Source organism: Dendronephthya gigantea, unplaced genomic scaffold (assembly GCF_004324835.1).
Source record: "Dendronephthya gigantea isolate DGI-Jeju-01 unplaced genomic scaffold, DenGig_1.0 000212F, whole genome shotgun sequence".
NCBI classification, from domain to species: Eukaryota; Metazoa; Cnidaria; class Anthozoa; order Malacalcyonacea; family Nephtheidae; genus Dendronephthya; species Dendronephthya gigantea.
In genome coordinates this window covers 67,524-211,702 of record NW_021163222.1, presented here as the reverse complement: position 1 = coordinate 211,702, position 144,179 = coordinate 67,524, and the positions used below count along the sequence as shown (strand labels likewise).

Genomic DNA, 144,179 nt, shown 5'->3' with positions numbered 1-144,179 from the left:
ACTTTAGCTTTGTTAAAGTATCTATGAGTTCGTTTTGTCCGTATTAATATTCAATACATATAAATTATATATTTTTATATGTACATATATATAGCCACACAGAATGTATATATATGTCAAGTAGTTGCAACAGCCGGAACAGACAATATTAAAGCAAATAATTATTACCTATGTTTGCCTACATCAATCTTAATGAAAAGTGGGAGACATCTTCTTGCCAATCATGCTTTTCTGCTTATTATCCCAAATCAAACATGAGCAATATTGATTTTCCTAATCGAATATACTTCAATGAATTTGCCGCTGATAATTTTAGCTGGCGATGTTCATACACAGTCAGAGAAAAAAATATCAAAAATTATATACAATAATATTTCAATGTTGAAGAACATATAAATTGTGGTTGAGTATATTCATATATATCTTTTTCCATGGGAAACCGTTTAATACTCTGTTTAATTCTCCAAGAGAATAAAGTTAATTAATAATTTTGAATTGAAATAATTTTTGGAACGTCTGAAAATCCATAAGGCATGTCCACTTTCAGAGGTGGTTGGTATTTGCAGTAAATGATATCAAACTTCAAAATTTCCCACTGTGACTACTAATTAATACCAGAATTCCTTGCAGGTGTCGCAGCTTTTTACGTCATTATGCACAAGATCCATTAAAGAAATTATTATTGAATAATGCCATAAGCTATAACTATATAATTTGACAAAAGAATTTAGGATTTATGGCATTCAGTTACGACAGCCCAGGTCTGGTTAAAATATTATACTTATGCACTGAGTTTATGCGAACTTATTACAAAAAAAACGTGTATTACAATTGATGCCAAATTTAATTACAGTACGCCCACGTCGATCATAGTAATTAAATTTTTTTATTTATTTCGTTTATTCGATTGCTTTATATATTTACTTTCAGAATCATAGAAAACCAAAAATGTTAATCGTCTACTGGACAGTCTATGGATAAGCATATATAAAACGTTTGAAAAAAATAATAGAAATAAGTCCCTCGGCGCAGTATTTTTAAGAGAAGCACATATGTATCATAAAATTTATCAGAATGCACACCCAGATCATTGTATGACGCCATTAAGCGTGTTACTGGAAGAATGATGACGTCTATACACATCGTAAATATTTCTAGCCGATATGTATAATATACTGCCGTGTTTATTACGGATCACAGCCTCCTACCCAGGCACTTTAAATAGCAAAATATATAACGTTGCATTCAGTTTTTGTATAGAGGTTTGTTGAAAAAAGGAGAGCCCACGGGGGTGCTTGGGCTGGCTAACTTTGTTAGAACCTTTTTATCCCCAAGCCGGCGCGGAGCGACGTGCTACGCTACTAGGAATTACACCTGAGTATTGTGACAGAACATAGCGGAATCCAAAGTTGCCAAAATTCTATGTCATGGACCGTGGACATTCGATGGTCATGGTACTTCTACGCACGCGCAAAATTTGAACGAGTAAGGACTGGTGATTAGCAACTTGCTGATTGGCTAACACAAAATGTTTGTATTTTAAAAACAAACTATTTTTTTAAAGAATGTCTCGTAAGCACAATATGAAATGCGGATGAAATAAAATTATACAAACGCTGGGAAAAGATTAGAGTATGATCAGAACTGGAAAAGTTAAGCGATGAAAGTTAAGCGGTGAACAACTTGTTACTTAAATCATTGAAATGGTAGGTGTCTACTTTGTTTATTTCGTGTTTGCAGTAAGAATGCATTTCACAAGCTTGGTATGTCGTTTTGCGAAGACCTAATCGACTATTTAAGGCTTTACACCATCGTTTTAACTTCAAAAAGAGTTCTTGAAAGTGTAATTTGGAGATTTGGTATAACAAATATCACTTGGAAGCTTTTATAGAGTCGACTGCAATCACTGCATGATTTCAATTATCGAAAAACAATATTCGACGTTTAGTGTTTGTGGATTTAAATTATTTTGCTGTTTTGAAGGTTTATCTAAGTCTATATGACTATAACTGCATGAAACGCTTGCAGCTGATTTCATTTCATCTTTACGACTGTGTTTGTTCCCGAAAAATGTGAAACATCAGCTATCAGTATATTGAGGTCTGGCTAGCTCAGGAAAAAAATTGCTATGTTTGAAATGGCAAGGGGTTGCTGCACGCATGTATTTCTAGTATATTTTACTATTAAAGAGCCTGAGTACGGCTACGAGGCTGGGAAAATCAGGAAGAGTATACTGATCAAGAAATTTGAAAATCTACCTTCAAATATTTGGAGTAACTTGTTCCGGCTGCAACTAGCGATCAAGAAATATTATAACCGCCCTATTGTTATATTTCTGGTGCTTTGGATTGTACATTTCACTATCTATGAACTCACAGGTTCTAGCGTTAAACAATGTATACAAACTTCGGCGAATGTAGCCGGAATGTCAATTTTGTCTGAATTTTTTAGCCATGTCCTCACATGAACTATGACCCCCCAAAAAATGGTATCATATATCACTATGAAATATGCTCATGGTCTGAAAGCATTCCTACGCAAATTTCGATGATGCTAACGATTATGATAAGTAGGGTCTCGTGGACCCTAAGACGTTAAAAAAAGTCGAAAATTCCAGAAAATTAAAATACCGTCTGTCTGTTAACACGCTAGGTTCAGCCCTGGTGCTATAAACAAGACTTTGCGTTCCGACTCCAAGCGCGGTCCGAAATCATATTCCGCGTTTTTTCCGAGGAATCTTCAACCATAAAAATGTAAATATTTATATTGGTTGCGCAACTTGTATGCATTTACCCTACAAGCCAAAACACACTTCTTCGTTGGCAAGACGAAACCCGTACTCAAAAATCAACGAAAGATAGCAACCATAGAAAAAGAGAAATCATGTATAATATGAAAAATTCCAAAGTTCAGGAGCCAAGCCCTGCTCTGACATTGTTAAAAGAAAAGATGTCACATTTCATGACGGTCGAAGGGATCGAATATGCCATGAAATTTGTTCCTCGTTCGACTGATGTGATTATTAGCACTTCGCCGAAATGTGGCACGACCTGGATGCAACAGATTCTCCATCAACTACGAAGTGGTGGCGATATGAGCTTTGCAGATATCGGCGAGCAAGTGCCATTCATTGATTTGTCTTATTTTATTGGGCAAGATCTCGATGCCGAACACAAATATCAACCGAGATGTTTCAAGACCCACTTCCCATATGAAAGCTGCCCCAAAGGCGCAAAGTATATCGTAATCTTTCGTGAACCCTGCGCCGCATTCTACAGCTCGTATAACTTCTTACAAGGAAATTATTTTCAATCTCAAGAAATATCAGTTGACGAATTTGTGCGAAGCTTTCATCTGTCTGCAACTGGTGTGGGTTCAAATTACTTCAAGCATTTACTAAGCTGGTGGCCACATAGATACGATTCCAATGTGTTGTTTCTGTTTTATGAAGAAATGCTGGAAGATTTGGAAAGTTCAGTAAGAGCGGTTGCATCCTTCATAGGCATCGATGATGAAGCACGTATAGCGAATGCTGTGAAGATGAGCAAATTTGATTTTATGAAACAAAACCAAGACAAGTTTGCATCGCATCTCGTATCTCGTTCTCGAAATAAAGCAATGGGGCTCCCTGAAGAGACCCGGTTGCAACGCATTGCGACAGGCTCTGCTACGAAAGCCCTCGAGATGATGGAAGAGTGTACCAAAGAAGATATTCAAAAAATGTGGACTGAGATGATTGCAGAAGAAATTGACTTTAAAAATTATCAGGAGTTTAGAGAGACTTGGAAGAAGCATTTCCTTGTAAAAGAACACAAAAACTAAGTAACCCAGGACAGCTAATAACCGCATTCGTATAACCTTGCTGAAAATGATTTTAACATTTGAGAATCTAAACGTGAATTGGGCAATCTATATTCCAAAATTATCAACGTAATATAAATTCCATGCAGAAAAACCCGCCACTACAAACAAACGGAACGAACTCAACTTCGCACCGCCCAAAGGGACACGACGTGTAGCGGTGTAGCTATGTCGCAGTGACATAAAAAATATAAACGTAAAGCACATGGAGTGTTAATGAATGTTAATTTATTTTAGCCAGATATAACTTTATAATATGGGTATACCAACCTCGTTCCCAGGGCATTATTACCTCTGTTTGCCAACATCAATTTTAATGAAATGATTCTTCTTCTTGCCAATCATGCTTTTCGGGTTTAACATGGGCAATATTGATTTTTCTAATCGAATATACTTCAATGAATTTGGCGCTGAAGTTTTAACTGGGCGATGATCATACACAATCAGAGAAAAAAATATCTAAAATTATATACAATAATATCTCAAAGTTGCAAGAACATATAAATTGTGATTGAGTATATACAGATAAATCTTTTTGCATGGGAAACCGTTTAATACTCTGTTTAATTCTCCACGAGAATTAACTTAATTAATAATTTTGAATTGCAATAATTTTTGGAACGTCGAGCTCTGAAAATCTATAATGTGCACCTTCAGAGCTCCTTAAAAGCGTTTTCAGGATAATCACGGCTTGGTTGGTATTTGCAGTAAATAATATTAAACTTCAAAATTTACCGCTGGGCTACTAATACATGCAGAATTCCTTGCAGGTGTTGCAGCTTTTTACGTCATTATGTAGAAGATCCATTAAAGAAATTATGATATTTGTTGAAAAATGTCATAAGCTATAACTATATAATTTGATAGAAGGATTTATTGCATTCAGTTACGACAGGTCTGGTTTAAATATTATACTTATGCACGGAGTTTATGCGAACTTATAAAGTGTATTACAATTAATGCCAAATTTAATTACAGTGCGCCCATGCACGTCGATCATAGTAATTAATTTGTGTGTGTTTATTTCGTTTATTCGATTGCTTTATATATTTACTTTCAGAGTCTTAGAAAACCAGAAATTTTAATCGTCTGCTGGACAGTCTATGGATAAGCATATATAAAACGTTTAAAAAAATAATAGAAATAAGTCCCTCGGCGCAGCATAAAAATTATCATTGCGCACCCATATCATCATATGACGCAATTAAGCGTGTTAATAGAAGAATGGTGACGTCTATACATCGTAAATATTTCTAGCCGATATGTAATATACTGCCGTGTTTATTACGGATCACAACCTCCTACCCAGGCGCTTTAAATAGCAAAATATATAACGTTGCATTCAGTTATTGTATAGAGGTTAGCTGAAAAAAGGCGAGCGCACGGGGGTGCTTGGAGTGACTAACTTTGTTAAAACCAGCCGAAGCACCCCGTGCGCTCGCCTTTTTATCCCCGAGCCGGCGCGCAGCGACGTGCGAGGGTACTAATATTTAGTTAGTTAGTTAAAGCATTTATTTAATCACGATATAAAGATACAGCAGACGCTGATAGAGTCGTGAATATATAGATATAAGTATACAATATCAATATCTATAATATTACTAATTTAATTAATGTTACTATTTATACTAAAAATGAATAGATAGAGTTACAATTAAAACATTGAGTCTCTTAATTCTAAATTAGCTACAGACTGTGAGAACAGCCGATTGTTTTCTATTTCTCTTGTCTCATTTTGTAAGTTATTCCACAAAACTGAGCCCTTATAGGTAATTAGCCTGCGCACAGACGTAATGTAGACGTAAAATATGTATTTTACGTGTACATTACGTCTGTGCGCAGGCTAATAGGTAATTGACTTCTTCATAATTTCAGTCCTCACTCTCGGTAGCCTTAGACAATTCGTTTCTCTTAAATCATCTAGCGAACGTTTTACTATCAGATCAGACATAATTGTTGGAACATTTTTGTAGTAAATTTTTTGAATCAGTTTCGCCAGCGATTCAAGATACATTTGTTTTAATGTTCTCCATTTGTGAACTGTAATTACATCTCTAGGGGCTGTTTAAATGGAGACCGGGCCAGCCCGGTAAGTGAGATTTTTTATTGCGTTTATATGCAAACTGGGCTGGCCCGTTTATTGGGCAAGCCTGCATGCAGGACAATCCAACAAGGTGGAATGCTTTTCGCGCCTTTTTACAAAAAAGGCGCGACCAAAACTTTTCGTTGTTCCAATGGTGCTTTCTGACGAGTTTTACTATTATGATGCTACAACTTTATAGGGCTTTAATGCTTTGGAAAATACATATGAAGCAGCAAGAAGAGGCAATTTCTATGCTTTTGTTACGAAAACAAAGCTATTGGCGTAGAAAGTGGAAGAACAAGTACGATCGTACTATAGTAGACCAGGTACTGCGTGACCGAGAATTGCATTGTACTTACAACAATGGAGAGGAGAATGTATTTCTAATCGTTTGCGTTTACTTATATGTATATAGGCTGAATATTAATGATATGTATATATTATTTGCTGCAAATATAGTCAAGAATTGCTTGTAACTTGCTTCAAAGGTCAAAAGTAAAAATTCGAACTCCGTCAATCGATGCGGAATATTGCTTAGAATAATTGTGCCAAGCTTCATTCCGATCAAGCAAGTAATGCTAGAGCCTTAGGGTTTTTTTAAAGAGTGTCGCCCCCTAACAACAGCAACAACAACAACAACAACAACAACAACAAACACAAACAACAACAACAACAACAACAACAAACAACACAAACAACAACAACAACAACAACAACAACAACAACAACGACAACAACAAGATTAGTAGCGGTTAGGGACCAGTTCCTGGTCCAAAAATAGACAGAGATACTTACGGCGAAAGAAACGCAGCTGTTGGCATATTCCTGGAGGAACAGATTTATGGTGGGATAACATATTGAACGGAGTATCTCCAGAAGAGTCATGGAAAAAAATTTCGTATGTCAAGGGAAGATTTTATGGAACTATAGTGACAGAACTGAGACCTTTTATATCGCCTGCACCTGGATCACCAAACTACCGAAGCCTTACCGCGGAAAAGAAACTAGCAATCACATTGTACTACTTGAAAGATTCAGGCTCGCTAAACATGACAGCTAACAGCTTTGGTGTAGCTACTTGCACTACTTCATGTGTTATACTTCAAGTTTGTACAGCTTTATCAAAACATCTTGGACCGAGATATATACACCTTCTTGTGAATAATGAGGAGATGAAACAGAAAGTTGCTGAATTTGAATCGAAATTTGGGATGACACAAGCTTTTGGGTGTATCGACGGCACCCATGTTCCAATTAAGCGCCCTATAGAGAACTCACAAGACTTCTTTTGTTACAAACAGTATTTCTCAATCACTGCTCAAGCTGTCTGTGACTATAAGGGATTCTTTATGGACGTGGAATGTATGTAGCCTGGCAGCGTGCATGATGCAAAAGTATTTGCTAATTCTTCAATCGACCATAAGTTAAGAGGAAATAAGCTGCCTACAACATTCCAGTTCCCTGTTGAAGGTGGAGCCAAAATACCAAATTACTTGATTGGGGACCCAGCCTATCCTCTTCTACCATTTTGTATCAAGGAATATGAATCATGTTCAAATAATCAGCAGGTTATTTTCAACAACATGCTCAGATCTGCACGGAACCCAATCAAATGTGCATTTGGACGCCTTAAGGCCAGGTGGTCAGTTTTGACCAGGAAAATGGATCTTAAAATTGAAAGCATCCCAATGGTCATACATGCATGTTTTGTCCAGCACAATTTTTGTGAAAAAAGAAATTCATATATAGAGGATGACCTCGTACGGTTTCAACCTGATGCCATAGGGCAAAATGAAGCTCAATATACAAATATCCCAGACCTGATTTACTCCCTCAATACAGGAGAGGGTGCTGTTGTGAGAAGAACTCTCACAACACTGATTCTCAAGTTCTATTTATGTATACATGTCTTTAAAATGTTCATATGAAAAATGTCAAGCAATTAAGGTTCTATTTATGTATACATTTCTTTAAAATGTTCATATGAAAAATGTCAAGCAATAGGTTCTATTTATGTTCGAAATCCACCATCAAATATTTACTTGAAATAATATGTGGTATTGTCACTTTCTGATTCTGGTGTAATTTGTAAATTCAGACACGGTGTATATGAACCACTAGTTGATATTTGATGCATCATATGGGATCGGGGTGGGTAATCAAACTGTTGTGGTTGCTGCTGCTGATGATAAAATACATTCTGGTTGTAGGGTTGGGAAATACCTTGCCCTTGGGGTTGCTGGTTTTGCTGCATAATTGCTCTAGATAGCATTTCAATAGAATGGCTAATACCTGCACCAAGTTGAGTCATAGACTTGCCAATAGATTTTACACTGTCACCAAACTTCCCTGACGATTCATGCATAACGTCAGTAAGATGCTTTTTGAATTTTGAATCTTCTTTTGCTTCTTTCAAGAGCAAATGATCTTGCTGAGCTGCTGATAAGTTACGTTCCCGGTTCTTGTGTTTATTATCAATCAACTGTGGCACACAACCCAGTTTCCGCTTACTTTGGCTATAGATACTTGCGTTGGCTGATTTTTTACACCTGTTTTTCACCATTATCATCGAATTCATCCTCCTCTTCAAGTTCTTCTATCTGAATTTGCTGGTCAATTGCATCATACCTGACTTCATCCTCATCAGTTTGTGGATCATCCAAGAAATCATCTCCTTTAACACCATATGGAAGAGGTCTAGTGTTAGGAGAGCCACCCCATATTAAAACAAGTTTATCGTAAAATTCGAACACGATCTTTCCACTTCCCCTTCTAGTGCCTGCTACGACTGCCTTGGCGAAATTTTGCCTTATCACCTTGACCTTTTCTTGTTTTTGCTTGGTTCCCTTCTCAATAAGCTCCTTGGACTTCTTGTGTTGCCTTTTAGTTTCATCTTTCTCCTCTTTTGATAGTTCTTTAAAGTTACTTGGAAAAGGAGTTGAGGCACGGGGTCCAAATAGCGAAATTTCATCCTCGTAAACTGTCGACATTGCTAGGCGAAGCTCTTTGTACTGCATCTGTTTGTCTGCATCAAAATCAATAAAGAATCCAGTAGATGCTCTACCATATCCAGCAGCCATTTAAAGTTCTTTCGTTTGGGTTTTTGGACCTATTTACTTTTTCGGCAACTACTGAAGACACAGAAGCTTCACAGGTTTCGGCCATTTTGAATAACCACATGGAAAAACGTACACGATGCGCATGTGTACATTGCGAGTTCTCATCCCGGCAACCGGACCCAGCCCGCTTGCGTGCGTTTATATGGGAAAATCATCATCTCAATAAGTGAGATCTCACTTTTTCAAAGCGAGATATCGGCAAGCGGGCCAGCCCGTTTGGCCATATAAACGCAAAACATATTTTTTATAAAACCTACAATGTAGTGAGATCCGCTTACCGGGCTGGCCCGCTTACCGGGTCTCCATATAAACAGCCCCTTAGTCGGCATGTGCCAATCAAGGCAATTGATAATTTTAGTTGCCCTCACATGCATTTTTTCAAGGTCATCAAATAAAGTTTTGTTACACGACCCCCACAAAACGATGCCATATGTCAGTGACGGAAGTATGACCTTATAATAGAAATCAAGTCTAACTTTCTTTGGCAGGAAATACAAGGACTTTAAAAGACTAATTTTCTGAGAAAATGCTTTCGTTAAATCCAGCACGTGTTTGGTCCATTTCAATTCATCATCCAACTCCATCCCCAAGCATCTTGTCGACCTTACTCGTTTTATGATCGAATTTCCAAGTTTTATAGCTTGCTGGGGACCGACAAATGATTTCCCTCCCATAATCATGAATTCTGTCTTACCTGGGTGAGACAACTAGCGATCAAGAAATATTATAGCTGACCTACTGTTATATTTCTGGTGTTTTAGTACTTTGCGGATTGTACATTTGACTATATATAAACTCACGAGGCTATAGTTTGAAACCATACAAACTTCGGCGAATGTAGCCGAAATGTCAATTTTGCCTGAATTTTCTAGCAACGCCCTCATTACATGAACGAATGGTATCATATATCACTATGAAATATGCTCATTGTCTGAAAGCATTCGTACGCAAATTTCGATGATGTTAGCGATTATGATAAGCAGGGCAACATGAACCCTAAGCCGTTAAGAAAACGTCGGATATTCCAAAAAATTAAAATACCGTCTTTCTGTTATCACGCTAGGAGCCTAGGATAAGTAATGGTGCTATAAACACAAGACTTTACGTCCCTACTCCAAAGGCAGTCCGGCATCATTCTCCGCGTTTTTTTCGATAATCCTTCAACCATAGAAATGTAAATTTTATATTACAACTTGCATTTACCCTCAAGCCCAAAGCACACTCTTTGTTGGGAAACTCGTACTATCGTAATATTAGCGAAAGATAGCAACCATAGAAAAAGAGAAATCATGTATAATATGACAAATTCCAAAGTTCAGGAGCCAAGCCCTGCTCTGACATTGTTAAAAGAAAAGATGTCACATTTCGTTACAGTCGAAGGGATCGAATATGCCATGAACTTTGTTCCTCGATCGACTGATGTGATTATTAGCACTTCACCGAAATGTGGCACGACCTGGATGCAACAGATTCTCCATCAACTACGAAGTGGTGGCGATATGAGCTTTGCAGATATTGACGAACATGTGCCGTTCATTGATTTGGCTTATTTTGTTGGGCAAGATCTCGATGCAGAACACAAATATCAACCGAGATGTTTCAAGACCCATTTCCCATGTGAAAGCTGCCCCAAAGGCGCAAACTATATCGTAATCTTTCGGGAACCCTGCGCCGCATTCTACAGCTCATACAACTTCTTCAGTCAAGGAAATTATTTTCAATCTCAAGAAATATCAGTTGACGAATTTGTGCGAAGCTTTCATCTGTCCGCAACTGGTATGGGTTCGAATTACTTTAAGCATTTACTAAGCTGGTGGCCACATAGAAACGATCCCAATGTGTTGTTTCTGTTGTATGAAGAAATGCTGCAAGATTTGGAAAGTTCAGTAAGAGCGGTTGCATCCTTCATAGGCATCGATGATGAAGCACGTATAGCGAATGCTGTGAAGATGAGCACGTTTGATTATATGAAACAATACCGAGTAAAGTTTATGAATCACCTCGTATCTCGTTCTCGAAATAAAGCAATGGGTTTCCCTGAAGAAACCCGGTTGCAACGCGTTGCGTCAGGCCCTGCTACGAAAGCCCTCGAGATGATGGAGGAGTGTACCAAACTAGATATTCAAAAAATGTGGACGGAGACGATTGGTAAAGAATTGGGCTTTCATGATTATAAGCAATTCAGAGAGACTTGGAAGAAGCATTTTCCTGTAAAAGAATACAAATCTGAGTAAATCGGAAGGGGGCCTACTAATAACCGACAACAATTAACCGACAACAACCCTCGTTACAAGCTTTCTGTCAATAATTTTAAGACAGTAAAATTTTATCTAGACATAATATTGTAATATTGATACTTTATTTACTAGACAGGTCGTCATGCGTATCACATTAGATATACTTCGAATATTGATTAGCTTCTGAATAATAGCCACAAGTGGGAGGTTTTCTATATTAAAACACCTTTTCGGTTGGTCCTAATGTCGGGGGTCATAGAAGGGACCGTTGCTTAAATTGAATATCTCTGCAAATATTTGGGCTAAAGATGCCGGAATACCACCAAACGATAGCGCTTGAAGAGGTCATATAAATGCTATATTCAAATCAGCAGATAGTTATAAGCCTCACTTGTAATTAAGTCAAAATACCAGCTTGAGTTTTTATCTCAAATTACTTCCCCATGGCAACCATACACTTTTCGAAATTCCATGTTTCTTGATATACTTTGTTCGCTGTTGTCTTTAGACTGTCTGAATTTTGCCTATTATCATTCTGTTATAACTTTGATGCTTTTTGGATTAGGATGTGCAAAACAATCAAAGAAATAACCATTTTAAGATCTAAGCGATGACCCTTGATGAGCGTTGCTAAGTGTGTGCTTAGTGCTTGCTCAGAATGTTGTCACGTGGTTCAAAAATGTGACAAAAGTCTGTGGTGCCCACCCCCTAGGGTCATTTTGACCCCAAATATCGATTCCTGGCGTAAAATTGGACCAAGGAGTCAGTATTAATGTTTATGTAAGAAATCGGCAAAAATCGTCTAAAAGCACGATTTTGAAGCTAAATATATCAAAACAAAACCGAGGCGAAGGCGACTTTTCAACTCCGTCGCTGACGCCGGAGTAATAATTATCATATTCGTTTGTTTAAAGATGATATAAAGTCCGTTCTGCGCATATAGGGTGAGTAAAAAAAACTGACACCTTTGAAATTCAAATTAGCCCCGAACTTATGGCTGGAATTAGACAATTCCCATGACAGAACCCTGCGCCGCATTCTACAGCTCAATCAACTTCTTTCAAGGAAGTTATTTTCAATCTCAAGAAATATCAGTTGACGAATTTGTGCGAAGCTTACATCTGTCTGCAACTGGTGTGGGTTCGAATACTTCAAGCATTTAATAAGCTGGTGGCCACATAGAAACGATTCCAATGTGTTGTTTATGTTCTATGAAGAAATGCTGGAAGATTTGGAAAGTTCAGTCAGAGCGGTTGCATCCTTCATAAGCATCGATGATGAACCACGTATAGCGAACGCCGTGAAGATGAGCAAATTTGATTTTATGAAACAAAACCAAGACAAATTTGCATCGCATCTCGTATCTCGTTCTCGAAATAAAGTAATGGGGTTCCCTGAAGAAACCCGGTTGCAACGCGTTGCGACAGGCTCTGCTACGAAAGCCCTCGAGACGATGGAGGAGTGTACCAAACTAGATATTCAAAAGATGTGGATTGAGACGATTGCTAAAGAATTGGGCGTTAAGGATTATAAACAATTCAGAGAGACATCGAAGAAACATTTTCCTCTAAAGGAATACAAATCTGAGTAAATTGGGACGGGTCCTACTAATAACCGACAACAACCAGCGTTATAAGCAGGGACGTAGTAGGGCCGTAGCTAGACCGCTCAATTGGGAGGCTGTATATTCATATATTAATGTTTATCTACTGCGGGAACAACAGCGTACAAAAGAAATCAGTCGGGCATAAGATGAATTTATGAATATACACCCCCTCCCCAATTAAGCTTCTGCCTAAGGCCCTGGTTATAAGCTTTAGGTCAATAATTTTAAGAAAATAAAAATTTATATAGACATAATATTGTAATATTGATACTTGATTTACTAGACAGGTCGTCAATATTCCAAGCATATCAAATGCTTCGAATATTGATTAGCGTCTGAACATTTATGGCTACAAGTGGGAGGTCTTCTATTAAAATAATTATCATATTCGTTTGTTTAACATAGCATGCATATTTTGGTCATGTTATTTTGTGCTGTGATATCGTGTACATAGTTATAAATATATTGCCATGTACATGTATGCAACCTTTTACAATATAACCTGTGACAATGATTGATAAACTGTAATGATAGCTTCCCAAACTGTGGAATTAGCCGAATAACTAAGTTGTATATACAAGGAATTTACAGGGAATTCAGACAGAGTGCATGACTCTGAAAACTGCAGCAAATAATCGTAATTTGCATAGCAGCTACTGCTGAATTGCATCTCAATTCCTATATCTGTGGAACTTATTATGCTCCGAGGATTTAAAAATTCGTTTTAACTGGCATGTTCAATGGTAATTCGAATAACCACACGATGACACGAAGTCGAGTTAGATTTAATGCAAAATAATTTCTCTATGAAATTCCTTTCTATTATGTTCACGCACTTGACTCAAATAACAAATGTAATGAAAATACAATACTTTAGGCGTTTGCAGTTATTGTAAAACATTCTGTTCTAAACTGAACAAAATGTACACACGTTTTAGTTTTTGCTAAAAGACGAAGTAAACACAACGCCATTGCCTAACAAAAACATCGGTGTACACATGCATATACTAATCAGAACACATTGAACGCTATCATATACACATGCAAAAACGCACAAATTATAAGATTTTTTTGCATGGCTTGTGGGCCTTGTCCATCTTGTTGTCAAGTTCCTACAAACCTACAGCAGACATGCTACAAGCTTGATGACTTCTATACAGTTATGGTAGTTCTGTTGCAAGTTGTTCCAACAACTTGTTATCAAGCTATACAGATCATGAACTTGTCAACAATTTATTAGTAACAAACTTGCTAAAACTTGACAAAACAACTACATTGCTAAAACTTGTTGACAAACTTGCTACAAGGTTGTTGCGATCACACCTTGTTGACAAAGAAGTGAAATTTTTACATGCATGTGTATTCAATATTCCCATACATGTCCAATACGCAGTTCAATGCTAATTCTTGTTTGTACATATCTTCTTCACGTCCTTAAGTTAAGACTATCTTCTGCCATCCCTGACTGAATGAGCCGAAAAGTCTTCTTTTGCAAAGTATTAATCCTACGTTTTTGGGACGTTTGAGGCATATATTGGTGGAGAGATATTTCATTTTGTGCAGTGTTGCTGACAGTGACGTTAACAGCTCAGTCTCGAACTTTGTTACAGAAATTTGGTCTCAACGCCACGAAGTTGGTCTCAACGCCACGAAATATGCTTGTGATAGCTTTCGAATCGGCGCTGCTACGACCTCAGCCTCGGCTAACTTGCCTGCTTGGCTGATCAAAACATTGGGTCTTCCGATTGTTTTGAACGTTACATTCAAACACCTCACACGTCCAATATTTCAAAAGGATTTATTTCCTATTTAGAGGAGAGGGCTCCTTCGTCTACGGGGATACACATTCTGTGTATTGTGGGAGGAAGCGCTCCTGATTCAAGTCGCGTTCAAGCCGATAGACTCAGCATTAAGTTGTATTGTAATCATAGATCAGTCAAATCGTATACAGTCCAACTAGCGTGTGCGGTTGGTCAGGTTGATGTCTTAGAGGCTAGCTACCTCTTTCATGGTATGTGGCGTGTGTGCATACATGACATCATGGGCTAGTGTGCAGTTGTGCGCAGTTGCAGAGTACTAATGGGGAGGACCCCAAGACATCGATTTAAGGCCATTTAAGAACGAGTCTATGGAATCCTATCCAAAGACTCGCACATCCTATAGGAGTGCTACCCCCAAGGACCCTTCTCCCACAAAAAACACGTGTGTGTATGTGTAAAGTTTTGCGCAGAAAACCTGCTGCTAGTAACATATGTGCGTTGTTAAAATAATTATGGAAATAGGTAATTATATTGTCATATTACAAAGGCATATGGTAAAACGCGGATAGGACTGGACTCGGAAAACGTGGACTAGACGACAGCTTTTGCCTTAATAGACCTTATGTTGGGCCTAAAAATTGTTAAATTTCATTTCACCTCGCTGGGAACTGAAAAAAACTATGGCAAATTACCTTTTTTTTATGTGCTGAGTCCATTTCTGAAAAGTTCCGACTCCTACCGCCTGCAGTTTTTTTAAAAAATGCGTTTCAAGTTTCTCTCATTTCAAACTTATTTGTCAACATCATTTACGCCATTTTGAATAATCTAAAGTCATATTAAAATTATTTTCCATCCCTCACAATACTGATTTAGTCGACCCCAGTTTCCTCATTTTAGCTTGCGCGTCTTTTGAAATATGTAAATGAGTTTCTCAAAGTTTCGCGCGATTTTTCGTGTTTTGCTCGGGCGTTTTATCAAAAGAGATTTTACTGTAGAGTTAGAGTTTTACGGTAACTGAAAAGTCTTGCAAATTTGCAATAATAAAGGCTGTAATAAACAAACCAGAAATGAAAGTACTATAACAAAATGGCAGGTAATAGTAATCGCATATGAACAATTCATTTTGATGGCAAAAAAGGAGATTTGAAATTTACTGCTGGAACTTTCGCCAAAGTAAGGATCTCCGAACACAGTGGCTAAGCCTTCCTCAGCAATATAAAGATTTTACAGGTGCAGCAAAAGAGTCTTAAACTAATTGATGACAACTCAGACGTACAGACCTTAGGTGAAGCTTGCGGCTACCACATGGGAGTTTTTACTCTAACTCCAGCATTAAGCACCCAGTAGAAGAAGTCGAACACGAAACAGATAAATTGAGTAAAAACAGCCAGTCAAAGTTGCTTGAGTCATTCGCTTGGCCGAGAAAGATCGATCCACTCCAATCTAAAAAGCGTGTCATCCAACATATTACCAGACATTTGCTTAATCTGTAAGCGTTCGGGACCCGTATACATGACTCATACGGTAAGTCGCAGATTTTAATTAATTTCTATTAATCTATCACTTATATTCTGTCGCCTAAAGTTATTTCGTTTATTCTATTGCCATAATCATAGCAGTTTTTCTCCAGGTGACCAAAAAGGGTGTCAAGCAAGAGTTGTCGGTATTGGAATGGATTGTTTTGCATGTGCAAATGCTAAGTCGTGGGAATCAGGGGGCCACTCTGCGGTGATACCTTCACTTTCACTCAAAAACTTTCGAATTTATGCTATCAAATATGGAGAAGAATACTTTCATCGTTCCGAGGCACCCCTGCTTGTTTCAGAACACCAGCATCGATAGTTTGGGCCACTGACAACTCTTGCTTGACACGCTTTTTGGTCACCTGAAGAAAAATTGCTATGAATATGGCAATTGTATAAACGTATAGGCGACAGAATATAAGTGACATAAATTAATTAAAATCTGCGGCTTATACCGTATCAGTGATATATAAGGGTCCCGAAAGCTTACACATTAAGCAAATGTCTGGTAATATGTTGGTTGACACGCTTTTTAGTTTAGAGTAGATCGATCTTTCTCGGCCAAGCGAATGACGTTTCGTATAGGCAACTTTGAATGGCTGTTTTAGACTCACTTTATCTGTTTCATGTTCGTCTTCTTCTACCGGGCACTTAATGCTGGAATTACCTATGGTTGTTTTTGATCTCTCAAGTTTACTTTATGTCAGTAAAATTCCGATAGCACTGGATGTGGTAGCCGCAAGCTTCGCCTAGCAGCGCAAGCTAAGTGAGGAAACTGGGGTCGAGTAAATCATTATTCTGAAGGATGGAAAATAGTTTTAATGTGACTTTAGATTATTCAAAATGGCGTAATGTTGACAGAAGAGTTTGAAATATTAGAAACGTTAAACGGATTTTTAAAAAAACTGCAGGCGGTAGGAGTTAGAACTTTTCAAAAATGAACTCAGTGCATGAAGAAAAGGTAAGTCGTCATAATTTTTTTCTGTTCCCAGCGGGGTGAAATGAAATTTATTTTAACAACTTTTAGGCCCAACATAAGGTCTATAAGTTTCACCTTCACATGGCACATGATTTAGTTATGAAACAAGGGCAACAAGAGGAGGCATCCTGGCCCAGTGTCCCTACTTTTCTAAGAAAGATATGCCCATCATTTGTTTCTTACTTACGACCAGTCAAAGAATAATAATTAAAGAAGTTTTTGCGTCATTTCAGTGTATAATGAGCTATATGAAATTCAATCAGGCATAAAATAATTCTCATCACTTAGCAATAAATTCCGTTAGACTTAAAAGGGATCGATAAATAAATTGTATTGTCAGTATACGTTTGATTTTACTTTCCAGATATTGTCGGGATCACTGTGCCTTTCGTGGCGAAAGTAAGTAATTCTTTCTTATAATTCAGGTTGTTGTAAACCAAAAACAGAGGACGAAACAGGAAGACGTGATCTCAACTGAGATTCGTGTGATAAAATAAGTAGCTTAAACAAGCTTAAACCATGGGTAGCCTAGAAATAATTTCGTGGCGCTGGCGTGTGCACGCGAGTCTACTCTGACTTTAATAATTACACATTACTCCTCAATTTTCGAATTGGAGGTGCTACATCCTCCCCTCATTATATAGGTATGGTCATCAATATACGTCCACATGCAACGCCTTTTGTATATACATTGTCCCTTGATATAATTAATTATTATATATTATTCTTTAAAATGAATTCTCTTAAATTCTTCTCAGTTTTATATTTTGCATGCCTGAACTGGGAAAATGTCCGAAATTAATGTAAAGGTTTACTTGGCCTTCTTATTAAATGCTGGTATGGCGGGTTGTTAGTCTGTCCTAGTTTTGTCAAATCCAGCTCTGTGTAGCCTAAAGGTGTTTTTGATTTAAATTCACCTCGACCTTCTTCATCCGGAGAATCTGACACGCTATTAGCTGGTATGACATAATCTGATTCGCGTTTGAGGAGTTTCTGGTAGTTTCTATCATCTGTTTCTCTGCCATCACGACGGATAATATCAAGCCCTGTATAAACAGATGGTACTGGTGGTGAATCGTCCACTTGTTCATATGGGCATGTTCTACTGTTCTCTGGAACTGCATATTCTATATTCTAAAACGAAAAAATTGGCGTTATTAAAATGACACGCAAACGACACACAAAAACTTGAACTATATATTGGTTTCTCCTTTACCTCGGGAAATATATTGGAGTTCATGATACTGGGGTTGATGAAACCTGATGGAATGCATAATTCTTGATTTGCGCTTTCGTTTAATTTAAAACTGCCGTTTTTTAAGCGTTGTAAAAATGAAAATGAAAAGCAGTATAACCAGTTGCGGATTCAGTCGATAAGTCAGAATTGCGAGCAATCTTGAAGCGATTGAAAAAACCACCATCCGATGGATAGCGCTATCCAGCTATCGTACAACTCATCCCAGAGCTACTCACCTGGATATTTTGTGGTGGTGGTTTTGTCACTGGTTCGATTAGAACAACAACCGCTGGTGCGTCTATGGCATGCTCAGTTTGGGTCTCGACCGCCGTATGGACTGCATTAATACCAGTAGCTAACTTTGAAACTTCGTAATTTCTTCTGCGTATCCGAAAAATGAAAACAACAAGCAATACAGTGCCAAGAGTTGTAGCAACACCAGCGAAAAACATCACAATCGAATTTGTCGTTAGCCCTATCAATAAATCAAAATAATTCTTGAATAAGGTGCAATCAATTGAGGTGGTTTGGAATCAGCGTGCATTCTTACACCCAAAAGACATGGGATAGAAAGAATCCTCTTTTCTGAATCGTCTTCCGCACTCCTTAAACAAATATATTTTGTTCAAATGAAATCGAGCATTTTTTCGTAAACAACGTATGTATAATATAAAGTCTGTAGAAGAACAGTAAAACTGTCCGAGACGCTGCAAAGTAAAATATTTAACCTTTGTAAATTCTCGAAATTACCAATTCTAAATCGAAACTTGAATATAAAATTGCCAGAATCACACAAAAAACCTCGCCCTGATATTTTTTGTCGCACCTCACGCTCTGTCCATATATCTAAATATTTATTGGCAACTTTAATCATTATTCTTGCAATAAATTAAGAACTAAATGTTTATTCAATGTATTTGACCGGTATTTGACAAAAAACCAGGAAGGGTAAATTTCTTACCCGCACATCCTGACTTGTAATTTTCATACATAGATACTGTGGGATCCTGCACTGGAACACCTGTATAGAAACACACTATGTTACAATGCACACGTCTCAAGTCGTTGCCTCCTTTCTTATGTTTAGACAAGGAAAATGTCATTATCTACTAACCTTTTACATCTTTTTCGAAAGCGCACCCATAAAGCTCAAGCCTCATACACACATTTTGACCCTTCATATAACCAGGATGTATCCTAACATGCCTCGCCTCGATAATAGGATCAAGGATACTACGTACAACAGATTTTGGATTTTTTGGCCCCGACAATATCTGAAAAGTAAAATTAAACGTATACTAACAATATACAATTTATTTATCGATCCTTTTACGTCTAACGGAATAAGTGATGAGAATTATTTTATGCCTGATTGAATTTCATATAGCTCATTATACACTGAAATGACGCAAAACTTCTTTATTGTTCTTTGACTGGTCGTAAGTAAGAAACAAATAAACAAGCTGTTTTCTTGGAGAAAAGTTTTTTGTTTTTGTATTGCATTTTTTGAAATTATTTGCGGCAGTTTTTTTTGGCGGGGGGTTCCAAACTAGAGGTCAATATATATACAAGGAGTACTATTTTTTGGATGTTATATATACTAAAGATTTTGAAAGGCAATGGGCCATTAATTGCTATGTTTGGTTGCGGAATGTTGTAAAAATAAGAAGAAAAAGAAGCTTGCCAATACTGCGAATTTTGCAACGAACTCTTTGTATCATGCAATATGCCTGGCCAAAAATTACGCCTTGAGTACTTTTGACATAGAAATACTAAGTAAGTGTCTATCTCTGCTTTCCTCTGATCTATCTTAAGTAATCTCTATAATTATATACTACCATATGCATATACCATGTCAAATGGTTTTTCTTTTTCTCTATATGCGTAATTAATCCAACAACCCCTTCCATTTGTGCTGTATGATATTTTGTAACTGTCAGCAAACTCTCTTCTTCCGTTGAACTCTTGTCCTTGTATCGCCACTCCGCTGATTTTAGTCGGATTCAGCAAATCAATTTCAACAAACTGGTCGTAGGAAATATTTTTCGCACTGAAGTTTACCCGGCTTGTGTCTGGACACCACGCACCCCATGGTGGAACATTGTGGTGAAGACGAGCTTGTTCAGAAGAAGCAGTCATACCCTGTCTAACGCTGGAATAAGTGATTTGTGAGTCTTTAATTTTTCCATCCTCCATACCAAGGTCCCTGTGGCATCCTAGGTGATAAAAATAAGTCTAATGTTCATCGTAGTAAAAAAACTTAATACTGAATTCGCGTTCAAGTGTGAAATCTGTTCTATTTCAAGCTTAAACAATAAATAAAAGTTTTTCAAAAACGTCTCGAACCGAAGCGCGTGGAAACTTTTTTTCTAAACGCACGGCTAGACTGAATAATGACTATGCTATTGCACGTGCGATACGTGCCATATAGGTCCTATATAAAACATGTGTAAATGTACATGTTTCGAGCTTATAAGGCCATGTTACACGGTGCGACTTGCGACTTTCAATGCAATTCTACTTTTGAAAGATGTAAATTAGTCAAGATTTCCAAATGCAAGTGTAAGTGTAAGAAACGCAATGGAGTGTAATAAAGACAAAAATTCTGTAGTTGCCAAATTTACATCTCTCAAAAGAATTGCATTGAAGTTGCAAGAAAAATTGCATCGTGTAACAGGGCCTTAAAATTTTTGATTTAGCATGACTTAGCGTTTGGCTTAGCGTGGCAATAATATCATCACACTGACAGCTATTGCACGCACTTTGAGGTAAGGCTTGAGTTACTCCGAGTAGCCAGATGACAAAAATATTCACAAGAACGTTGATTGTTGCTACCTAGTTTGAAAATAAAAGGAAATTTTAATTTTATAAAGAATAACGTGAATATGATTTTGCGACTGTGTAAATTCCTTCTAAATTCTATACATCACATGCAAGGCGTATCACGGAAAAATATTCATGGATATATATATTCGATCTTTTGTTATCTTTTGCGCCATGAATTAGTGGCGGGGGTTTTTTATACAGCCTCTATAATTTATATAATTTAGTCAAATTCATTTGCACAAATTTAAGCACAGCTCACAATTACAAGTTCATGCATTACGGAAGGAAATTGATATTTTCTAGCTTTTTAAATTATTTTCAATTTAATCCCCACGAGAATACGACCTTGTGCTTTTAATCTGAATATATTTACTTAAAAACAATTAAATGTTTTAAACAATAGATAACTAGGGGCAGGGAGCAGCGTGGCAACATCTTCTAACAACTTCGCATCAAATGTTGCATAGCAACTGCCTAAAACCGAGGAAATTGTCGATAATTCGACGATTATTTTGTCAATTTTTAACAGTTTTTGAACAGCTTTATATTCTTTTAATGAACACGTTTATATTCTTTAAATAGTGAACAAATTTATATTCTTTTAATAATGAATCATTCACTTCGCTTAATTTCTGCCAAATAGGGACAAATCATGGCCATATACAAAAATTCAAATGTGAAAGGCGTCACAGTGTACGTATATGTTCTTTGTTGAGAAAGGCGGAATATTGCAATTGCATAAAAAAGTGTTTGTTAGAAAAGTCTAGCCACTTAATGATCAAGTTTGTTTATAGACTTACGCAGCAAAACCTAACCTCGAGCCTAAACTAACATAACCTAACACCTAATATGAATTTAATAATATGCACTTTGATTTAATAGGTCGGCAGAATACCCGTTTGTTTACCAAAACTTGTTGTTTTAATGGCGAGCTTTGTCGTGTAAGAATACCCCGTTTGTTTACTGAAACGTGTTGTTTTAATGGTGAGCTATTTTATAGGTATTTCTGGTATGAATAATTTGCATGTGTATCGTCCCAAAGTTCTCAACGATTATGTTGCCTCATAATGAGGACATCGGTGTATCGAGTGAGGCGTTTTAACAGAAATGCAGGACTCATATGAAATCAACTAGTACTGAAACGATTGTAAGACCTCTTTTAATTGCTGTATGAAACTTGAACGGAATCAGAATCAGGAATCGTTATAAAGCCAGTCTTTAATTATTTTTGATCACGGTATGACATTACCATAACGTGCTTTAATTTAGATACTTGATAAATTAATTCCCATGTGGCCTCAGTAATTCAAGCATAAATTGTAGCAGCGTCGGATATCATAAACTCCTGTATGATAGCTGTGTAACTGAGCCAAATATATATATTCACCATGCACTCGTTCAGTTTACAACCTGATCCAGTGATCCTATTTACAGGCCATATAATTAGATACAAACAGTTTATATAATGGTTATAAGAGTGAAAATTACTTGACGAAATGCTACTCTAAATAGCTAGTGTTTTATAATTTTCTTGTATGATTGCATGGCGACTTTAGTAATTATAATAACTTGTAGGTACACCACAAGCAGTATTTAATACTTACGTGGTGTACCTACAAGTTATTATAATTAGTGTTTTATAGTTGGTATAGCAGGAACCATCAATTGAGTATTTAAAAAAAGTCCGAACGATAAACTTTTATATGGTTTCAATTAATCAAGCTAGGTTTTATAATATATTTGTGTATACGTCCAGCTATATATGCGTTTTGACTGACAGTCTATGTTCCAGTTATTTAGAATTTGTTGAATATAAAAAAATATCCTGAACTTACCGACATTCTGTAAACCATCTCCAATATCACGCAATCGACTTTTATGTTGTTAATTTGCAAATTCATCAAGGCTACGTAAATTTGAAGGAGATGATACCGCGTTTATTTTATACAACAAACAAAGTGCTTACGGTTTCCGTTTCCGACAGGGTGGGATCATCTCATCTAGAAAAAATATGTTTTTGCCAAATAATACGAATAAATTTTAGTATGTTTTTCTTAGATAATCGTTTTAAGATCAATTGTGTATCTGATCAATCACAATTTTATAACCTTGACTGGAACCTTGATATTCTAAAACGTAACTATGTTCTACATTAAGAAATTTCAAGATTAACTCAGTTGTTTTGATCACTTCAAAATGCGCGAAAATATTGTAGCTAAAATACTTTAACTTAATCCAAATTTCAGTTGTTTTCATAAATATTCTTTTAAAAATACCTATTTAGTCCCAATTTCAGATAACTAAATCTCCATCATTTCACTGTTAACCTTACAAGAAAAAATCTTCGATAAAAACTTCGCTTGTTTTCATTAATCTACTTGACTCCATTACCAAAAATTTGCGACATGGTGATTTGCATATAAACTAATTTGCATATAACTTTTAACAATAATGGCTTAACTTCTACTATCAAATACATACAGCAAAAGTACAACACCTAAAATTGCCTTTGCCCTGGATGTTCCCCATCGTTTGCCGACCTCTGGATCAATAGAACAGCCGTTTCACAACGTTTTGATGATCGAATTATTTACCTTGGGTGTTTCTACGTTCCGCCAACCGACTCTTTTCAATTGTGTATATACCGCGCTATTGTATGTTGGTTGAACTGCCTATCAGACTGATAATATTTTTTAAAGTGCAACTGCAGAAAAAATCCGGACCGTACAGGAAAGTTCATAATATTAGGAATACGAAGACCAGATCTTCACACGTCAATTCATCACAATCCAAATCGAAGTGTTCGTATGAATGTGAGCGGTTTTATAAGCTCGTTGAGACGGCAAAAATTTTGGGGAATATGTTCTTAAATTTGGCGGACTGCAGAAATACCCAAGGTAAAAGATTCGGTTATCAAAATGTTTCTAAACCGATTTTGTCCCCAATTTCTTATAATGAAGTCCTTTCTGCTCTTCAGAGTCTCGTATTAGAGCACTTAAGCCTGAAGTCTCACCATAAGTCCAGGGGCCAGTTGTTCATAGCCAGACTAGTAAGCGTTATAGCGCTAACTCTGGGTTAAAATTTAATCCAGTGTTTTATTTCGTTTATGTGCTTCCGAACCACTGCATATTCATTTTAAGATATGACATTGGAAATGCTACATCTCCCCGCTTTACATAGGTATAGTCCTTAATATAAGTCAACACGCAACGCCTTTTGTATATACATCCTAGCCTTGATAATTAATAATTTTATTGATACTCTTTCTAATTAATTCTTTTCAGATTTAAAATTCTCATTCCTGAACGGGGAAAATCTCCGAAATTAATGTGAAGGTTTACTTGGCCTCTTTATTAAATGCTGGTATGGCGGATGGTTAGTCTGTCCTAGTTTTGTCAAATCCAACTCTGTGTAGCCTAAGGTTGTTTTCGATTTAACTTCACCGCGACCTTCTTCATCCAAAGGTTCTGAAGCGCTATTAGCTGGTATGACATAATCTGATTCGCGTTTGAGGAGTTTCTGGTAGTTTCTATCATCTGTTTCTCTGCCATCACGACGGCTCATATCAAGCTCTGTGTAACCAGATGGTGCTGGTAGTGATTCGTCCACTTGTTCATATGGGCATGTTCTCCTGTTTTCTGGAATTGCATATTCGATATTCTAAATAAAAAAAAATTGACGTTATAAAAACAACACGAAAAGTTGGGTGCATAGTAACACTTTGCTTATACTATTGTTTTTTGTCCTATATTTCGGGAAATACGCAAGTTTGGTTACATGGAACCTTGAATGCATTGCTTTTCCTATCATACGTACTCCACATGCACCCCTTGGCAAAGAGGGTCTCGCATACACCTGAAATTTACTTTCTTTTCGTGTTAATCTTTGCAGAGTTAACACTGCAGAGCTACGCACCTGGTTATTTCGTGGTGGTGGTTCTGTCACTGGCTCGGTTGGGACAACAACGGCTGGAGCGTCTATAGTATGCTCAGTTGCGATCACGGCCGGCGTATTGACCCCATTACTACCAGTAGAAAATTTTGAAGTTTGACAATTTCTTCTGTGTATCCAAAATATGAGAGCAAATAGCAATTTGGTGCCAAGAGTTGCGGCAACACCCGCGAAAAACATCACAATCGAATTTGTTAGGCCTAGAAAAATATTTGGTCAATGTGAGCCAATCTTTTTAATTGAGGTGGTTTAAAATTTAAATTAAAAATGAAAATTTAAATTGATTTTGAATTATTCCTTTCAAAGCTAATTTCTGTCTCAACTTTTTCTGGCCAATTCTAGCTTTTTAGTAGATAACTAGCTAGTATAATTTTTTTATTATCATATATCATTTGTCAAGTTTGGTGTTTGTATGTTTCCATTGGTCGAGAGCGAATCACGTGAGTTTTCATTACTAAATTCTAATGTCGCCCGTGAGACGCCCTGCAAAAGGAGATAACGCGAATTTTTTAATAAATATTTCGTTGTTTTGTGTATATTTAGAACACGCTGTTGTAAATAAGTTTAATTGCTTTGAAGATGCCGTGAAAAATACAACGAAACGTTAGCCAATAAATTTTAAATCTTGTCATGACTTTTTGAAAGTGATTCGTTTAGCTTATTTTCATTTTTAAAATACGCTTTCCGCCTGGTGTTTCCATCGCTATACTGATTTGGAATCCACGTGAGCGAATCTGTCAACTCAGCAGAAAAAGTGATAAAACTAGTTAGGATTTTCCTACTTTCATAATTTTTTTGCAGGAGCAAAATCCTCTGGATATCTGAAAAAAAAGTACTACTTGCCAAATGACATTTTCAACAAAAATGCTAGGACCATAATAAACTATTAAACCTCGCGCTCTGTCAAAATTTAAATGCATGTTTATTAACTATCTTTTTATTATTCTTAAAAGAAATTGATGAAGAATAAATGATTGGTCAATAACTGTGGCAAATCGATTAACGATTTGTCAATGACAAATTCCTATTATTCAGTATTTAACAAAACATGCATGGTAAAGATAATTTCTTACCTGCACATTCTGATTGGTTATTTTCATGCAGAGGGGGTGTGGGCGTTTGAGTGACGACTTCAATACCTGTATGGAAAATATACTATGTTCATAAGAGGACGATGTAGTTATGGGATTAGTATCTATATGGGATTAATTATGGGATTAATATTTAAATTTTGTGACCAGAGATCGCAGACATGAAATATGCAGATTGCCGTTAATGATTTACTTTAGTTTAATTTAATGACTTTATCAAAAACAATTTACAACATGCATGGATGATAGGTGAGCAGACAGAACGTAATCCCAATTGAGTCTGCCTATCCTACCCTAATTATGAAGTTTCAAACTAAAATTCAATAAAACAATTTGCATATTTGTTCAAATATCTTTCAATAATGAAATAATTAATTATATGGCACATTCGTGAATTCCGAAAGTGGAGAAGTTTTACGAATTTTTCATTTCAAATATATTGTATTTCAGTGGTTGATATCGTGCCAAATGTCCTTGAATCCTCGTCACTAGTCGCGAATAAATCCCATATGTGTGTCTGAACTGATCACCTCTCTCCTTGGGTGAAACAAGAGCTACCGTCACAAATATCGTTACCTATATACAAACCTCTTATGCCATTTTCAAGTGCACACCATACAGCTCAAGCCTCATACACACATTTTGACCCCGCATATAACCAGGATGAATCCTTACGTGTCTCGCCTCGATAATAGGGTAAAGGATACTTCTTACAACAGATGTTGGATTTTTGGTCCCGACAATATCTCAAAGGTAAAATCAAATGTATACTGAAAATACTATTCTTCGTACCTGATATCGCTTTCATTTTTTTAAAAACGTTCTCCCCTTCTTTGAAGGTTAGTTGGTTGGAAGAAACAAACTTAAATGCACAGTGTACTATCTAGGAGAGAATGGGCCGCCGAAAAATCGATAGATAAGTGGGTCCTACTCTTTTGATATTATAGTATATGTTTGGCAATGCAACTTTGCAAAAAATAAGTAGATAGAACTAGATAGAGCAAATATTTCAAGTTTTATACTTCTTGTATCACGTTGAGTACTTTTAGCCTAAAAAAATATTTGTCATTTTCTCTCCTTTTCTCTGATCTACTTTCAATGATCTCACTATATATGATGTGATGAAAAGGAAACTTTCCAAGAAAGATTTCCATGTTGCCATACCATGTCAAACGGCATTTTTTTATCACTATATGCGTAATAAATCCAACCACTGCCATTTATGCTGTACGATATTTTGTAACTTTCAACAAACTCTCTTCCTCCGTTATACTCTCGTCCTTGTATTGCCACTCCACTTATGTTGATCGGATACAACAAGTCAATCTCAATAAACTGGTCGTAAGAATTGTTTTTTGAACTGACGTTTACACGGCTTGTGTCTGGACACCAGGCACCCCATGGTGAAATATTGTGGCGAAGACGAGCTTGTTCAGAGGAAGCATTCGTACCCTTTCTAACGCTAGAGCATGTGATCTGTGAGTCTCTAATTCTTCCATCCTCTAAACCAAGGGCTCTGTGACATTCTAAGCGGCAAAATGTTACAATTGTCGGCAGTGGCATAGCCAGCCTGGCGATTTTGCCCTGCGCTATGTAAATTTCAACTTCTTATAATTATTCATATATTTAGAAACACCAAAACAATAGCACCAAAATATTAGCATAACGGAACAAATCGTCAGGCTGGGTACGCTACTGATTGTGATTAGATGTATTTTAAAACTATTATATTATTCCAATATCCGTAGTAATAACATTCATAGCACGTACTTTCAGGTAGAGCTTGAGTTATTCCGAGTAGACATATAGGGAAAAATGTCGTAAGAACGTTGATTGTAGCTGCCTAGTTTAAAAAGAAAATAAAAATTCCCTATTATCAGGTAGTGCATGTGTGTCTTGGGGTGGATCTAAGAGTTGTTTTTCGACGTACGAAAAATCCTGGATCCGCCCTGTGAATATTTATCTTAAGTTCTTCCCAAATTTCGTTTATGAAATGCAATATATTTATATCTATATATTTATATAATTGCATAGAGCAGCATTCCGTCAACTGCATGGCTATCTCTTGCGAATTAGGATTAATCCCCCAGCCGGTGAGAAGCACCGGGCGAGGGTGATAATTCCGCCCGGAGATTTTAATTGCGCCTGCGGGAATGCAAATGCGAAATCAAAGTTGTCCGCCATTATGTCATGGACGTTGGGCGTTTTTTTAAGTTATGCGCTTGCGTGAGTTTAAAACGAGTTAAAACCAGTGAACTATAATAAGACTGGAACGATAACTCAACAATAAAGACTAGTCATTGGATGAAGCCGATTTGAATATAATTTGCTGATTAAGGCGGGAGCCGCGCGAGCAAATCAAGCCTTCAAAAAAACTGGGGAGAGTGAGAATTCCGTAAAAATCGTATTTTTTGGCAAAAAATTGCCAGAAAAGTGCAAATTTTATTTGACCACTTCAACTTTAAACAACGAATTTACCCTTTTTGGATAGACCTAAGTAATCCGCATCATCTTACTGTAAAAACCGGCGAGGTACCAGCTTTGTACTGAAAATATTTAAAGAAATTGAACGGGCCGAAAAAAAACTTCGCCTTCAACTCGCAAAAAAAATAGGTTTGCACCTTTTCATGTTCATAAAACCTGTTTTTTAGTAAAATCTAAGTGTCAGTGCTTGTTTTAAGCTTTTATTCATGATCAGATGAGATGGATTTGTGTATAAAAACCGGCGGTGTTTTGGTGGTGTAATTTCAACTCTTGGCCTTCATGGCGGCCATAGTGCTGCTTTCAAAGATGGCGGCCAAGTTATCGTTCCAGTCTTTTTAGAGTTCACTGGTTAAAACATGTAACTAGCAAATGTTTGGAAGCGTGCTATTGGCTGAATTAAAATTTTGGTTCCCGTCAGCATAACTGATATTTTGAATTATAATTTTTTTTTAAATATCTTTCAATTGGATGATTTTGAAAATGTACGAGAAATTCACTCGTAAAATTGATTAAAATACTGATTTTAGAATAGATTGGGAATAAAGGACATTTATTTCTGTCATGTTCTTAACTCTCATTTTGTAGATAATAAATTAATTCTACTTCTAGAAAAAACCTGCAAATAAAACAGTTTGGAAAGTTTAAGTGTGCATGTGAAAGCACGAGAATTAGAATTTCAATAGCTAATTACGCTTCTGGTATCTGAAAAGCCGGAATCTTTAGAAGAGGAAATGAGAAAAGCCGGAATGTTTAAAACAAGGAATGGGAAAAGCTGGAAACTCTAAAGCAAAGAACGAGAAAAACCGGAATCTTTAAACAATGAGCGAGAAAAGCCGGAATCTTTAAAACAAGGATAATAATAGATAATCTTATTGGGGCGTGCACGTATTAAAGATAAAAAAATCATAATACCTAATTTGTAACTAATTTTCATTTCACAATTACTCGACATTTCATGCTATTATTAACTGATGAAAGGTATCATTGGAAAGCAGAACAACTGCTCTTTCATATACTGCAAAATAATTAAATAATTAAGTTCAATATATCAAACGTAAGAGCCCGTAAATTTCATTTCCTTTTTCTAAGCCGTGTATATATAGTTGTTATTCCCAGTGTTGATAATTTGATAATTCGATGGCGTTGTCACTCTCAAATAGCACACTCTCGAATGAGCCACTTTAAAAGCAATCTACACTCTAAAAGTAGCTGCAACGTATGTAGCTAGCTATAATTAAGGGCTGTTTTACAATGCAACTTGAACGGCAAAAATCAACAAAACATCCGGGCAGCTATAGATATGGCTATAAATGAGACACGTACGCGTATACATATACATAATATACATATAATAATTTCCTTCAGGATTCATTTATACATTCCTGCAGCGTATTTCAAGCATAAATTGTAGCAGCTTCGAAGATCATAAACTCTTGAATAGATAGCGGTCACTAAGCAGAAAACCTTTATTGCGTATACGAAATAATATATTCACCATTATATGACTCGCTTATTTAGCTACTGGACGCTTGATTACTAGCTATTACCTAGCTGCCTTAATCACAAACAGTTTAATAACTGTAATCATGTAAAATAACCGGTTTATTTTACGTTATGCTTTTCTGTTTCTAAGTATTTTACCACTAAGCATTTTAATAAAGAAAGTACTTCCGAATATGATCATTTTTAATTCCATAGAATCTAGCTAACCTTTCGACTATGTTTCCATCATGGACCAGCATTTGTAAAGAAGTAAAAATGACCTCAACTTACCGACATTCTGTAAATCATCGAGCAATTCTTTGTGCTGCTAAGACGTGCAGGCCAACTTAAGTTTGAAGGAGCTCTACCTTACATATGGCGTCTATATGTGCTCAAAGTATACACTTAGGGCTTCCGTTCCCGACAGGGTGGGAACAAAAATATTTTAGAAACGAAAAGAATAATGATAATTGTGTATAATCTAAATTGGTTAGACTTTAGTATGTTTTTGATTACTACATTTTAAGATCAAATCTTTAGTTTTCCGTATTGGCGGGTTAAGTATTTTGACAACCTTTCAACCTTCGTATGTATATTATATCCCACATGACAGTGGTGTAACCAGATTTTGTTTGAAAAAAATGGTATTCTGAAAGGTATATATGCTTTAACATTGGGAAATTTAAATTTAAAATTAGTCTTTGTCCTAAGTCATCAACACATGTATAACAAAGGCCATCGGTCGCGGAGCCTTTTTTACTTCCTTGCGGTAATCCACCCTGACCTATTAAGTCAATGTCACTTATTAGTTATTACAATGCATATAACAATTAATGTTATCTCTTATGAGCTTTATAAAAAAAAGTGGATAACGTGAGTTGAGTGTTTTTATCCACTCCGTAGTCTAAAAATATAGCTGAGGCAGAATTCGTCTTGATTTCGCATAGAAGAAGTAAGTTCGCTTGCGGAATAGTGTATTAAGAGCACCAAAGGCTAACGATTTTTTCTGTCAAGCCAAAATTCAAAAGTTTAATGCATACATCCGACAGAAAATGTTAATATATCTTTGTTAATATTTGTCACTATATACACTCCTAATCAAAATCCTGCTCTATGCTTTTCAAAATCATCGCAAATACACATATTGCGGTTACCGCATAACCCATGCACATAGCGATAAACCACAGTTGGTATGATAATCTATGACTCACTCGCAAGCAATGATTTTTAAGAAATCGGCCGGTTGTATATGAAGGCCGGATGACGCTATTCACCGGATAATGATTTTTTCAACCGTTCTAAAAATACTTGAAAAGCTATAAAATTTCTAGCTAATAATGAGTTTAATGAAAACTATAACAAACAACGGCCGATTTTTAAGCGATTGAATAAACCACGTACTCTGGCTTTCATACAACCGGTCATCATAATATGTAGGATTGTGGATCAAATTTTGAATTGCCGTAAACAGGCAGGTATAAAACATACATACACCTGCCTGATCAGAACGTAAAATATTAATAATCTATTAAATACTTATCGTGTACAAAAAATTATGTAGCTATAACCATACTAAATACAACATTTTGAATCTTATTTTGTGCGTAAAACTTCCGCAAATTCTAGAGGATTTGCGAAAATTTCCCCACCATCGAAATAACCAAAATAGGACTCATTTCACGCTAATATAACAATATAAAGTTGAGCATGAGCCTCATTTATGGAAATGACTTGATAATTGACGTCATCATTTTTAAATTTATCCGGTGAAGCCGTCCACACGTATCCGCTCAGCCGTTGTTTTCAAATTCTTCCACTCTGGAGTGCGTTTTCAGATTCTTCCGTTTTCAGTGGGCGAAAACGCCGGATACGTGTGGACGGTACGCGGAACCGTAAGATTATTCTTGCGTTATCGGCGAATATTCCGGCGTCGTGTGGACGGCGCCTACGCTTTTTCTCATGTATACATAATTATTAAGATCTCGCGGCTAGATTTCCTTCAGATTGAATCTCATTACGCGCCTTTTTCTCAATCAATTTGCTTGGAAGTCTCTTTTTAAATTCTTCAAGACCTAGCACCTGTAGTCAAGTCGATCATAGAATCTATTTATTTCAAGAACACTAGCATTCGGAACACTAGAAATGCACGTCAGTGACGTCACGTGTAACCGTCTGGAAATGTGTGTTATTATATTATTTCAAACTATTTTCTGATCAACTGTCAATTATCTGATCAACTAATTATTTGCTCAACTGATTTACCAGAATATTTACATGAAAAGGATAGAACGTAGAAATTTCGGCAATGCTTCACATTACTTTCTAATTATCAGATGTTGGTAAGAAGCATCACATTCCTGGCCAAGTTTCGTCAAATCTAGCTCTGTGTAGCCTAAAGGCGTTTTGACTTCACCACGGCCTTCTGCGTTTGAAGGTTCTGACACAGTATGAGCTGGTATGACATAATCTGATTCGCTTCTGAGGAGTCCCTGATAGGCTCGATCATCTGTTTCTCTTCCGTCCTCATAGCGTATATCAAGCTCAGTGTACGGAAAGGGTACAAGTCGTGGATCTTGAACTTGCTCGTTTGGGGACATTCTGCTGCTACCTGGAATATCATAATCTGCGACCTGTATCAAAGAATTTTTTTGTGATTAGAACGACACATTTATCGTAGCCCTAGGTGTCCGCTCTAAAAGGCTATAGCATTTTCTTAGATATTTTTTGCGTGAAATCTTTCGCTATTATAAAAATATTAGGTCAGTGAAGGATAATATGAATTACACACAAGGTTACTAGAAAACGGCTATGGAAGGGCATAATCTCATAATGCAAATCAATTAAACTTGTCAACTGGAATTCTTACAGCAATTATATGAGCAATTCTTCTTCGCACTTAATTCGCAGGCAGAAATGGCCTTATCGTATGTGAAGGAAATCTTTCGCTAGGGGGAAAATTTCTCCTCCTCCTCCTCATATATATAGTTTACAAATACACTGTTAAGTTTCGTGAAAACAGCATGCCATGAGTAATAATGATCAACAGAAACCATTTATATCGGAATCTGAACACTCACCTGTCGATTTTCTTGTTGTTGTTCTGTAGCTGGTTCAGTTTGGAACTCGACCGCTGTTTGCATATGGACCGCATTTACACTGGTCGATTTTGCAACAAGGCGATTTCTTCTGAATGTCTGAATTACGAATACTGCAAGGAGTACGGTGCCTAGGGTCATGGCAACACCCGCGAAAAACATCGCAATCGAATTTTTTATTTGCCCTGCGTATTAAATTGAATACTTTGATTAGTGTGAAACAAGCTAGGTCTATGTGTAGGGACAAGGCGGTGAAGCTCAAATGATAAACATTATAAAAAGAAAATGTTTACTAAAGTACTATATAAATTAAGTTATGCATAATTTTTGAAGTCAATTAAACAAAAAACTAACGTCGATGTCTGTTTAAGGTGGCTCCCTACAGTTTTAAGAATATTGAAATCTTGTTGTTTTGATTTAAAATTTTAGCACGAGATTTCTTGGTAAGGATAAGAAATTTCCCATATATATTAACCAACATTCTAACAGTCAGAAATTACCCATAAGCATGACGTCATCACCGTTGTTATGGTAACAATGGCGATTCAATATGGCCGACATTTTACCTATTCATGCATTTTACTCGAAAACAAGTTCGGTTACCCCAATTTTTTATTTTATAAAAAGTTTTCTTACAAAAAAATGGGAAATTTGAGCAAGTTTAAAAAAATTCTATGGAGCCAAAAAATTTCTATAACGAAAAATCACGTTTTTTCATTTTTAATAATTTTGGCTCCATAGAATTTTTTTTAACTGGTTCATGTTTTCCATTTTTTTGTAGGAAAACTTTTTATAAAATAAAAAACTGGGGTAACCGAACTTGTTTTCGAGTAAAATGCATGAATAGGTAAAATGTCGGCCATATTGAATCGCCATTGTTACCATAACAACGGTAATGACGTCATGCTTATGGGTAATTTCTGACTGTTAGAATGTTAGTTGATATATCTGGGAAATTTCTTTTCCTTACCAAGAAATCTCGTGCTAAAATTTTAAATCAAAACCACAAGTTTTCAATATTTCAAAAAATTGTAGGGAGCCACCTTAAAGCAGATACAGCTCTGTATTTTTGAACATAAACCTAATCAAGTTGATTACTTGCCTTCACAGCCTGCAAAAACCGTCGTATTTGTGGAGGAATTCCCTTTCTTCACTGGTCGACCTAGAAAATGCACTCTGTTTAATCCAGGCGATAATTTGTTTTGTATCTGCACCACATGTCTCAATGGCATACTTAATGTTTTGCATTTTTGTTTTTAACATGGATTATATACGAGGTTATAAACTCAGAGTAGATTTACAGGGACATATTCTGTCCTTTTTAGACAAGGGGCATACTTTGCATTTTAGATTTCTTCGAATAATTTGAATGCAAATTAACAGCAATGTGTAACGCCTATATTCAAAAAGCTCACTCACACTCACACTCATTGAGTGTTACATGTAAATTTTGTTAATGCTGATCAATGAGAAAGTTTTCTCTGAATGAGATGGAAAGATATAAGGTAAATCACTGAAAATCAAGCTCCCTTTCGGCTTGAAATACCATTATTAAACGTTATGAGAAGATTAAGATCTCCCACTCAATAAGTTTGAGTGTGAGTGAACTTTTAGAATACAGGCGTAAGTATTCGTTTTAATTTTGGAGCTAACGACGTTTTTCGTTAAATTAACACTTACAGAGGCATTTTTGTTTCAGTTGAAAAGATCGCTTGTCACCAAGCTATACCTGCTGCTTTTACTTTCATCTTTATTATATACAACAATTTTATACCAACTAACCTTTTATATCTTCTTTAAATGCGCAGCCATATAGCTCCAACCTCATACACACATTCTCACCCTTCTTATAACCCGGATGAATCCGAATATGCCTCGTCTTTACAGTAGGGTTTAGAACTCTACGTGCAACAAATTTTGAATTGTTTGCCCCGGTCAGTATCTAAAAGACAAGATATTTCTGGCATTTTTGAATCGCTATCAAAGAAAGCTATTGAATAAATTCAATTTTTCAATTATTGCTTTTCAATTTTACTCATTTCCGTCTGGCTATACGCCCTTTAGAGCTTAGAAGACCTAAAAATGGTCTTGACACCCAATCCTTTAAAGTTATCTCGACCTTTAGTGACAACTATAAAAAGATATTTGAAAATACCAATCATACCGTATCAAGTAGATTTCCCCTTATTCGATACACGTAATCGGTCCAATCGTCTCCATTCTTACTGTATGATATTTTATAACTCCCAACAAATTCTCTTCCGCCGTTATACTCTCGTCCTTGAATTGCTATCTTACTGATGTTGGTCAAATGCAATAAATCAATATGAATAAACTGATCGTAGTTGATATTTTCTGCACTGGACCCAAAGAGGTTTGTATCAGGACACCACGCACCCCATTGTGGAATATTTCGGTGAAGACGAGCTTGCTCACCAAACGCCGTAGTTCCTTTCTTTACACTAGTATACATAATCTGAGAAACTCTAATTCTTTCATTTTCCATGCCAAGGGCTGGGGACGTATAACATTCTATAGGTGGTAAATTTTGTGTAAATTGATGTTCATGATTAAACGGCAGTGATTGTTAGCATGCTTTTCGAAAGCAGGATAAAATTATCCACTGATTTGTGATTGATTTAACGGTGGTAAAAATGCTTTTAAAAGCCATCATATTTATAATAATTATTAAAAACAATTTTCACTTGAAAAAATGTGAAGTTTGATTTTGGCCATGCTAAAAGTTCATATTTTTTAACTTTTTGACCGACCCCTGATATCAGGTCTTTGTCTTATTTCTAAAGACCCGATTACACTTGCAATTTTTGCTGCGATTTTATGTGCGATTTTCCTCTTTTGATAGATGTGAACGAGTAATTTGTTACGAATGCTCTGATGTGTTCGAGCTCCTATTTGAACACCGTAACTACCTCACTCTTTCGTATCTGTCAAAAGACGATAATTGCACACATAAAATCGCAGGAAAAATTGCAAGTGTAAACGCGGGCCTTAAAGCTTTCTAAGCATTCTGCACTGGATAGCAATTAAATCATTATAGTGCACGTACTTTCAGGTAGAGCTTGAGTTACTCCAAGTAGACACATAAGAACCCATTTCATACTGAGAACGTTGGCTGTGGCCATCTGAAATAATTTTATATAATCCGGTAACTTTTATATAATAAATTCTATATAACGAATTAGGTAATATACGATTATATATGCAATGAGTAATTACCAAAGATCATGTATGTATATTGGGGGCCGAATAATTAATACCGATGTTGTTGTTCAGTTTTTTCTTTTAACTACGTGGAGAACGAGAAAAAAAATTTAGAACAAAGTTATTTATAAACGACAGATCATAAAAAACCTTAATGAAATCCGTATAAAAAACTGTTTCTTTAAAAAATTTTTAGTACGTTTTACAACAACAGGTAATTGGTTAAATAGGTATATTTTTCACACCTATACTTTTCATGTTGACCAGTGTATAACTATAATAGTTGTAATTATATTCTCGGCTGTATACGAGTGGTAAATAATCTACAGTTCAAACTAAAGCCAATATAATGTATTGACTATTGTACGAGCTCTTTGTCAAGTATACAAGGCCACTCTCGAAGCACCGAGATTTTCTTTGTACCCTTCGGTAATATTACTCCAAAATAGTGTGAAGATGAAAACAGGAAATTTTGCGTTGCTGCGATTCTAGCTATATATTGTCTAGCGTAATCTTGTTTGATGTTCAAATTTTTAGATACATGCAGTATAACTTCAAATTTTGAGATATCAGAACCAGCTACGCTGCATGTATCAACTGTCCGGACGATTGGGCACGCTTATTACTGAAGCAAAGAAATATCTCAAACGAGTCTAAAAGCATAAATAACGTATTGTCCCAAAGTTATTCTGTATAGCGTCGGTATACTCACGATTAGGATGCCTTCAAATGAGGCATTCGTACGGTGAAATCGATAATTTAAAAGCTGATAAATGAGCATGGTGCTGGCAGTATCACCTTGACATCCTTGACTTTTAGCACAATTGAAACGCGCTTGTATGATTTCAAACTCTTTCTGCAGATATTGCCTGGCAGGCTAGCTAAATTTCCGTGGCTTAGTAATTTCAAGCATAAACGTCAGCAGCGTCGCTAAGATGACTGCTTCGACGGCGTCGTAGATCAAATAAGTTAAACTGTCTAATGGTACGGCGGTAAGTATATTCCAAATGTTTACTTAAAATTAATGTGTTCACTAATATTAATGCAATCTTAACGACTCGATTATTTCACTAAAGGTGTACGTAGAGTGAAGGCATCAAGTACAAACCTTTGATTCACTATAACGCTAATTATTACGCTTTTAAATAGTTAAATAGAAAATAGTGCTTTGGTGAAATACACTATTTTACGTTTAGTGTTTAATGTTTATAAAAACGACGACCCCAATTTGAACTGCTCTGAACCACATGCAAAAACTTACCGATTTTGTTAGTTAAATGTCACACAATTCTTTCTACTGTTGGATTGGAAATTCGCGTAACCCAGTTTAAATCGCTTGAAGTATATCTATCAACTATGTCGTGATTTGTCGTATATTATGCATGATTATTTCACTGGGCAAACGAAACAAACAAGGTCGGTTTTCCGGATGCTGTCCTCACTGAGCCCTTGAAACAGACGTCACACTTACTTTTGTTTGCCTTCCCCACAGTGATCTCTATAAAACTTGGAGCCATTACCGACGTTGTTTAGCCGTGACCTTTAAGGCAAACGACGCGGATTCAAAAAACAGTGAACAGTTATTAATTTTTGTCAGCGTGATAGTGAAAAGCCCAAACGATAGAAATGGCCTGGTATTCCTCCTTTAATTCAACTTAAATTGCTATTAATTGCCAGAAATGAGGGAGTTTTTTTTAACCGTTTTTGCCGTAATTATCGATATCGGAGTTTTTTTTTAACCGTTTTTGCCGTAATTATCGATATCGGACGATAAAAACTTCGTTCATAGATGTAACGGATTTGCCTCATGCAATAATATCCAACTGATTGTAAAGAAAATCTGGCTGATTGAGAAGGTTGTCATCTAACTGTAGGCGAACTTTCTCATGCATTCACCAATGTCTCTAATAAACTAAGTTTAAAACTAAGAATAGCACAGCTGCAAAGAACATCCCAAAACTATGTAAAAGTGTCAAGTTTAGTGAAGAAATATTCCCAAAGTGTGAAAAATATCAGCTGCACTGAAAGTTGGCACATTTTGCATTCTGATTAGATGAAAATGCAGGTGGTTGTAATTTTTTTGGCAAGATATACCGATTAACCTTCTCAAAGCGTTCTTTGTGAAAGATATCGTTGCAAATGCACTCTTTTCATTATAATAAGCTAAAAATTATTTCAATTCTAAAATGTTAGTAAATCCAATGTTAGTAATAAAACTAATATTATTATAACTTTCTTTACATGCACTAAAGTTATGTCAGCGACCTATACCAGGCAGAATTTTGTTATTTTCGCGGTTTAGGGAGGTGTCGTTGCTAACAAAGAAACCTTTTTCCTTTATGCTAAGAATTTTACGCTAAACGTGATGCCCAATTGGATGGTTAATTGTAATAACCCCAAGAAAAAAAATTGAAAAAATCATTGGAATAAGTTGCTATGAACAATAATATTAACCTTCCTAAAATTAAACCTCTTCTAAATTATGAACATTCTTTTGTCTTTCGTTGGTAAAAGTGCAAGATGAGAGCGATAATCCTGGATAAAATATCACGATTATTACCGACTATGCATGCTCACGTACTATGTGTACATCCGATCCTGCATGTTGTGAGGATCATCGTTATGCTGACAGCCTGACAAGGCATTATAAGGCATGGTATAAGGGATATAATTTGGAATTACCATATACAGGCACAAGCATGCATGCAGATAATCAATATCCTTCCGACAGGAGAGTCCACCCGCCTATGTTGGCGATAGAAATCCCATATGTTTTTTTATGACGTGAAAAGTTTTATCAATCAAATTTGTTAAAAAAAACAAAGATCGCACTAAGATTATACGGATTGAACGCCAAGTTTCGAAATGATTACATAGTTCTTTCCATGTTTCGATATCGTAATTATAATTATATATTATAGTGCGCACAATTGGACTTGATTAATAAACAAGGCGCCTGCTCAGGCGTTCACTCGGGCTACAGTTCTCTCGCTTGAGCTTGTAAAGACCAATTCTTGGTCTTATTGCATGTTCGTGTCACCCGCGCGAGAAATTATCCCAGGATGATTTCGATACGTTCAAAGACTTAATTCATGCCGCCCACGCGTGATTTTCGTAAACTCGCGACGCACATTTTCTGATGTAGGGCTAAAAATCTCCGACTTCCTTATATGCTAAAAGTTGCAAGTAATTACTATTGATACAGCTTCTCAAACTGTACGTTATGTTACTGTTATAAAGTTATGCCAAGTTACGTTACGTTGCGTACGTATATGGTTTGTTTTAAGCAATTTTAAACTAGCTTCTAACTCATACCGATCTCGCAAACGACTGAATATACCAAGCATACCTATATCATGCAAACACCAAGCCAGCATTGGCGCCGATCTTTGGAGACCGAGGTCAATTTAATTATAGGGTTGACACGTGACATACGTCACACGAACGCAAAAAAACTCACTAAATTTGCTGGTTTGAGATTTCTTCCTTGCAGAGAAAACCACACTTATTGCTAAGTATTTAGATAAACTCAATAATTTACAAGCACATATAGTTGACGTCCTCGTGTAACAATATCATTTATTCCCTTCGCGTTTCATTGCATTATACTTTATTTAAAGGATTGTCTATGAATTACTTAGGGACCTGTTTACAGGGAGCGAGTTATCCCGGCTGGGCGAGATAAAAAGCGCATCATCACATCAAAGGCTTGACTTGATTTGTCTTGCATTATAATTATGCCGTTCTCACCTCGCCTATAGCCGGGATAACTCGCTCCTTGCAAACCCTTACATAAAAAAGCCCTTACATAGAACTGGTGTCCATCACAACTTAATCTCCCATTAATTATAGCGATTTCCCAGTAGGTCTTTTCGAAGTCGTAAATGTTCTGCAAATGATAAACGGGTTTTTCGGTTACCTCTTTGCTTGATACAATCAATGTTTGTTGAGTGTTTCCTAAAAGCAATGTGTAAAAAATTTGTTATCACCGAAGTTCAATAAGCAAACACTTCGATGAATGTTAAATACTTGTTTTTTAGCTAAATTTAAGCTAATTCTTTGCCCGTGAAGTCAGACCTTTTAGCATAATATTTAAAAGCCAAACGCACACGACGGGATTCTTGAGTCGTACGATTTTACTCGGCCGATTTTATTCGGCAAATATCAGACTGTTTTGATACATTTCGATTGCATCTGGCCACTAAAATCGCTTAGAATGACATCGCACACGCAAGGATTTAGTAGGCCGAGCAAATTCGTACGACAAAAATCGCGTCGTGTGCGCCTGGCCTAAACGAAGAACTTTTATCAACTCTGTGGGACTATAATAGTAAGGGCTATAGACCTTTGACTCCTAAACGCGACCTATGACGAGTTCCCGACTCTCCTTGTGGCATATGCTAACTAATGACATGATTGTATGAATGAATAATTTGCAAGCTCTTTGTTTACAACGGAGCGCCATGTCGGCTATAACAAAGGCTTCTACAGGCCATTCATAACATCTCGCTTAAAGAAATGGCTGAAGATGATATTCGACTGGAAGATAGTCTGCCAGAATACGGGTGGCGAATTAAACTCGATCATACTTTTCCGCAAAAACCACGGCCAAGCAAGTTGCCGAGATGGAGACAGCTTCCAAAGCTGGTCGGCCTTGGCTATCGGTAATATGACTTCGGATTATTTCTCTGGAGTTCTCAGTCGCACTAGCTAGGACAGATTCAGCGAAACTCTGAAGTTCTTGCTTCGTGTGCATAATATATAACCTGCCAAATATCCCTGCAACGTGCACTTGATGTCTTGAAGTACATAGAAGAAAATTTGGCCGACGATCTTCAAGTCGGCCCCGGCAGAGGTCGTTGCTTATGCAGTCTATACAATTATATAGCTATCAAATTTTCGTTTTTAGGTTTATGAAATATGCTACAAAAGAGAAAAAAGAAGGAAGAGTGCCTTTTATAGACCCTTATAAAATGAATCCTTGTCGTCAAGTATACGGTGAGACAAACGTTGAATCTTTAAAGAGCTTGTATTTATTTTGAAACATTATTTATAGGATTTTCGGACATTTTATCTTTAATATCCGTGTGTATATGCGTGTGAAAGTGATTTTACACTCTTCACATAGATGAAATTCGGGAGTAATACTTTTAAACAAAGACTAAACTTAGAAACTGTCCCAAATTTGACGTGATAGCCAAAGTATTGAATAATGGCTCAACTTTGCATTGTTGTACGAATATGTTCAGGAAAATTATGCAAAAAAGATATATTTACATGCAAATTGTTTCAAAGGTATACATTACAAACAAAATGCTTCGCAAAGATATTTAATTGATGTCATGAAGCCCTTCAAAGTAAACTTTGTTTTAGAACTTTGTATTCGGTGCACCATCTGCGGTGAAACCTCGTATGTACATAGCACCGAGTAAATATATAGTCAAAAAACAAGCGGTAAAGCTTGAAGCAAACCTTATACCTAAATGACTATGTATTTATGAAGCGCTTACGTTCATATATTTTCTTGAGCTGTGCTGTGTCAAAAGCACGGTTGTAACACGTAACTCGTAAGATATGTTTGCTAGCTATATTTTTATTTACAATTTGTATTTATTGTTTTACATATACAAAATGAAGAAATTAATCATTCGTATATACTGTCTGAAAGTAAGATGTCATGACGAGGTCTCCGAGGACATGAAGATAGCAATCTATGCATACATATGCAAATACAAGTAACTTTATTGGCTATTGTAAACAACGGCAGGTGTTTGAGGTCTTCATGAGCACAGAGACCAAAATCAATATACTTACTAGATATTTCACTAGACAAGAAACAATAAAGTATTGTATTTTAACTAAAATAACGATTTTTTTCATAGCTTCCATTTTGAACTGAATATGACTTCCATTTAATACACTCGTGTTCTGCGGAGCAAAAGAAAGAGAATTACGTTGTGGCAATTGTGCAATTTCTTTGCAAAAAACATTGCAATCACAAAGTAGGCTTTTAACAGTGGCTTCCAAACGTAAATAGTTGAATCCGTTTGCTATACGATGTGATACGATACTCAAAAAGCCTTTGCTAACTATAAAAAATAACAAACAATATGCGATGTAGGTACATAACTTTATAGAGGCATAATCAAATTACTCGACCCGAAAAGTAGCCAGAAGTTTCAGACTTATGTTTCAGACTTAGGAACAATAAGTATGAGAAGTATCACCCATGCAAAAAAATACTTATCGGCCAATGTAACCTGTTGAACCCAGTGCCTTTTTCGCACCTCGCGAAGTTCTCGCGAACCAACTCCTATTATAGTAATGGAGTTATTTTTCAAAGATCGATTGTTTTTCTTTTGTGGTTGTATACCGTCCCGAAATAATTCAAATTGGTTGCCCTGAACATGACTTTATTTCTTGAATATTTCATCATCGTGTTGTGATAATTGCGTTCATCAACAGGGGTTCCGCTCGGTGGTATTGGATGTGGTTCCATCGGTCGTGGTTGGAAAGGGGATTTTAATCGATGGCAGTTAACACCTGGAATGTATTCGTATGATACTGTCCACGCAGATCAGGTATGGAACGGGATGTTTTACGCCCTAATTTGTTGACTGGTCTGAAGCTGGACTGAAGCTGCTCGAAGGACCGGCTAGGGTGGATTATAAAGGTTGCTATCAACTTACACACGTACAAGCACGCGTTAGTCTAAATACTGATGGAAGGGCTAGTGAATTGTACTAGTGAATTGTACTAGTGAATTGTACTAGTGAATTGCACTAGTGAATGAAATATACGTTTATTAGTACTAGGAAATTTACAATAATCAAACATGCATTAAAACTAAGTATAACAGTTCTACAGACTATTTACAAAAACAACTTAACTAGACTCCCTAATGTTCGAGTCCATTCCGACAAAGTGATATCATTAAGTGATGCGATGGACACATTCCTCCAACTTCGACAGCCACGAACACACACCACACAAGCTCTAAGCAAAGCAAAGGCGATCTTTCGACGTAACCAGCTAACCACCATTGTACTAGTGAATTGTACCAGTACTAGTGAATACATGGAGAACTTTGCTTTCCTCGCATTTTGACAAATATAGTTGATTAATGTGAAATAGTTAACATATGTATGAAAATTTCCGTGCTTGTATGTGTGCGTATAAAAAAACGATTAATTCATTCGGTAAATAGATAAAGACTTCGGTATTCCAGGGTATATTTAACAAACCTTATTTGAATCTTTCCTCAGTTTGTCGTTTGCATAAGAAGAAAAGGGAAAACCGTGTATCAGGTGAGAAAAACCACGATTATTTTTACAAGAGAGGGTTCACCTAGGCTCTAGAAAGGGTTCACCTAGCCTCTGGAGAGGGTTCATCTAGTATCACTTAACCAATAATTTTGACAACACTTGTGAAGTAGATTTTGTTCATGAATATTTGGAGCTTGACCAAATTCGTGCATTCGTGTATTTGAAGCTTCCTAATCTTTTTTCAGTGAGAACTTGACTGTGTTATAAAGCTTAATCACACCCACATTCACTTGAATATGAGTGTGACATAGAAATAACATTCTTGCTGAACAATGAGAAAGTGAGAGAGCCTTCTCATATCTCGCCCACTTAATTGAGATATCCCACTCAATCAATTAGATTGCGAGTGACCTTTAAGAATACGGACATGCATGAATGTGATTGGATTGTTCCTGAAAACTGTAACTTTGATCGACTCAGCTCCGCCTATTAGACACAGCAGTTATGAAATGTGGACCATTTATTTCGCCGTTCGTCATGAAAAGTTCGTGATTTTGAGTATATTGTAGCTTGAATTTATGGTTATTTTGCAGCAAGTACTATCTCCACAATGCACATCAAATGGTCTGCTCTATGGACACAATTTAAAATCATGGAACTGGGGTTTCAATGGTGCAAATGCAATTTATCACGCATTGTATCCAAGGGCATGGACAGTTTATGAAATACCATCACAGCGAATACGGCTGATTTGCAGGCAAATATCTCCTATCTTCCCAAATGATTATAAGGTAATGTGTTATATAACATTTATAATACGCGCGTGCTGATTGGTCGAGCCAAAATTGGCAAGGGAAGTAATGTAATGAGAATTTGTAATTGAATCGAATTATAATATTTGTAAAAAATCTTTTTTTGAGTTATATTATAATAGAAATAGAAAAAATTTTACTGTGTTAATATACAGTTATAGAAACACTTATGGGAGTCTGGGAAAACTTGAAATAAGGTGGAGGAAATTGCCCTAATCACGGGCTCGTTTTCTCGTTCTCCCAAACTCCCACGCGTGTCTCTATAACTGTAAAAAAACACGGAAAATGTTTTCTATTTTCTAAATAGTCACCACGATTGCATATAAATTCGCGCTTTCAATCGTCTTTTGTCCAATCTTCCCCAACCAATGACTGGTCAACCGCCTTGAAGTCGAACTATCTATAGACTATACAGTGCCATTATTATATCAACTTTAGGACACCAGTTTGCCAGTAGCCGTGTTTATATGGACAGTTCAAAACTACGGAAAAGAAGATGCTGACGTAAGCATCATGTTCACATTTCAAAGCGGTGAAGGGAAACCCGATGATGCAAGTTATGGACATTACAACGAGCCGTTCACGTGCAAAGGCATCCATTCTGAAGTGGGAAATGAACAGAAAGCTGGACAAGGTATCCTATATAATTATCTTATATGCTTATTGAACAGTATTTTATACAAGTGATATGTACACTCTACCCCAACAAGCCAAAGGGTGTTGTAGATTGTTTTACAACACAGTCAACCGAAGACTAGCCTGCCCGCAGACCCCACCCGAAAATTAAACGGGAAATTAGGGAAATTAATCCTAATTTTCGATTTTGGGCTGCGAGCAGGCTAACCAAAGACCCATCTTATGAATTCTTTTCGAAAACCCATATTATGAAGTATTTTTTATATTTCCTTTCACAATTTGCCGATAGGCAGCAGAAGTCATGTGATAACTTGTGATGTCACTGGTGTACTACTTCACAGAAACGCTGATCCAGCCTGCACGTACGTCATCGCAGCCAAAGCCAAACATCAGGTAACCACTGTCGAGCACAGGAAATTGCTTAAAACATAGAAACACTTGTTGCATTGCTGTCGTGATCTATCACATTCAGTAGCGTAGCCAGCCTGACGATTTGTCCCGCTATACAACCTCGTACCCTGGCGCTTTAATAGTAAAATATATAACGTTGTATCAAGGTATTTTATAGAGTTCAGCTGAAAAAAACAAGGGTGCCTGGGGTGGTTTTGTTTGGCGAGGAGGCGCCTGGCAGAAAATAACCGATTTCTGGCAAATCGTGACCGATTTCTTAGCTGACCTTTATACAATAACTGAATGCAACATTAGCTGACCTCAATACAATAACGGATTGCAACATTTTTTACTGTTAAAGCGCCTGGGTACGAGGCTGCCCACTATGCTAATATTTTGGTGTTCATTGACTGTGCAAACCATTAATTTCTAAAGAAATGAATAACCATAATAACTTGAAATTTACATCGCTGGAAAAATCGTCAGGCTGGCTACGCCACCGATCTCATTATATCACCCCAAATAGACAAGGAGAATTTGTTATCTCCTTCTCACAGGAAAACAACCCGCTTGTTCGTGTTACATGGAAAACCATATTTGATGCAAAGAGCCCGGGAAGGCGACTTTGGCAAGACTTACACGAAGATGGCCTGTTATCCTCTAATCCAGGTATGGGGAAAGTTAGGCAGCCTAATAGCCCAAACCTGCTCTACTTTAACACGTTTGACGATGATTTTATAATATTTTCAAGATCCAAGTCATCGGAGCAATCCTGGCGAGGCACCAGCAGCAGCTGTTGCAGCTTCAGTCACTGTCCCCGCTGGAGAGCGTAGAACGTTAGAATTTTCACTCGCCTGGGATATGCCTATCGTTTACTTTGGGTCGAAGAGATTAAAACACTACAGGTAATATGATGAGCAATTTTTAACCATGACTAAACCCATACTAGTTCCAATGAATATAATACATACACTCAAACTGCTCTAGATGGTACACGAAATTTTTCGGTTACCATGGAAACGCTGGTTCGACGCTGGTCAGCCATGCCTTGAGAACTTACACAGAGTGGGAAAGTAAAATCGATGAATGGCAAGAGCCAATATTGAGGGATAAGTATGTTCTATTAAACTACATTATTATAAAATGTTTCGCGAAACGATTTGTTTACAACGTCTTCCGGGTAACCCCAATCTGTAGCTATTCGTATCGCTTGTGTCTTGCTGAAGACAAGATTTTGTATTATTTTATTCTAGAAACCTCCCTGCTTGGTACAAGTCTGCAATATTTAATGAACTTTATTTCATTGCGGACGGTGGGACAATTTGGTTGGACGTGGCGAAAGAAGAGAGCAGAAATATCGAGGTCAAATATCTGCCGGAAGTTGTTAAAAATTACGGGAGATTTGCGTATCTTGAAGGTTAGTGGTTGTGTTTAGACGACGGTTCAATTGTGATTTAGCGCCAGCTTAATGGCAGTTGAATGCTCTAGTTAATTTACATCAGTCCAACATCGACCTGTCTCGGGCCCACAAGACATAATGTTTCCTTTAGTTGCGGCAAAGAAGTTTTTTATTATAACTATACCACCGCCAAAGAAAAGCCAAACAGTAAGGGAAACAACGAAACAGCTATTCATAAGAGATATTATTTTAAATGGGATAACAGTTTAAAGGTGGCATGTCCACGTGCGCCACACGTGATTGAAGTTGCATGTGTTATTTCCCATGAAATAACGCGTTGTCACCTTCCGCAGGGTATCGCTCGCACGTGATTCGCTCTCGACCTGTATCACACCACGAACGCCATACTTTGACAAGCGGTATATAAAAAAATGGTATTCACGTATCATAACATCCTTCTTACTCGTTTCAGGTCATGAGTATCGAATGTACAACACGTACGATGTCCATTTCTACGCATCATTTGCCCTCATCATGCTCTGGCCGATGTTGCAACTAAGTCTTCAGCACGATATCGGTAAATTCACAGTGGTTCTTGCATGATTTACTCGACAAAATATTCCGACTCAGCGGAGCTTTAGAAAAAAAGATCGAGGCATTTACCAATTTCCAACATGCCTGCAGTCTGCATCGTATTCTAACTTTTCTTTGCCCTTTTAGCGGATTATGTCAACAAGAGTGACCTTAAACAACGTTTGACGATGATGAGTGGAAGATCGTGTCCTAGGAAGGTTCAAGGTTGTGTGCCACATGACATCGGCGATCCAGGTAAGACGACAGGCATCTGACTTCAGCTCTTTTCTATTAAATTCAAAATCTGAACTTCTCAATATAGATGATGAACCCTGGACAAATATAAATGCTTACACAATTCACGACACTTCTGAATGGAAAGATCTTAACCTTAAATTCGTACTGCAGGTACAGCATTATCTTACTGATTTTGATATCACCAGATTAAAACCGATAACGGTCACTACAACTGCATCAACAGCTGACAACATGAACAACTATTACTTTGATTCAGCATCGATTGTTACAATATTTGATGAAAAATCAACTGACACCTCCATTCCTACATTTAGCTTTATCGTGATTATGTTTTCACTGGCGATCTTCAATTCCTTGATGACCTCTGGCCTGTAGCAAAGGTCTGTGCAAATGGACTCACGGACTCCCTTGATTACTACATATATGTATACTTCAATTTATGAAAGGAAGATGTGATTTAATGTTAGGCCTATACCAAAATCATTAAACTCTGTAAAGTTCCTCTTATCAATGTCTTCTCAACCAAAACTAATTGTCTTCAGCACAAAAGAAACCATACGGTCCGATCCGGTCCGGAAGATAATTTTCCTGGCTGGAAACCAGTCTAATACATAACTATTTTTCGTGCTTTCACAAAAAAATATCTCGCACTTACTTATTATATATTTGATTACATTAATGGTTTAATTTTTTTTGCTTCCTTCATAAAGACGGTTATGGCGAAAGCAGTAAGTCAGGACTCGGACGGTGATGGATTGATCGACAACTCGGGCTTTGCTGACCAAACATATGACGCCTGGATTGTGTCGGGAGCTAGGTACAACTATGTTTTCAAATACAATAATCCAATTTGGAGACTCGAAAATCCCTTCATCAACAATCGATATAACATGTTATACTTATTCAAGCACCCACCCTGTGATGAAAACCTACCATGAATCAACACACAAGAAGAGCAAACTTGTTAAGGTTGCTCCCTACTATTTTACGAATTTAGAAAACATGTGATTTAGATTTTAAATTTTAGCACGAGAAAGGAAAATAAATTTTCCAGATATACACCAACATTCGAACAGTAAGAAATTGTCCATAAGTATGACGTAATTGCCGTTGTTATGGTAACAATGGCGATTCAATATAGCCGACATTTTACATATTCACGCATTTTACTCGAAAATAAGTTCAGTTACCCCATGGAAAATTTTAACAAGTTTAAAAAAATTCTTTGGAGGCAAAAAATCGTTATTACGAAAAATGTTAATATATCTGAGAAATTTCTTTTCCTTTAGCAAGAAATCTCGTGCTAAAATTTAAAATCTAAATCACAAGTTTTCAATGTTCTTAAAATTTTAGGGAGCCACCGTAAAATGAAAGACCAATGATCCCTAATAAATAAAAATAATTTCTCGATGATGCAACCTAAAGGTTTTCGTCAGGGGCCTTTGTATAAAAGCCGGATAGCGCTGTCCACCGGATGGTGATTATTTAATCTTTTCAAAAATGTTCGAAAAGCGATAAAATCTCATTTTTAGAACCAACAGTTATTAAAGAGGGTCCTTGATTTAGGAGTACTAGGATTTAATCAAAGTTATAGCAAAAAACGGGCGATTTTAAAGCGATTGAAAAACCACTATCCGGTGGATAGCGCTATCCAGCTTTCATACAACCGCGGTCCCAGGTGTGGAGTTATTACTAAAAAATATTCTTTTCTGAAAATTAACTTTCGTAATTTTCGTCTACCAAGGATGTTTTTACACCAAATTTTCGAAATTTTTACCGAATCGGATGACATCAAGACTCTTCGGGGTGATTCATTCTCACAAACGTAAAACGTCACATAAGTATCTTGTCCGTTGAATCAAGGAATAGTTCTGACATGCAGCTAGAAAACTTTGAATAATATAAGACCATAGTCTGCTATTATTCAATAAACCATATTCGTTTTCAGTGCGTACTGCGGAGGCTTATGGTTGGCATCGCTTCGTACAATGTCTGAAATTGCCAAAGTTCTTGGCTACCCTGAAGATATTAAGAAATATAACAACATCCTACAACGCGGAAAGAAAGCTTATGAGCGTAAACTATGGAATGGTAATGGAGGGTATACTACGGTGTATCGCATATAGCATATATCTTGGTGGACACACCCTGCAAATCCATAATTATATAAGAACTCGTCCTTCTCTCTTAAACCTTCCAGGGGCCGGTTCTTCGCAAGGCGTTTAGCTTAAATGGTGGATAACTGTTCAAAATGGAAAACAAAATTGATCTATTTATTGAACAACTGAACTGAAATATTTCGATGTAAATAGTTTAATTTTCAATGGAAGTGCATATTAATGCAAAAGATGTACGAGAGTATTTTTAAACTTTCCCTTATCCACCGTTTAAGCAGTAAACGCCTTTCGAACAACTGGCTCCAGGTGTGTGTGTGTAGATACCAGGGATACCTTAGCCGAATACAATTTTAAAGCATTAAAGGAGGAATTTCAGCCAATCAGCAATTAGTATGTTTACATTCTCAGGGACCCAATCAAAATGCATAAATATTGATCACCTCTGGTAAGGTACATTATTTACCATCTAACATGAAATATTAAAAATTCAGACATTCTGATTGGGCTGACAAATGTAAACCAATTTTCTGATAAGTTGAAAACGAAATTCATCCATGTTCTTCGCGGGTATGCTAAAATTAAAAACAAGAAATGTGTAATAATCAAAAATCGAATTTTTCTTTTTATTATTACACAGGTCGCTATTATAATTACGAGTTCAGTAAACGGCGATATCATAACAGTATTATGGCAGACCAAATGGCAGGACAATGGTATCTCAAGGCCTGTGAAATTGGACAGCATCCGAATGACAGGGTGAGTGATTAAATTCGTGAATGCCTTGGGTCTTCTACGAATCAAAACGAAATGATTATGTATTGAATTTGATTCCATGTTCAGCACGTCCCAAATATGTTAAGTTATTTTGTACATAATAAGTTATAATAAGTTATTGTGTTGTACTCTTCAGGTTTTCCCAAAAGCTCACGTGATCAGTGCACTGACAACAGTATTTGAGTACAACGTGCTGAGATTCCACAATGGTAGACTTGGAGCCGTGAATGGTATGAGGCCCGATGGAAAGGTGAGAGATTACTGCGGGAAACTGTTGGGTAAAATATAATTTAGTATGAAGAGCTCAAAATGTTAACTTGTACCTTCTCGGAGAATTGCAGATGGTAGATTATAGATCATTGTAGAAAAGTACACAAATTTATTAATCACATTGCATTGGGCATTGGGCAAAACATTCGTCCATCTCAATATCACTCATAGAAAATAAAGAAATAAAGTATAATAAAAAAATTCTTGGTTTTAAAAACGACAGACTCTGTAGCTATCTATTGGGGGAACAGCTACGGTTAGAGAATTCGAATGGAGCGAGGGATTAAACCATTCAAATTCATCACATGTAGGTCGACACCAGCAGTGTTCAAGCAGAGGAAGTATGGACTGGTATCACATACGCCGTAGCAGCTTCCATGATACAAGAGGTATTTCTATTTTTACGATCTGGTTATTACGACCTTTTATTTTCTTATGGCTAGGCCTTTAGCTCGTAACTAAGATTGTGATTCCGATTACTTTCCAATATATTTATTCTTCAACACTATATTTCTATACCTAAACAAAATAACGTCTCTATACCTTTTAAACTCTTGAATTCTCGTAAGAAAAAGTATCTAATTGAAAAATATAACAGGGCTCAAGGAATTCCTCCTCATAACTACATATCGCGAGTGGTAGAACTACTGAGGACTACTGACTGGACGAACCCACGAGTATACAAGATGTTTAGACTATGATATAGGGTGTGGCTATATTATAGTATGAAAAATAAAGGGTATTTGGTTGTAAAACTAAACGATATTTAAAATTCCAGCTAATAGTATTTATTCGAAAAATTTTTTTAGGGATTGGTAGAGGAAGGCTTTCGGACAGCATGTGGAGTTTACCGAAGCTGTTACGAGAGATTTGGAATGTCCTTTCAGACCCCCGAGGCATACACTGGGAACGGTCGTTTTCGTTCCCTAGGCTACATGCGACCGCTGAGCATATGGGCTATGCAGTGGGCGTGGGAGAAAAGGTCACAGAAAAAATACGGTACGCAATCCTTGAGTCCAGCTTCTTCGCCGTGTGCAAACGAGTTCTATCTGTTGAACGGGTATTCGGAACACGAAGAACACAACAACGTGTTCATCTGGGAGGATCTTTCCCTAAATGTGAGTCCAGTAGATACCCCAGAGAGGAAGCTCTCAGCGGGGGACTTGACGTCGCCCCTCGATGAGGACTTTTATGTCGATGCATATAGTGACTTTGAGGATTACCCAAGTATTGGGGTCCGAGCAAAGTCTGATGGGGATTTGAACCGAAGTTTGACACTCTCTTCGGGTTCTTCAAGAATGTTCCGACCAGGCACATCGACCAGCGGTGAGTTCGCGGAAAACGGAGAAACCTCAGATTGTTTTCACGAAAGCATGCCCGGATAAGACGTAAAAAACAGCCAATATCGTATCGCTACACTAAGCCGGTTTTCCACTAGGCGGAATTTTTCGATCGAACGATCTTTTCAATTATGACCGGTGAAGGGAATCCGCTATGGCAGAATTATCACAATTCAAAAGAATATCAGCCGGAAAACTTCGTTCCGCCGAAAAATTTCGCGTAGTGGAGAACCGGCTTTAGTTCTGTATGAAGTCGCCGAGACATTAGAGACGTTTGGCTTCACGTTTACGACAACCCTCTAACGGCAAACAGAAAAATTCATTTCGAATTTTCAAAACAAATGCTAGGTTTCGGAGGCCGAGAAAATTGGCCCATTATTCTCAAACGTATAGAGTAACTACTGAGACAAATTGTGGGCGAGAAAGTGCCAAAAATCTAATTTTAAATGTTATTTGAAAATAGCTGTTCGCGCGGTTTGTCATATTGGTTAAGTTAAAGGTCTCTAATAAAAAATTCCGCTCCGGGCGCCAAATTCCGCCTAGTGGAAAACCGTCTTAACACACCATCAACAATCGTAAAGATCTCGTTTTCATATTTTAAACAATAGTTCAGTGAGTTTTAGGATAATGTTATATATATACAGATAGGGGCATCTATTAACCTGTTAATTCATACTGGAGGTATATATTGACGGAGCTAAGAAGGCTGGCCTTTGAATGAACATGTTGTATAAATCAGGGACAAATTTAACATATATATTTCTTCAACAGATTTCTAAATAATAAGTGGTAAGCTCGAATAAAATAGAAAAGTTTAACAATAAAATAAAACAAATTAGGTAAATTATTTATTGTAAATATATAGAATTCATATTCCGCGCTATATTTTCAACGTCAATAATTCCTAGTTATAATATTTCATCTAATCCCGCAAAACTGGTACAGGTGTTACTAATGCAAATAAGCGCATAAAAACACACTTGGAAAACTGGTTTAATTATTTAAAAGCGTCATTGAATCATTTTTGAGTCGAGAGTTAAACCCATGCGGACAAATATAATTTATATAACTCCGTTCAAAACAACAAATCGCGGTATTTCCCATTCAGGTAAGGTAAATATATTTCTTTGTATATATTTAGCTATATCTAAATATAAATACAATAGCTGTTGGATATACTTGTACTCTTCGATAAAGTTTATGAGAAAAATATTTACATTAAATATGTTAAACAAAATAGATGAAATCATCTTTGGAGCTTCAAAAATTGTCTTTATATAAAAGCATAGTTACGTTATGTGGCGTATATGCTTACAGTTGATATAAAAGTATAGTTTAAACAAAAACCAGCTCGTCTAAATACCGCAATGCACGGCCTTAAATCCCTTATAGTTGTTCGTTACAGTTGTCTTTGCAAACAATCTTTTCCTTAAGTGATTTATCTTGTAGGTACACCACGTAAGTATTTAATACTGCAAAGCTTCTGGGGCTGGTTGTATCAAGCCCGTTTAGCTTAAACGGTGGATAAGTCAAAATTAAATAACACTCTTTCATCTCTCTTGAACGAGTCAACTTGAATATTATGCACTAAATATGTAGTTGTAAACAGTATTTTGTATTATGGTTAAAAGCGTTTAGTTTTGCTTGTTGAATAAAACGATACACTTGCTTTCTATTTTGAACTTAGCAACCGTTTAAGCTAAACGGGCTTGATACAACCGGCCCCAGGTCGGTTAACCCGGACATTCATCAGTGCAATGCATGATTGAATGAATGACCAAAAGCTTTGCAGTATTAAATACTTACTTGGTGTACCTACAAGCTAAATTACTTATCGACTGTCACAATGCAAGATACAAGAATACAAGAATATTAATCTTTTCCTTCTTGAACACAATTTAGCATTTCCATGCAGCTGGGGCCGCTTGTATAAAACTCTTAACTACGTTTTAACTACTTTTTAACCACCCAACTGTAATTAAAACGTAGTTAACTTTAATCACGTAGTTAAGCCAGTTGTATAAAAACGTAGTTAGCGTTAACTGTAGTTAAAATCCGGTTAAAGTAAACTATCCTCAAGGGCATCGTCAACTTTCCAAATCGTATTTATAAAAATTGCGTCTTGAGCTTTTGAGGAGTGAGAAAACATTAAAATCAACACATACCAAGGTTGTCAACCGTTATCCACTCAGAAAAGGCCCCGTCGAAGCTTGTAAATTTTCAATATGCTTTTATTTTTGTCATTTGGGCAGCAGCGGAGTATATTTTTGCTTCGGGAGACGTGTCGATGCCAGCGATCAAATTACGATCCTAGCAAAGATTAGCCATCTCCATTTTCAATTGCAACCGGTATTTTGACTCAAAGGGACCTTTTTATATTAAGAGCGCCATTTTCGTTGAATTATTTTGAACTTTTTCCTTGTTTTATTGCATTTTTACAGGCATCCTGTATTACTTAGATACATTGATTATTCATAAAAAATTACATTCTTTAGCAACATAAGCCGAGCCAACAAGACCAATGGCAGAAAGTGAAGAAGCGAGAACGAGTCACTTGCCTGAGAGATCACCAACGTTCACAGCGCGCGAAAGTGAGATCCAAAAAGTTATTAGTTTTCTCAACAATGAAGAAACGGCCGTTGTCTCTCTTTATGGCCGGCCTGGATTTGGCAAGACAACAATTGCTGTCGAATTGGCACATCAGCTTAACGAAGATCATAACATTCTTGTCATTTTCTCTCGTTTTACTACCTCCGTCTCTGAAGATGAAATGATCCTACAACTATGTTGTGATGTCGGTATCAACCAAGAAAATGACCCCAAGTCATCTTTAGCCCTTTGGTTGAAAAGTATCCATAACAAAGTAATTTTTGTTTTGGACAATGTAGACAATCTGCTCGCGTTTTTCTACGAGCTTATTCGTTTTCTTCGAAATCACTCCAATCAGCATTGTCAGATGATTACTACCTCTAGGATGTCTTACCAAATACCAGGTCACTCGATTGCGAGAGTTCAAGTCAGCGAGATGGACAACGAGTCTTGCATTGCGCTATTACAAAAAATGTGCTCTAGTCATGAAATGGATGATATTTTCTTGCAAGAATTAGCCGAACTATGTGGTCAAGTACCTCTTGCCATGTGCATCGCTGGCACCAGAGTTCAAGACTTTGAAAACTCTGATGATTTATTAAGGCAACTAAAGGATGACCCATTGGAGGCTTTACAAAGTCCCGACGGTGACCAGTTCGTCACAAGAGCTGTCAAAATGTCATACGAAATGCTAGATAATGAGCAGAGAATAATTCTCGCCCGTTTAACAGTCTTTGACGCAGGTTTTGATGATATGGCCGCTAAAGTAGTAATAAATGAAAGGAACTTGGATATTGAAGAGATTTTAAAGAATTTCGTTTGTCGAAGCTTGATTAAACTAGCCTGTGGCCATTACTCCATCCATCCCTTGATTAAACGTTTCTTGATGGGTCGTTTAGGTGAGGGAGACGAAAAGTGTGCACAAGCGTTAATGGTGGGACACTACTTGGCATTAGGGCACAACTTAACGATGCAGAGTTACTCGAAAGACGGTTACAAAGTGAACAGAGAAGCTCTCAAAGGGGAAGCACATCAAATCCAGAACGTCCTTAAAATTTGTTGCAACCAAAGAGATTCCGACATCATCGTCCGCCTTACTCGTAGTGAAATTTACACCACCTCTGCACGACTCTTTTCCATCTTCATAAGAACCGTCATACCTGAAAATATTGTCGACAAGTTCCTACGACTGTGCGCCGATCTGGCTGAGCAAAGGAAGGAATACGCTATTAAAATAGATTTTGATTGCTTGATAGCAGCGCAAAAACGAAGTCAGTCAACGTTCACCCCAGACGTATATAATGAAATGTTTGAAAAAATCAAAGAGGAGTTTGAAAGACTTGGAAACGTGGAGGAAAACCTGTCAGTTCGTGCTCATTTTTTCTACCAACACGGTAGATATCTATCGTTTAAAGCTGAAAACTGTACATTTGATGAGAGACCTGAATTTTTGGCTGAAGCACGACACCAGCTAGAAAGATCATTTGAGATTAGAGAAATGTTAACAGAGACCACAGTGGAAAAAGCAGACAAGATATTTACGGCTTTACATCTAGGAAATATATGGAAGAGGATCGCAAAGACTGAATTTTGCAATTTCCGACAAGAATCCAGTGAATCGACCAAAAAAGCAGAAAAAAATTACAAAGAGGCTTTACAATTATCCATAAACAATTTAGGTGAACACGAACTTACATCAGCGTGCTACAAAAATCTTGGTGATTTCTACTTACTCCTCCGTGTTAATGAGAAGGCTATAGAAATGTATACCAATGCTAAACGAATGCGTGAAAATTTGGATCTTGAAGCCAGTGGAAAACACGTTAATCTACTCAGCAATTACGGAAAATGTTTGATTCGTGTAAGACGTGTAGAAGAAGCAATAGTTCACCTCGAAATTGCTAGGAACATAGCCGAGAAACTCGCTATTAACGACGAACCAAATCAATGCAAGGCAAAGATCTACACATCACTAGCTATTGCATACAAGGAAGCACGAGGAATGAATTCTGAAGAAGCAGTGAGTTGTGCAAAAAAAGCACGGGATTTCGATGGAATTATCAGAGTCGTCAAGGAATACGAGTATAATATCATACAGCAAATTGTACAAAATAATTTGCAAACAGCTTAGACACCATAATTATAACCGTATAAGCCCGGACCAAAAGCCCTGCAACACTAAATAACTCACGTAGTGTTTCCACAAACGTCCAAAATTATATATCGCCATGCAAAATTCAAAGAACTTATTAGCTAATAGCGGCTAACTTTTATGGAATCCTTCATCGCACATTCTCTTAAGAGTTTTAATTGCACACTTTTTTCACCCTCGTGTCCACCCTACCCTTAATCCCATCCCTGGCTTGACAAAGCCATGCAGCATTAACCATTATTACCAGCAATTTTCATTCAGATACGGGATTGGACTGTTGATTGTCTGTTGATTATTTTGAAACGACCTTGAACAAGCAGGATCATTATATCCCCGCTCAAGGAACTTATATTAAGCTTAGATACGCTATTTTAACGATGTTTCCGGGCGCAATTAGAGAACCAACTTAAACAATATGAATAATAAATAATTGGATTTGGATTAATTACAAGTTTTATCCATGATGTTTAGTTCTCGTGCTTATAAAAAATTCTAATCCTATCAGTGTTGGTGACTATTGTAATTACAATTTCCAAGTATATAGAGTTCCTTCCTCAGAACAATTTGCCTAGCAAGCAAATATATGGCAAGAATAGACATTTATATCATCGATAAAAAAGGAAATTACAGAGCATTTTGGATGGGACCATCTCAGAGATTTTTAACCATTTAACAACCATCCATTTACGATGTATTTTTGTCAAAAAAAAATCATTTCATAGAGTGACGTCGATGTTGGAACACCAAATTTTATGAAAATTGTAAAATTGTTTTATTATATATAACACAAATTATTAGTTAAAAATATCATTAGCAGAAATATTTGCCTTTTAACTCCCGCGATCATATTTCAGCGGTAACTCTCGTGGCGAAGCAAGATGGCGTCTAGTAGAAGGTCAAAGAGAGCTAACTATTCCTCTTCAATTTCTTATAAAATGCTCCATGATCTAAGCACAATCAGTAAAGAAACAAAGCGGCTTTTTAAAAGAGACATATGGGAATATAGTTTAACTTGCATTGGGAACTTACTTGGCGCGATTTTTGTGTTCATGGAGCAGCATTGACGTATATTAACCTTAATTTGGACTTATCCAAGCAGAGCTTACGCGGTTATTAACGATTTTGACATGTTTTTCGACTTCATATCACTAAGGTTAGTAGCATTTGTAGAAAATATATAGGCCCTTTATACAAAGAATGTTCACACAAATGAAATCACCCTGGAACCTCCGGTTTAAAACCATATAAGTTTTAATATTTATCTTGCAAAATGACAGCGAAGATATTCAGGATATTGATTTGATGCGAAGCTTTGGCGTTAGCCAGTGTTAAAATGATTTTTGGAGAAAATTTTATCTCACATACATCGGGCATGCCATGTTGTCCAATATTTCTGCTAATGAAGCATATTGTACATTTGCGCAAAACGGAGAGTCACTTCATCTAAGAACAATCAAAGCGATACCAAAGCACTCCATCCGCCAATGATGTTTCTACCTTACGTAGAATTTTGCCTTTTGTGAGATGTGTTACACACGCGGCGCACTCCTGTCATTAGAAACTGTCTTACGTAACTTCAAACCTTGTTCGATAGATTTTAGTAACTGCGATCTATCCGAGCCTTCCTTCGTTTTTGTACGGGGTGTTTTGGGGGCAGGCTTGGGGCCAGCTTTGGGGGCAGGCGGGGGTGCTTTCGGGGCAGGCGGGGGGCGGGGAGGTACCGGATCAGTATTAGCCGCAAGAACCGGTTTGTTGGGAAGGGATGGTTTACTCGTATTTGAAGGTTGTATTGATTGTGGTTGAGGGATATCAAGGGGCATCGGTGAATTGGGTGGGGATGCGGAAGAAAAAGACGAGCGACGAGATGACATTTCATCTGAATGGTCAAACGCATCATGTCGCTGTTGAATGGCCTGTTTTATAGAGTCCATTAGCGCGTCCACTCCGAATAGAGGTCTGGCTGGCTCATCGCGTGGTTCATCACGTGCTTTGTCGTCTTGCTTCTCAGCAGGAATGTGCGGCGTTCGGGTTTCGATGGGCGGTGTTCGTTGGGGTGATGATGAAATATACGTAGGTGACGAAGGTACGTGCGTGGATGATGCATGTGTTTGTTTGCTTAGGATGGGATTAGAGATCGTCTCTGTTTCAGCTTCGTAAGAGACCAGGAAATTGTGATCCTCTTCACGAGACCTGAAATGCCACCATTACATGCATGTGTTTTTACAGGGTGGTTGTTTATTAGAAGATTAGGTTTTTAGAACATCACACTACTTAATATATTCCAGTCGAATTCTATTGCTAATGCTGCAACCGGATTGGCCACTCTAGTTGCTATCTTTTAGCTATTAGTATAAATTTTGTGGTGACTATTGATTTTTTTGCATTCTGATTGGTCAGGATTCATTGTCTCTGAAGTGATAGTCACTGACCGGTGACAATAGCTTTTTGCTGTTGTTTTTCAAATAACGAAGTGAAGTGAAGTAATTACAAAGTCTTATGAAATTGTGTTGATTCTTATTTGTATTACTGTAACATCTCGAAATTTATACTAAAACAATTAGTCGCCTCAAGCTCGGTGATTACATATATGTTATTGACTGAGCTTGTTCGGTCCGTACAGGAGGATACTGGTCGAGTTCTTTTTTCGCTTGTATGGACCGAGCCTTTTGGCGAGGTCCATACAAGCGAAAAAAGAACGAGCCTATATTCACTTCGCGTTCGGCTCAGTAGATCTTAGGCTTGTAATCACCTCGTCTTCGGCAACTAATTGTTAATACATAGCGGGCAAGCAAAAAATCTCTTCATCGGGAATTTAAAAAGAAATTTTCCCATGTCCAGTGTCAAGCAGATTTGAGTAGCAGCCAAAAGGAAAAATAGTAACCGAACGTGAAAACGCGGAACTCAACAGGGTAAAAACATGCATGATTATTCCGCACACAGTAATAAGTTGAACGTACCGCTTCCAAATGTCCGGGGATTCCTCTTCCTCCATTCCGACCTCACTTCTGTCTTTGCCAGATTTCCTGCGAAAAATTCCAGTGGATTTCGTAATGCAAGCAAATGGCATAAACGCCGGCCAAATTGTGTTCATGCATGGAGTTATTGCGGGGAGAAACAATAAAATTGCAATGAAACAGGCATTTGAAAACATTTACACATTGTCAACAATGGTCTTTTGCATAACTTGGAACATAGTTCAGCTGTTTGTTGAATAATGTTAATTTTACACTTGTCCTAAATATATACGATCCATATTCCATATTGTCTCTATAATCAGTGGTTCACAAAGCGCTTTGTCTGCCAGGGAAAAAGACATGGCATAGCTAAATGGTTTTTGCTTGAATTGCTAACGTTTAAAGCATGCCTTTTCTGCATGAAAATAAAGGGACCTTAATGCACAAAGAAATGAGGAGTTTCGCAGTATAATATATAACATCAATGCATGCTTTCACAAGTGTAATACCTTCGCATTTTCTTGAAATATTTTTTGAAAGGTTTGAGAACATTTCGAGTTACTTGAGGTTTGAAGAAGATCTAAAAGAAGAACGAAGAACTTAGTTTTTATAAATCCTATAATTTCAAAACTTCTAACCAGTTTTACCTCCTATTCTTTTGGTGAAAATATTTGTGGTAATATCACAAAATCGGAAATAGTCGTAAAAATAAAAATTACATAGACACTAGTTCAAACATGTAAACTATAAAGATCGGCGCTGTAGCACAAGACGTGATGCCTAAAACTTTGTTCACACCCCGCCAAATCCACTTCGAGGCTTTGTAGGCTATCTTACCGAATCTGGGTCGATTGGATCCAAACCATCTGCTCCTTGAAAGAATCTGTGGTGTAGTATCTAGAAATATAATGGTATAAGCGGTTATGTACCTTAAATAGTTACTCATGCAGCTGACGTGAGGGCTTTAGCGCTCATTGTTATATAGGTGCTGTGTATTTTAAATGTGATCGGTTCATTCGTAGTCACATGACTTTAAATAAATGCAATGTTTCCCGCCCGGAAAACAAGTGAAAAGTTGTTGCCCGCTTCTTGTCATAAGAAAGTAAAGTGCTTTTTTTAATGAAATTGTTGTGTTAACGTGTATGTTTTTGTTCCTATATAACAAAGCACTTCACTACAAAACACAAAAACACTACCTCGGGAAACAGTGAGTTTTGTTTTCCCTCGAGTCTCAATGTTTCCCTCGACATTCATGCAGACTCTTGGGAAAACAAAACTCGCTATTCCCCTCGGGGAGCATACATTAAGTGTATAATGTTTTGATAATTTTTCTATTGTTTATACGTGAGACGCTTACATCTTTGACATCGGGATAAGATGAGTCATCTGTTCCAAATATATACTTTAAAATCTGAAATCAATAATAATTTATGTAATGAACTACGAAAAATTTTACTCAACCAACCAATGGTAATATTCTACCCAACCAACCAGCCGGAATATCACACAGTATTGCTCATGCAAACATACCTCGCCAACTTCAACGCTTCTTGAGCAAAACTCATAGTGAAGTTTACCAGGTTTTGCATCAAATAATTCTTGACCATACGCCATTTCATACAGCAAATGACCTAAACGTAGAAAATCGTGTCATAGTATCAATTATAGAGGTCAACGGCCAAGCAGAGCGAGCGCGCGTAAAAAATGCAAAGAAATAGACCTGATGCATATAATAACGTATCAAGCTGTGACGCCTGCAGGGAATTCTGGTTTTAATAGTCACAGCGAAAAATTCAAACTTCAAAATTTCCCGCCGTGACTACTAAGACCAGAATTCCCTGCAGGTGTCACGGCTTGTTACGTCATTATGTATAAGGTCTATATTGTCATTCCAATATTGATCAAAATTTCACATTCGTTCACGTCAAGAATACGAATATTTTGGAATCGATTGTTGGATTTCAGTTTTCTAAAAGGAGTACAAACATTTTACGCATTTTTTGTATTGCACAAGGGAGAAACACCTAATTTCGTAACACAGATGGATGTTTTGATACGAATCTTTTCAAACAAGACATTAATGTCATACCAAAGCAGAGTGAATCAATGGCATATTTATTCTTCTTTAAAGCTCTTGATAACCTCGGATATAATCGTGACTTGAATCCCAGAATGGCTTGTTCATAACCCGAGATCCTAAGAAAATTAGATGTTAATCAATCAAGTTTTCCTCCGTTAGAATCTTGAGCGTGCCGCCTTACCAGAAAAAGTGTGTAGATCAAATAAGGACGGCTATACAGACAGGGTCAAAGCAATTTGCCACTTTTTTCTCTTTTGCGACATTTGCTTGGTATTATACGGGGAAGACAAACTATACGGTGAGATCCAAGGACAAAATGCTAGTGGAAAGACGCTATAAATTCATACTTACCTACAAACGCCTTTCTTCACGAAGATGTTTCCACTGTGTACATGGCCGTTTGTTGGAATCCCTTTACTATGTAAAAACAACATAGCCTGCAAAGAAGAGAAAAGACGATATCAAAACGTAGTTCAAACCGTTGATAGGAGCACTAGTCCACTGTGGTCAAATTTTAGCCTTTGCGTTTGCCCTCCTATATTTCAGCAGGTTAATTTTATGGGATTAACAGTGCAAGGCATGTAGGAGCATGTGAAAAATATTAATCCCATATTCAAACACCTGAACACACTAACGCCTGTATTCAAAAAGCTCACTCACATTCATACTCATCGAGTGTGACATATAAATTTCGTTAATGCTGATCAATGAGAAAGTTTTTTCTGAACAGATGGAAAGATATAAGGTAAATCACTGAAAATCAAGCCCCTGTTCGGCTGAAAATACCGCCATTGAAACGCTATGAGAAGATTAAGATCTCCCACTCAAAGAGTTTGAGTGTGAGTGAGCTTTAAGAATACAGGCGTAAGAAGCAATCCGTGGGTTCTGTGTCACAATCACATCGCACTAATTAAATGCTGTAAAAAAATGCTGTAGGAAAAACACAGGGTGGTGAAAGAAGGCGGCGGGGGGTTAGGATGAGAGCGAAGCAAAGAGGTGTTGATCACCTGAGAAAATAAATGGTAATTTTTATGTTATATATTTATTTATGGGGTTGCCCGATGTCTATGTGCCTCCATAGGAAGATACGGATGCGTATATACTGTTCAGGATCCCGACGAAACTTAATTTCAACAGTAATTTTTAAGTCATTGTTTCGGAATATCAGGTGCTATTATCTGCTTGGGACCGAAAGAAATATCTGCATTTGATTATATCTAAAGAAAATATAGCTACGTGCAATCATATAGCTAAGTGTAGGTCCAACGTATAACGCATTTTACAATGATATCAGTACAACTTTTTCACATGCAATCTCGAATCCCAAAGACCTATCGAAAATATTCTGAGAAGAACCTTGGCCAGTTCCAGACTATAACCAAAAATGAAATTATTCTCAATAATATATCACTTACTTTTAATATTTGCCTGCCATACGTTTTGATTTCGAGAACATTCAGCGCCTTGCCTTGAACTCGGTATTTACCTGCCCAAACATCGCGTGGTCTTTTCTACAAAATATAGATGAAAGGCGTTTTAAAATCAAAATACTGACTTGTCTACAGTACAAGACCGGGTCTTTGGTATAGAAAGTTTGACAATTCAACGAACTCGTTATGTTTGAAAACTCGCCCATTTTTTTTTTAATTTTTAAAAATCACTTTTATTCGCCGTCTCATGGTTACCTATACTTATTACGACACATGTTTCCGTGGGTACAGTGATAACAATTTTACGAATAAAGAGATGCTGGAGTATTTGGTTGCGGGACTTTTAGTAAAAACTTAGTTTAATTACAAATGCTGCATTCTGATTGGCTGTAGAGAGTTTCTTATGCATAGTCTTCACAAAAACAATTACTTCACTTGCTCTCGTTTTCTATGAGGATTATGAGGACTTCGGTTTCGTCAGCTATCGTTTCATAGAAACTCTTATAATTCTAGAATTAATATGACGCTTAAAAACGTTTTCAGAATCTAATATACAGTGTTGAGCATATCTTTACTCGGGTTGGGTTAAAATGCGGATACGGATGTGGAATGGATAAAGGAACGGAACGGATACGGGGTTAAAATGCGGAACGGATATATATGGGGATAAAATGCGGAACGGATATAGGGAAACAGGATAGAGATAAGTAAATTAGCTTGTAGGTACACCACGTAAGTAATTCTGCAAAGCACTAAATATTAAATACGCGGTGTACCTACAAGCTAAATTACTCATTGATGTCACCATGCAAACGAGAACTAGAATATTATTAGAATAGAGACAAATTACTGGGGCCGGTAGTATAAAACGTGGTTAACTTTTAACTATAGTTAATGACAGAATTGACCAATCAGAGTTATGTATTTCTGAATTAACTACGATTTAACTACGCAAAATGTAGTTAAGAGTTTTATACAACCGGCCCCTGTTTAGAAGATCTATGGAACATTCATTTTTAAACACAGTCTTTACCTTATGAATCAAATCTTTCAACGTCCCTTTTTTGCTAAACGGTTCCACAACAAAAACAAAGGGTTTTTGAGACAACACGCCAATATCTGTCACAGGATATATGTATGGATGCTATAACGGTGAAACAAAGAAAGGATTAAAATTTGTTATCAGCCTTCGGTGCTTGTGTTTCTAATGAAACCTTTTGCCATCGAAAAGTCGTTGATACAACATTTTCAACTTGCTGAAAGTCTGCCTTCATCAAGGTGTACTGCCATAAAGTTCTGCATAATATATTAGTTTACACCTGCAGGTGACGAGACAAAATTAGGAAGAAGGGGAGTCCTTACAGATTTGCAGATCCGCAAAAGAAAGTAGCTATTTTCAATATTTTTATCTAAGAATATACGATACGACTAAATGGTTAATGTATATGATGTTGCCGATTAAAATAGCGATTTGGATGAAATGAAAATATTTCGTGTTGCACTTGTAACCATATATTGTGCTGCAACAACTTTCAGTTGGTTAAATAATGTTAAAGTGCTTATCGTTATACGTAGCTGTAACTATACCAAATCTCCTGCATTCAAAATTGCCTGTCATACTCCTTGATCAATAAAAATTAAGAGTTTCGTAATTCACACGTACCCTGGCAAGCGGTTCAAACAGATCTCTGAGTAACTGGATAGTCGTATTTGTAAGAGTGAGACAACAGTCACTACTTTTCTTAGTTAAAACAAGCAGCATTTTTTCTCCTTTCTTTTCTTTCACAATAAACCAACTTCTTCCAAGGCGACAGCCTAAAGAAGCCACAAAACGATTGCGATTACCTGATTTTCTCTACTGTATCATAGAGGCCTGTTTTCACTTAAAACTATCCTATGCTAAGCGGGAACCGTCAATAACACTGCAGAAATATATGCATCTAAACATACTGGGGTCTAGCACCTCGAATGTTCTAAGAACTTACCAATATCATCTAGTTGATCCACAAAAGAATATTTTCCTGACAAGTTCAGAAAGAACTGGCAGAGAGCCTCTAAAAATAACACAAAAAAATTGCGTTCTTAAACTGGTGCGAATCTGTCGGGCTGAACTGAATATAGGAATCCCACCCCCCCCCCCGCCCCAATTATCGTTCTAGTTACGCCCCTGCCAGTAAAAGGTGGTTAACGACTTCATCGCGACAACTTACGGGCTTTCACATTCATAAGCTTATTATTGATTTGCCTAACTTCAAATGTTTCTGCCGCACCCCCCTCCCCCCCGCCCCCCAACAATATGACAACAGCACGATAACTTACAAGTACTGAAGTACAAACTAAACCGCGAATAATTACTGTATACACCACGAACCTTTTAAAGCAAGTCTTTGAAATTGTCTATCCCTTGTTAACTTCTCAGATACGTTTTCTTCATCTGGGATGGAAGCATATCCTCGCTTACGACGGCAGCTAAGGTAATTCAAAACACGTTAGACACGAGATGATAATATTGTTCTATATTCCGCAAAACGTGTTTTGACGCATTTTTATAATGACTTAAGAGTGCAGTTGAACCGTTGAACTTTTTTATTTGCACGTCATTGTAAAATTGCGCGTCATTGTGAAGTATACACTTGCTTGGGAGTATATTCGCTGTAAATATCAACATTAGCAACAATATTTGCTGCTATAGGAAGACGTTCGAGCAATTTTTGTTCAGAAGGTTAAAAATGACGACTTCAAAATTCCGTTCTCTTGCCCTGACTCTTATGCAAATTAATGATAAATACTGATGAGAATTTCTCCGTATTCTGTTTCAAAGTCCAAGGAGGCTCTATTCCTTTTAATCTATCCTAAAACACATCAATTCATTTTGTGTGTCGTAACGTCCCGCGGTCTCTATAGGCATAGTATATATAGTTTATAATCATACTTTCCATCATAATACTGGTCTGTACATCTTAAATTTACATGGCCTCTTAAGCCCCGTTAACACTACACTCGATTTATTGACACAGCACGGCTAAAATTCACCCATAACGAAACATTTACTGTGAGTGAATTTTAACCCAAATTGTTTGAATGGCTCTTATAAGAGCCATACCTTGCGCCGTAATATTAGTTCTGTGTTTTACAAGTTTCTGGTAGCTATGCTATGTAATTACAATTGGATGGATGTTTTAAAATTTTCCAGCGTAAGGCTTTAGATATAATTCCAGTTGCAATTTCCAAAACCTAATCGAGATCAGTTGCATTAGTAATTTGCTATCTTTCGCGAGCAACGTGCAGTTTGGCATGGCTGACAAACAGCTAAAAATATGTGATAAAACACTTGGCAAAAAGCCATTGGTTTCAACAATCCAAGCTTTTATCGCTCAACAAAACAGAAGGTAAGCTGATTAAAATAATCTCTTTTTCATCGTTTTGCAATGTTTTAAAAAATTATTTAAAACAGACATCAATAATTTCTGTTCATTACAACGTATACACAAACCAATATTTTCATCTTTTTTCAGGGAAAATTGCTTAAGTTTGCTTAGAAAATTCGTTATATTTGAGTTTAATTGATTGAGGCTGCCTATGGTTAAATATAGATCAAAATCAATATATAATATGAATCATACAATACCTCCATGTGCACATTGCTAGAATTACTACAGAAACAATCACCGCACTCACTTGAACAATTATCTCCAACTATAAGAAAAATAATATTGTAACATTAAGAGTAAAGCCAGGAGTGTTTAGGAGGAGGGCTTATTCAACCTCTCATGATTCATTAAGATTGATTGTTTCATGTCATTGTTTAAAACTGTTGAAACATCAAATACCAGATATGGAATGACTTATAACAATCTATTTGCAATAAGAATGAGGGATTTCATTTTAGAAAAATCAGCAAATTTGTTTACAATTTTAGTAATCTAATCAGAATGCAAAATTATTGACTACTTTTGTAAAATGGTACATTATTTACCATTTCAAAAATTCACAATATACTATTTTAGGCATATTATAACTGATTATTGGCATATTATATCTGATTATTGACCAAGCATGAGGTCTGTGCTGTGAAATATCAGACCAAGGCAGATATGGGTTTTACAGACCACTCATCAACCAATCAGAATAGAGGATTCTGCAAAGTCATATTTAATGTGTGTTATTTTAGGCCGATTAGTTCATTTTAACAATCAAAATGCACAGTCAGTCTGAGTCAATCATAAATGCATACACTTTTGGCTAAAATGTTCTGCGTATGAGTAGTTTACTGTATATACCCAATTATATATGGTTGTAAATCATTGATCATGCAAGTATCTCTAACCAAGATACTGCTAGTATTGGATCTGACACTTTTGCGTGCCATTTCTAGTGTTGAGAGACTGACCAGTGAAATGGGTACCAGTAGTTCTGATTAATGAAACCTAAGCTAACATTGGGAATTCAGAAATAAAATAAAGCACAATATGCACAAAGTACATATCGTACTTAAGTACTTTGAACTTGCAGCAAGCTTGCAAGTTCATAATGAATTTGTGAACTTTATAATCAAATTTGTGATGATTGACAAATATTGCGTGAAATTAACTGTAAGCCTGCCTTACCCAGTCAAAGAAAGAGCTGGAAATGTGGGGACAAAAGCTTGTTATTACCTTGTCTTGTGTCAATTCAACTTCTCTCAGAGAATACTAATTACAGTATCACTTAAGGTATAATTATATATAACTGGAAACATTTTTGTTTGGCGAAACCACAAAACACAGACCTTGTTTCTACTTTCTTGCCAGGTAGGAATATGTTTCTGTATTTTACCCCATTGGCAGACATGCTGGGTTCTGAATGCAAACTACTGTATATTTGTAACTATTCCCCTAATGTGGCATAACTCAAACTGTTGCCTTTAACAATTCCACAAATTTCAACCTGTGTTTGTTGTCCTGCAATAAGGTTTGTTGAAATAAAAAACACTCCATAGGGGGGAGGGGGTGTTGAAGGCATGAAATGACTTGTGCATAATAATAACAAAACAAATCCTATATACCATAATATAGTTTACTTATGTATGTGATTCTGTCAACTTAAGATACTATAAACCATAGTATCACAACAAATTCTTGAGAATTGCTTGTGTATTTTCATTCAAACCGTATAACGATAAACTCAGCGAAGTTTTAAAACCCCGCCACAAACGGCAGACAAATCACATGAGCGAATCTGTTCACCTTGAGCTTTGAGTATAAAATGTCACGCACGGTGCAGTTACGTGTATAAAACATCTTTAGCAAATACTGAGGATTAGATATATCCCTTACCATTATATATCCAGCGCGCTTCTCACGGCATTTCTTTTAGAGGTTAACACAAAAATGATATATACATATATATACAATTCGTTCGTGTATATATGTATAAACGAGTTCGTCTGCACGCTTCAATGTACATACTAGATCAACTAGATCAAAGAGCAAATCCTTGCTTCGGAACGGATTTAATCCTTAATCTAATCCTTCGGGGTTTAGGATCAAAGTTAAGATTACATTCTTGGATTCTGGACGTAGAATTACATCGCTGAAAACACAGGTTGTTCCCACTGAGCTATAATAGTTGTTCCCGATTGATGAAACAGCTTGCAGTGTTTAAATCTTCAAACGAATTAAAACATAGGCCATAGCTATAACTTTGTGACAAAAGAAGTAAGGAAATCTTTGAGCTTTTAGGATAGGAGCCAATTGACACCATTCTAAAGCAGGGTGATATAATAGTTTATTATATACACAAGCGTCAGATATGAGGTATGCTGCAATTTCATTGGTTGGCTACTAGACAGATATTAGCTCATATCTCTCTAGTAGAGAAAGTAAACATGCAAAATGGCTGAAAGATTTGGGGAGTTGAGTGAAATAGAAATCCAAGCTTTAGTTGATAATAGCACACCAAAATGCACCGAAAAGGCGACAAAGTTTGTGTATATAATAAAACAGTTATTCTGCTCACTCTCGTCGTATATGGCCGATACTCGTCGGCTATCAGCTCATATACGACTTGAGTTCGCAAAATAACTGTTAAATATCACCAATATGTTTAAAATTCAACGAAATTATATCTATGAAACACGACCACAATGAAAAAATCTTTCTCTTATAGAGGAGCTACGGCATAGAATTAACTCTCATGTTTTTAAAAAACTATTTCAAACTATTTCAATCTTACACAGAGAGTTAGTTGACCACATAAAGCAATTAATGTATATATTTTTTACTTATTAAAAATATAATATTTTTGTAATTAAATAATTATTAATTAAAATTTTAGGTTTCACAATTTATTTGTGACTTCCTCTTTGCTGAATGGTTACCGAATATAAATATTTTTACTGAAAGATTAAAGAAAAAAGAAACCTGACAAGATACTCAAAACTTGATAATCTTGTTCCTAGCGTGTGCAACCCTACATTGTTTAGGCCTACATGTTTTTTGTGGCGTACATGTACATGCAGTTATCCTGACATAGACCGCACAAATTAGTGTTCTTTATTCTAAAATCGCGTTTTAGTACACGTGGCGTTCGTGCATGTTACACGAATGACGAATCTACTTTGTAGAAACACATAGCGCAATTCAAAGTTATTCATATTCTAGATCATGCACTTTGGACATTCAATGGTAATTGTAACATTTAATAGTAATTTAAACCTGTAAAGACTGGTAATCAAATTTTGGATACAGTTCAGAACTAAGCAGTAAACGAGGAACGATTCAAAATCTGTAAGGCCAACCTTAGTATGCAGGCCTCTATTTAGTTTATTCAGTATATATATATATATATATATATATATATATATATATATATATATATATATATATATATATATATATATATGACATATATATATGACATATATATATGACATATATATATATATATATATATATATATATATATATATATATATATATATATATATATATATATATATATATATATATGATATTTGCTGTTAAGGCCATGTTATGGCGGTTTTCCACTTGGCGGAATTTTTTGATCGAACGAAATTTTTCGTCTGATATTCTTTAGAATTGTGAGAATTTGAGCGTAGCAGATTCCCTTCACTTGTCACAATTGAAAAGACGATCGAGCGAAAAATTTCGTTCGATCGAAAAATTCCGCCAAGTGGAAAACCGGCTTTACACAGTGCAATAGACCTTTTCGGTAATTACGTCACAAAATTATCGTTTTAGATTTAGAACCACCTTAAATGAGATGGATCTTAAGTTTTACTCTCACAAGCATATATGCAAAGATGCAAAACATCCTTCTATACAACCCGTGCATGAGAAATAGTTTTTTATTTTGACTAATAAGTATGGAAATAAGCTATGACCGGTCTTAGCCCCTCAGCCTCGTTCTCGTGTTATGGCTTATTTCCAAAGTTATTGGTCAAAACAAAAAATTTTTTCATGCATGTGTTAAAAAATGATGTTTTGAATCTTTGCACGTGGCTCGTGAGTGTAAAACTTGAAATCCATTTTATTTAAGGTGGTTCTAAATTTAAAACTTTGTGATGTTAAATTGTGGTGACGTAATTACCGAAAAGGTCTATTTTTCTTGCAACTTGTACTTCGATTCTACTTTTAACAGATGTAAATTAGTGAAGAGTCTTCAAAATTGAAGTATACTGAGAAACGCCTTATGCATGGAGTGTAATAAAGACAAAAGTTTGCCAAATTTGCATCTCTCAAAAGAAGATTGCATTGCAAGTTGCAAGGAAAATTGCACCGTGTAACAGGGCCTTTAGGATGCAGTTTATTTGTTGCAATATACTGAATAAGCTTGGCATGTCATTTTTCAAAGACATGCTCGATTATGAAGAGCTATTACATCATACATCGCTTTAACAATAAAAATGGATTTTTATTACTGAATTGCTGATTGAATATTTGAGAGATTACATTCGAAGCCGAATAACCGGCATTATTATATACAACTTGTCAAAGTTTGGTGTTCGTAGCGTCTCATTGGTCAAGAGCGAATCGCTTGAGAGTGACGAAATTTTGATGTCGCCTGCAACCCCCTGCACAGGGAGTCAAATTTTCCATGGAAAAGAACAATTTAATCACGTTCACCTGGCCATGCAACCTTTGGACTGTTTAGTTGAAATTGACCACTTGAAATTCCGTCTTTTATGATTGATGAATAGATATTTCGTTGTTTACCTTGGTTTGTTCGGTTTTTCTTTGTGGTACACACTGAAAAAACAAGTGATATATTATCATACCAAAAAAAATATTTACCGAGACCTCAGTCAGAAAACATTATACACCTAATGTATGCTCCCGAGGGAAATATAGTGAGTTTTGTTTTCAGAAATAGTGAGTCTGAAACATTGTGACTCGAAGAAAAACAAAACTCACTATTTCCCGAGGTAGTGTATATTTGCTTTGTTATACAGGAACAAAAACATACATCGGTTCCACACAGTAGCGTAGCCAGCCTGTCGATTTGTCCCGCTATGCTAATATTTTTGTGTTCACTGACTGTGAAAACAATAGATTTCTAAAGACATGAATAATCAGTATAATAACTCGAAATTTACATGGCGGGACAAAATCGTCAGGCTTGCTACGCCAGTGGTTACCCAACAATTTATTTAAAAAAAAAACACTTTACTTTGTTATGACATATGCGGGCAACAATTTTTCACGTGTTCCTGGCGAGAAACATTGCATCTATTTAAAGTCATGTGACTACAAATGAACCCATCACATTTAAAATACACAGCACCTTTATAACATCGTGCCTTTTGCCTTTTTTCGTATCAAATAAACTTAAAATATGTTTGTTCTACCGACTTATTTGAGCTGCTTCATAACATAAGCTTTAGTCTAGCTGGTTAGCTCAAGGAATTATTTGCTTTGTGTGAAATGGCGAGGGTTGCTGAATGCATGCGTGCACTACACTAACAATAGTAGACTAAGTAGACTCGTGTAAGACGCGCGAGCGTCACGAGAATGAAACGTGGAAATTGCACCGTATAAAGCCGCTTTTCCACTAGCGATATTTTTCGCGCGAAGCGACATTTTACTTTTGTTTCAGAGCTCCCAACTGCAACCATCTGGAACAAATTGCTCAAATAACAAAGGAATCAAGTCGCTTCGCGCGAAAAATATCGCTAGTGGAAAACCGGCTTAACAGGGCCTTTACGGCCTCTTTCATTTAACATATTTGCCTGCAGGAATGTCACACGAAAATAAAGATTTTTTACGGGCATTTTTTTGTCTAGTTTATGTTTTAGTTGTTTTTTTCTTCTCATTGGGGGCTGCATGATTTAAGAATTTTCCAAATTCCGCATGTATTGAATTTCTTTAATCTGTTATTCATTTAGGAATATAGTGAACTGGTTAAATGGTTATAAATATTCCCACAGGACAGGATATTTCTAGAAATTTAACGATTCAATATGCAAGCATATACCGACTGGAACCCACCTTTAACCTTTGCTTGAAAAACAAAGAAATTATAGATTTGGGGCTAACAGAAAGAGAACCTCCAATTTAAGAATACTATATTCAAAGTACCCCAAAAATGTCATCATGAGAAAGGCTAATTCTGCAATCTGTGTGCTAATTCCAACAGACATGCGCGTCTGTCAATGCCAGTCTCGGTGTGATTATATTATGCTTTGTTGACGTATATTGCTCTTAGCGTTTAACACCGCTGGAAGGCCTGGTGTAATTGTTTAATTTGGCTGAATTACGAATCGGTCGATTGATGTCTTTCTACATTTTGTCATTCTTGTTTTTGTGTGTAATTTATTGATGAAAGCAGAATGTATGGTATAAGTTTCGTCTAACTATATTAATTTTATACACTCGCGGGTAATTCGTCAATGGCGACTAATTTCCACGGGGGACGTTTTAAGTGATATTACAGTATATTCAATTCAATTCGATTCAAGATTGGCAATAACTAAAAGCATATAAACTCTCCAGTTATTTTATAGTTTCGTCAGCCAGATTTCTACCATTTTTAGGAATTCAAAATAATCGTTCAAATTGGTATCTCGCGACCATGCAACATGTCATCTGAGATGATTGTTTATTTACGATTGTTTATTTACTACTGAAATAATCTTCTCGCAGAAGATAGATAAGGTATTTAGATAAACTGACTTTATTTAACCACGCTAACCTCATCACCCGTGGTAATTTTCATGAGGGACGTCACACAATTACAGATATAATTAATTAAATAACTACCAATAGTATATTAATAAAAGTATTTAATTAGACCCATGCAACAATTAAAAAGAAGTTAGAAAATAAGACTAATTGATGTCTAACACAGAATTGTCATGATTTTATCAATTTTTTAGAACTGCTTATAAAGATTTTGTTTGCTTAGCTCGCATTCAGCAAACTATTCCATGGCACAGCCTTACTCTACCCAAAGCTCTTCTTTAACGGACTTTCAGTATTTGGTTTGGGAAGTGAAAGGTTGATTTCAGCATTTCTAAGATCATACTGAATTATTCAGATTTAAATTTACTCTTGTCATGAATTTATTTTTTAAATTAGGGACCGCGTATATTAAATCATAATTATCCCTAATATTCTCAGACAGGCCCAACAAGGCTGGGCGTCAGTCAATGAAATACTGCGAGTATAGTAACCTAGGTAGTTTTGCCCGCTGCGGAACGGTAAGGATGGTGACGGCAACACGGCGAAGCGAACGAGGTTGGCGAAGCGAACGAGGTTGGCGAAGCGAACCAGCTCGGCGAAGGGAACGAGGTTGGCAATGCGAACGTGCTAAGGTCCATTAAATATTTCTTACTGTCATTTTCAATCATGCGTACCTCCACCAAGATATGAAACCTAAACGGTACCCTCTCCATCCAATGATCACACAGTCTCACGTACGGAATCACAGAAGTGAAAGCCGCCGTGGAAGAAAAACGAAGTGTGCATCAAATAAATACATGAAATATACCTACATAAATGCTTGGATGTATACATTGGCTATAGTCGAGGAATGGCAAAAGCATACATTTTAAGTGATAACTAATGTATTAAATTACCAATAACATTATAACAAGTCCATATCGGCGCGGTAAACTGCTATTCAGATACCGCAGCAAATTCACCAACCCTGCACAAATGCGCGCGAGCAAACCAGTCATGCCAGAAACTTAAAATTGATTAGAATTAAGCAACGCGAGACGCGAGTTCAACTGTTAAATCATAACTTGATTAATTAATCATGACGGACGAACTGCGATACTTATATCCCTATAAGTTTATATTATATAATTGTAAATAGTTTCTTTTCTCTCAGTCACGCCAATAGTCCTATAGTTCTAGTCGGAATTATTTGACAAAGTGGTTATTTCAACTTATAAATGATACCGGCTTCATGTGCCACGTTTTCGTCGGTAAAACCTGGGGGTAGCACCCCCACCCGTTCCCAGTAAAGATAGGCATGCGGCGCTTCTGAACGTTGCGTAGTCAATTTCGCTATTATACATTCAGTTATTATGTCGTAGTCAAGGACGCTGGTGTAAAGTATACCCTTAGGACTATATGCAAATTTTGTTTGTCCAAATATTGTTTCTCTCAGGTTAAGCACTTTGAATACAAAGCTCAAGGCTGCGTTCACACGGTACCGCAGATCCGCTCCTCACGACATCTTCGTTTTCCTTTATGTAGCATAACGATTATTAATAATGTTTATTAATTTGAAAGATTTGATACATTTATTCCGGTCTCGGACATTAAAGATCTTACTGCCAATGCTTACTGATTTACTTCAAAATTTGACCTGTTCCAATAGCAATCCGGTACATTGTGAACGGAACCTCAATCGTAATCCGTACCCGTTGTTCGTTGTGTCATCTTTAACTCCCTTTTACTATTAGATCAATTTAGACGGAGACAAACTGAGCATCAGCCATCAGTGGTAAAATGCCCTGCACCGCGCCACGGCCACTTCTTGGCTTTTCTACAACACCTGCCTGTCACTATACGCCTCAAGGGGTCTGGATAATTCCTTTCTATCCATCATCAACTGTGATGTTTGGTGCGAGCACAGAAGCGAAAGACGTCATGCTCCAAATACTCGCAGTTGGATTTTACATATAGCTTTACATAAATTTAACGACAATTTTCTCTTTGTTTGTACGACCGGAAATTTGTGGTTTTGCATGTGTTGTTTACTGCATGCAGTTCCATGCATTGCCCGACAATATATGATGTGATACATCGAGAATTCTTTTCACATTTTCTATTGCTACAACTGACATATAGAAAGAGTGACGTGACTGTAATCGTAATCAACAAGCTATACCTTTTGCTAGCAGTATATATGGACAAAATGTGCAAGTGTCACCGAATCACAGCGTTTCTTTCAAAACACTTTCTTCCAGTCGGAACATTATTTATCATTCCTCTTGGAATTTGCTTTCCAATTCCCGCGTATACCTCAACAGCAAACTTCCCGTGGTACAGATGTGTATTGTCACATTGTTTTTCGTCATCGGAGCGAAATTTCGTTTAACAGAGATTCGATCTGCGCTCCGTTGTTTTAAGGAGACGCTTTTAGGGATAATCGTTGTTCTGTTTGTCACTCCGGTTGTTGGAACCAAGTTATTGACGTTGCCTAGTTTCCGAGATTTCGCCCAGTCTGGTTTGAAAGCAAATGAGACATTGAACAACAGCTGGTCAATACAATTACCAGATCTTGGTCCGGAGGAATTTCGAATTGGTCTACAGATATTTTGTGTCTCTCCATGCGCATCTGCTTTTCCAACGGTTGTGGTAAGTCGTAATGTTTTTTTGTATTGCAACGTATTGTTGTCCGGCGTCTCAAAAATTTGAAGTGAAATGTGAAAAAATAAGTAACTGTTTATAAGACTAATCCTATCAGTTTTGAAACTAATCTGCTACAATAACAAGTCATTGTAATTATAATTACTTGTAATTCCTCCCAAGACTGCCAAGTGCATGTAGCCGGTGACTTTAATTTGGAGATAAAATGTAAATAACAACCCAGCATATACTGGCTGTTAGGTATTGTACGATAAACGATTTCCTACTAAACTAAAGATGCCGAAATTTCGCGATGTAACTATTCACTTTCAATGGTTTAATTTGCAGTCTTTGTCCAATACCGGTTTTGACCAAAATTTAGCAACTACGACAAAGGTGTTACATTTTATTATAACATAGTCACATATAACAGAGATAGTTTAGCGTTGCCCGGGTTAATATATACGCGATTAAAACTAGGCAGGACTGAAGATTAACGCGATAATTGGAGGTGAATATTGATATATTTTGTTCTGCCCGACGAATTTCATTTGAAAACGTTTCGTTTGAAAAGAAAACCATAAGATAGAACGAATAAATTTGCACCGCACCAATCATCGCGTCTGGTTTCGGTCGAATAGTTTATTTGTCCGGCGGCAGTAAACGAGGCTTCGATAATCCCCACACGCAAACATCAGGTATAATGTCTTTTAATGGTGGGTAGGCTATATAGATTTAATTTTGCATTCGCTATTCAGGTTGTATAAAAAAAAGGTAATCCAACTTCAACACGCTGTTGTATGTGAACTACTCAGTCTGTAAACGAAAGTTTTTCACATTCGGAAAGATCAGGCTTTGAACTATCGGATGACATGCTTTTAATTCCAAATGGTGAAAAAATGAGAGGCTGATAAAAAATGTTTGTCACAATCGCATATTTTCACCTTTGAGCCTAATTAAAGCAGTGCATAACAAAAAAAGAAACAATTAATCACGAACATGTCAAGCTTGCATTGGATTTACAACATGTTTATTGCAATTATTAACATTTATACTTTTTAAAAAGAGACTATGCGCCGATGCCTTCAACTTGACCACCATCTCTATCGATACAAGTTTGACATCTTGTCCGCATTGCTTGGAATGTTCTCCTGATGTGATTTATTCCTAGTTAATATGCATATGCGGGTAGTTTATTTAGAAGCAAAATTCTTCAATTAAGTCCCAAAGGGAGTTAATTTTAAATGGTTTTAGTCCTAACTCTCGGAGGTAAAAATATGCGATTTTGAATAATACTTTTTATCAGCCACCTATTTGCTCATTTTCCCACCATTCAGTATTAAAAACATGTCATTCGATAGTTAACTATCCTTTCCGAATGTGAAAGAATTTCGTTAATAGAATGAGCAGATCACGCCATAGTTGGATTACCTTTTTTTTGATACACCCTTTATATAAAGGACCGCGATATATATAGCTATACTCGGTAGTTGTTCAAAGCTAGGTTGACACTAACCCTGGGTTACTGTTTAATCCACTGTTTTAGTTTATGTGGTTCTGAACTACTGTTCGTTTTAAAACTCAGTTAAAAAATATGACTTCTATCGGTCCCGAAAATAATTATATGAAATAAGATATTCAACTTTGTAAACCAGCGATTACGAAAATTATTAAAACCGGGCGCTGATAGACAAAACAACTAATTTAAAATTAGTTGTCTCAGATTCATCTGTCCATGATCAATTTTATTCGGCAAAAACGAATTTAAAGCGACTTGTTAGTCCTTCCAACAAATAAAAAAATTGGTCTGAGAAATGAATTTGATGTAATCAATGTTAAGTTGACCGTGGTTACTTTTCCAGTGCATGAGTTTTCCAGGGTATTTTTCGATATTGTATTGACAAAGATATGTTTATTGATATTGATAACTGCGATTTTTGCTGGAATAAACTTAGCTAACCCTGAGCAGCAAGTTCAACTTTCATTGTCGTTTTCGAAAAATGTATACTGTATAATATTTCGCGGACTGCTGTTGGAAATTTTGCGGATATAGGATAATTATCATAATGCATGCAAACGTCATTGGTATAAATTACTACTGAGGATCAATAATAAGTAAGAAACTTGGATATTTAAGGACAGATTGGAAATGACGCTCGACTTAGAGTATGAAATAGCGATTGTGATAGTGAATGTGAGTTAGCGTTTTTACCTTACTCACGGCATTCCCAACAATGCAACCAGATTTTAAACTCTTCTAAAAACGTGCATGCATGGGGAGGATATATAGCTATAGGGACACTTTTCTAATTAAAAAGACCAGTTAAATATTGTCATATAGATTCGAGAATTGTAGAAATAGCCCAGTAAATATATATTTCGTGCGGGTTTATTTAAATAGGGAAGATAAGGTACAATAGCAAATAGTTTTAAACATGCAGCCAACTAGACGCGCGGAGATAAAAAAGTACATGCAATTCAGTTTTTATTTAAAACTAAAAGAAAAACTGTATAAGTTATATGCAATAGCTATATAAATAATGAAATATACTGGATGCATGTATACGTAATAAAAAGAAAACATGAGATATGATTGAAGGTAATGACTGAAGAATATTAAATCAAAACATATGCAAAACAAGGGTTCAGTTACAATTGACAACAGAGTGCACTAGACAGAGTGTGGTTGTGATAACAAGTTAAAAATAGTATGCCATTTACGATCTACAAAAGGCCGGATCCGTCTCAATGACCTGACTCACCAATGCCAGAGGCAATATTCACGAGATGACGTCAAAGTCGAAATGACGATGAGCAGATGCTCCTTGTATATGTTGGAGCACAAATGTTTGTAAAATTTACCAGCTCCGGCAGCTCGATATAGACTATCTTACGAGTTCTGAAATATGGTATATAAAGTTTGCCCTGATGCATGTTATTACCATTTGCGTTCAATTGGTCAGTGTCCCGAATTTTTCGCGTTTGTTCATATTTGAACCAGCAGGTTTGAATTGGTAATCGGTTATATTGTTTGACAAAGAAATAACACAAGTTTGCTTGAAAATTCTAAAATACTGGCCGACTATCCCCGATTTGCAATTCTTTCAGATAATATCCCCAGTAAACAGTAATAGATACGAGGTAAAACATGCAAACATGTTAATCACGTGAATAAAACATGTGGAATTTTCCCACAAACGTATTGTAAACAACATAACCTTTTATCAATTTGAACCTGCATGAACGTTTCATTTGACAAACGTAACGTTTGAAACGTGAACAAACGCGAAAAATTCGGACGCTGTCCAGTTGAACCCGAATGGTATAGTATTGCAATAATTATAGCTATATACTCAATCTATCGATGCTCCGTCGTAAGTGGTGTTTTCGCGAGATATATGGATAGTGCACGTCACCAGGCCACTACGTCAAATTAGTATCATGCATCATAGACAATCCAAAAGACATTCGCCTGTATTCTAAAAGCTCACTCACACTCAAACTCATTGAGTGGGAGATCTTAATCTTCTCATAACGTTTCAATGGCGGTATTTCCCGCCAAACAGGGGCTTGATTTTCAGTGATTTACCTTATATCTTTCCATCTATTCAGAAAAAACTTTCTCATTGATCAGCATTAACGAAATTTATATGTCACACTCGATGAGTATGAGTGTAAGTGAGCTTTTTGAATACAAGCGATTGTCTTTTGGATTGTCTATGGTATCATCGGCTAAAATACAAGACGGCGAATTTGAAAGGCAATTCGGGAGGCTTCTTATGTACATGCATGCACTTGAGTTGAGGACACTGATATTTTGACGTCCGCTTAAATGAGATTCAACCATTCTCATGCCATGGGTTCAACGCGCATAAAAACGTTACATCTGTACTGATTTTAAGTAATCCTGTTAAGTGATGTAATGCATCAAAGATATTCTTTTAAAAAGCGAAGGCAATCAAGCCATTCACCAAACTGTCGCCAACGCTTTATGCATGCCAAGTTATCTTCGTTCCTTCGTATTCACTTCTCGATTGCGGTTTCAAAAAATTCTTTCGGGTGGACCGCGGAATGTCGTTGCTGCCGATAGGAATCTAAAAAACGTGGATTTCACACCTGCAAATAAATGAGGAGCATATAATATGGACATAATTAGAAATACAATGCATTATGCATGCAGTAACCCTAATTTTCCCAGCCAGCAAGACCGAAGCTCATATTAATTAATGACTCAAATATACGTTGAAAGCTGGTATTTCTATTATTTATCAAATAGTCATAAAAGTGGAACAAAGGTCACCATGCAGTTTTTTGCTGTATTAAGCATGCAGGCACTTAATGGATTCTCATATCTTTTAAGATGGCCTATAAAATGCTAAACATCCAAGCTTCAATAAGCCATCAAAATAGTTTAAGAGCTAAACGTCAAGTATTATCCGGTTCGTCGGGTTCGAATATTATTAAGTGATTATAGTGACATTTGTCCCATCAAAATCCACGTTACACATTTAAAAACCCTTTTTGAAGTTAAAGCGATGGTGTAATTGTTGTCTTTTATAATCGGTATGTCTTTGCAAAACGACGTAAGCTCATACGTATGGTGCGCATGCGCAAACTACATTCTTACGTAAATACGAAATCAAAAAAATTGATGCGTGCCTCTTGAAACTGTGAAATTATGAGTCGTTCTTTTTCCTCTGCTTATTTTAAAACGGCATCCATGTCTCCTGAGTATAGCCAACGTTCAGCTTTTACCCTATGTTTTGCGATATGACAGTTTTTTGACGTTCTCATTGAAACACAAACTTTTTGTCTCAGCCAATCAGAAATTTGCTGATTGCCAAGTCTTGCAGATTGGTCGCTCGAACAAATTTTGCACCTGCGCACATGTGCCATGACCATTAAACGACCAGCGTCCGTGATATAGGATTTGGACAACTTTGGATTCTGAGTTTGTTTTGTCACAATACCCGGGTGTAATTCAAAATATTGGAGGGGATTACTTGATTTTCAGCTTTTTTAATCCTTAAATTACCCATATATTCACATTTAAATATCAGTGTTACTAGCTTCTAATAAAAACGCCAACACATTAAATAACTTGGTGAGATTAAATCGTGTTTCTCATGCCTTTTTTTTCATAAGGCCATTTTTGCGGCCTTCTGTTGGCACCATGCATAAGCATTTACGCAAAGTAATGTTTAAAAAAACGTAACTTTATACGTTGTCCATTTAGTGATGGCTTTTTTGCAGAAATTATGTGACCCCTGCAGTTTCAAAGTATATGTTACTCGAATTAGAGGTAGTTGTGGAATTTCATGAGGTCACCTGCGATGTGCACGAATTAAGCCAGATAGCCTTCCACATCGAACTAGAGTATAGACTGTATATAACAAGTTCAACTGATCTATCTATCATATAGCGAATTGATCGGAAAATATACTACCCTCGACCCTCGAGATTTTAGTCACAACTCTCGATTATTCACTTTCGACCTTTGAATATTAGATAACATTCCAACTTTATCTAGTGTTCCAGATCACCTTTTACCGGTATTTTTATTTGTTCCTAATTAGAGCTTTAAATGTGTCAGAGTAATGGGTAAAATTGTTGATGTGCTATACGCGTCTGTCAATAAGGGCTGCTTTCCTTTGTCGCGTTATTTGTACGTACGTCGTACACGCGCGTAAATTAAGAGCTTAAAACATTCTAAGTTAAGTAATTTAGCTGGTAGGTACACCACGTACACTTCAAGCTAAATTACTTAGAGACTGTCACCATGCGAACATACAAGAATATCATTACCTTCTAAGTTGTCGTATCATTAATTTTGTGCCGGAAAAACACACCGAATCACCAACAGAATCCCACCCTATAGCTATGGATGGATCTATTCAATCGTTGATTTCATAAGTGTGATTAAAATTATTTTAAACTTTTACATGCGTATCAGTACGTACGAAAACGCGACAGTGGAAAACAGCCCAAACGTTTAAGATATGATCTCGGCGTGTTGACTTCAGTCCAAGAGCTTGTTAAATTGTCACACGACATTTCAGGGAATTGTTTAATACGTCCGTCATCAATTGGGGGCTTAGCTTATCGCCAGGAGCGAATAGTTGAGTCTGTCATGCACTAATTGTTCACAGTATACATAGACTTTGAAGTTTGAAATTCACACTTTCATTTCACACAGCCGGAAATTTGCGGCCAATGCTTATATTGCGTGCTACAGTGTAACCTGGGATGCATCGAGGGTACTTCACTTCTGTATTCTTTCCAAATAAAAAGGTGTGAAAGTGGCTGCATGTGAATCGACATCGACAAGCGATCTACCAATTCAATGTGGAAGAAAATGAGCAAGTCTCAACGTATCAAAGCATTCCTTTCTAAACATTTTCTTCCTATCGGAACGTTATTTATCATACCTTTTGGAATTTTTTTTCCTATTCCTGCTGTATACCTTAATAGCAAGCTACCTGTTGTGCAGATGTGCATCGTCACGTTGTTTTTCATCATTGGAACGAAATTTCGTTTGGAAGAGATTCGTTCCGCACTTCGTTGTTATAAAGAGACAGCTTTGGGAATAGTCCTTGTTCTCTTGGTTACTCCGGTTGTTGGAACAAAGCTATTGTTGCTACCGAGGTTTGTGAGGACAGGTTTGCACAAAGGAAACGGCACATTGAATAGCAGTTGGACCATACAATTACCAGATTTAGGACCGGAGGAGTTTCGAATTGGCCTACAGATATTCTGCGTTTCCCCGTGCGCTTCGGCGTTTCCAACGGTTGTGGTGAGTCATGATGCCTTTGAGCCATAATGCATGTATCAATTGTTTACGAAAGAATCATGTTTATGCAATTTCACCGGATTTTCTGCACCATGCGTGTCTTAATTTAGCCACAGGATTACACATAATGGTGTTATATGCATGCATGAAGTGGATATCAGTCAATTACCTGATCTTCGGTAACTTGGAATGCATGAAAAATTCAAAAATCAAATTGTATGCTCATGTTCTTTGAGTTCGGTCAGAAAATTAGTTTCTGCATGTAATCAAGGCACTAAGCTACAAACCGAACATTGCAAACGCCGATTACACGACCAATAATCCGATTGTAGCTACATAGATATATGTTTTGTGTACAACTATACTGCATGAATGCATATTATCGGCAATTTAAGCCATATAGAGTTTAACGGCGTTGTCCCATTTCTTAATTTGCGCCGAGACGATTAATAATCATACGCACGGTTCATATATTCGTTTATATGTGTTTCTGTGAAAGATATCGAATTTCATGATTGGAACCAACGTGAATTTCTGTGTTGTTTATAACATATTTTCGATATGTTGGCCATGACACAAACGGAAATTTGGGGCGCTGTAGCGTTTTTCTGACTCAACTGAACACATGCGTTGAATATTTTGGTATATCATTTCGATCATGCTTTATATTTAATGCATTTAGCGCATGAATGCTATGTAATTAAAATCAGCTGCAAAATAGGTATTCTTGCACGGCATTCTTGTTTTTGTTGTTTGTCTCGAAGCTATAATTAGGGCAACATTTCGCGTCACTTTCATGTGAAATTGCTTCAAACGATTTATTTTCGTCTTTTTCGAGTAAACAACAATTTTAAAAAATTGAGATTCAAAACTAGGCGATTTCAATTTAATCTTAAAAGAAAACAACGCTAACCGTCCATCGTATAAAAGATTATATAAAGATATTTGCAAATAAATCAATAGAGAAAACGCCAAGGTGTCAGGTTATCTTTGTACTGTTCAAGACTGAGAATAACGATGAGAATAAGACTTTTTAAGAATAACTGGGTTCATAGTATCAGAAACTTCGCAAATGTAGTCAAGCTGTACCACTTATAACCAGATATTTCAGACAAGACAAAGTATATTATCACTATACTTTCATATAATCATTTGGTTATCGTATCAGGCTTCTCAAAAACTTGTCAATTTCATAAGCTAATTATGAGCCTACATTTCAAAACGATTAATGGATCAATAACATACGTCAATGAGATATTAATTTTGCGAGTTATTAAAAAGGCATTTTTACTGATCTCTCATCTCTTATTGGTTACGTACAGATGGGTCTTCTATTAATCTTTTTATATCTATATATAAGAAGTGGGCGTCCATAATAATGAACTTATATACGAACATCAAACTGTGGTACAAATCTTATTACAATTCAATGCTGACAGTGGCGTAAGTAGAATTAAGGATAATTGGCGGGGGGGGGGGGGGGTGGGGCGAATATTCATACATACAGCTCTACCCGACGGATTTTTTTTGTAACTACAATAGAAATCCGTCGGGCAGAACTGAATATATCAGTCTTCGCCTCCTAATTATCGTTCCAGTTACGCCCGGCCGAATGCCGGACTGCGTCAAACCAAATTATACATAAGAATTTTTTTGCAATGTAACATTTACAATAAGATTAAGAAAATCACTTGGTATGTAGTATTGATGGATATTTGCCAGTTATGTAACCAGTTCAAGTAAATCAACATAATTATCAAATTGCTACGGATATCATAGTCAGAAATCATAGCGTCAAAAATACAGGATGAGTAAAAAAAACCTGACACCTTTGAAAGTTAAATTAGCCGCGAACTTATGGCTGGAATTTGACAATTCCCATGTGTACAATCAACAAGACGTGGTTAATTAATGCGACAGTGTTTAAACCAATTGAAATAATTCAACGTGGCGCGTTGATAAAACTGTTATTTTTTATTTACAGAGCATAGATTGCATTTTAACTCCCAAAGGGAACAAACTTTATGTTTTAGGTTAATTAATGATTCCCTTATTTGATATGCTTCGTATGCCCATGAGATATTTTAGGCAACTTCTGTCACATTACAGCCGTGCTATGCGGCTAATTTGAATTTCAAAGGTGTCAGGTTTTTTTACTCACCCTGTTTTTTTAAGTAAAATAAACAGTTTTTTTAATTGAGTTGTAATAAGATTTGTATACCACTGTTTGACGTTTGTAAGATCATTATTGATGCCTACTCTTTATCTACATCTGGTATTAACATCTGGACGCAGTAAACATCCATGCTGGCAAATACTTCAAATTCTTGGATAAATGATCGATATATAATTTTAAAAAGAAGACCCATCTGAGTATAGGCGGTCACATAACACCTAATCTACTTTGTCCGCATTTTTTTAAAAAACAATTTATGTGGACTTTTTCATATTAGAATTTATAATAAACCTGTGTTTAAAAAACTGACTGCTGATCTGTTTATAATTGTGTTAAACATTGGTTTATGCCTGCGTGCATATACACAGCGAATTCAAGTACATATTTCCTTTAATATACGTACCTATGATAAACAAATTAAAATAAAACAAAGCGTAAATAATGCATTTTTCACCAATATGAAGAGTAGCTTCTAAGTATAGTCAATACGCACGCAGTCTGAATGCGAAAGTACCTATTCGAGGTGCTAAGTTTTCAAGTGCAGTTTGATTGTGGGTAACAGAAACCCTTGAAAAACACCAGCCTTCCTCGCTATGTCCATATATGTGTCACTGTTGGAAGCAACGCAATATTTTAACTGTGATTGGTACTAAAATACAATCCTATTACATTAATTAATACCTTTAGTTAATCTTTTTGCTGTAGTTGGTTTTGTTGCCCACGCGTTCTTTGTAAGACAATATGGCTATGGCGACAGGAAACACTCGACGGATAATGTCTTATACTACCAGGGTGATCAGATTTTGGCATTTTTATGCTAGATTCGGTGGGATGCACATAAAACAGCCGCATCTGATTTTAACAATTACCAAATTTATTCCAGGAGGGGACAACCTAACATAATTTGAGCAGCTTTGCTTATGAAATATTCATATATGGTCACAGTGTATACTACATTCACATCTTTATGATACGATAGAAGATTAATCTAATATTTAGGTAAAATATTTAGATCGTTCATAGAACTACATGATGTCGACGCTGACATGATTCATGGGCGTCCTTATATCAGTTATCATCAATAGTGGGCAAACGTGGAGCATACATCTGGAACAAGTTACTTAATTGAAATCCCATTTAGTTCATTGGCGTAATATTAATTGTATTTCAAGATACTCGTCTCAATTTAACAATGCATTGCCTTTATTATTCACTTAAGTACAATGACTTTAAAGAATTAAAACAAAACATAAAGTACTCTATCGACTATACATGATGCAACAGGCTTTATAAGTTCAGTGTTTGTTTGAAGCCACTCAATCAATTTCTAGTGTACGAACACTAGAGACCTGTTAAAGAATGACGACTAGTGGTGAAGGTAGATTTAAAGGATACTTACTTGAAAGTTCCAATTTGGAACGATCGCCAGAAATCATTACGCTTCCTTTGGAAGGGGACTATGCTAGAGTTTGCATGCTTTCCATTTGGCCTTGCCACAGCACCAAGAGTTTCACAAAGCTAATGAACCAGTTGTAGCAATGTTGGGAATTCGTCTAATTATATAGTTAGACGACATTCTTATAATGGGGGAATCTATGAGCTTGGTTCTGCACCATGCAGCATCCGCTCTAAATCTGTTGGAGAGTCTGGGATTTTTTATCAACTTCCAGAAGTCTCCGTTCAAACCAACACAACGAGTAGAGCTTTTAGGTTTTCTAATAAATTCGGCAACTTTGTCACTCCTGCTTCCAGACGAGAAGCTGCGGAAGATAAGGAACGTTGCCAACAAATGTAGATCTAAATGAGTTAGTTCAAAATTCCTGGACCTCCTTACCGCCTCTATCGAAGCTGTGTTCCCTGCTTCTCTTCAATACCGCAACCTTCAAACTTCAAAAAACCAAAGGTTAAACTCCCTAGAATCATGCATACGAGGCGTTAATTACTCTCGACTCCAATGCGAAGAAGGAGATAATTTAGTGGAGGGACCACCTTCAGGGTTGGAACGGAAAAGCTCTGTTCCAAAGCTCAGTCGATCTGCTAATCGAAACAGATGCATCTCGAAAGGGATTGGGTGCATCTTGCGAAGCGGTGAATACAGGGGGTTCTTGGAGTACAAAGGAGAAGACGTTTCATATAAATTGTCTAGAACTTCTAGCCGGGTCGTTTGGAATCAAAAAATTTTGTCAACTCAAAGCAGTAGCTCATGTAAGGTTGTTTGATGGACAATACATCAGTAGTAACTTACATCAACAAAATTGGGGGAACCACTCACAAAATACTCTCCAATCTAGCCATAGATCTATGCAATTGGTGCATCCAGCAACAAATACATGTGTCGGCGGAACATCTGCCTGGAATATTGATTGTGAGAACAGACATGTAATCCAGGTTGTTGACAGATTCCAGAGATTGGAAACTGAACCAAGTTTTTTTCCAAACACTTTTTCAGAAGTGGGGGCCCCTAGAGATAGACCTCTGCATCACGTCTGACTGGCAATTACCAAAATTTGCGAGTTTCAAACCAGACCCGCATGCGTTTCAAACCGATGCGTTCATAATAATAAGGGTGGAATACAGAGGTTATGCGTTTCCTCCCTTTGCATGCGCGTTTCCTCCCTTTGCATGCACTAATAGGTCGATGTCTATACGACAGGTGATTTCACAGAATGTGGAACATCTTGTTTTAGTGGCGCCGGCTTGGCCAGCTCGACCCTGGTACCCAGTTAAATCTCGTCTCTTATCTTTCATATAATTAATATTATACTTCAGCTGCTAAAAATATAGCCTTGCATTATCTAAAATTATTTTCAGTGTTGAATTACCGTCGAGGTTGTTGTAAACGTCAATGCTCTTCACTAAATACATATGCATGACCTAGCTAGTTATTTGATAACAGTAATCCCTCCCTCATTTAATACAAACAACAAATTTCCTGTGTTCGCCAAATCTAAGCTTATATTATGACACTGCTCAAATGAGTCGATAACTGATTTACTATTATTCGGATTCAAATATCATAAAACTGAAGCTATCATCACTCGTCTTTCAGCCCCTTCAAGCAGGAAATTCATTATTTTAATTCAGCAAATACGGAATAAACAAAATCGACACCTACCTGTTTAAAAGACTATAATTATAGCTTATATAGATTAAATATCATTCTCCTTTAATCACTTATTGTATCAGCTGGTTACCAGTCTTTACTCGCTTAAATTTCGCCCATGCGCATAACTAACAAAATCATCCAACGTGGACAGTCCATGACATAGAATTTGGACAACTGTGGATTCCACAATGTTTTGTCGAAATACCCAGGTGTAATAAATCTCTCAGCTGAATTAGTACTCTCGCGCCGGCTTGGGTTTGAAGTTGAAATATGTTTTAAGTGTCGTGTTGGTGAAATATGTTTTAAGTGTCGTGTTTAGTTCTTAAGTGTTGACATAGCTTCTTTCTATCAATGTCACTAGGCGAATAGCGTTCTCTTCAGGCGAAAAATTTGGCAAACTTTTAATTTAAATCATGTTGCTCGATATTAAATTATAAATGGTGCCCACATGTGTTGTGATATCTATTTGGATATGTGATGGTTATTTATATCCTGGATCGATTGTATGAAATCCGGATAGCGCTATCCACCGGATAGTGGTTTTTTGAATCGTTTTAAAATCGCCCGTTGTTAGGAATAACTTTGATTAAATCTTAGTAATCCTAAATCGAGAATCCTCTTTATTAACTGTCGGTAATTACCATAAAATGCGCACGCAGGGAATGCATTTAAAGAACAGTTCGACATCGTGCGTATTTTTAGTGTTCATTTTCAATATGTTATAATATAGCGCAGTTAAATCACAAAGTTGGCCGGTTAGCCATCAGCCCTACACATCAGTTTTACGCGCTGTTTATAAGATAAAATTGCAATAGGAAGCGACAGTGCCTTCTTAAGAAATGTTCTATGGTGAAATGCTGTATTGTGAAATCATGAATAATTAATGAGTCTAACTTCCAATCATTGCGCAGTATTTTTGTTACATCTGTAATGTAGACATCTGTAATTCTCCATTATCCGTCTTATGAATTAGTAATTCATCTTTTAACTTTGATACAACTAATCTTAATTAGTATTCATGACTCCGTTACACACACCCCCAATATGCATTAAGCTTAATTTATTCATTACACGAGCGCGTTAAAATATTCGCGGCCGATCCGCATGGGATTTACAATAATTAAACACATTAATGATTAATCACAGATCGGCCGCTGGTACTTTAACTACTACTTATTGCACATGCGCTAGGAGGAAAAGTTAACCCTGGAGGCCGAGACAAAGTTGAATAAAAGTTTTCCCTGGTATTCGAATTCATATAAACAGGCCTTAAAGTCTTTAATGAAAAACAGCGAGTATTAACTAATTGTGCTTACTTCTTCCAAGACGAAAGTTTTCAAACTTCCATGGCCAAATTGAAATTATACTTAGGTTGCCTGATCAGTAGTATGCAGGCTGTTTCCACTTGTAGTTTCAGACCTTGTTTTATTATGTCATAACTGTAGGTGACAGAAGCAAATGGGGACCGAGCATTGACATTACTGATTGCAATAATTGCCACCGTCATATCAGTCTTTACAGTTCCAGTCATGACAACATGGTTAATACCAGCATTTCAGACCGCCAGTGTCAGTTTTCTCACTATATTACCTGGAGTGGTTTTGTACATTCTTTTACCTTTGATTGTAAGTATGAAAAGCTATTTAAATGTTTATCTAATGCTTGGGTAGGAGCATTTTTTAAACCCACCAGCTGACGTGAACCCCCGTTCGTTTTCTTAACAAATCATGTACTCATATAAGGTGTACAATGCGTGCTAAACTATTATTATTGCACCAAAGTTAATTGTTTTAGTTCAGCATCTATGTGAACTTATTTAAAGCTAAATAAAAGCAATTCCATCATTACAGTGTTAAATTTGGTTAGCCGCCAATTTTCCATCATCGGGTGTGTCTGGGGTTCGAACGAAGAAAAAAAACATTCGCATTCATAAAGGTCTCAGAACTTCATTTAGGATAACTTCAGTTGGCTAGTAATATGAAATCAATAGATCTTAATGTTTTTTTTAAAATATAAAAACATTTTGTAGTGTACACCCTGAAGTCACTATCCCGCAATATTTTTTAACATCAACTGCCTTAAAATGTTTAAAGACAACGTTTAAGTATATGACAAAATACCGATATTTTTAGGTTGGGCGACTTTTGAGTTTATTAAATGGGTAAAAGATATTGTTCAAAAGTTAAATACGTATCTGAAATTCGTCACCTCTGGGGCTCTCCTTGTTATGTTTTGGGTTAAAATTAGCCAAGCTACAGCGAAAGGCGACCTTCGAAAATTCTCACCTTGGATGATTGTGGCTGTAACTGCTCTTGGTACGGCTGTCATCACGTCGTTTCTGGTGATGTCTTTCATATTTGCATCCCTGTTACGCCTGTCCAAGAAGTCAATACTGTCTGTCACGGTTCTTTCTTCGGCAAGACATTCAAGTATAGCCATTGCTGTTATTGAGAACATACCCGAAAATGTTGGGGACAAAGATCTTATGTTTTTCCCGATAATATTTGTGTATTTAACCATGGTTGTCATAATCAATAGTTTTGGTGCGTTTATGACGATCAGAAAGAGGAGGCTGACATTGATATCCTTGAGGAGAAACCTTTGAATAATAATGATGAAGTTAAAGAAATCGACAAAAGAAAAAAGAATAACATAGTCCTTTTGTTGGAACCATTAGAGACGAAGTTGATTCGTAGTAGGGAAAAAATTTCCAGTGTCTCTAACAAGGATGTCGTTACGTTGCCATTAATTCAACGGCAAACTGTTGTTTAGCATGTAGTGACAATCACCACGACTACTTTAGTTGGTAATACCAAGTAGCCGGCTACCTTGTTCATCTTGGTAAATAGATATAGGCTATACAAAGAAGTCACAGCATATATGCGAGGAAGTCTTAATTATGCCCCAAGGCCATAAAGTGATGCAAGAAAGAATAGTTTGTTTTTTATCAAATATTTTAATATATATGGTGTAAGAATTTCTCATTTTTTCCTTTTTTTTAGACAAGAGGGCCGCCTTAAAAATATTCCAGTTTACGCAGGATTAAAACGAACGGACATTTCCCCTAGGCCGAAAGTTGCTATTGCTTTCGCTACCAAGTGAACTCGCCCCAAGCTTGAGGTGCATTATTTTGCAAGCAAATAAAAATCCATACCAGAGACCGGTGCGCGCGTTTTTTTATTTACATTTTCACGGTGAATTCCATCGAATACAGAAAGAAACGACGAATTTCATTATTCCAGGCGTTGTTTTGGCTTTTTTTTTATTAATTATGGTGTATAAGATTGATGGAATAAGACAAAGTTGTCTTTTTATAGAACTGCACTGAGGACAAAAATATACTAGAAAAGCAGTTGTTCCAAACGTTTGAGTTTTACGGGAATCTGACTTATAATCTTGTATTTAGTTTCGTATTCCGTAGCATTTATCGCAAAAAAAGGGCAAATTTTAAAAGGATAACCGCATAAAGAAGGTAGTTTAACACAATTTTATCTTTATTTAATATTGGCCTATTGTTTTGTTATTTCCAATTCTAAATTTTCTTTATGTTCATGTTTGTAAACCCGTTAAATTACATTAAATAAACGAATATGTTGTACAATGTCTTGCCTGGCTTTGATACAAAACTCTTTTCTATATCAGATTAAAAACAACTTTCGTTACGTGGTGTACCTACAAGCACTTATCGACTGTCACTATGCAAACATACAAGAATATCATTTACATGTGTCTAGTTTCTAGTTTCAAGACTCTGTATACGTTGAGAGCGTCTGATTGCATGGTTGATATGAGTGGTAGTTGCATTTCACAGCGGGCCGGATGCAAAATTCCGCCAATCAGATTGCTTCATTTACACACCCGTCAGTTTCAAACACGTCCCTCGGCCTGGGGCTTAGGGTCGTTTTTGACACCTCAGGGAAATGTTTTTCTATCTCTCAGCCAGAAAATAACATATATTTCTCGACTAGAGACACACAGAAAACACAAAACAGAAAACACAAAAGAGAAATGTTAAAAACGTTCGACGGTAATTTTTTTTACGCCTTGTGGAAGGTGACGACTAATCTCATCCCTCATTCTTCTGTGTTAATTTTCCTCCAGATATGTCTGAGATAATGCGCCTTTTAGACGCGTTTGGAAACTTGAGCTCGTCAAGTTTCCATTCAACAATCGCCTTAACATGCTCTAATCCCAAAAGATGTATGGTTTTGCCATCGCACTCTGACAATATACCATTATAAACTGCAGACTCTTCGTCAGTTCCAAATACGCCAACGTTCTTCAGCTGTGGAGTTTTTCGTTTCACTGCTTGCCAGAAATGCTGAAATTCCTCTTGGGTCTTGCTTCGGTGCACAAGTAGAGGACGAGGAAACCATGGATGTTTTCCAGTTTCTTTCGAGACAAGAGAAACATTCTTGTACGCGGTTTGAGTCGCGCAGAAAAAACTCCCTGATGTATGGTTGCTCTTTATCGATGACACAATACGCCCCTTGTTGTTTTTGGCTTAAAAGCTCAACAATTATATTGTTTAACTCGTCAGCGTTCGAATCCTTGTTTTTACCATAGTTGTACCTGGAAACATAGGAGAATTATTTATTAGAAAGTTCTACAACGGGATTAAGCGCGTGGGCAGATTTTCTCACAATTGATTTCAGCATATATGTAGCTTTAAATCATGACCTATTTCAGGTTTTTGATCTGCCTGCATGCACGCACAGAAAAATAACGTTATAGTGTCAAACATTAATGACAAGTTTTTCGTGTAATACAACTGCAAGAAGTTTCTTTCTAATTTTCATATGTTTCAAATTCTTATTATAAAACATGGCAAGAAAATTGAGAAGATAAACATTTCGAAAATACACATACTTGTAATTTGTTATCTGCTTTGGATCCCTAACAATGGTCGAAACTGAATCAATCTCCAACAATTGTATCCCTTCTGTTGATTCTTGGGCAACTGTTTTAGGTGCTCTCATATCACTGGCAGCATTTTCTCTTAATTGTACTTTCGTTGAATGTTCCTTTAGTCGGAATTCAGTGGCATTTACTGACTTAGCGTTCCATGAGGCTGGCCATGGATGGGAACAACATGGCCACCAGTGAAGTAGTAGTGTATAATAATGAGGATAGAGCAAGTTGTAGATCTTCATATCTCCGATTTTTCCTTTGACATTGTTATATTCTTCCACAGACATGATAGACATGATAACCCTGCTGAAAGAAGACCCTTCTTTCGCCAATGTTTCCTTGTGCACTGCTCTTCTTCGGAATACTGCATGTAATTTGCGAATGTTAGCAGTTTAAGGTTTCCATCCTTGGCTTGTTCTCTGGTTAAATGTCCCTGCATCAATTTGCCCTTTTCTATCGCGAGTAAAGGCTAATTTCCACTCCGGAAAACGAGCAGCGGATCGGATTTTTTTCCGATCTGGTCCGATCCATGAAGTGATTTTGAATAGGATCAAAACTATTTGAACTTTTTTTATCCGGTCACGGACGCTTTCGGATCAATATAAGCCAAAAATTTCAACAGATGGCGTACGCACGGATTATCTTTCGCTCCGATCCGATCCGCTGCTCGTTTTCCGGAGTGGAAATTAGCCTTAACATGAACCTCCGAACTCCATCAATTTCGTAAAATGGACACTGTCTTTCTTGGTAAAAGTACCCGCAATATCATCCGCATCCAGATCAAATGGGTGCTTTAACCCAATACTACCTTGATTAATAACAAATGTCGCAGTTTCCTGGATTCTCAAAGGTTTTTGTTTGCACAACATTTTTGGTTGCGGACCAAACTTACATAATTTAATTATCTCCTCAAGATCCGGACTTTTCGTGTGAAGCAGTGGCAAGTTTCGGTTGCCTTTGTAGTAGGAAACTGGGCCTTTAACCTGGACAATAAAACAATTACTAATTGCCTATACCAATTAAAACAAAAATTTTATCTGAATAATATTCATAACTTTTTGTTAAATTGCCTAACATGTTTTCAGGTTGTAATGTGATCCTGTTTTCGGAATGACTAGATGAATATATACTATTCAGGTGAACATTCAGTGTTTTCTTATACAGCAGTTGCATCGAAACCAAGTGTAAAGCAGTGCTTGTTGAGATACAACCTCGTACCCAGGGTCTTTTCTCAGCGGGTATCCCTCCCCAGAATGACCACAGAGAAAAGGCCCTGTCACCCTGGGTACGAGGTGCCTATCTTCGTGGGTTTAGCAGTTTACTAAAATCTACGAAAGAAAACGCGAGGGTATTTAAGATATAGAAAAGGAAGCCCTTCGAGATTACCCCTACCACGCGATTTACCATAACTGGAGCTACGCAGACAAAATATGCATCAATTAAACCTGGAGAGACCACCCAGGAGTCAATTTGGAGGTAGAAATTGTACACCCGAATAAAAAAACTTCATTTAAATATTTAGCACAGTTGTAATCTTTTACTTGTTACCGCAAGCACTACTTATATAAAAACCAAATTTTCGCTGCTTTAAATAGAAAGTTGATGTCCAGTTTTCCGTGTCCATGTTCTACGGAAAACTGATGTAATCCCATAATTCAGAAAATAACTGGAACTAGTCTAAAAAATTTCATTTTCAGTTTTGAATATAGTAATCAATATATAACTATAAATTAATATCATGTAAAATATACAGTGGGCGAAAAAAAAACTGGCCCCCATGAAAAGTAAAGAGAGAAGAAATCACTAGCAAATCCTGACCTGTCCGTTTGTCTATTTTTAAGACTGTGATTTACTATGTAAATACTCCCCTGACCCTTTTCTTTTCACTATGTTTTCAATAATTTAACATCATTACAAAGTTTAAGGTAGTTGATAAAAAGCGGGAAACGGGGTCATTTCAATTCCTTACTTCACTGCTGTCATTGCTATCGTTTGTTTTTATCATTTCGTCACATTCTTCACTAGACTCAGTGTCGCCATCGTTAAAACTAAAACTAAGTCTTTTTCGTGTAGACTGTAAACTGCCTTCGGCCTCGCACTCATCACTTAAAACAATCGGTTTGCATTTAAATTCTCCTCGACGCTTATATCTTGTAAAAAGTTCAAGCCTTTTAGGACTATATTCCTTGCGCTTAAGACTTTCCGCCATCTTTGTTTTGTGACTCTTCACCGGGCGGGAAAAGTGACCCCATGCATACCTCGATACAAAAATAGCTTTTTCAGTCCCATTTTCAATCACCAAAGTCTATCTTTGAAATACGAATCCGGGAACTGTAAACCAATGGAACAAGGAAATCAGGGAGACGGAAAAGCAGAGGAACCAGGATAGAAAAATGACACAAAACTTCAAACTTAAAACCAAGTCTTAAACCAAGAAAGCTTTCCCTGTTTTTCGTTTTAACTGTTCTCCAATTTTATAGATAGCCAATCCAAAAAAAATCACTCGTGGTCACCAGTGGTCATTTGTGGTCATCCGTGGTCATTCGTGGTCATTCAAGGTCACTCGTGATCAATCGTGGTCACTCGTGGTCACTCGTGGTCACTCGTATGTACTTTTGGACAAGATCATTTTTTGTTGGCAAAACAAATGAAATCTTTATTAAATGAACTAATTTATTGGTTGAAATTCATCAAAAAGGGAAGAATTTGGGACTACTAATTGCAAATAGGTTTTCTTAAAATATTCCAATTTTATAGACTATAATACGGCAGTTTAGTGCCATGCAGGGGCCGGTTGTATAAAACTCTTAATCACTTTTTAATCACTTTTTTTGTAGTTAAAACGTCGTTAACTTTAATCACGTAGTTAAGCCAGTTATATAAAAACGTAGTTAGCGTTAATCATAGTTAAAACGTAGTTAAAGTAAATCATCCTCAATAGCATCGTTAACTTTCCAAATCGTAGTTAAATTGTATTTTCATGTGTTCAGTATTTTCAAATACAACCTTAAGCTTAATAATAGCTATAGTTTTGAAATGAACTTATAGGAATCTCGATTTCCACTTTATTAATCTCGAATAAATCAAATCAATACACTTAGAATCCATCCTCAAAACACTTAGAAACTAATTTATTTATGCTGTTAAAATTCAAAAGAAAATATGCAAAATTTCGCTAGCGAACGATTTCGCTGTAAGTGGAATCCGCTTTTAGCCTCGTTTTAAATAGATCCTCGCCGTACACAGTATTTTCTCTTATGCTCACATCTTAAATGAACTTATTCAATTGCTAGAAGTGCCACCAAGGAATGCAATTGCATGATGCTTTCAAGAACCCCTCCGACAGGTTCTTCACAGTTTAAAACGACATAGATAGTGTTTCTAGGTCAGAAATCTACCTTTCAGGTAATATTTTTTAATATTTAATGTACTTGTTCATACTCAGTAAATCCAACGTAGGTTCTTGTTGCTGTTTCAAATTTACTACGTTGTTAATGATTAACTGAATGACAGAACTGTTATTATACATTTGAGATAATGTAGATTTCAGAAGGAAAGGGCTTTCAGCCGCCTTTATAGTCAATGAATGTTAACATTTTCTGGCTTCGGTTGGGGATTAATACATAAATTATAGCGATAGTTCGATGCCCTAAATCTGATCACTATCATTCTGATCAATTACGTCGCATGATATATCGTTTACTTTGTCTTACACTTTGAAATTCGCGCTTATATTAAAAGCTTTCGCTTATATTATAACATAAGGGTTTATATTAACTTGTAATATGCATGTGTAATGTGTTCCCAAATGTCATTTACATTACTCGTGCTGTGTTTGATCGAATTCTTCAATCCTGTGGAAACTGCGACGTGTCAACGCGCCCGTACACGAACACATCTTGTTAAACGGCGAAATAGCAGCAATATTATTACAATAGGACTAGAATCTACATGTATTAAATATATTTTTGCCCCAATTAAGTCTAAACGTAATCGAACAGCATCAAAAGAACGGTTGTATTGTCGTCTTGGAGGAATTGCCATGTCATGCGTGCGAAATCAAATCGCGCATCGGAATATTCGGGGCAAAGATTTCGAGCTGTGCTCCACAAAACTTTGACGTAGATAAATACGGTCACGCACTTGCGACGACGAAAAATATTTAAAAAAACAAACAAAAACACAACAAAACGGAGGCAAATTCTCAACTCCGTCGCTCAAGTCGGAGTAATATTAAATTACCCTTGTTTTCGATCGATATGGCGGCCATTAACAATTCAGGAAACTAATTAAGGCACGACACTGTTCTGTTCGATACGGTTTTGCATACTTGTCTAATCCCCAAGGCTAAAATGGATGACTTCTTTCAGTTCGACGATGGGCAAATGATTTGAAGTTTGTAGTGCTGAAAACCTCCGTGGAAAATCCGTGAAAAATCCGTGAAATATTCGACGCTTCATATACGTGAAAGCCAAAGTTAATACGAGAACAATTGAGGGTTTTTACGATTGCCCGCACCGACTTCTAACATAAGGGAAAGGGTCTTTAGAATATTGTAGTAAGCCTCATGATCATAATCATAGTAACCTGCTCATCTTTATTATAATGATATAGATCATATAGTTTCAACTTTCACCCAGGAAATGCAAGTTAAATTTTCTTTTATATATGTACGCATGTCTAACAGAAACGCATCCCAACCCTTTCGAAATTCTCCCGTAACTCTTGAAATATAGTGGAATTAGCTATTTTTGTCCGCAAAAAAAAACAACTTTGTATGTTCGAAACAAGTATGTTTTTACAGTTATTTATAATTTTTTCGCTATAATACCATATATTTTATGACAGAATGCTATACTTGATGTGTGCATTTGGTTTTAGATACACACAATAGACTTTTTCAACTTGCAAATGTATGCAAATTGCTGAATACGCATGTATTCATACTTCAAAGCAAAGCTTGTTAAATAAAAAATAATTTTCGACTTAATATCTGCGTACATTGCTGGATTTCTGAAGGGGGCATGGATTCTACCAGAGGGGCGTTCCTTGAGATCGTTGCACTCAAGTCTCGACAGTCGAAAGCACAATATTTGAATTGCTATGGTTATAATTAAGGTAGTTATATTGTAACTATCTTAAATACAGAGCACATTCGTCGATCAGGGATCTACATGTTTCAGGTACACCAAATTAATATATTTTTTGAACGAATTTCCTTAACTAACGTTGTCCTAATGACCTAAAACACTAGATTATTTCATGTCCGTGTTGCTGGAGAAATCCGTCGCATAGAACTGAATATATATTATATGAACAAACATTCTCACAACTATCGTTCAGTTCTAAAATATTATAGTTCAACCACCTGATTAAATCGATTCTCAATAATTAGATTTTGTATGTATTACCTTACGGACTCATAGACAATAAATACAGTATAGACGAAGTATATTTGGAGGTATGTGACTAATGATAGCAACGCGCCTGCTCTGGCGTTAATATAACTCGAGCGTCTTACCACTCTTGTCATACGAAGCTTATGGAACACTGTATAGTTCATATTTATGGAAGCGTTGAGAACTAAATGTTGTTAGAACTTTACACAGCACATCGCTTTTAAAAAACTTGAGAAGTTCAAAACGTTTGTTTACATACGGACATGACTTCGAACTTCAACTTTAGAATTCGTGCATGCTTGTATAAAAACCTTTGTTCATTTTACAACCCTATATTAAAATGTAATTTGTGTAATATTTTCGCTAATGTAAATGCCTCATGCTGGGTTTTACCCGGTTGACACTATAACGGATCACATGGTCACGACATCAGTTTAAGTTCTTTTACGGCAACTAATTTCGTGCTACTTTTACAGTAATATCAATATGCATATAGAAAATATAATGATATAGCTTAAAATATCAAAGTTAAGCTTAAACGTATTCTTTAATCGTGTGTGACGTGCGCGTGTCCACACGCAACCACATGTTAGATAAGCGAGGAAATAGAAGCAGGTACATGTATAATATTATCTACCTGTGGTATTAAAATACAACTAAAGTCCACATAATATATCGATATGAAATTATTTCTATCCCAATTATATCTAAACTTGATCGAACGGCAATGTATACAGTGGTGACGTTACCGTATCATGTGATCAAAATCAAATAGCGCATTGGAAAATTGGCAAAATCATTGAAAATTCCCAAGATTCCAATCAGCTAGTGCACCACATCTATATTGCGAAGACGAAAGCAAGTTGGGCGTATAAATTACGTCATAATGCACCCTATAATATATGTGGATACTTTGGGATATTGTCCTATATAAATGTAGAATTTCGCACACCATCACCGCGTGCAAAAAAAACGAGAAAATAACACCTGAAAAAGTAATTTTCATTTGAAAATTTAATTTTCGAAGGTAAAAAGTCTACGGTATTAAGTAGTTCTTATGAAAATACATAAATAAGCCACCGCAATTTGTAACTGATTGATGTTCTAGAAATCAATTTTTCAACCGAATGTCGACGAGAACTGTAGATAATGTGAATCGAAGTACGAATTAAGAAAATCATATATTTGCTAAGTGTAGACATTTATCTCCCTTCTTCCACCGACATATTAAATTTCAAAACAACTTTTTTTTGGCTAGGAGCCTACCAGAAACCATATGGCTTTTATTTTAGGCCCCTAGTTTACTGAACTAAAATAGTTACTGATTTTAAATATAATGTCAGTTCGAATGTTATTTTTTTATAATAAAAAGATACAAAGTAAAAGGTATATTAATATGTATATATATAAAAAAAGGAAAAAAAGAATAAAAATAGTAGGGAGTATGGTGATATAGGTGATAAAGAGTATGTTAATATTTATCTAAGCGTGAAAGTGTTTTTTAATTATTTTTTTAAAGGAGTCATAAGATCTTGGTTTTTTACATTGCTCAGTGAGATTATTCCAAATTTCTATGCCTCTACTAGCAAGAGTATGTTTTGCGTAGTTGGTTCTACTGAACTTTTTATGTAGTAATCTCGAGTTTCGTGTGTTGTGATTATGAATTTCCCTATTAGTAAAGAAATAATTTCTGAATATTTCTGGAAGATTTTGTAAATGAAAATATCGGAACATGAATATACTTGTTAAATAATAATTTATTTTGAATAAATTGAGTATTTGCAATTCTTTAAAAATTGGTTCGGAATGATCAAAATAAGATTTGAAAGTCATAAATCTCACAATTTTTTTTTGAATATTCACTAACTTTTTAATACAGGATTTGTAAGTGTTACCCAATATTAGGTAACACTTACAAATCCCTCAAGAACTTAAGAACGAAAACTTAAGAACGAAGTCTCGTTGTTTGGGTGAAAGCAGAAGCTTCCTTGCAAACAGTGTGTCATTTTTAACGATGACTTAATTTATCTAGATACAGACAAACAGTTTCGTAGAAACACCACTGTCACTGTCAAATTTTGACATTGAATGCTTAAAAGGAAATGCTCATCAAGCAACTACTTGCTGAGTTAGCATGAAGTTTGTAAAACCATAGGCAATCCAGAAGATAGTGACTGGAAACGCTAGCTAAGGCACTCAAGATGCTGACGCATCATTCGTGATATGGCTTTATCACATCAATTTTTAAGTTGTTATGCAACCTTGCTCTTTATTCAGAAAAAACAATGCAAAATATATACAGCATATGTTTGCAAATTCTGAGGGATTTTTTTAAATGTAAACATTATATTTCTACCTGACCAGAAAGTCGGATAAATTTTCAAAGTAAGTGCGTTTCATTTTTCATCTTGACTGAAAACAGTGCTCATTATTCCAGTCTTGGAAGTATTGGCATAAAGAATACATAAAATTTTAGGTAGTGTTTTGAGACCCTGTAACTTGAAATCAAAGCTATAAAGTTTTCTTTGACCACATACAAATAGCATCTTATATCACAAAAGAATGCATTAGGACAGTAACTATACAACTTGTAACTACATGCAGACTAGTGTGTGAGCCCATAGGATCGCCATTTATTTGTACCCTGTAACTACAATTTTAATAAATTGAGAAACTTTGCTTTAAATATTGTGAACAAAATAATACAGGGTAAACATCTATTACCTTTTTTCAGCCTCTTTTTGCGCTTGTAAGGCTAAGAATCGCCAATAACTGCATGCGTCGTGTTTTGATGTTAAAATGTCACTATGTTTGTTCTCGTAGAACATGATTGTATCTAGTTGGAACCTTTTAAAATCACTTCAACCCAGTTTTATTTTTATATATTTGACACAATAAATCAACTATAGCTGTGTGATTATTGCATTTTTCAACATCGTTTAACTAAAAAAGTTAAATTATCATAAAAAAACTGCGTGCGTTGTATTTTTTGCTAAACCGAGTGACGCCATTGTTGTTCTCGAAATAATTTTATGTGCCTATTAAATTTACTTTAGGCAAGTTTTAGAGCCCCATTTGAAGATAGTTTAAACAAAAAAAAACTGTTATTGCGTTATTGAAGCGACAAATCTTTACAGCTAATGAACACCAAAATATGAGAATAGTATAGATTCGTCGTGAAGCTAGTCACCATTTTGACACAAGTACAATGAACTTTTTGATGTCATGAGAAGTATATGTTTACCCGAAGCAACGTATCAATTACAATTTCATGTTGCTAGAGTTTTCAAATTCTTCTTAAATGTGATACATGAATACGTAATTAGACAAAAAGTTTAACAGATTAGGGCAATACAATATTCAAGATGTTTTTAGGAAGCTATGTGGTATAGTTTTGTTGAATGTTAAAAGATCAATGTTAGACAACCATGCATAGGAATTATTGATATCGTTAAAGTAATTAGTGCAGCAAAGTATTCTAGCTATTATTGCACTCCTTGTTTCAGAGACAGTCAATCACCTACTGGATTTCGAAGAGTAACAGTACCCACAGACATAAATTGATGAGTTAAATCATGAATTCACCATGCAAAATTTCGTCAGAGAATTATATTACGAGCGACTGAAAGCGTGTGAGTTGTGATTCGTAATAGTTAACAGTCGTGCAATAAAATTCCGTATTCGCCTCCGCCGACACACAGGAAATCAAAAAAGTGGCGTAGCCAACTTGACAACACAATCTTCTATGCAAATTTCATGTTATTTTATTATTCATTTGTTTAGAAATTAATTGTCTCCGCAGCCAATGAACACCAAATATAGCATAGCAGAAGAAAATTGTCAGGCTGGATACGCTACTGGTCTAAATAGTGAAAATATATCATTATGAAGAAAATAAGAATAGCATAGATTCGTGGTCAAGCTATGGATTCACCATTTTGACAAAGGTACAATGAACTTTTAGATGTTATGAGAGGTATATGTTTAAGTACCTGAAGCGGTGTATCAATTACAATTTCATGTTGCTAGAGTAGAGTTTTCAAATTCACCTTTCATATGTTATACATGAATACGCAATTAGAGAAACACCTTAATAGATTACGGCAATAAAATATTGAATATGTTTTGAGGAAGCTATGTGGCATAGTTTTGTTGGACGCTAAAAGATCAGTGTTATACAACCATATACAACCTATATTGAAACCGTTAAAGTATAATTAATGCAACAAAGTGTTCTAGCTATTTCTAGCTATTATTGCATGCGTTGTTTATAAATAGGCAGTCAAACACTGACTGAATTTCGAAGAATTACAGTATCCACAGATTAAATAATTGATGACTTATATAATTAATTCACCGTGCAAAATTTCCGAAAATTTGGTATGAATCAATAGGTATTAGTATGAAAACAATTAAAAACTAAACAGGGAAAATTTCGTCGAGGAATTCTTATACGAGCGACTGAATTACATGTGGGCGTGTGAAGATCGATATGTTTCGTAACAGTTAACAATCATGAACTTATCCATCGCTATTTTCACATCCAAAATATTTCAGCACTGGCTGTTATATATAAGTAATATACCTGACAATACTTAAGATATGACATATAAGTAGAGATATCATACAAATATACAATTATATATTATAATATATAATGTTTTGTGAAAAATAGAAGAATTGTCACAAGCATCTCAAGTCTTCTCAATGTGCATGCACGCGTAAATGGCAAAGATTCTTTGTGTTTTAAAACCACCGATTGGCGTGACAATCCAAATGTTCTTTATTTTTATATATTTCTTCTTGTCCCAAAGACATCATGAAGTTTAAACTGACTCACTAATTTGTCTTTTCCGGGATGTTTCAGGACCGAAACGAAATGCGATAATTGGAAATGTGTTTTTCTATATTTTCAATAGAAATCTGTTTGTCAGAACAGAATATATGAATATTCACCCTCCCAAATATCGCTTTAGTTTCGGCTTTGTTAGTTTAACAGCGTGTACTTTAAAGTCAAATCAGTATGTAAACAAACGGTTTCCTTACACTTTGAAATACATATACTTTTAAAAATACGACGATCTAATAAACAATTAATAGGATATGGCGTTTGCATGATATTAAGAATTATTATATACACAAGGTATGATATACATATGAGGTATGCTGCAATTTCATTGGTTGGCTACTAGACAGATATTAGCTCATATCTGTCTAGTAGAGAAAGTAAACAAAATGGCTGAAAGATTTGGGGAGTTGAGTGAAATAGAAATCCAAGCTTTAGTTGATAATAGCACACTATCAGCTCATATACGACTCGAGTTCGCAGAATAACTGTTAATTATTCAGACCAAAGATCATTATTATCTGCTGAAACGAAGATCGAGCTGATAACATTGACATTGAGCTTGATCTGACGATATTTCTTGATATCATGCAATATTTGCTTCATTATGCGTTTAAAGACACCAGAAACGAACGTAAAAAACGATTAAACGAAGTTTATTAATGCTTCAAATAGATCAGTAAATAATATACCGTTTCACTTCATTAAAGTTTAACACCAATAAAAAACCTAATTTGCATTTTATATATCGAAACGAGAAAATGTGTTTGAGTTCGATTTGCTGGTGCGCCAAGGTCTGGGCATGAGAGAGTCAAATATTTGATTTTTAGATGCAAAGTCCAACCAAAAAAAAAGATATTGGACGCTGAGCACGTTAGCAGATGAGAATACGTAAAAAATTTTCCTTTGCTTAAAAAATTTATTGATCTTTTAACGTTCAACGAAACTATAACCACATGGTTCATTGAAAACATAATTATCAACATTTCATTGTAATCTGTTAAACTGTTTCTCTAATCACACGTCTTCATGCATATGCTACAATTGTTAATAGTAATTGTAACAGGATATTTCCTATATTAAGCTTCATTATCGTCCTTCCTAACTATTTGAATTGCATTCGACGCGATAAACATGCTACGACTGTTGTATTACTTATGCCTACTATGACAGCCGAATTTATGCTATAGCTAGTTAACATGCACATGCAATTAACGTTAGCGTACGAGTATTTAGTTGTGTTAAGCCTTGTTTCAACAAATTTGGTCGCCAAGCACTGTTTCAACAGACTTTGCCATTCACAACAATGAAGTACAATGAATATGGAAATTAAACTGCCCATTTTCTATATTTATGCAAATACTTCAATGCTTTCTAAGTTATTAGAACTACAGATGTGGCAGATAATTTACATTTAATTGCAATTGCCCGCCAGTACTCAACAATTTTAGGAACATTTATTTTCTGTGCATAAATCTGTGTTGAGTGCTGGTAACGAATTGGTAGAAGAAGGTTATATGTCAGGTCAAATGCAGAAATAAGCCATTCACTCGCGTTACAGTGAGTATATTGGAAGCTTTTTCAAATAACTATTCCTGACAACCATGCTCCTAAGCAACATTTCCAAGAGTTCATATCGAAATTCAAAAGAGTATTGTTTCAAAATTTTGTGTGTTCGGAGTTTCATGGTCGGGATCGATCAGTCTGTATTTCCTCTTCTTACAGTTACTACTTGACGTAAAGGTATTTCTAGAACGTTGTTTTTGCCTGGAACGGCTTATTGCATGTATTGTGTTCAATTCCGTAATAATGTAGAGATAATAAGTAGAAAACAATTTTTTATGCATAAATTGAGTGCAATTGCCATAAATTTTTCAGTATACTCAGGTTTTCAAATCATTAAAATGTCTTATGGGAACGCTGTGAGAATGTTTTTGGGTAACTATCCCTTGTGGTTTGAAGTAAAACTGCAATTCTTTAGTATTTCCGAGGATGTGTGCTTTACATATGCCCTGCATACATATTGCGTGCATGCATGAGGTTGGCTTAAGAAGTAAATGGCAGTAATTAGGAATTCAATTCAAATTGTTTTTGAATCTTTGTCCCCCCCCCCTCCCACGTAGTGCTCATGCAGAAGTTCTATGTTCTATGTTCTATGACTATGACCATTTTTCACGATTGTAGTATATATCACCTAATACCTATTATGTTTACTCACTGCTCTCTTCCCCATCTACAAGTCTGTACGTTTGTTTTGGAACGGCATGACATTGCCACCGCATGTGATTATCGTATGAATTTATATACGTATGGTAGACGAAATTTATATGAGTTGTCGTTTCGACCAATAAGCAAGCGAGCCAGTTTAAACGCGTATAACATTAAGTTAATGAGTGTATTCGTAGCCCGTTTTGTTGAGTTGTGCATGTTAACTATTAGGGACGGAGGAGTTGTTAGTAGTGGGTAATGCTAAAAAGGGTATCGTATACGTAATGGTTTAATAAAGTATACTCAAGTAAAAATTACGATAAACATTTTGTTTATTTAATATTTAGCCTTGCCCCGTCCATGACCTTGTTGATATTTGAGAAACTCCTGAATGTTTTTTTAAACTGAGAAAAGTTTAGACGGGAAAATTTATTCGGTATTAAATGCTTACGGGGTGTACCTACAAGTTAAATCACCATGCAAACATACAAGAATATTATTTCTTTATTATTAGCAACATTTAGGGACATGAATTCCATTACAAGCATCATAAATTTTTGTCAAAGCGCCATAGATTTTTGTCAAAGACATTTATCCAATGTTGGTACCTTTAACCAGTATTTTCGTTAATCGTCGAAAATCGACATACTTCTTCAGGGCTGTACAGGTTACATGTATGTAAATACCTTTTTGTTTATTTTGGCAAAATCTTTAAATTTACTACGATACAATTAATAATTGCAATAAAACGACTAGGAAATTATTGAACTTCAATATGTTTGCTAATTTTTATCACAAGACTTGGTAAATAGTAAAATTTGGAAATATTAAAATAATTTATCATAGTTTAAACTTTCCCAACTTCTGTTGAGAATTGATACAGACATGGATAATTCAACATCGGCGTGTCTGTTCCTTGTCATTTCCATGTAAGGCTACGTTCACACGAGACTTAACGAATTTGGGACCATCTATATCCACTTTTACCGCGTGAATACCTGAGTCGGACGATTTTGAGCACGGTTTCAAATTCGTCCCAACCCGCGTTAACAAACTCGATTATGAAATTGCTTTAGTGTTGATCTATTCTCTGTTGTTCCATTTTGACCTTTCAAGAAAGTCTGCATGGACCCGATATTTAGAGCAAGTTCAGGATTGCTGTTAACATTTAACAGTTATTCTGCGAACTCGAGTCGTATATGAGCTGATAGCCGACGAGGCGCGTACTGTTTTATTATATACACAAACTTTGTCGCCCTTTCGGTGCATTTTGGTGTGCTATTATCAACTAGGCTTGGATTTCTATTTCACTCAACTCCCCAAATCTTCGGCCATTTTGTTTACTTTCTCTACTAGACAGATATGAGCTAATATCTGTCTAGTAGCCAACCAATGAAATTGCAGCATACCTCATATCTGGCGCTTGTGTATGTAATAATTAGAAATATATTGCTTCTTTTTAGGCAAATCAGACTACATGGCGTATGACAAGAATACTAAATTTTCCCAAGTATTTGTCCCTTTTCTTGCATGATGCGAGTGCTTATAATTTGCGATCTTCCTGCATGGGTTCCAGTTATTGAAGTACCAAGAGAAACATGGCTTTCAAACACTCAGCAGCTACTAGCTATATTTAATACGCTACCAGCTAATATTAGAAGTCTATGTTGCTACCGTATCTTTTGTATCATAGTGACGTTATATTTTTTATAGGGCCCACTTTAGCAAACAAAACTTTTATAGCTATATAGTACCAATTATAAAGTTTTAACCTTGAATTACAGATGAAGAGCCTCTGTTTTAATGGTATGCTGCAATAAATGTGGTTACTTTTGGTTACCATCGGCATCACCGTGCAAAAAAAATAACACCTCAAAGGGTGGTTTTCATTTCAGGAATTATATATCGAGACATTCATTAAAAATACAGAAGCCACTGCAGTTTGCAACTCATCAATGCTCTAAGAAGCAATTTACGAATTAAGAAAATCAGAAATGCGCTTAAAAAAAGATTAGGTTATGATTTTCCTAGAAAAGATTAGATTAGAAAAGATTATGATTTTCTTAAATTAACAAATCGTTTGTTGTTCAAGCGCAAATATTCCACGCGCATCTGATCTATATAGATCGCGTGTCAAACTGTTATGAAATTGAACAAAGAATGATTTATCCAATCATTATGAATTTTCACATAGATATAACGACGGCGCTGCATGTGCATACAATCATGTTCTAGGATTTAACACAGATTGACGCTGTTCTAATATTTTGTGTGACCTCTTTTTCTTTATACTTCCTTTTCATCTTCCTTTGCAGGAGTTGCTCTTGCTCTCCCAGTCATCATTTCATTCAATACATTCCTTATAACTGTTTCGTCGACACATGTACATAACTTCACCTTGAGACATTCCTTCATTGTTGATTTCGATTATCTGCTATTTTCTATTCCGCATTTCTTGTGCAACTTAAATAACATGCACGAGGTTTAATGAGAAACATATGGGAGGTATTACTATCACATGCACATGCAAGTTCCAAGCAACATATCAAATTTCCAACCCACAACATATCATTTATTGCAATTTAAGAGAAATCATCAACCGGACTCAAAGTTTTGACCCCACTGTATATTTTAACTTTCGAATAATAGAAGAGCTTGTTTGGTCATATGCAACTTTAATTAGCCTTTCTAGCCAAAACTGTATGCGCAAGACCTCGTAACGGCGACCGTCTTTAACTTCAGGCTGATTTTATTCTTAAAATGGTCTGTTAATTGTAAAAAACTTGCTTTTCATGTTGTTTTAATTTATTCAATCTATAGTTGAGAAATTTGAAAGTACCGCAAAAATTCATCGTGAGAAAGGCAAAATTAAAGTTTTGCTTTCTTATGATTGTGGTACAGTAATCGCATTCCAAATTGTGGGACAGTTCTTCTTATGCTGTTTGAAAGAACGTTTCAAAAACAGATTTCCATGTCACGTTTTAAGTTATTAACTGATTATTTACCGAGCATGAGGTCTGTACTGTGAATATCAGACCGAGGCCTGATCATATCATATCACATATCATATCACATATCAAATCATATCATATATCATATCATATCATATCATATAATATCATATAATATCATAAAATATCATAAAAATTATCATATATCATGTCATGTCATTAATTGGTATCCATGGTACTTTGCACGTATAAAGCCAACACACGTGACTTCTTAGGGTTGATTTCATTGGCTAAAATGCTTATGAATTATTAATGAGTTTTTGAATATAATATAATATATTTACAATTGTGAACACAAACGAACGGTTTGCTTGTATAGCATTTGAATTTCTGTGTATTTATTTAAAAACGATCTGCTGTCTGATGTCCAACGACATTTTAGACCTTTTAGGTTCGCTACGCTTCAAAAGCTTATGGCCGGAGTAAACTCCAGAGCAAATGTCTTCTTGTTAAATGTAGTTCACTTCACGCTGTTTGCTCTAGTTCACGTGCTGTTTGTTCACAGCTTATTAGTTTTAAACGCAATTTTGACGTTATCTCTTTTTATTTGTATAATTTTATAGCTTTTACTGTACTTTACAAAAACTGCCTCTGAAGAACAGGAAAATGATTTCCTTAAAGGTAAGTCGTATCATTTGCTATTTTTTTTCAATCCGCATAATTAACGAAAATTCAGCGGACGTTGTTGTTCGAAATTAAATACGTCGCTACTATGCCCGCTATCCAGCGGATAAGTTTTATCCAGCGCCTATTTTCCGTTGTACAAAGCTTGGACAACGACAAACCTCGGCTTGATAATTCTTCATATCATGCATGTTCAACCTCATTTAATAATTACAATAATACTGAACACACGTCCGATTATCGTGTTTGATCCAACAATCAGAAATCAGGTATACGCGCCCCGGGGGAAGAAAAATTTAAAAAAAAAAGGTTTATATTATGTATTAAAAAAAAACGAAAATACGTGGATGCTTGAAAATATGGAATTTATTTCCCGTGTTGAGAATAATATCTCTCTCGTTCGCTGCGCTCACGCGTTCAATATCATTCTCAACGCTTGAAATAAATTCCATATTTTCGAGCATCCATGTATTATTCTCTATTTATGTAGTGTAAGTACCTCGGGCCGGCTGTACAGCGGCTGGATAGCGCGCTATCCACCGGATGTAGCGATTTTTTAACCGTTTTAACATGCTGAAAAGAAAATACTTTTGAAGCTAACCTTTATGAAAGAGAACCCCCAATTGAAGAATATCAGGTTTAATCTAATATTCTTGTATGTTTGCATGGTGACAGTCGATAAATAAAGCTTTGCAGTATTAAATACTTACGTGGTGTACCTACAGGCTAAATTACTTAGGTTTAATCTAGATTATATATGCTCATTTCAATTATTAAAATTTTGAAAACAATCGACGTGCTGTCCAAATGTTGACTATTCATGTGAGAATTTAAACCCGAATGGCCGAGATATTTTTCATTAAATATGTCACTCACAGATGTTTTTCTGTTTCAGAAAAAAACTATGAAGATTTTGATGGCTGTTGCAATTTGTACTCTTTATTTGTTTACACAAGAAACACTTTTCTATACAGGTAATGATGGTAAATATTAGCTATATAACGAATATATCTTTGTTAGATCTATGTCAGAAATCCTGTTTAAACTACAAAGCCAAGTACAAAAATAGGTCCAGGCAAGTACTGTAAACATGGCTTACGTTGATACAACATAATCTTTGTTTACCGACGAGGCACTTTTGCGTAGAATATCTTCTGTATTAACCTGCCGCGAGCACAAAATGCTTTGTGACGTCCAAAATAAAACAGTGGATCCTTATTTCTTTGGAAATAGATCAGGTTGATGTCTTTCTTATGTGATTCTAGGAAGTTTTCTCCACCACTGTTTAAAAATTTAAAAACTGCGAAATTTGAATTTCTCATATCACTTCATCGTCATTAATTCGTTGTCATATATTCGTTGTTGACATAAACTCGCTGGATTAGTATTATTTTAACATGCTTTTGGTTCACTGATGATTATCAAAATTGAACACTGTTGTGAATAGAATAAAATTGATTCGGGTATATGAAATTTGACTATATATTCGGTAATAAATGTTTCATTTCAAACTGGAGAATCTTTAAAAGATTTCCTGCATGTAGGAAGAATATCAGCGCACTCCCCGTGATAAGTGCTTAATATATATTATACAAATCTGTCACTTAACGGGTACCAAATGTTTGACCTCGTAAATAGTTAAAGACATCTTCTTATATGCCCGTTCTAAAGGTGCTAAGATATTCCTGTTAAGTAAAAAACGAAAGCCACCTTGAGAGAAATACAAAAAATATATGATTCATACGAGACGCGGGTTGGAACTGTATAATTTTCCCGCTATAGGTCACAGTGTACTTTTTTACACATATCGGTTGTTCTTACCTCTTAGGAAGCTCCAAAGTCCAGTTACAAATAAAGCAAAAGTTCGTCCGTGAAACAGGTAACGTGTTAAACCGCATGCATTAAAGTAAACTGGCTGAAACTAGCTTTCCAATTTCAAGAACAATAAAAAAAAGGCTTTATTGTCTTGCTTTGAATTGTTGAGGGTATATGCGGCATGACGTCAGGAGGGGTACCGGTTGCATGCGCAAGTTCTTGCAATATTTTGACCGTTACCAGACGTCATTAAGTTAATGAGGTTGAGAACAATGAACTGTAATAAAACCTGGAACGCTATAGATCTCCTATAGTTCAGTGTTATACTTGGCTGAAGCCCAATATTGTGTTTTTTGCTCTGTTTCTCGATCAAATTTCATAAAAATTAGCAAATGACTGTATTTTACATAGTTCTATAAATGCCAAGATAATTTCTCTCTATGTCTGTCTCAAGCGTTCAAAACCTCAGAAAAACTACCTTCAAATTTGGCTTCAAAGAATCAGTAGCGTAGCCAGCCTGTCAATCTGTCCCGCTATGCTAATATTTTGGTGTTCACTGACTGTGAAAACAATAGATTTCTAAAGATATGAATAATTATAATAACTCGAAATTTACATAGCGGGGCAAAATCGTCAGGCTGGCTACGCCACTGCAAAGAATGCGACCAAGTTAGCGTTACAGGTTTTATTACAGTTCACTGGGTTAACCCAATTGGAAATTGATTAATTGGAAATGGCCAGCAATGCATGACAATTCATTGCTTTTAAACAAACTCTAAGCTTGAACTGCGCATAAGCTAGCTCAAAATGGAAAACAAAATTATCTATTTATTGAACAACTGAGCTGAAATATTTTGATGTTGAAAATCTTGTGAATGACTGAACCGGTACAGCCTACTTCTCCATACATTAAATACGTATTCCATGGAGAAGTAGGAACCGGTTCAGCCATTCACAAGATGTATGAGAGCGTTTTTCAACTTTATCTACCATTTTAGCAATCTAAACGCAATAAAACCAGTCCTGGATAATAAGGATATGAAATCGCTGTTAAACGATTATGTGGAAAGGGACCGTCAAAACTGAATCCCCTTGCTTTCTTCTCTGTTACTTAGTTTGGGAACTAGTCATGTCCCTGATTGGCTAACATTGGCCAATCATAAACATACTTTTTTCGCCAACCACCTTATATCGTAAACGTCTGTATAGTATGCGCAATATTTTCTAAACATTTTTTTATCATTTTAAACAATTTATTCTCAGAGTATCGAGAAATGTGGAGTTCAAATAGGATGTACAAGCGACGAAAAAATGTAACAAAAATCTTGAACGATGCTTTTCTAAACATTGAGAGAGAAGGAAAGTTTCCCGAAGACGATCCGTGCCCATATTTGGGTGTGCGTAAGCCAATCAGGGGGCAAATGTATCCAAACGATTATTACGACATAACATGCAAGCCTCATAGGTAATGCCGTTTAGCTGACACGTACTTTTAATAATGTTCTGATGCCCATTCGCGCCATGAAATTACTACAACTGACACCCAAAGTGACCAACCTACAAAATTCCAAATTTGGAAATTCTTGTTTTATCATGAAGCGAAATTCATGTTTTATAATAAACAATCGAATAGGCATCCTTTTAGTGTTGCCTATAAAATCTTTCGTGTGAAAATCTGCCTGAGATCAGACATATGATACAGAAACAGCAAAAATACATTTTAGAACAACTACGCGTTGAGCACAAATTCTACTTCATTACTTACAATTACTTACATTACGTTACTTCATTACCTTTCAAGTTATGTCTGCCTTCACTGAATGCGATGGTCGTCAGTCGATACATGTAACATGGCTTCATTCGTAGGAGACCATCAACCCGTTTGATAATAATTCCTTTAGTCAAAAACTAGGTTGGGAATTGTAATAATTACGTTATAATATGTTTTTCTAGACCCGATGTGAGACACTGTGAATTAGCGTACGAAATCTATGGCTCAGCCAGTGAACATTCACCAAGACAATGTTCGGAAACAAAATATGAAAGTCTATGCAAAATCAGTGCTGATAAGAGTGCAGCAGGTTTCAGTCTAGAGTGTGATTGGTCGACTTGTTTCCCGCGAAAGCCATACATTGGGGAGATGAGCTCAAGCCATGGAAAAATCGTTCGATGGGAATATTCCCCTAGTGATGCTAAAATAGAAGAAATCATTCACCGTAGCATGGAAAATGGCTTTAATTTTGTGTTTTTGCAATGCGGTAGCTTGAAACAAGTGTTGGTGTTACCAAGAAAGCTATGGTTGTCTTCCAGAAGAAAGCAGGTCAATAAGAAGATAAACATAAATATCGTCGTAATAGATTCAGTTTCCAGACCGCACTTCTATCGCTCAATGCCACGGACCATTGAAGCATTTCGTCAAGTGGTGTACGACGACAGCATACCGGCGACGGTTTTAGACTTTGAACTGCTTCAGAGTATCAGTCAACATACAACAGATAATTGTAAACCTCTGTACTCTGGAGTTACCACATGTGAGTAAGAATTATGATGTACAACTTAAAGAAATGAGTTCGTATATACTAGCGCGCCGATAGTTTTTTGGGTTTTTTATTAAATTTATTCGCCTATTTATTAATTACAAATTTTCATTATTATAAATGCATGTTTTACAGTTTTGTAAGAAATATAATTGGCAATATCTCCAATAATTTTACACTTACCAGAATAATAAAATTTTATGTAAGATATCGTCAAGGTTTTAACATCCACGATCTTTATTGCTCTTCATACAAATTCATGCTAACCCTAAATAAAGTTTTAACAACCTTTTCCGACATGAAATTTGGAGTCAATACCGTTTTTACCTTTCTAAAAGAATGGACACTTTTAAACAATCACATAACGGAACCGTGAAGAGGTTTGAAGGGTCAAATATACCCCCCGTCGATAGTAAACACCTCTTCTATAATGCAGTGACAAAACTTAATGTGCTTGAACAAACTTCCATGAGATTACAAATCTTTTAACAAGGTTTATTTTTCATAGTGGCTAACTCCTGTTTTTCTTATGTTCTTATATTTTCTTTAATCATGTTGCTTCCGACTATTTGAATATTAGCAAAGGGTATTCATGTATTACTGTTCTATATTATTCGTCTGTTTTGAAATAAATTGTTCTCATATTATGTAAATAGGAATATGTGAATATTTTTACCCCCAGTTATCGATCTGGCAACATTTCCACTCGCTAACTGCGTTTCTAGAACTTGATGATGTCCATATTCCGCCAGAAGTATACATGTTATATTTTTTTAAAATATTCAAAACTTTTCAGATACTAATCAACAATTTAATAGTACAAAGAGAAAGCTGGGTAAGTCGCTCGGTATACCTGTACTATTTGGAGAATACAAGAAATCTGGATATCAAACATTGTTCCAAGAAGAAGGGTGTTGGTATGATAGATATGGTCTGACGTTGACTGACATGGAGAAATACAAGACTCCCAGTCACATGAGAGATTTTTCCAAGAGGTAAAGATTGGCGCACAGAATGATTTGACTACGGAATGATTGAATTGGAATCAATATCAATTGTATATGGGTGATCTTTAAACGAATAACGAATCGTGCCCTTTAACGCCTGTATTGATTTTATATTCAAAGTTTTACCTTAGGTAGTTCCATGGATTAGGAAAAATCTATTTTTGTTTGTTCCATGCTGATAACAATATTTTTATCACACTCAATTAGTGTGAGTGAACGTTTCGAATGCAAGCGTGAGTCTCGTTGATTTGAGACTAACTGAAAAGTATAAATAGCAGCAAAGAATCATCCTGAAACAACGAGTTACTAAAAACGTACAAAAACTTCTTGTTACCATTGCAATTCTCTTTAAAATTATATTTTACACTTTGTTTTCACCTTTTCACCAATAACGACGCCATCTTGAATTTCATTCAGAGTATGTGGCAAAAAATCATGGTTGTGTTGTTGTAAAGAACAGATTTACATACCTCATGGGGTCTTTCATAGAATTTGTTTACCTTCATTATTTAATTTTCAAAATATTCCCTTGCAAAACTAATAAGCTATCCGCCATCTTAGTTTCATGAGATCTAATTGCTCGACGTCAAAAGCAGTCTTCTGATTTACAAATTACAAATTTTATAAATTTAGATCCCAGCGACTCGAGAATTCGAAGTTACAAAACAAATTTACCCAGGTTATGACATCATGTATATCGGTTAAATGTCTGTTTTTAGGCCTGACCTACCCACTTTAAAGCATATAAGTTTCAGATTTATATTCTTCTATAGGTGGAAAGAGCTTAATAATCGATGGAAGCGCTACTACATTGACGATTATGGGTTGACTCATTTTGGATGTGAAGTTCTTGACAAATATGGCATGACTAACGATTTCGATAAACCAGAGCAAGTGTGCCTTAATGGTGACTTCATCAGTACGTACTTCCTCCAATATCACCTCGATTACCTCAGGTAATTAATGCAAGATGGCGATATAGTAAGACTGGCTGAAATATTTTTATTTGAACAGAGATACATCAAAATGAATGAAATTTTAAACAACAGTAGCTACACCATTTTCCCAGCTAACATGTAGCTTGTTGTCCTCGAGCGAACCTCCAGCTGAAACGACCAGTCTTTCGAGATCCCTTGATAAGTTAGAATCGGAAAGATAGCCGTACTCCAGCATCTCTTTAAGTGCTTAAGAATATATCCTACGATACTTCAAAAAGTGATTACTCTTCCTGCTAAAGCTACCCCGTGCACGTAGCTCCTCCTAATTTCTTCCCTCCCATCAGGGCAATTCGTAAGAGAAAGGATTCCCTCCCAATCCTTCACTATCTTCACTTGGAAACGGGACACACATCTTCTGGAACGCGGATTCATAACGATGACCTTGGGCTTGCAAATTACGTCAAACATCTCGCACGTGATCCAAACACACTTACCATATTCTTATCCGATCACGGACACACAAGAACAGATTTTGCTAAAACAGTGGAGGGCCGTTTTGAACTCTCGAATCCGTTGATGTTCGTGATACTTCCGGAAGATGTCGCGGCAATACTCGGCGAAGACAAAGTACACTCATTGGTGGAAAATCAACGACGACTGTTTACGACACTCGATATTCATCAAATGTTGATGTCTTTAAACAATCCAGTCAAAATGAAATCAAAAGATTTTAAGGTCAATGGCATCCTTTCGATGTTGCCTAGAAACCGTACGTGTGAAACTCTGCCTTTAACCCCACTGACTAGATGCAAATGCGAAGGCTGGGATCAGAAAGTTGAGGATAACTCCCCGAAACATGTCTGGTTAGCTGAGTTTGCTATTGGGCAGCTAAATAATATGATACAGGACCAATTTATAAAAGGTAAGGTCTATAGCATGTGGTTTACCTTCTGACGAAACAATATTATAAAGTAATTAAAATCCAAAGTCGTCCGCCATAAGTCACGGGCGGTCGACCCTGGATGCTTACTTAAAATGACAAGAGCTCTACATGAATACAATATAAACTAGGAAACCCTATCTATAAGAAGGAAGAAATAATAATAATGAATATAATATTAGTAATAATTAATATTATATTAATTATTATAATTATTATATTATTATTATTATATATTATATAATAAGTAATCTAATATAAATTTATTAATTGATTTTTCACACATTTTGTTAAACATAAACGTTTATCCTCAACTTGAGAACATCTTCTTTCTAGCAAACAAACAAGAGGTACGGTTCTTGCGTACGGCTACGAGGACTGCAAACGAGAAATAATGCCGAAAGGCAAGCCGGAAAAAGACTGGAAGTAACTATGGATCTTCTAGTAGAATCTGCACTTCCAGATGTGGTTGAAGTATTTCAGGTGTTGATCGAGACACCATCAATACCGGACGAAACTGTCGTCTCGGCACAACTGATGAAGTTTGAGAGACATACCCTGTATAATCGCTATCAAAAATGCGTCGATAACGGTGTAGAGTTAAAGTTGTGCACCTGCTTGCCGAGGGATAGCGAAGAGGCTGCGATGATGACATCCGATGCTTTACGAACCTTGGCAACCCGGAGCGTGTTTGGAGTGGAAACCGAATCGGAATTAGTTGATGAAAATAAAAGATGCCTGCTTTTGTTGCGTAGAAAGCACAACTCTAGTATTTCCTATGAAATAGCAAACCTGTGTGATAATGCGTATAATTTTGAATTCAGCGGCACAGCATTTAACGTGTTACTAACAGCAAAATTGCCCATAAATATTGTCGTGAAACCAAGAACAATTTATTTTTTACTAGCTGCGATCAGATTCGTTGTTAATGATAGCTACTTTGACATAAAAACTAATTGCGAAGAAGTTGAAAACTAACTATAACAAACATTACTCTTTTTAAAATAGTCGAAACAAAAAAAATTAAGACTGATATACTTGTCCCAATAAATATCGCGTGTCGATTGAAACCGCGATATTGATAGATATGGGTTTTTAAAGAAGCATTTAATAGGCAAAAATATGACCATTTTTACACTTCATTCTTCGATCCGTTCCTTTACAAATGCTACTTCATCTTATTTTCAAAATAAAAAATTTAAGATCTAGCAACAACCTCAGTCGTTTGCCTAAAGAGGCTCCATCGATTTTCTAATACGTAACAGCATAAGATCGTTTCTTTTGTTTCAAGTTATTCTAAAAAAATTGAAAGACTTATAATGTATGGTTTTCTTGGAATGTCGTGGAGATTGAATAGAAATATTTATAGAAGTATTGTGGGTTATTGAGCTACTCAAAAATCAATATTCAATAGTTCATATTGTTGTATATGTATATTTTTGTATATATGCATGTATATTTTAACAAATAATTTTAGAATATTTAAATTTGAGTGTTGCTTTTCAGTTTTATACACACTATAGAGTGTTGATTACAAATCTGTAAACTCTTTCGAAATTAGATATTTAGTTGCATAATTAAGCACTAGATTGATCCCAATAGTGCATAAAGACACGATTTATTTAGCTTTTACGTAAAAATTTTCTTACAATATTCACCTAGCGGATAGTTGTTAAACAACAACTATTACTATATTATTTATTATTTCTAATATTTAATTATATTTATTCCTCAATTTTGATTGGTCCATTTATCTGCGGTTAACTGCGTGCAAATAATACTTTGAGCATGCGCATTTGTTAAAAACGTTGCTAAGCTGCAAATAATACTCCGAGCATGCGCATCGATGTAAAGATGACAATGGCGACTCGCTGTGCCGAAATGTGCGAAGCTGGATTGTCTTCGTTAAGCGAAGATAAAAATGCAGAAAACACTAAAAAAGCGACTAAATCAATCATCAATGTTTTGTTAGTTAAACAAACCAGGTTCTTATAATCAGATGATATTTTTGTGTAAGCTATATATAAGCGAGTTTCTTGGTTAAATAAAATATGTGTGAAAAGCTCGATGTAAGTGTTTCCATAGTAATGTTTTACAACGAACTCAAAAATGAAAAGTGGATGGTGAATGATAAATCAATTATTGAACTCGGTTCTGGAAAAATGTCGTGATTCGGCAAATAATTGATCTGCTCGCCATCGCCATCGGCCGACAAATCACGATATTTTGCTCGACCTCATTCAATATTTCATTATTAATTGCTAATGTATGCTATACTTATCAGTGGCGTAGCCAGCCTCACGATTTTATCCTGCTATGTAAATTTTGAGTTATTATAATTATTCGTGTTTTTAGAAAATCATCTGATATTCCAGTGTTAAAATGATATATTGGGACTCGCTGAGTCTAGTGAACGATATTAGAACAAAAACTAAGGAGGAAACATTTTTTGAAGTTCCGCTCAACGAAACCTTCTGATACCTTCCTACTGTTAGATATATTGGGAGGCGTTTAGTCTAATAAACCCAAATAAAACAAAATCAATTGTACCTCAATTTTTTCATCTCGTAAAAGAGTATTGAAAGTCATCACTCGTTAGGGCACAAATAATTCTCGGTTTTTAGATTTGGTTCCTGTGTGTTCGTGGTCCGAAAATACTAAAGCCTAACACATTTGTGTGACACATTTGCATATACTGTTATATTAGTCCCAGTACTTTGGTCGGGTCACTTTCGTTGTTATTTTGACACCACCATGTTAAAATATATTTCTTTTTATTTTGACATCGCAATCTGTGTGAATCCTAGTTTGAGATCAGACATACAAACACTACATGGTGTCATGTGTGTTGATAAACGGCTAAGGAATACGCGAGATGTTATTTTAGAATAGCAAGTGCAGAAAATATGCTTGCATTGATTGCTTTATTTTACGGATGTTTGGCCTCGAATAAAAGAGCTAATATTGCTAACTTTTTTACACAAATGTTATGAAAAGTTGGTATATTTCCTATAATATATAATGGCCAGAAAGGCAGATATATTTCTAGAATTTTCTAAGCCTAGACAAGCCAACACATACGTTTGATGCATTTCTCAACCTGAGGCAAGGCAGGGATCTGGGTCCAAGGGAAAAATTGCTAAAGATGTGCTAAAGAGATTATTGCGAGAGGATGATTTAACATTTGACAAAGAAATAAAGTATACGAAATATCTGAAGTTCGAATGAAAGAAATCAATAAAGAAGGTGAAAAAAGGTACATGCATGCATTCGGTCGAAAATGGCAAAAGGTACAACTTTAAGAGTATGTCAAAGAAATTTTAAAGCATGCAGGAAATGGGTGATGATAAAATCCTTTATTAGGAGAATATATTAGGAAAGATCATTCTACACAGAATACATTTCTAAGATTAGGTAGATGCCAAAGGCATTTCAAATGTGGGGCAAAAGAGGTTGATCCTGAACACTCGCATAAGTGATCGCATACAGCAGAGTGAAATTTTGTTAATATTCAGTTGCGTACATCTCGTTGGAAAGTAAAGAGTTCAAGCGTTGCGTTCAGCATCGGTACCTAATATCATTTTAGCGAGAAGTCTTTAGCTGACGATACCTGGTCTTGTTAATCTTTTTGGAAATGGTAGGAAAATGCGCCATGAAATGTCAGTACCTAGAAGTAACTAAAACTTTTGATTTCTTTCATTGTGAATACAAATACTAATCCAGTCCCAGGGCTTCAATCGTGTAATTAACAGAACTGAGTCAAGATGATCGTGAATGCAGAGGTGAATATATATAAGAATAAGAAGTGCCAACCAGACCATATTGACAATGACCCAAACATTGCACTAACCATTTTTATTCAATATTCTGCTAGGGAAGAATTGATCCACCGACTTCGATATGGCTGCTTCCAGAACATATCCAAATTTGAATTCCACGTATCGTCTATCAGTAGATAATTTACGCCAGCGATCTTCAAGGTAAGGAGCAAAAACAATGTTTAAGGTAAAGATAACCAAAGAGTGTTGCAAGCAAATTGCAAACAAAGAAAGTTCGAGTTCAGTTTTTTAGTAGGTCAGGGTTATATGTTACATTGTGTCTGGGTTAAACCAATGGCAATGCTCTCCAGGTAGCTGTTCGTATTACTTTATAAAACAGCAAATCTAAAAATAGGATGGGAATTCAGTACCGTAACAATATAACAGACTTTGTGCTTAATTAAACAAATCATTACATGTATGCCACAACATTCCTAAAAAGCATTTCGGAAAATTTATACCACAACCTGCGATCAAAATGTATGTACAGTCTATCATTATTAGCATTGTATTTAGTATAGCCGTGAAAATTCCCACCTCTTTCATTGCGCCAAACTACTTTCGAGGACAATACTAGAAATAAGCGCCTATGTTTACAAGGGTTACGCGGGCTGATTGGTCGAATTGTATGTTAATAGGGTCGACCGATTACCATCGATTGAGTTGTGTCAGGTTGCTTTCCGCTTTGAGAGATTGCGATTAGAAGAGGCCTGGAGAGATTCCATAGTGCTTTATACTTATTTAGTAATGAAAAAGTTGATTATTGAACATTTTGCGAATTACGGATTCAAAATTAGTATCATATTTATTGAGAGAATGAATACGTGCATGGCATACGTTTTTTGTCAACGTTATAATGTGTATAGCGTGGATGATGAAAAAAGTCTTACCCCACGTTATTGCGTCACTCGATGGACTCGATGGACATGAATCCTTTTAAAACAAGATGCCTGTTCTCGCGTTAACTCCGGCGCACGTGCCAGTATTTAATATTGAGCTTCTGAACATAAACAATACAATGAAACGGTTTAATTAATAGCGCGAGCAAACTAATCACGACTAACATGATATTTAAGTGACGCGCAAACGTGTATTCAAGTAATTGCACTGATGAAGGTCCGGGTTAACGGACCGAAAGCTTTGCAGTATTTAATACTTACGTGGTGTACCTACAAGTTATTATAATTACTAAAGTCGCCATGCAATCATACAAGAAAATTATAAACAATACAGTTCATATTCGCATTTAGATGCCTTGCTATTTGCTAAGCTAAATGTTCGATCGCGAAATTCAGAAGCACATCGTACTTTAAAAAGTATAGAAGTTCAATTGTTCAAAAATGTAAACAAACCGCATGATACATTCGCTTTGTCTTACACTTTGCCTTTGGAATTCGCGCTTATATAGTTATATTAAATCTTCAATCCTGTGCAAACTACAACGTGTTAACGCGCACATACACGACCACATCATCTTGTTAAACGGCGAAATAGCAGCGATATTATTAAAATAGGACCAGAATCAACATGTATTAAATATATTCTTACTCCAATTCAATCTAAACTTAATCGAACAGCATGAAAACAACGGTTTATTTGCTCCTCTTGGAGGAATTGCCGTATCATGCGAGCGAAATCAAATCGCGCATCGGAAAATTAGCCAAAGCTGTGCACCACAACTCTTGGGAGATAAGACTGGGACGTAGATAAATACGGTCACATACACATTTCAAATACTAGAATGTTTCGCGCCATTGCAGACTTGCGACGACGAAAAATAAAAATAGGTACGCAATGCGTACATGTGGGTAGCCTGTAAAACATTATTAACTGCGATAAAGCTGCTATAGTGGCAAGTAAATATCAACTGATGCAATAAAAATATTATTTTCTAGTCTTATGTTCTAATGCCATAAACAAGGGAATAAACACCCTATAGTTAGCTGGTTGAATACAGTTATAACAAAGTCAATTTAGTACACAAGCTATATATTATAATATTTTATTGTATTAAATACATTTTAGACAGATCAAAACATACATAAGTATTTTTACAAGAGATAGGAAATGAAATTTTTGCAGAATAGGTGAAGAGAACAAAAAAAGACAGTAAGGTTCCGGGATGGTGGCACACATCATCTGATAACATAAAGCTTAGTTAAGGAGGAGAAAAAGAAGGTTTCAGACTTTTTCAAATGATCATCGTTTTGATGTCCTTTGATTATCAGCATGTCTTTGTTACATACAAGATTGGTTATTTTGTTGATAAATCAATGTTATAGTTATGTTAATATTCAGTAAAGGTTAAATGTTATTGTTCCAGTAAGATTATACCACTTGTTTTCCAAAGTTTATTGGCAATATGTTCACCATTATAACTGGAGATGATAGTATGATTTCATTGATCCAGTAGGAAGGTACAGATGGTTTGCAATGTTGATTACAGATAACTTATCAGCATCAATTAGCTGGACATAATAGCACCAGTTCGTAGGTCCAAAAAATCTGTGTGGCTTTTTCCAAGTTTAAATTTATCAGTTGACAATATCTTATCACTGTGGTAATCAGTCCGACAATCAGTTAACATTGAATGCCATCATTCATCATTGATATAAATGTGTAAAAATTGTTTCAAACATTTCAGCATAACAATTTCAAAGGGCTCATCTATGTATCTGAACAATATTTTAAAGATTTTGTTCAGTTGAAATGCACTTGTGTTAAAAGTTTTGTTTTTTAAAAAAATATGTTTTGTTAGTTATGTTCAAATAAATGCTTCTTTTTAAACTCCAAAGCATTTGGTTTAATAGTTGCATGTCCACAAGCAAGACATTGACAAGTGAAATATTGCATTATAATTTATAAAACAGGGCAACTTATTATGTACTACCATTTGCAATAAGGTAATGTATTTGGTTTAATAGCTGCATGTCCACAAGCAAGAAATTGACAAGCGAAATAGTGCATTATAATTTATAAAACAGGGCAACTTGTTACTACCATTTGCCGAATAAGGTAATGTTTTATTTATTTTCTATTAGTGTAACTTTGTAGTTGTAGATTCAACGCTCACCGATCACCGCTTTTTCGTCTTTAAAGTACTCGCCTTCGCTTTAAAATTTGACAAACGTATTAACGTGACTTCGATTGCTTCCGTCCTTCGAAAACAACAAAATTTTCCGGAAGTAGAAGAACCACCGTTCGTCATCTTTCGTATATCCGACGATTACCGAAGATGTGGCACCCACACACACACAAACATCCGGACACTTTTTCGACTACATAGTGGTTAGCCGCGCATGCGCAGGCTACCCACAAAAATTAAAAAAACAAAAACAAAACAAAACCGGGGAGAATTTTTAACTCCGTCGTTGGCGCCGGAGTAACTAGCCTTCTATGTATTCATTTCATATAACTATCATGACTTAGTACATCAATCATAAAAGCACGCGACTTCCTTTTAATTGTAATTATAGTAGCTACATTGCTTTTTCGCGCTAACATAACACGTCATGCAGTTAATATTATTGTTTATAAACTATTTTATCATATGGTTGGTGACTGACAGCTTTTAATTAAATGTTTATTACTCCGGCGTCAGCGACGGAGTTGAAAATTCGCCCCGGTTTTGTTTTGTTTTTGTTTTTTTTTTTTTTAATTTTTTTTTTTTTTTATTTTTTTTTTTTATTATTTTTCGTCGTCGCAAGTCTGTAATGGCGCGAAATATACTAGTATTTGAATAGTGTATGTGATCGTATTTATCTACGTCCCAGTCTTATCTCCCAAGAGTTGTGGTGCACAGCTTTGGCTAATTTTCCAATGCGCGATTCGATTTCGCTCGCATGATATGGCAATTCCTCCAAGAGGAACAAATAAACCGTTCTTTTTATGCTGTTCGATTAAGTTTAGATTGAATTGGGGTAAGAATATATTTAATACATGTAGACTCGGTCCTATTTTAATAATATCGCTGCTATTTCGCCGTTTAACAAGATGATGTGGTCGTGTATGGGCGCGTTGACACGTCGCGTAGTTTGCACAGGATCGAAGATTTAATACAACTATATATAAGCGCGAATTCCAAAGGCAAAGTGTAAGACGAAGCGAATGTATCATGCGGTTTATTTACATTTTTGAACAATTGAACTTCTATACTGCGATGTGCTTCTGAATTTTGCGATCGAACATTTAGGTTCGCAAGGCATCTAAATGCGAATATGTATGCGAAACAATACGCGAACTGTATTGTTTATGTTCAGAAGCTCTATATTGAAGACTGGCACGTGCGCCGGAGTTAACGCCAGAACGGCGTCTTGTTTAGTAAAATGAACACTTAGGAAACCTACAATAACTATGACAAACAGGTGCAATACGTTGCAACTTTGCAAAACAGTGGCGGAAATAGACGCATCTAGGGGTAGTCCGAATAATAAAATTACTATCGCTTAAAATCGCAATAGCATTGGTAGATTTTTATTTGAAAATATTCCCTTGAAATTCATAACCATTAGCGCGATTATTCAGGTGTTTTGAATTTAAAATTTAGCTGTGTTTTATTCTAAGGCTAGATCCCCGCCACTGTTGTAAACGTCGCAGTTAAAGCTACGTTTTGATAAGCTACAATGTTTCAAAATTTATTACAACAAACATATTTTGAAAATGCAATTTTCAATTAACGACCTCCATGCCCGTGCGGTTGAAGCCCGTAAACCCAATTATATCTAGATGAGCATATTTTTACAGGCAGCATCGACAGCGCGTGAATTATAATCTTTTCAATTTAGCCATAGACAATCCATAAGACATGTGTCCAGAAGACATGATTTAGCTTAACAACATGTCGTTTAAATAACACAATGTTTGAACTGAACAACTATATCTAACTGATTTAAGGCATCTAAAATCTAAGCAATGTCGGAAGAACGAGGTTTGTCATATTTGCGTTTACATTATATTCATTTATACAGTCCGCAACGTCCAGGAGTTTCGCTTTAGCTTTTGGGCATTATTTCTGTTCCGTTTCACATAACTATTCTTAGGGTCCTTGTTTCTTTCGGCGACAATTCTTCCAAAAAGCGAGTAACTTATTGTCCATCATTCCATATACAAGAGGATTTGCTGCATTTGTGCCAGCGATCCGCAAAACATGCCCAAAATGATAAAGCCAAAAATACTTTCCTAGAATTTGTTGAGTAGTAAAGGTCTTCCATGTGAACCATACGGCACTAGGAAATATTCCCACTCCGAAGCAAAGAACGGTACCAACACAAACAAGAAAAGCTCGTCGATTTCGAACATATCTGCTTCTTCCAGCGTTTGAACACACACGTCTCATGTGTTTGTTTTGTTTGACGAGGGCTCGACCGATTTTAGAATAAACCACTGCCATGATCACACTCGGTATCGAGTAAAAGCACAATACAATGTAGCTGTTCCAAAATTTCACATAAGCAGCGGCATTGTTATGCTCCGGTAAACATGAAGGAATAAATGTTGCATACCCTGCACTCAAAGCAAGAATTTACGCGAACACGCAGACGACGTTTAATTTCATTCGACTGACAGGAAGTTTTAATGGATGTGCTGTAGCCCGATACCGTAAGACCGAAATTATCAGCATCATGCATATCCCTGAGAATTGGAAGAAGAAAACAAGATTGATGAAAAGACAATAACCGATGATGGAATAATCCAGAAGTTCTGCATATTCTCCGTTTAGGAAGTTCAAGAAATTTACAACTATGCATCCAAGATCAGAAATAGCGAGTTGTAGTATTAAAATGTAGTAGTTGTTCTTCAACAATTTTCTTTCTCTTAATATGGAGAATATAACCATGAAGTTACCGAGAATTCCCAAAACAACGACCGAAATATAAGAATATCTGTAAGCATCATGTATTGCCTTCTCCATTGTTGCTTTGCCTCAGTATACATACTCAGACTGAAGTGCAGTATAGTGCCCTTTCGCAAGCATTAAAAATTTGCGACGTGATGAGTGCGGCATGTATACTAATTTGCATTTCATGCACCCACGCTCGGCATTATGGCCTTCCACTTTACATCATAAAATTCATAGAGTAAAAGTAAAAACTCACAAACGTCGTTGCCTCTGACCTTGCCCGCTTTCTATCGACTTCCGGATAAATAGAACAGCCGTTTTGCAACGCTTTGACAAATTATACATACTGTATTTCTGCGTTCGACCAAAATGTGTTAAAATTTTTAGCAAAATTTACATTTGGAGAATGGCAGAAATCCAATAAAAGTAAAAAAAGATTCGGTTAACAAAACGTTTCAAACGCGGCTAATCTGTTGAACTAATCCAGAGGTTGGCAAACTGGCCTATTGACTTTTTAGCGGCAAAACTCATGCAGAGAAGGATTAACAGTGAAAAAGTTTTGAGGACTTGGTAATGTTACACGAGACGACTTTCAAAATCAACTCGCCACCCAATGTTTTCAAAAAGGTTTACGCGTCGAATATGATATATATAAGTTAGTTTGTAACACAGAAATTGTTTTAGAAACAAGATGAAAGTTTACGAACTGTTTTTATTCCACACAACATTGTTGTTTAAATTTTTGCTTATTATCGCGTTGCGAGTTGATGTTGAAAGTTGCTTCGCGTATAACATTACTTTACAGGTTTAAAATATATAAGTAAAAGTTTTTAAATTTTGATTATTTAAAAGGGAAACCTTTGTAACCATCATCTGACATGCCGTTTTCATAAGTTGAAATCATTAATGTGTAATAGTACTGAACACCTTGATGATTAAACACCCAAATTAATAACAACAATTTAAAGCAATTTCTTTCATTTTATTCTGTCAGCTTTCTTGAAAAATGATTTCAATATTTTCATCCGCGCACGTTCACCATATTTTCCGTTACTCTATTCCAAAAATGTACTACTTTTTTTACTTAGTAATAAAAAGAGGTGATTACTCAAAGTTGTATAATTATACCTAAGCGGATCTTTCCATGCAAATGGTGCGAGTCGTTTGAAGGAATAAATACAGTGATCTTGTCCATTCGGACAATTTCTCTACAATTTTGTGCCTTCATATCAAGTAAAACCGAATTCAGTAATCGCATAATTAATTAAGAAAATGAACACGTGGGGCACGTTTTTTGCCCACGTTATAACCTATATAGTGTGAATGAAATGTATTACCGAATCAGAGGTCGTGAACTGTTTTAAAGCCGGGCTTCTGTCGTATTCATTCCATATATCACGCTTTATAATTAATAGACCATAACAAAACGCTACCCCCCTTTAGTTCTTAAATATACTTAATGTTGGCCTATAATTTGTAATTACAATACATTTTTGTTTTTTTCACGCTAACATATCATGCTGTTAGTATTATTGCAAGCAGTCATGTGGCTGTCATGCAGTCAATATTACTGTTCATAAAATACTTTATCAAAGTTGATGACTGACAGCTTTTACTTCAATATTTATTTAGTACAATATTTAAACATACAATAATTTTGACAAACAGGTGCGAACGTTCATTATTAATTGAAAACGACGCGGTCAAGGCTGTGCGTTTTTATAAGTTAAAATGCTTCAAAGTGTATTACTACTAACATATTTTGAAAAGGCAATTTTCCATCAACAACCTCTTTTCCCCTAAATGAGCATATTTTTAAAGGCAGCATCGCCCGGTCGAGCAAAACCAACGTAATGATAAAGGAAACAGTCATTTCAATTTACCTATAAATAACACATTTAAATTACACACTATTTGAACTGAACAACTATATCTATAACTGTTCTATGGCTTCTGAAACCAAAGCAATTATATTGCAAGGAAGAACAAGGTTTCTCATCTTTACAATAATTTATATACTATCGATGACGTCTAGCTGTTATACTTTGGGCAATATTCAAGTTCTGTTTCACTAAACTACACAAGTGGTCCTTGTTGTTGTCTTCCAAAAAGTGAACAACCTTTTGTCCATCACTCCATATACAAGAGGATTTGCTGCATTCGTGAGAGCCGTTTCGTTTTCCCCACTGTTTGTCGATATCTGTATGAATAGAACAGCCGTTTTTGCAACAATTTGGTAATAATCGAATTGCTTATATACCTTGGGTATTTTACATTCGACGAATTGATCATGTTTAAAACTGTATAAGGGTTTCGTATGTTTGAACTGCCCCCCTTGCAAGTGTTAAAATATTCCTTTAAGAAAGAAGTAGCAGGTGGACCATTGGCACAATAATATTTATTAGATGCATTACATTAACGTTGACATGTCAGTATAAAGCATCATAAACCATCACTTATCTTAAGTACTTCATAACTTTTAGAATTTTTAGCCTTTCGAATTAAAGGCCAAACCCTCCTATGAGTGTTATCATCGGCCAACTCGTACCTAAGAAAAGGGATTACAAAAGCTAGAAAAAAAAGCCATTAAAAATTTATGTGCTACTGCATGTACTAGTTTAAAAAATAGACATATCCGCAATATGAGTCCTCGTCAATCAGGGGCGGTGACAAAGTAAAAGATTTTGAATTTTCATTATTAAAACGGACGCGAGGAAAATCCCTTTTAACCATCATCTGACATGGCAACAATAATGAGACTTGCGCTCCAAAAATGCTGTCTCAAAACTATCCCTTTCATTATCTTTTCCCGAGACGGGGGAGACAACAAGGATATTATTTATAATCAACACGCCTGGGGAAATTTGGCGGTATCGCTATATCGTCCACCCCTGCGCGCGTGTTTAATGTTGAATAAATGTTATTCTTGTTTGCTTGTTTTTCCACAGCACGCACTGGCGAAGTAAAGATTTTCCAGTTATAATAATCTAAAATAAGGATTTTGGAAACATGGAGCATTGCAATTACTATCGCCTAAATACTCTTTTCGATAATACCTTGGCTTGTATACAGTAAGGGGTGTCGACGAAAGCTTCCAAATCATAATTTTTTTTAAATTATTACTTTCGCATAATTACAATGTGGAGGAACAAGGTGCTATAAACTATAAATAAACCGTTCAGTTGTTCGTTAAATATATATACATAACTAGAAATACATGCATGCAGTAACTCCTCGCTATTTCAAACCATGCATGCAAGTGCACAATTTACTGAGTTAACCTGACATAAACTTATATTATGAAATGACTCATAACTGAAATCAGTCTTATTATATTTTATCGAATATATATACGGCCTTCAACCAAAATCGCAGCTCATTGGTCAATTCTAGCTTTGTTATTGAAAGTTTCCAGCAATGAAAATTTACTGTATAATTTATGCATGCATGTTTATTAGTTGCATTTGGATCATTTTGCTGCGTTTTTGAGCAGCGATTTTTAATTTTGGTGAACAATAAATTGTTTTATTTACTGACTTTTAGCTTAGTCATGGACGGATACTACTTTTAAAAAGGATACTAATCATGAATTTAAATCATTTTAGTTTCACAATTTTTTCCGCATTTTTATACTCAATTTTGCTAAGAAAAACTAGAATTGACCAATCAGCTACGATTTTGGTTGAAGGCCGGATATTAAAGCTAATGTTTCCATCATTCGGTACAAAATAATTATAAAGCTGTAGTAAAAATTATATTTGTTGCTTTACGCCATGGCAGCAATTGAGTAATTGGTTTAAAATTGAAGCTTCAAACCATTAAAACATACAAAATCTTCGGAGACAAAGAAACAACCTCAAATATTACTTTATTCTGTGATTGCCATCGTTACTGACAAAACGGCCTAACGTCTACCGCCCACCGTCCATGACATAGAATTTGAGCAACTTTGGATTCCGCTATGTTCTCCCGGGTACCGGGTGTAATTCCTAATCTCCGTGCGGAATTAGTTATAAATTCATAATATATTTCACAAAGAATAAAATTATGTCAAATCCACAAAGGTGGTATTGTAATTGTATGATCCCCGAGCCGGCGCGAAGCGCCGTGCGAGGGTACTAATTCCGCTGGGAGATTTATTACACCCGGGTATTGTGACAGAACATAGCGGAATCCAAAGTTGCTCAAATTCTATGTCGTGGACCGTGGACGTTCAATGGTCATGGTACTTGTGCGCATGCGCGAAATGCGAACGAGTGTAGACTGGTAATCAACGAACGTTCTGATTGGCTAAGACAGAAAGTTTGTATTTCAATGAGAACGTCAGCAATTTAACTGTCATTTCGTAATTCGTAAACATTTTTGTAAAAGCGTTTCATAAACTTTGTGCAAAGAAAGTAAAACGAGAAGAAACAAGATATATGAAGCATGACAGATAGCAAAGATGAACGTGGACACAGTCAAAACAAAGCCGTGTAAGAGGAATAATTCATAATCTGCAAACTTATAAATGTTTTCAAAGACAAAGGGTACGTGTTTACTTTATTTATTTCGTATTTGTTTCGCGGTAAGAATGAGCCGTATTTGTATACTTTTCAGCTTTGTATTCCGTTTATTTGTTAAATTTTCAGCTTTTTCTGCAAACGCATAAACCTGTGAAGGGCTATTATACCTTTGCTTTAACTTCAAAAAGTGTTTTTGAAAGTGTAATTTGAATTTTGGTATCAAAAATACACACTATATTTATAAAGTATACTGAAACTTTTAGCCGCAGGCATCGACTGCAATTACCGAATAAAAAAACACATGAAGTTTTTTCTTTGTCTGTGAAGATTTTGTACTGTTTTAATCGTTTGAAACTTCGATTTTAAACCGTTACTTAATTGCTGGCATGGTATAATGCAGCAAAATTGAACGGGCAATGTTTACACTAGCTTTGTGATTATTTTTGTATTGAATGATGGAAACTTTAAGACTGATTTGTGTCATTTCATAATATAAGTTTAGGTCAGGTTAACTCAGGAAATTGTGTACTTGGTTTGAAATAGCGAGGGGTTGCTGCATGCATGTATTTCTAGTATGGATTAATGATTGATGCATAAGCAGAGCCGGCGTGGCAAATCGTTTCGTCAAGCGACAGATGAAGGGATAGATATATAAGGTTTTCTCATATATTAATTTAATTTCTCTTCACGATTTGGATTCTTTATTTAATTTAAAAAACCGAATTAGAATGAACATTACAAAACATTGTTCAATCGCATAATCGTGTTGGTATTCATTCCCGCTAGAGAAATGAATATATAAGAATTATAGAATGTGTAGTTTAATATAACATGTTAGAGTTGAGACCATGATGAAATATTGTTGTCAGGCTGCATAGTGACTGTCAGTTTTTGATCCAAAGTTTGTTTAAAAATAAACCCTTTGTAAAGAAATACAATAATTTGCAAGCATGCAGATGCGACGTACACCTTAGTTGCAAACGTCGCGGTTTAATAAATTACGTTTTCATAATTTGTAGTCTTTCATGTGTAATAGTAATAAATACCGAAACGAATAATCACCAATGTAAGAAATTAAACAAACCAAATTGTTCATATTATTCTATTAGCTTTTATTATTAGTTGATTTAATTACATGATCGATGATTTAATTATTTTCATGCGTGCATGCATGTAAACCCGGAAAATTATAGAAATATTCTATATACATACAAATCAAACCGCGTAATGGCAAACAGCCTTGAGTTCATAAATTCCCGTTCCTAAAATCGAAATAATATATCTATTTCATGCATGGTTTAAACCTAAGCAATGTCTTGTTCTCGTACATCCGAACAAGTATTTCTTTTTTTTATAATATATAACTTATAAGGTTTGGATATTTTGCTTTGGGTGCTATTTCTGTTTGACATAACTATTCATGAGGCTCTACTTTCGTTCGGCGACAATTCTTCCAAAAAGTAAGCAACTTTTTATCCATCATTCCATATACAAGAGGATTCGCCGCATTTGTGCCAGCGATGCGCATAAGATGACTAAAAAGATCAGGAAAAACAGGCTTTTCTAAAGTATGTTGACTAGTAAAGCTCTTCCATGTGAGCCATACGGCACTAGGAAATATTCCCACTACGAAGCAAAGAACGGTACCAACACAAACAAGAAAAGCTCGTCGATTTCGAACATATTTGCTTCTTCCAGCGTTTGAACACATACGTCTCATGCGTTTGTTTTGTTTGACGAGGGCTTGACCAATTTTAGAATAAACCACTGCCATGATCACACTCGGTATCAAGTAAAAGCACAATACAATGTAGCTGTTCTCAAATTTCGCATAAGCATCAGCATTTTTATGCTCCGGTAAACATGAAGGAATAAATGTTGCATACCCTGCACTCAAGGCAACAAGGTACGCGAACACACAGACGACGTTTAATCTCATTCGACTGGCAGGAAGTATTATTAATGGATGTGCAGTAGCCCGATACCGTAAAACTGAAATGATCAGCATCATGCATATCCCTGAGAATTGAAAGAAGAAAACAAGATTGATGAAGAGACAATAACCGACGGTGGAATAATCCAGAAGTTCTGTATATTCTCCGTTTATGAAATTCAAGAAATTTATAACTATGCACCCAAGATCACAAATTGCGAGCTGTAGAATCAAAAAGTAGTAGTTCTTCTTCAACATTTTTTTTTCTCCTAATATGGAGATTATTACGATGAAGTTACCGAGGATTCCCAAAACAACGACTGAGATATAGGAATATCTGAAGACATGGTTTGCGTTCCTCATTGTTTCTTTGCCTTAAGGATGGGCAGCTAATTCAATAAAAGTTGTCTTAATGCAAATCACACTCACTATAACCCTTAAACTTTTTGCGCGAAAGGCATGATGGATCATTGCTTATTTAGACATGTAAAATTTGAAATTTGGAAAATTAATTTCTATACTGATGACAAAAGGAAGACTACTTTACCCGAACTACAAGCAATTTATTTAATTTTATAAATAAAGTCTAACTAGAGTACACATTTATTCCCTGGGCGTTTTTAGTTTATCGTTTAAGGTTTTTAATTAAAGAAACCTAGTTAAAATCAGCTGTATATTTATTCAAAAACAAGATAAAAAATCGTGCTTTTTCGCGCAGGAAATTAAAAATGGCAGGTGGATTTATGTAAACAGACAACAAACTTTATATTAAACAATTAATTGCCGAAGGTTAGGTGAATATCGACGAATAAAAAGCGAGACGTATCAGAGGTTTTATTCAGTAATTTTCACCGAGCCTGAAACGAATATTTGTTTTAGTAGAATTACAAGAGTGACTTTTTTAAGAAAAAAATCTGTGGTAATAAAAAATATATGTTTTATACAAAGGTAAACAAATATCTTGACAGTTCTGCAGCGATTCAAATACAACAATGTTTTTGCATAATAAAGTTAACAAACGTTCTGCGACGTATTGCTTGGAAATAATTTGGTCTATTTTTTTCAATCCCTTGTGCTTTCAGTAGAGTATTTATCGCTTAATAATCCGAGGTCGCTAAACCAACCAGAGGCCGGAATTTTCAATATTCACCATTGCAATTTTACTAAAAGTTTATCTCGATTTATACTCAAAAATGTTTATAAATGGTCCACGATTAACACCAAATGTTATATTTTTTGCTATTTTACAAAGTAATTGGGAAGCAGGAAAGCGTCTTGAGCTATACTATCGTAAGAAATTTTCGTATTCGACAAATGGCCGACTTCCCGGTCATATAAATAAAATTAATCCTCTATTAAATACAATTAAACTTCTGGGGCCGGTTGTTCAAAAGCAGGTTAAATTTAACCCTGGGTCAGTGCTAAACCTGGGTTAAAATCCTTAACCCTAGGTTAGCTAAACCTGGGTTAAAACTGTGTTGTTCAAAGCAGGGTTAGCGGTAGGGTTAGTTAACCCAGGGTTGAAATATTTAGCCTAAGATTAAATGTATTTTAAGGACTAAATTAGATATAAGAACGTTTTCGATTGGTCAATAAACGAGCGTCAAAACTTTACCCGACGAGGATATATTGTCAGTCGAAAGATTATATGCCGTGAGGGCAGGGTCGCAGGGACGTTGTTTTGAACAGCAATTTCCGTGCAAAGAATTTTGGAAAGATTCGAAATGAAAGGCCATTTTGTATGATAAACGATGTCGATGTGAAATAAAATCAAGCAAATTATAAACAATCTATTTTAAAATTTCAGGCATTCTTTGAATATTCGAAATTCAGGAACAAACGTAGCCTTACACTTGCTGCCAATCAAAAGAATCGAATTTTGGCATCCGAAACAAATATTTCGATTACGGATGTTTCAATTTGTACGGTTGTATTCATTTATCGTGTATTGCATTGAAGCGAAGATAAATAAATCAATACATCAGCTGAAACCGAACGAAGTCAAACTTAAATAATTCTTTGCTGTCGAAATTATTCGTAAAACCTTTCAAAAGTGTTTAATTCATGACGAATTATACGTGTTTACGTGTTTCAGCTCCTTATTCATCCATTTTGAATCGAAGTTAACCAAGGATTAAAAAGTTAAACCACCTAGCTAGCAGGGTTAATTTTTTTTATCAATCTTAACCCTGGGTTAACGCTTACCGAGCTTTGTGCAACGCAAATCAACCAAGGTTTAAAATTTAACCCTGGGTTAGGCATTTTTAACCCTGGGTTAGCGTTAACCGGCTTTTGAACAACCGGCCCCAGCAATCTTATTCAACTAGAAATGTGCTGCGAAAAGTTTAAAATACTTCAATTTTGAAGCAAATTTTAACCATTTTTTTGAACCAAATTGGAATTTAAGCTTACTTTGAAATAACTATTTTAATAAACACTACGACCGACATTTTAAAAGTTTTTAAGGCGGTTTTTCACTTCATGCAACCGTATCATAGCGAATCGTAGCGTATTTTATTGTTTTAAAGTCATTCGTTCTTGTCGAATACTCCGGGAAACAAAGACTGAATACGCTACGTTACGCTACGATACAGTCAAACAGGCGTAAAGCAAGCAGGCACAAACGAAATTGGCCATTTTCCAATCGAGCAGGGAACTAGGGTCTAGTTGCGAACCACAAAGCACCTATGGACTGTTTGGAAAGACAAATGATAACAAATGGCTATTTCCTGTCCCTCCAAACAGTCCATAGATGCTTTGCAGTTCGCGACTAGACCCAGTACCCAGCTCGATTAGGAAATGGCTAATAAGGATATTCTACTAAAAATAATTCAACTTCCGGTCAAATGCTCTTCCTAACAGCCCCGTAGAAAAAGATCCGAATGAAATCGAAATTTCGCGAATTATTCTTTTCGCATAATTGCTTTGAAAAAAAAACAGGGTGCTATAACTAAAAGTAAACCGTTAATATCAATATGCAGGGTTCCGATATCACTGTATCATAATTAAGGTGGAATATATTTGACAGTTCGATAAAATTATTGATATTTCGATATATTGGATTTTGGAAATTGAGTATGTTTGCAAAGTTTGGTGTCAATAAACTGTCTTCATAAATATATCAATTTCACAAATGATATATTGTGTAATTGTATGATATGGATTAATGCTTCGACAGCGCCGGTGTCTAGTAATAGTGTGCATGTACACATCGCGCACTAATGACACTATCATACACATTCAAGATCTAGCTAGACTCCTCTGTTAAGGTTTTAAAGCGCCGGTCCAATGGCAATGCATTAGAGCATTAAACTTCATGCATAGTTGATAAATATAGTTGTAGCTATCATGTTTAAAATAACCCTTTCAAGAGCAACTGTTTCTTTTCCCTACCCTTTGCATTCTGACCTGGGATGCAAAGGAAATTCTAACAATATAAAACTCACACTTCAATGTCGTCCCCGTTTTTTTATGGAGCAAAATTTCCAAAATCCGACCAACTTTTTGTCAAATATACCATAAATAAGCGGATTCACTGAATTTGATCCAGCAACATGTAGAATATATGCACAATATGAAATCCATTTGTTCTCCGTAAGTAGATTATTCTCTCCAGCGATCTTAAAGATGAGGTACAGAGACATGAAAATATTTCCAATACCGTAGCAAAGGACTGTAGCAAAGCAGACAAATAAAGCTCGTCGATTTTGAACATATTTAATGATATCATAGGAGCGAGTCTTACTTTGAATCACTGGAGTTGAACGTAAAGACTTCAGATATATGTTCTGTTTTACAAGTACTCGATAGACTCTGTAGTACAGAAAAGCCATAAACAATGTCGGAGCCCAATACAGCACCAATATTACGTAAGTAAAAACGAATCTCTGCATAATATATACCACATTCTTCTGCAGAAAACATTGAGGAGCACTTTTTCCATATTCCGAAATGAAGCCAAAAATGTACCCTAAACCACAAAAGATTTTCAATTTTCTTCGGTCGAAGAGTTTTTTTAAAGGATGCACTGTGGCGTGGTAGCGAAGCACGGCAATAATCATCATCATGCAAATTCCTGCGACTTGGAAAACGAACCGTAAATTACTGAAAAGACAGTAGATAACTGAATGTTCAGCAAGCCATACTTCGGAAAAATAGAGATTAATGATGACGACAAGCAAAATGACGAGATACGAAAGATCACAGATGGCGAGTTGTAGCACAAGAAAGTAGTAACCATTCTTCAATAATATTCTTCGTCTTAATATTGAGATGATGACCAAAGCATTACCAAGAATGCCTCCAGTGACAACAAACACGTTAAGAAATCTAAAAGCATCGTGTCCTCTCTGCGCCATTGTATCGTTTAATTAAAAACAATTCCGTGGGCGATTATACTTCAATTGATGGACTACATGATTGAAGGCTGATGAAATTTGTTTATTGAAGACAATATTCAAAAGAGAGTATATAATTATGCAGACCCTATACCAATAAGAACAATCCGTCAATTTTGAACGTTTTATAGCTCCGAGGAGATCATCTTAGCATATCTGAAGAAATATATAGCTTTTTTAGAAAAGAAATGCTCGGAAACACCAAAGATCGCGAGTTCTTTGCGACTTTAAGCCCATTATCTAGCATAGGCTTTGTGCACATTATTAAATTTTAAGAAACTGTTACAGCAGAGGTTGGAATTGGTTGGCATTAGAGAGCATAGAATTTCAGTGTTGGTGTTGATGAGATGATGAACAGAAAATGGTGCATATCAGGCGTGTTCCTGTGTTACTGTGTAATTTAGGTTGTCAAAAAGGTGATTTAAACTGAGCAAAATACTGTAATATCTCAGATACTGTAATAACAATGTAATATTTAAGAAAAATAGCAGGTGGAAATATGTAAACAGTAATAAGTTAATGTCAGCTCGACTGACCAATAACTTTTTATATAATTAATTAATACCCGCCTTAGTAGATATATGCCAAAATATTATTTAGTGGCTGCTCTGACATGCACCGAAGGTTCTATTCTGTATACGCAGCAGCATTTTTTCAAACTCAGTATAATCCAACATTAAAAAAGTGTGAAATACCAAGCCATGAAAAGAAACGGCAGTCAAACGAACGGGTTCATTGAATACGCTATGCATGTATTTACATTCGTTTGACACTTGCACCAGCAGCTGCTGTCATGAACACTGTAGTGAGACGAATAATGAAAGAAAATCGATGCTATTGTAATTTTTTAACTGTATGATGATACAGTTTCCTTAAGGCTGCTTTTGTGAACGCTGGCGTAGTCTCTGACCTATATACTTCTTAATTAGCTGCCCCTATGTGAACGAATCTTAAGCTATATAGCCAGTAGGTATCTTCAGTAGGTTAACTTCATCCTGGGTCTGTGAATCGTCTCGCAATCGTGGAGTGTTAATCAGGGTATAAATGACTATGGTTTGGTTCAGAGAGCTTATAATACATAAACATTAATTTTTCCACTATTTCTCATTTAAATTTTCCTATAACATTGTTATTTAAGGTGATGATAAGTAATGTTCACAACACGAGCGGCCGTGGTGTATTGAATATAGAATCACAAACACACAGCCTTCGAGACTTTACCTTAAAGGGAAATATCTGAAAAATATTTGAAAATTTTCCGCTTTTTTGCCGGTTGGTAATTGTTTTTGTTTTTTTATAGTGTAAGTCTTGAAATTTCCACACCAAATATGACTTCTCAATAGCTTTAATTTAACGTGCACATGCAGCCCAACGTTTGGCGTGAAGTATTTTAGCTCAGAAAAACTATTTTGGCTCCAAGCTAATTCTGCAGGGATGTTTGTCGGGAGTCAGCGTTCCAGTTTATATGCAGTTCAATGGGCTAGGAAGTAATCAAAGAAGGCGGAGAGTTGCTGCCGCTTTTAGTCAAAATATTTCATGAACAAAGCACGATATTACACCCTTCACCCTAGGCTTGTCACCTTGCCGCGGTGGTGGAGCTTGTGTGTCCAGTGACCCCAAGAGCATGCCGGTGGGGCCCTAGTCCCTGGTGGGTTCAACCGTACCGGATTGGTCGAGGGATAGGGACCAGACAAAAGACAGCACCTGGTCCTCCAGGTTGGGGGTTGGGCGTTAGGCGTTAGGTCGGCGTTAGATCATATCGAACAAACGTACATGACGTCATAAATTTTGCAATAACGGAAGTATAATAACAGAAGTCTGACATGAAGTCTTTCTACAGAGCTGGTTCATAAAAATGATAAAATAAAAATGGCGATGAATGATGATACATTTATACATTTATAAATGTACACAAAAGTGTAAATGTCTGTTACCCTCATATCCAGTATAGGAGTGATCATATAGTTATGTAATAGTATCTCTGGCTTTACCTTAATTACGGTTAGGGTTAGGGTTATTGAAAATTTTATGACGTCATGTACGTTAGTTCGATATGATCTAACGCCGACCTGGGCGTTAGGCTAATCACCTGATCCCGTAAAAAATCGCTGATTACAGAAACCTCAGGCCCTGGCGCAATAGGCCTAGATGATGATGATGATGAAAGTACGTTATGACAAATATGAAAGAGAACTTTTATTATAATTTTAAAAGCTCTTACAAAAGACACTAATAATAAAAACTATTTACTGCGCACACATTCGATTCCTGCCGGAGGACCGATAGTTGACTCATTTTTTATAAACTGTTCCTGGCTTGAATATGCGTGTGTATAATTCCACTCGAAATTTAGACCCGTTGAACCTTTTGGGAATGCAATATTTTAATATTTATATAGCCATTGTCTTAGTCGATCTATGTAGCATTGTGTAACTCATAAACACATTGCGCTTTTTAGCATTTAACTAAAGTTTCTCGTAATTTGTGATTAAGAAAGTTTAAAATCGACTGCTCTATCAATCAAGAAATCGAAAAACAGTGCCAAAATTGCACCTGAAATACAAGCGACTATCAAGCGACTATAGTAAATCCTCGAATTCGCTGACCAATATTCAGTAGCGTAGCCAGTATTTACATTGGGGGGGTCAATATTCATATATTCGTGAATGAATATATGAATATGGACCCCTCCCATGCAATTATCGTGCTGGCTACGCTATTGCTAATAAAATCATTATTCCAGTTCAATGGTTTTTGCGTTTTCTTACAGAGCAAAGTTTCCAAAACCTGAACAACTTTTTATCCAATATACCATATATGAGCGGATTCGCTGAATTTGATCCTGCAACTTGTAAAACATACGCACAATAAACAATCCACATGTTCTGCATAAGTAGATTGCTTTCTCCCCCAATCATCAGAATAAGGCGCAAAGACTTAAAAATATTTCCAAGACCAAAGCAAAAGACCGTAGCAAGGCAAACAAACAAAGATCGTCGATTTCGAATGTAATTTAGGATTCTTAAGGAACGAGAGTTTGCTTGTGTTGCAGGAGTTGAACCCAAGCTCTTCAGATATTTATTTTGTTTCGCCAGCGCTCTATATACTTTATAATACAGCACAGCCATGAATGAGGTTGGGGCAAAATGTAGTAGGAATACAACGTATGTATAAACGAATTTTTGCATTGAGGCTAAAACATTTTCTTGCAGAAAACATTGGGGTACACCAGCTCCACATTCTGCAATGAAGCCAAGAAGGTAACCCAAACCACAAATAACTTTCAATTTGCGTCGACAGATTTCTTGTTTCAAAGGATGTACTACAGCGTAATAACGAAACACTGCAATGACCAACATCATGTAAATTCCCGCGACTTGAAAGACGTATCTTATATCACTTAAAAGGCAATAGATAACGTTTGCTTGAGGCCGCCATTTCTCCGCAAAGTTGATATTGACGATGACGAGTAGTATAATAACGAGATATCCAAGATCACAGATAGCAAGTTGTAACACAAGAAAGTAGTAACTATTTTTTAAACAACTTCTATGTCTTAATATGGAAATGATTACCAGTGCATTACCAAGAATTCCTACAATAACAACTAACACGTTAAGATATCTAAAAGCATCGTATCCTATCTGCGCCATTGTTTCAATTGAAAAGTATACCTGATACCGTGCTTGAGAGATGGACAATCTCTACTTTGATGGACAATCTGAATGACAGCAGATGGCTTTTGTAATTTTTTTAAACAACAATATTTAAAATGTACATATTGTTACGCAAGGCTTTATTATGTTTAGTTATATGCATACAAAAATAGTATAAAAACAGCTGCAAAAATAGGAATATCAAGAGCATGACAGGGATTAGTGAATGATTTTTGCCACAAGACGCCTGAGTAAATATAATTTTCGGCCATTTGCAAACATTAATCGCTTTTCCCTTTCATGTATGACATATCGTGGGATTAAATAAGTAATAAGAGGAAAATATTTATAATCCTCTCAGAACTAATACCTGGATAAACAGTCTTAAGTCGTCACTTATCTTAATGGTTGCATTCTTTAAAAAAGTGTGCGTGCTGTAGGCCATTCAAATTCATATGTCAATCAATTGTGTTAAAAATGTTGCTCGGTCAAGCATGTAATAGATTACGTCATCACAAGTTCAATTCGATAAAATAAGAGTGAAAATAGTTTAAGTTGAAAGATATTGTTCACAGACGTATTGTTGGTATATTTTACTAGTTGTTGATGATAAACATTTTAAGTTGTGAACATTTTTAAGTATTGATCGATTGAGCAGAAGACCAACTCGACTAGTGCGACAACGCCTTAAATAAACAAGATATGAGAGCTGGAACGAGCTTCTAAGACCAACCCACTGGTTACATGTACAACGCTGATTGGCTGGATAAGGATCAGCCCACTATGGTTGATGACGTATGCAAGAGTCACTGAACCCTCATTATAAAAGGGCGTGCACAGCACCTGAACCTTCAGTGGACTGACGGAGTAAAGATTAACTTATGAAACGTTAGAAAGCTCAACCTACAGGACAGACGACCAAAGACAAGAACGCAAAACGACGAAGATAGAGAAGTAGAGAAGAGAAGAACGGAGAAAGAAGAGAACAGTAACGAACTTTAGTTGAATTATTGTAAAGATCTCCTACCTCGCGTATCAATTAAAGAATCTTATAACAACTTGGTGGAGGAACGGCCTCATGAGCAACCCGCAGGAACCGTACGTTCGATACATCCCTGTAGTATTTGTGCCAACGCCAACCGAAACGAACCCGGTAACAACCGCCGCCACCCAAACAGCAACGACAACAACAAAAGACGCGGCGACCCAAACGGAGAGTCCGTTAAGTTTGGAATTTGGGGAGTATATGCGAAAATTGCGACTCGAAGTTCCAAAGTCCCGCTACTGTGAGCCAGAATATCGTATAGTTCCAGCTGGATACGAAGACGATTCGGAAGACGAACTACTCCCAGTGTTGAGCTGGTCGTAAGTTGGCATATTGACTAAATCGATCAATTTACATACTTTATATTCTTCTCTATATAATAACGTTGCTCTATATCTAGTCTAGTAATATGTTTTACATATAAAAGAGAGTTTTACAGTTTAATGAGCGTAGCAGAATCTAGTTCTGAAAACGACGAGCCAATTGCTAGGCGAACGCGATCTCATAACATAAGTTCTCTCGGGTTGGACCCTGCGCGTTGGTGTACACGAAACTGTACATCTTTGGGTGGGAACGAGCCTTCTGTTCTTTTGGATACTTCTGATTCAGATACTTCCCTCTCTTCATTGTCATACTTAGAAACCGAATTTCCTGCTTTTCCCAGGGCCCCAATAATGGATGAGCATGCCCAAGCCTTACCACAGGGTCTCCTCGAATTACTACAACAAATGACCGACAGACTACAGGAACAACAAAATCAAATTGTAGGGCGCCTCCCAGAGCTAGTGGTCTTCCACCGCCAGTTTTTCGTGGTTCCCCCACTGAAGACTACGATGAATGGTTACAAAAATTTAACAGTTATGCTACATTTAATGGGTGGACCCCTGAGCAACAGTTAAATGGGTTTATAATGTTTCTTGGTGGTAGCGCGCTACGCGTTTGTCAGCGTCAAACTGATGAAGTTCGCGCAGATTTAGAAGCGTTACAAGATGCTTTAAGACAAGTATTTGTATCACCACATCAACAGTTCCTCCGGCGCCAAGAACTAAATAACCGCACGCAAGGTCCAGTAGAGCCGCTTGAAAGTTACCTTGATGATGTTGACGCTAGAGCAGCGCGATTACAGCTTACAGATGCAGAAACTATGCAATGTTTTGTTCAAGGACTACGTCAAGATCTGAAAGAGCATGTTATTTTGCAGCTACCAGATACATATGCCGCCGCTGTTGATGCCGCGCGTTTGAAAAATTCGCTTTCGCATCCAATAACTGCAGCTCTAACAAGCCCAAGTTCGCGTACCTTAACGCCTATAGATTTTGTTTCGTCGCACTCAACAGCACACGTTCAAACAACACGTAATCCTCATAGCCATTCTGATCAGTTTCCGAATTACGTTACTCGTGAAGAATTTACGAGGTTACAAAATCAAGTTCAGGCTACTTCGCCGATTCCAAGATCGAGAGTAGGACCGGCACAATTAGTTTCAAATGCTTACAATACTTCACGTAATCGTCGCACTACGGATGGGCGACCAATTTGTAATCGTTGTAATAGAGTCGGGCATATTGCAAATCGATGTTTTGTAAATTTGAACCGCCCAAATTTCTCACAGGGCCGAACAAATCTTAATGCGCCCAGAGGCTCATTATTTCAGCCGCAACATTACACACAGGGACAAACTGTAAGAAACAACTTTCAAAACCACCCAAAATCAAACCTTTATTCAGCAAGGCCTACCCGCTTTCCAGCATTGCCACCACCTCCCCCACCCCCACCGCCGATGAATGTATTACAGCAAGAAGCTGCATATACCTCTAATCCATACCACGACGAACCCTGTTTTCTCTTTGCACGGAAACGTCCAAATCCAAATAATACATATATTTGTCAGAAACTTCGCAAAACATATTATTTGACTGTGGCTGGAAAAATCGAAGGCATTGATACTAATATTCTCATTGATACGGGTTCGGCTATTACCGTTATTAATCAAGCTTTCTGGGAGAAAATTCGACAAAATTCGAGATTGGCTTTAGGAACATCTGGGCAATGTAAAACAGCGCAGACCGCGAGTGGTGAAATAGTTCAGGTTTTAGGTGATGTAAATCTGGAATTTCATATAGGCAACACTAGTTATATGGTAAAAACATGTGTTTTACCTAAGCTTCATTACATCGCTATTTTAGGAAAGGATTTTCTTGAGCGCTTTGATTGTATCATAGATTTTAAATCTGGGTATTTCAAAATTGATCGTGACAATATTGTTATGCTTAATACACC

The 144,179-nt window shown here is 36.2% G+C and overlaps 11 protein-coding genes across 11 annotated transcripts; 5 read left to right on the top strand and 6 right to left on the bottom strand.

Annotated features, from left to right (window-relative positions):
- Positions 1-2,840: 2,840 nt before the first annotated feature.
- Positions 2,841-4,343, top strand: LOC114539685 (amine sulfotransferase-like). The gene has a single exon (XM_028560297.1). It carries the CDS (start codon positions 2,884-2,886, stop codon positions 3,820-3,822), a length of 939 nt encoding a protein of 312 aa, XP_028416098.1. The 5' UTR covers positions 2,841-2,883; the 3' UTR covers positions 3,823-4,343.
- A 5,969-nt stretch (positions 4,344-10,312) lies between these two features.
- Positions 10,313-11,303, top strand: LOC114539684 (amine sulfotransferase-like). The gene has a single exon (XM_028560296.1). It carries the CDS (start codon positions 10,353-10,355, stop codon positions 11,295-11,297), a length of 945 nt encoding a protein of 314 aa, XP_028416097.1. The 5' UTR covers positions 10,313-10,352; the 3' UTR covers positions 11,298-11,303.
- Positions 11,304-17,945: 6,642 nt separating this feature from the next.
- On the bottom strand, positions 17,946-20,321 carry LOC114539690. Its single transcript, XM_028560302.1, has 5 exons — positions 20,257-20,321; positions 19,520-19,679; positions 19,367-19,426; positions 18,642-18,880; positions 17,946-18,302 (listed from the first exon to the last, which is right to left on the bottom strand). Exons 1-5 carry the CDS (start codon positions 20,257-20,259, stop codon positions 17,967-17,969), a joined length of 798 nt encoding a protein of 265 aa, XP_028416103.1. The 5' UTR covers positions 20,260-20,321; the 3' UTR covers positions 17,946-17,966.
- A 3,906-nt stretch (positions 20,322-24,227) lies between these two features.
- LOC114539679 lies at positions 24,228-26,880 on the bottom strand. Its single transcript, XM_028560291.1, has 4 exons — positions 26,862-26,880; positions 26,256-26,321; positions 25,147-25,382; positions 24,228-24,891 (listed from the first exon to the last, which is right to left on the bottom strand). Exons 3-4 carry the CDS (start codon positions 25,360-25,362, stop codon positions 24,556-24,558), a joined length of 552 nt encoding a protein of 183 aa, XP_028416092.1. The 5' UTR covers positions 25,363-25,382; positions 26,256-26,321; positions 26,862-26,880; the 3' UTR covers positions 24,228-24,555.
- A 134-nt stretch (positions 26,881-27,014) lies between these two features.
- Positions 27,015-30,606, bottom strand: LOC114539678 (EGF-like repeat and discoidin I-like domain-containing protein 3). The gene is made up of 3 exons (XM_028560290.1): positions 30,531-30,606; positions 28,044-28,116; positions 27,015-27,799 (listed from the first exon to the last, which is right to left on the bottom strand). The coding sequence occupies exons 1-3, from the start codon at positions 30,546-30,548 to the stop codon at positions 27,381-27,383; spliced, it is 510 nt and encodes a 169-aa protein (XP_028416091.1). The 5' UTR covers positions 30,549-30,606; the 3' UTR covers positions 27,015-27,380.
- An 892-nt stretch (positions 30,607-31,498) lies between these two features.
- LOC114539680 lies at positions 31,499-37,882 on the bottom strand. Its single transcript, XM_028560292.1, has 7 exons — positions 37,818-37,882; positions 36,402-36,477; positions 35,499-35,866; positions 35,117-35,276; positions 34,437-34,496; positions 33,317-33,519; positions 31,499-32,869 (listed from the first exon to the last, which is right to left on the bottom strand). The coding sequence occupies exons 2-7, from the start codon at positions 36,475-36,477 to the stop codon at positions 32,555-32,557; spliced, it is 1,182 nt and encodes a 393-aa protein (XP_028416093.1). The 5' UTR covers positions 37,818-37,882; the 3' UTR covers positions 31,499-32,554.
- Positions 37,883-41,013: 3,131 nt separating this feature from the next.
- On the top strand, positions 41,014-52,862 carry LOC114539673 (non-lysosomal glucosylceramidase-like). Its single transcript, XM_028560283.1, has 21 exons — positions 41,014-41,220; positions 41,466-41,554; positions 43,022-43,137; positions 43,822-43,863; positions 44,415-44,612; positions 45,072-45,267; positions 45,559-45,662; positions 46,217-46,328; positions 46,411-46,564; positions 46,647-46,772; positions 46,913-47,076; positions 47,531-47,635; positions 47,779-47,886; positions 47,954-48,039; positions 48,204-48,269; positions 48,600-48,706; positions 49,838-49,980; positions 50,644-50,762; positions 50,917-51,030; positions 51,362-51,439; positions 51,860-52,862. Exons 1-21 carry the CDS (start codon positions 41,075-41,077, stop codon positions 52,433-52,435), a joined length of 2,949 nt encoding a protein of 982 aa, XP_028416084.1. The 5' UTR covers positions 41,014-41,074; the 3' UTR covers positions 52,436-52,862.
- Positions 52,863-57,908: 5,046 nt separating this feature from the next.
- Positions 57,909-69,028, bottom strand: LOC114539675 (slowpoke-binding protein-like). Its single transcript, XM_028560284.1, has 15 exons — positions 68,911-69,028; positions 67,224-67,291; positions 65,967-66,064; positions 65,581-65,649; positions 65,259-65,410; positions 64,629-64,739; positions 63,581-63,676; positions 62,517-62,602; positions 62,175-62,281; positions 61,616-61,716; positions 61,443-61,496; positions 60,923-60,982; positions 60,595-60,665; positions 60,089-60,154; positions 57,909-59,321 (listed from the first exon to the last, which is right to left on the bottom strand). Exons 1-15 carry the CDS (start codon positions 68,911-68,913, stop codon positions 58,661-58,663), a joined length of 1,803 nt encoding a protein of 600 aa, XP_028416085.1. The 5' UTR covers positions 68,914-69,028; the 3' UTR covers positions 57,909-58,660.
- A 6,459-nt stretch (positions 69,029-75,487) lies between these two features.
- On the top strand, positions 75,488-90,230 carry LOC114539686. The gene is made up of 3 exons (XM_028560298.1): positions 75,488-76,407; positions 89,916-90,095; positions 90,213-90,230. Exons 1-3 carry the CDS (start codon positions 76,099-76,101, stop codon positions 90,228-90,230), a joined length of 507 nt encoding a protein of 168 aa, XP_028416099.1. The 5' UTR covers positions 75,488-76,098.
- Positions 90,231-92,500: 2,270 nt separating this feature from the next.
- LOC114539689 lies at positions 92,501-93,515 on the bottom strand. The gene is made up of 2 exons (XM_028560301.1): positions 93,340-93,515; positions 92,501-93,042 (listed from the first exon to the last, which is right to left on the bottom strand). Exons 1-2 carry the CDS (start codon positions 93,447-93,449, stop codon positions 92,727-92,729), a joined length of 426 nt encoding a protein of 141 aa, XP_028416102.1. The 5' UTR covers positions 93,450-93,515; the 3' UTR covers positions 92,501-92,726.
- Positions 93,516-98,175: 4,660 nt separating this feature from the next.
- On the top strand, positions 98,176-115,707 carry LOC114539682. Its single transcript, XM_028560295.1, has 10 exons — positions 98,176-98,564; positions 102,564-102,727; positions 109,409-109,466; positions 110,365-110,443; positions 111,298-111,348; positions 112,548-112,749; positions 113,238-113,815; positions 114,618-114,816; positions 115,462-115,507; positions 115,602-115,707. The coding sequence occupies exons 3-10, from the start codon at positions 109,452-109,454 to the stop codon at positions 115,614-115,616; spliced, it is 1,185 nt and encodes a 394-aa protein (XP_028416096.1). The 5' UTR covers positions 98,176-98,564; positions 102,564-102,727; positions 109,409-109,451; the 3' UTR covers positions 115,617-115,707.
- Positions 115,708-144,179: the final 28,472 nt, after the last annotated feature.

Coding starts and splice junctions, on each gene's coding strand:
- LOC114539685 (XM_028560297.1), top strand. CDS start 2,884: ATGTATAATATGAAAAATTCCAAAGTTCAGGAGCCAAGCCCTGCTCTG.
- LOC114539684 (XM_028560296.1), top strand. CDS start 10,353: ATGTATAATATGACAAATTCCAAAGTTCAGGAGCCAAGCCCTGCTCTG.
- LOC114539690 (XM_028560302.1), bottom strand. Junction 18,881..19,366: donor TTACAAGTCAGGATGTGCGG/GTAAGAAATTTA, acceptor ATTTATTGATAG/GGCTAACGACAAATTCGATT. Junction 18,303..18,641: donor CACCACCACAAAATATCCAG/GTGAGTAGCTCT, acceptor TTTTCGTTTTAG/AATATAGAATATGCAGTTCC.
- LOC114539679 (XM_028560291.1), bottom strand. CDS start 25,362: ATGTTTTTCGCGGGTGTTGCCGCAACTCTTGGCACCAAATTGCTATTT. Junction 24,892..25,146: donor CACCACCACGAAATAACCAG/GTGCGTAGCTCT, acceptor TTTTTTATTTAG/AATATCGAATATGCAATTCC.
- LOC114539678 (XM_028560290.1), bottom strand. Junction 27,800..28,043: donor AACTCAAGCTCTACCTGAAA/GTACGTGCTATG, acceptor TTTGCCGCTTAG/AATGTCACAGAGCCCTTGGT.
- LOC114539680 (XM_028560292.1), bottom strand. CDS start 36,477: ATGGCCACAGCCAACGTTCTCAGTATGAAATGGGTTCTTATGTGTCTA. Junction 35,277..35,498: donor GGGGAAATCTACTTGATACG/GTATGATTGGTA, acceptor CTTGTCTTTTAG/ATACTGACCGGGGCAAACAA. Junction 32,870..33,316: donor AACAACAAGAAAATCGACAG/GTGAGTGTTCAG, acceptor TCTTTGATACAG/GTCGCAGATTATGATATTCC.
- LOC114539673 (XM_028560283.1), top strand. CDS start 41,075: ATGGCTGAAGATGATATTCGACTGGAAGATAGTCTGCCAGAATACGGG. Junction 44,613..45,071: donor TCTTCCCAAATGATTATAAG/GTAATGTGTTAT, acceptor TATCAACTTTAG/GACACCAGTTTGCCAGTAGC. Junction 46,329..46,410: donor CCTGTTATCCTCTAATCCAG/GTATGGGGAAAG, acceptor AATATTTTCAAG/ATCCAAGTCATCGGAGCAAT.
- LOC114539675 (XM_028560284.1), bottom strand. Junction 66,065..67,223: donor CTAGCAATGTGCACATGGAG/GTATTGTATGAT, acceptor GAATTACCTTAG/CTGCCGTCGTAAGCGAGGAT. Junction 61,717..62,174: donor CATTGATTCACTCTGCTTTG/GTATGACATTAA, acceptor TTCTACGTTTAG/GTCATTTGCTGTATGAAATG.
- LOC114539686 (XM_028560298.1), top strand. CDS start 76,099: ATGTGTATTGTCACATTGTTTTTCGTCATCGGAGCGAAATTTCGTTTA. Junction 76,408..89,915: donor CTGCTTTTCCAACGGTTGTG/GTAAGTCGTAAT, acceptor TCATAACTGTAG/GTGACAGAAGCAAATGGGGA.
- LOC114539689 (XM_028560301.1), bottom strand. CDS start 93,449: ATGAGAGCACCTAAAACAGTTGCCCAAGAATCAACAGAAGGGATACAA. Junction 93,043..93,339: donor AAGCAGATAACAAATTACAA/GTATGTGTATTT, acceptor CTATGTTTCCAG/GTACAACTATGGTAAAAACA.
- LOC114539682 (XM_028560295.1), top strand. Junction 111,349..112,547: donor AAAGTTCGTCCGTGAAACAG/GTAACGTGTTAA, acceptor ATTTATTCTCAG/AGTATCGAGAAATGTGGAGT. Junction 112,750..113,237: donor ATAACATGCAAGCCTCATAG/GTAATGCCGTTT, acceptor ATGTTTTTCTAG/ACCCGATGTGAGACACTGTG.